Below are 144,179 nucleotides of genomic sequence, written 5' to 3' on the forward strand. Positions count from 1 at the left end.
ATTTTTTTTCCTGAAAAAAAATCATTAAAAAATTATTCACACTGAAGTGTTCATGGTTCAAAGGGCACAATGCCTGTAACTGACTTTCAAATGATTGAGGAAAAATAGTATACGTGTGTATGTATACAGAGAAAGCATAAGAGATAAAGCAAATATGAACAATTAAGGAATCTGGTAAAAGAGTTCTTTGTACTATCCTGGAAACATTTATGTAATTTGAAATTATATAAAAATAAAAAGTTTCCCCAAAATTTTATTCAGAATTAGGGAAAGTATTATGAGAATAAATATATAAATCTATTCAACTTTTCACACTGTTTAGAAATCCCCTATGCCTTTGAGTTATCATTGTATCTTTCTACACACCAAAATAAGCCAATCAATCAAACTAGCAATATAATTCTAAAACTGGTTTCATACCAATGTATTGTAGGGTTGCCAGATAAAACACAGGACTCCCAGTTAAATTTGAATTTTAAAGGAGGAATAATTTTTTGCTGTAAGTTTGTCCCAAACATTGCATGGAACATACTTGTATTAAAAAACTATTTGTTGTTTATCTGAAATTCAAATTTAACTAGGCATTCTGTATTTTTATTTACTACATCTGGTCACCCTAAATGTTGAAAAATTTTAGGCTGTTAATAATGGGTCATCATGAGCCTGCTTAGCATTTTCCTATAAATGCTTGTCACATTGGCCATAGTTTTATTTATATTACATCTTCCTACACAAAATTATTAAAACATCATTTACTTAGGGTTACCATATATGAACTTGATAATCCTGATTTTACTTAATATTAAACTTTAAAAGTTGTACCACATTATCAAAGTTTTACTTTTACTCACAATAATATTATACATAGACTTAACACAATTTTAAAAATTGTTTACTTAAAACAATATAATTCCCTTTTACAAAAGCAGCTTTATGTAAAATGTTTGGCTTAAGACTGTCATTGCTATTAATGCCTTTGAACGAAATTCCATTCTTTGGCCTCCGTTGTCCAAAAACAGGCACATTTCAACTTGTTTTCTTTAATGAATATTTTGTAACAAGTTCCTGAAGTTTTCTAATTCTTTCACACTCGTTGAAATTCTGTAACCAAAAACAATTTCACTTAGAAACTATTTTAGATAACTTTTCTCTATAAGTTATTCACTTTGCATTTTCAGAACACAGAAAAAAATTTAAGTAATTTATTTCAGCAAATGTAAAGGTGCATAAACCATTTAATCTATTTTGATGCACTTCAGTTCTTTTTTTTTTTAAACATCTTTATTGGAGTATAATTGCTTTACAATGGTGTGTTAGTTTCTGTTTTATAACAAAGTGAATCAGCTATATATATACATATATGCCCATATCTTCTCCCTCTTGCATCTCCTTCCCACTCTCCCTATCCCACCCCTCTAGGTGGTCACAAAGCACCGAGCTGATCTCCCTGTGCTATGTGGCTGCTTCCCACTAGCTATCTATTTTACATTTGGTGATGCACTTCAGTTCTTAATTTGACATGTCAAAACTAAGATAATATTGCCCAGAAATTAGTTATTTTTAATTATTCATAACTTAGTATTAAAGTTTCAAAATGCAAAATTATAAATTATGTAAGTATTAAAATATTAGGATATTTTAAGAATTCAGAAGTATATTCATATGCTTAGTATTTAAAGTACATAGGTATAAAGTATATAAGCACTAAAATATGTATTTTAAATATGCATAAGTATATGAACACTTAAACTAATCAATATACCATATTTAGTAAATATACAAAGAATCAAAGCCTTTGGACTATAAAGAGTGAGAACAGTAATTGTGTGATCAAATTGTTTTCACTAACTTTTATAAAAAAGTAAAGTTTGTTATTTTAAGTGTACGTTAGCTCTGTTCTCCACCATGAAAAAAGTTGCAAAGTACTCAAATATAACTGTCAAGCTTCTGTATACTAGAGAATAATTTTGAAGGTCAATTAAATCAAACCCAAAATATTAGTCATAATTTTTTTAAAGTGAAGTAATGTAGTCCTTAGAAAATGTTTTTTTAATAAATCTCTGCATTCTTTATAATAGGCTAGAAGAAATGTATCTATACTTAAATTTTATAATGTAAGTTCCTTATTTCAAGCTTATTTTCTAATCATTTTGATGCAAATTATTTTTAAAAGAACTATTAAACTTTTTACACAATGGTGAATTCAAATGGAAATTTTATGTGTACACCTACATTACACAACATGATTTTTCCAGGACCTTCAAAAAACATTTGGGCAGCACAAATATTTTTAAATAATTAGAAAAAATATACAATTTCAGCAAGATGAATATTGAAGTCCACTCAGTGAATTAATCATGATTATAAAAGTCAACAGATGAAAATAAAGAATATTATCTAATGATTGTGTGTATCTACAAAGTTATTTCATAAGATCACAGAATTCTGTAGTGAGATAATTTCACTAAAAAGGGTATTTCTTACCCAGTTTTATCTGAAAGTATACATGTTGCATTCGACTTACTTGGCTAGCAGAAACAATTTTGGTAGAAACTAACCTTCCAAATGCATTAAATAATGATACTATTTCTTGTCTGGTTAGATGGAATTCATAACTGGGCCCACTTTCTGGCATATTTGCAATAAGTTTCTCAGAAAACAAGATCTTCAGAGCAGTGCCCAAACCCTGAGTCTATAATAAAAACAAGAAAAAAAAGAAAAATCAGAAAATTCTTTGTGCAAAGAATGAAAACAGGATTGAGCTTGATATGCTTACCTGAAGCTTTCCCCACAGTCGACATTTCAAACAACCAACACAATCCATGATTCTTGAAATATTTCTAAAATGCAGTCGAAAGTCCTCCTAAAAATAATTTAAAATTTTATTAAAATGTAGTATATAGTCAAATACTAAGTATTTCTGAGTGCCTTCTATGTGCCTCACAGTATGCAAGGCACGGGAGGGCACCAAAGTGGGGAACAGAACTGAAGTCAACATCCACGGAGTACCTCCTACACACCAGAATCTTTACATATACAATTTCATTTCATCTTCACCACAAATCCAAAAGTAGATATCATTACAGTCTACACCTAATGAATTAAAAAAACAAGGTTCAGAGAGGTTACGTAACTTGCCTAAATTCTCATATCTAGTAAACAGCAAATCTAGACCCCAGCCTGCCTGCCTCCAAAACTAGACTATTTATAAATATATACAAAGGTAACTGAGTTGAGGTGTTCTGTTGTATGTGATTATTAACCATATGCCAATATCAGGGGAGGGGGGCGGGGGTCGTATGACATCATTTACCAAAAAAAGAAGGAGGAAAAAAACAAAGGAGGGAGGGAGGAATAAAAACCTTTGGTTTCATAATAGTTAAAACCCTTCTCTCTGGTATTAATTAGGTAAGTCAACCAGACCTTTGATTATTATTGACATTATCGCACAAAAATATATAGAATATAGTGAAATCCATGTACCCTCCACCAAGTTTCAGAAAGAAACCATTACAGTGAAGCCTCCTATGTATCCCTTCAAAGTCCCATATCCCACCTTCTATAACTATTCAGAATTTGGTGTTTATCATTCCTTTTTTATCTTTATACTTTTAATAGATATATATATTTATATCCATGAACACTAGGGCATTATATTGTTTATAAAAGGGCAACATGCATTAAACTCATCCAAAAGTAGTATATGTCTTTAAGGAATAAAGAAGAAAGAAGGGAAGCCAAGAACATATCCTTCTTTTACTACAGTGGAAATTATTAATTAATCCTCCAAGTGACTCCCTCTGTCCTGAATTTATAGTGGAATCCCAAGCTTATGGTACTTGAAACAGGAAATTTGACATACAGTTCAGATGGAACATTCATTATACCAAATGGCCTATAACTTTGGAAGCATATAATGTTTCGTTTGTTTTTCTTATGTGATAAACCACACACTGGGCTCAATCAAAACAGAACAAGACCAAAGATCTAAAAATGGGAATAAATCAGTAAAGATTGGAACCTACTATTCAAAGCAGACCTCAATTCATACTCTGGGGACAGTCTTTCCCCAGATGCTTCATTCAGCCTGAGACTTTGAAACAGCCATTACATGTATTAATAAAAGATTTACAGTAGGATCCCAGATCTTAAATCTTATTGATTTAATACAAAGCCCAAATAATTAATATTAAATGTCACCATATGTTAGCAATATTCTATGTCTTGTGTTTCTGTACCTTTTGGACTGAGTTCAGTAAGAGGTCATTCTAATTTTAAACTTACTTAGAAAAAATATTTACCCAGCAATATTTCCCTAAGTAGATTTTTGGTGATTTGAGGTTTCCTTTAAACTTGTGTTTCAACCTTGAATTAAAGGAAATTCACACTTTTAACATTAATAACAGAGCGCTAAAATTAAAGTAGATGTTCTCATCCAATGAGGGGCTGACCTCTGGAGGATTTAATAGTTGGTATAAGAGTCTACAAAGTCCCTGTGTAGACAAGCATTTGTTTATAGACAGAACAAATAGCTCACATGTATGCACTATAAATTTCCAAATGGATATAAATTTTATGATTAATAATAACTTTTACTTTAAAAGTGTTACTAAATGCATAGTGGATTTTTGGCAGTTATATTTCCACAATCACTAGATGCTAAAAACACTACTGTCATGGGGAGAGGCCTTGAAAGTTCTTGACTTAGACTCGTAAAGGTTGGAAGCCTCTATTCGAAATGATTGTGCTTCCTTTTGTACACATTGTCTAACCTTGGTATTTGAATCTATGTTCACTAATTCAAACACTTGAATATGGCAGCTCTTGAGTAAATCCCTATGTGGCACGTACAGAGAATAAACGTGGTTGCTTACAAGAGCCAAAATAACATTGCAAAATTAAAACCAAGCACAAATGCTTAAATGTACTTAATATGCTAGAAACAAATTAATAAGCTAGAAATTTACTAGATCAGAACAAGGAGAAAATCCTTGTGACTTCTACAAATGACAATCAATGTCCAATAACCTGAGTATATTCTAAAGTTAACCCAGATTAGAAAAATGTGTGATCCTTAAAATAACCAGAACCTAAATCATTTACAAATTCTCCTTGCTAATTTACACAGTTTTGGGGTCAATACTTAAAATTATAGTCAGTGGGTAGAATAATCATACATTCTGTGGTTAAACATTGTGATCTACATTCAATGAAACCAACTGACCAAAAAACAGTTCTCACCCAATTCTCAGATGTTTTATAAGCCTTCAGGCGAGATCCTATTCTATTGTGAATTGAACACTAAACAATTCTCTTTCATACAAGTCCTCTCTTTCTAACCATACACTGATAGAGTATAAAGGAGACAAGGTAGGATTTTCAAATGAACTTATGTGACTGTTCAAATCCATGATATTCACCATAAACTGCTCTTTAAAAAAAAAAAAAATATCTGATATCAACAAGTTTCCTTGGTGTTTTACTCCTTTCTTGTAAAAGGACTCAGAAAAATTATCTGTTAAATTTCACAGGATATGAAAGCTGAGTGTTTCAGAGTTTCGATAAAATTAAAACGATGTGAGAAATATTTCTAATCTGCACAGTATAAAATGAGTAGATGCCAAAACACTCTCCATAAACCAGCAAGTGTATTAAAAATAAGAAAGATATCGAAAATAGTAGGGAAAAAAGTCTTATTACAGCATCTTCCCCCTCACTTCTAAGTTCCTGGAAACTGTTTGGGAGGTTATATAAGCACTGAGATATATATTTCTAGCAAGAATGCTTTAAGTAGGAGGTAGATGGGAGGTCAAAAATAACTATTATCTAACAGCAAAAAAATGGAGTGCAAAAAGTATTTTGTTTGCAAGCTGCAAAAAAATCAGGTTCTTTCATTATCGAAAGAAACAAAGAACTAGAAACAAAGGAAGATTGTTTGTTATAAATATTCTGATAAAATCAGATCCAGCCCAGTCCTACTGAGGGCCACCTGCTTTACTTACCTATAGCTTTATAACTGAGAACAATAATATAATTTTACTTAAGTCCTCAAAAAGACTTAGAAATCCCCTGAGGGTAGAAGCATCTCTCCCTTTAGTGACAAAAATCATGCTCTACACCCAGTGAGCGTTTAATAAATTTTCCCAGTGAGATTTTTTATTTGTAGTATTTTGAGGCAAATATGCACAAAGATGGTCTTGCCTGGGGTCATACCTCTATTAAGAGGTAAGGCAAAGACCAGAGCCCATTTTGTGTGATCTCAGGTCTTCTGTTCCTCCGAGAACTGCATCCTGGTGTAACTAAATTTCTTTAATTCCCAGTGAATGAGATGAATTGACAAAACAATACTGTAACCTCTCCCCCTACAGAGCATCCTGTAATTTAGCCAAAACTATTTTCAGAATTCTCTCCAGCAAAAGACAGACTAATTCTGCCCCTTGTGCTCTAGATCCCTTTCCTTTCATTCATAAGTTCTATTTACTACATGAGAGCATCAATGTGAAATGAAAGCCTCTGTAAAGAGTACACATTTCTGTTGTTATTTTGAAAACAACACAAACTAGATCTTAAGGTGGACCTGCTTTTGGACTTCCTTTTTTCTTGAGGAAAAGAAAGATTATGACTCTGACTTTTCTTATAATTTCAGGATGTGTATCAAGATTTATTGTTAAGAATAAAAACACGGCCTTTATTCATACCTGCATGAGTTTGTATTTACAAATTAAGTTAGAGTATAAAATTATTACCTTTAGTTTGTTTGCTTCTTTTTTGTCCCCAGCAAAAAATGAATTCTCATCAAAATGCAAAGGAAATGACCTACATTAAATAAAACATAAATAAAATATATTCTCTGCATAGAACAGAAAATATTTTCATGTATTATAAAACATTAAAAGTCCTGCTGATACCATATTTTGCTGGTCAGTGATTAATAATATAAGTAAAATAGAGTAGAATAGATAGTAAAATCAAAATTCTGATGCCCCCAAACAAATTCTTATCCTCAAATATAAAAGCTAACTGTATAATATAGTAGAAGTTATGCCCCAAACCCAACCTCTTCAACTAAATATGAAAATAATGCAAGTATCAAATACCAAAATAATGGCTCTTAAAACTAAAAATATGTGCCTTTTAGTACATAAGTCAAAATGAAAACAAAACCAAAACTCAATTCTAAAAGATCTATGAGCAAAATTAGCTTTTAATTATTTTTTAGATAGTTTTCCTTTCTCTAAGTTGAATATTTAAGAATTTAATTTTGGATACCACTTGTCACTCTTCTATTAATGTATAAGTTGTATAAGTTGTAATACACAATTTACTTGATTTCATGAAGTATTTCCAGAAGTAACATTTTGTTTTCTGCATCCTGAACTTTATTTCCAGTGAAGAGTTGAAAATCCTGGCGCTCAAAGAATGGTACCACTTTAGATAAAGCCCTTAATTCTATTAAGTAGAGAAAATACAAGTTCTTAAGCCTTCGTGGACCTTCTCCTTCAGTTAAAATTCCATCAAATCGCTGCTGAAATTCTGTAATGTTATGTCCCCATTTTTTTTCCAACCAGGTATCTGAGAAGAAAGAAGAATATTAAAAACTGCATTTTAAAATTAAGTAAGTTTCATTTTACTTATATTAGGTTATTGATGCCTGCAGAAGCTAATTTGATTTTATATTTTAAAATATATAATCAATACAACCATGAAAACTGTTTTACATAATTTAGCCTTTAATAGTTCCATATTAATATTTTATCTCCTAGAAGCCATCCTTAAAAGGAAAATAAACTCAATATTTTACTGAGAAACCAGGACTAATAAAATCAAATTTCTGAATATAAACATATTCATAAAACCAAGATACAGAAGTCAAAAATGACTATCTGACATTACTAATGAGTTTGAAGCCCTAATTAAAGTTACTATGATTTTGTTTCTAAGAAGTAAAAGATACTTTAATTCTAGAAGAAATATGTTATTGATGAAACTCCAACATGGTCTAATTTTTCAACAGCCTTTGTAAAGCATGAAGAGCAGCAGAAAAAATGCTTTTACCTGTTAAACTCCAGGCCTGAAGCTGGCACACAATATAAGGATTCTGATACAGTAATATCTAATGAAAAACAAACTATGCTCTTGAGAGCTTTTTTAATTCCCACAACAAAAGAACATTTCCAAAGGGACATGTATGATTTTGAGCAGCTTCTTAAAAGAAGGTGAAGAGAGCTAAGAACAGGCTGAGCTTTTCCTTATAAGGTCCATGGTTCCCACATTCCTGATTACTACCATTTAAGAATAAATCTTTTACTGCCTAATATTCAATAGGGTCAATCCTTTCTCATCCAGGTAAATACCAAGAAAATTTTAAGAATACCTGAAAATAAGTGTGGTAAAGTGAATAAAAGTGAAATGTCACATACCTTGTAGAAGATACCGTGCACTCAAATGCACATTAATGCTTGCATGGAGGCCAGAAATAAGTCTGTAGAATGCTCTTTTTTCTACACAGAGGCCTACAAAAAGTAATGTGGAAATAGAAATTTCATATGTGAAATTTGTAAGAGAAAATTAATTTTATGTGCATTTAAAAATGAAAAAAATGTTATTTAAATTTGCTTAAAAATGTTCAATTACCTTCTAGCCAACTGTAAAAAGTGTTCTCTGAAATAAAAAGAAAAATAAGTCACAAGATTGTAAAAATGCCAAAATGTAAGTTTTTCAAAAGTTTTAAAATACTATAGCAAGGGCTTCCCTGGTGGCGCAGTGGTTGAGAATCTGCCTGCCAATGCAGGGGACACGGGTTCGAGCCCTGGTCTGGGAAGATCCCACATGCCACGGAGCAGCTGGGCCCGTGAGCCACAACTACTGAGCCTGCGTTTCTGGAGCCTGTGCTCCGCAACAAGAGAGGCCACGACAGTGAGAGGCCCGCGCACCGCGATGAAGAGTGGCCCCCGCTCGCCACAACTAGAGAAAGCCCTCGCACAGAAACAAAGACCCAACACAGCCAAAAAAAAAAAAAAAATACTATAGCAAATTTTTGACAGTGATTCAAAGGTCCAACTTTTGTTTGTAAAGGAAAGAGAGAGGTTCTTGGTATGGATTCACTTTAAGTTCCACTTGGCTGCTCAATCTTTTTTTTAATTTACTTTATTTATGGCTGTGTTGGGTCTTCGTTTCTGTGCGAGGGCTTTCTCCAGTTGTGGCAAGCGGGGGCCACTCTTCATCGCGGTGCGCGGGCCTCTCGCTGTCGTGGCCTCTCTTGTTGCGGAGCACAGGCTCCAGACGCGCAGGCTCAGCAATTGTGGCTCACGGGCCCAGCCGCTCCGCGGCATGTGGGATCTTCCCAGACCAGGGCCCGAACCCGTGTCCCTTGCATCGGCAGGCGGACTCTCAACCACTGCGCCACCAGGGAAGCTGCTCAATCTTTAGAAGGCTTTAGCATTGCCTTAGGCGGCCCCAGCCTCATAACTTTCTGGATAAAATGTTTTATATGAGGTCAAAACACAGAATTTAAATAGTAAATCAATACATGGAAAAATACTTAGCCTTAGTAACAATTCATGCTATAAAAATTAAGAACTCATTATACACTTTTTAAAATGAGAAAAGTTAAATAAAAATTATAAAATAGTATTGGAGATATATTATTTGTCTATAGCTGGTAGTATTATATGCCATTCAATATTTCAAAAGAGCAATTCAAGGAAATGTTACAAAAACCAAATATCATTTATATTTTATAACATAATAAGATCACTGTTCATATACTTAGACTTGACAGTTCTGCTTTTAGAATTATGGTCTTAAGAAATAACTCAAAATGGAGGTGGGGGGGTGGATAATCTGCAGAAAGATGATTATGTTATATATAATTTTTAAAACCTGAAATAATCAAAATATACAAGGCCTAAGCTGACATGATAGAATAATATATACTAGTTAACATGGTTGAATAATATAAAACTATTAAAATGAGAAGAATGTGGAACATGACAATGCATGAAAATGTTTATTTGAAATAATATATAAAAAGGCATAAGAAATAATTATTATAACTGTGTGAACATTCTATGTATACATTTACCAACGATGACAAACATTGTACTATATAGTTCTTTTTACAAAGTTTTTTATAGTAATATTAATAATGAACCAAACAAGCATAAAAGTAATGGAAGAAATGACAAAGGGAATAAACAATAAATTTATATATTTATAGACTACATAAAAACGTAAAACATCTGTGTGTCAGAAAACTTTATAAACAAAAGCAAAATGCAAACAACAAACTGGGTAAAACTGTTGTATTTACAACAAAGGATAATATCCTAAGTATATAAAAAGCTCACAAACTGAATAAAAATGCTAAAGTGCCCATTAAAAATGGGCAAAAAATATGAATAGAGAATTCATAAAGGGAAAATATAAATGGTAGTAACAGATAAAAATTGTTTAGCCTCACTAACAATAAAATGCAAATTAAGCATATATTGTACAACACAGGGAATGTAGCCAATATTTTAAAATAACTATAAATGGAATATAACCTTTAAAAATTGTGAATCACTATGTTGTACACCTGAAACCTATATAATATTGTACATCAACTATACCTCAATAAAAAAATAAATAAGGGGCTTCCCTGGTGGCTCAGTGGTTGAGAGTCTGCCTGCCAATGCAGGGGACACGGGTTTGAGCCCTGGTCTGGGAAGATCCCACATGCCGCGGAGCAACTGGGCCCGTGAGCCACAATTACTGAGCCTGCACGTCTGGAGCCTGTGCTCCGCAACAAGAGAGGCCGCGATAGTGAGAGGCCCACGTACCACGATGAAGAGTGGCCCCCGCTTGCCACAACTAGAGAAAGCCTTCGCACAGAAACGAAGACCCAACACAGTCATAAATTAATTAATTAATTAATTAATTAAAAAAAAATACTCTCCTCCCAGCCTCTAGGACACTACACTTTAAATAAATAAATAAATAAATAAAAATTCAAATTAAAACTAAAAAAATACAACTTTAAAGAGTAAAGGTTAAAATATAATGCTTAATGCAGATGAGGGTCAGGTAAAACTAGCAGGCACAATGACTGGAAGGGGTGTAAATTAGCACACCCTTCCAATGACAAAAAGCAATCTGGTCATATGTATCAAGAGCCTAAAACGTCCTTATCCTTTGATCCAGTAGATCCATTTCTAGAAATCTAGGTTGTTATGGGTGAATGTTTGTGTCCCCCCTAAAATCCATATGTTGAAGCCCTAAACCCTCCCCCTAACCCCCACTGCTCCCCATGTGATGGTATTTGGAGGTGGGGTCTTTGGGAGGTAATTAGACCAAAGTAAGGTCATGAGGGTGGGGCCACCATGATGGAATTAGTGTCTTTATAAGCAGAAGAAGAGACCAGAGCTCTTTCTTTCTCTATCATGTGAGGATACAGTAAGAAGGCCAGCTGTCTGTAAGCCAGGAAGAGGGCCCTCACCATGAAACAGATCTGCTGGCACCTTGATCATGGACTTCCCAGCTTCCAGAACTATGAGAAAATAAAAGTCTTTTGTTTTAGCCATCTAGTCTATGGTATTTTGTTAGAGCACCCTGAGCTGATGAGGACATAGGCTAAGGAAGCAAGTAGACATGGTAATGATAATATATAAAACTATAAATATATCTATTATAAAAATATAAACATGTAAATAATAATAATTATCAAAATGTTAGCAGAGAAGCAGTATGAGATGGTAACTAAAGCACAGACCCTGGAGCCAAACTGCCTGATTTGAATCCTGACTCTGCTACTTACAAATCATAAGATCTTAGCTGAGTTGCTAAACCTTTCTGGGACTCATTTTCTGCCTCTATAAAATAGAGATAAAAATAATACCTCCTAGGATTGTTGGAAGGATTAAATAAACTCATATTTGTAAATTGCTTTGAAAAGTACTAGCATGTCTTCTTAGCCATTATCATTATCAATTATTTTGGGGTTGTGGGATTACAAGTGATTTGTTTCCTTATTAGGAACCTCTAGGTTTTGGGTTTTTTTTTTTTTTTTCAAGTTTTGGACGATGAATTGGGGAGAGCAGGAGTGTGACATTGCTTGGGACCTAGCCTTCTAAAGAAGTTTTCAGTTCAGTTTTATAATCCTGAAGTAGATATTCTCTGAATGTGATCCAGTTAGATAATCACCTAATATATCAGCTTTCATATTTGACTAAAATGAATACTTATAAATATACTCATAAATAAGATATTTTCTCTAAGGACAGCCTCTACAGGTTAACAATCTTTTCTCTGATAATGAGAGACAGGTTGAGATCTTCAAATAGTAACAAAAATCATTTCAATCTCCCTCATAAAGCAAAAAATTCTCAAAAAGACAGAGTAAACCTAAAATATGTTGAAACTTTTAGCTTTACAAGTAACTTAAAGAGCTGGCAATGATACCTACACCCAAGAGTCACCACAAGCTTGGAAGACAGTAGCTCAACACTCTGATCATATCTAGAACCTTCCTATATGAGACCTAGCAGATACTAGAGTTCAACCAGTAAAGGAGAAGTTTTCCCTGACAGAGACTGGGGAAATGCCTAGCTTTCACATGCAATAGGTAAAATGTACCAGTGAATTATCAGAGGCTGAGGCAGGCTGTCTCTACTGCCTGATCCCAGGCACAAAGAGTCACATTTCCCTTAACCTATGCTGTCACCTCTAGAATATCAGGTAAAGAAATAAAAATTAACTTTTTCTTCGTCTCACGTGCGGGAAGAAAAAAACAAGTTTGCCCAACAAACATCTGAATGTATAAGCAAATTCATATATGTGATGTATGATAAAGACATTATACTTACCTTCACTTTTCCCTGAAAAAAGAAAACAAAATGCTTATTATTAAAAACTCCTTCCAGATGCTCCTTTTAAACTGCTACACTTCCACAAAATAAGACTTAGTAGAGGTTACTTTTAGTTCATCAGTTCACCCACATAAATAAAATCTGAGAGTGAGATGTGCCTGTGACTGCAACTCTTTCTGGTGATGAAAGGAATTATGCCCGATTTGACTAAATGGTTTCATCTCTAAGAGCCTGGATAAAGAGTATTTTCAGCTTGTCCAAGATTTAATATGGGCTGACAGGAAAGTAAAATCTAATCTATCATCTGAGAGTACTCTTAAATATCTTAAGGGCTCACAGTTATTTGGCCGTCAGAGTCTTTTTACTTATTTATTTGTTCTACAGCTATAACACAGTTTCTGCTAAAGATGTGTGTTATTGCTTCGAAACTCCCGGGACTGACATTATAAAATTTTACCTTATTCAGGAATATTTTTAAAGACTATTTGTAAGATTCAAATTATGCACAGTCCAGCAGTTTGTATGCAGCTGCTCATTAACTATTGAAAAACTGTCTTCATTTTGCCACTTTTATTTAATGCCATTGTTTATTAAAGTACCATACGCTCATTGCAAATATATGTTAAAAAAAAGAAGACAAAGATAAAATAAAAAATATCATCCATAACTCCCTCTGCCCAAAGATAAATACCATTTACATTTTGGTAAATGTCTTTTTTCTTTGTGTACAGGATATTTAGATATTATATCAATTATGTTTTTATAAAAAACATATTATACATACTGTTTGATACCTGCTTCTTCTCCTAAATGTGCTATTGATCACCACTGATATAAATGAATATAAATTTTCAGCAACATTTAGAATGGCTATATTCTACTATATGAATATACCATAATTCATTTAACCAGTTCCCTAACGATAAACATTGAAATTGTTCCCATTTATCTTTAAAATAAGTGAGGGTGGTTAATTAACTTATCAGATCATAATGTGAGTTCATAGTGAAGATCATCTCTTGCCTGGGAATCTGCATTTCATCTGATAGTAAATCAATAGTTTCCACTGAGTACCATATGTGACTCCATATAAATCCAAAAGCCTTGTTTAAAGATGCTCTTTCATTTCTAAGAATGGCTAGTCTGCCAACATTTAGGGAATGTTGCAATCTCACTGCCTTCCAGGAGGAAATTCATGTTTATTGACTCTATGAGATCAGCAGCTTTCCAAATAAATTAAAAAAATGAAAACCATTCCATATTTGCTAAAAGTACATCAAAGATTTCATCAGTAAGTGCATATTCAGAGAACAGGGATATATATTTCCTAAGGAAAAAGCCTGAAATCATACACTTGAAATGGTTTATTCGACAAACTGTTCTGTCTATTACAGACTGGGCAGGGTTTGTAAGTTTCAATTTTACATCCCCTCTGCACCTATACAGTGCCTAGCACATAGTAAATGGTGGATAATCATTTGCTGGAGGAACAAGTGATTTTCACTACTGTAGACAAGACCATTAAATGAGGAGGGTGAATTTCATTGATCATTTATCTAACAAACTATTCCATCTATTACGTTCCAGACTCTGTATTAAGGGATGAAATCAATAAATGCTGCCCATATGTCCAAAGTATCAGGGTAGATCAATAGATACATAAATAATAGTAAAATAATGCTAGCAAGTGGAAAGAGCTGTAAGAGGAACAAAACAATACATAAGATCACTTTATGAGGAGAGAGAGATTACTTCCAGTTAAGAGGATCAGGGAAATTTGGGCAGGGAAGGCAGCATTTAAGCCAAACCCTGAGTTTAAGTAGAAAATGAAAAATGTTAATGAGATATAAAGTCATGTGAATTTGAAATCAGACTCCCAATATATACAACAATTTCAAGTTTTAGGAAAGATGTGAGGCAGAAGTTTTTTGGATATTCATTCAACTAAAAGATGAGTACAAATAGTAGAAAGCCTGAACACACACATTCTGCAAAAATGCATAAAAGAATAAATGTATAACTTAAACTTAATCCTATGATAGTCTAACACAATGAACTTCATTACAAAAATACTCCTTACTGAAGTGTAAATATTTTCAACACCAATTTCTCTGCAAGAGTGAGACATAACTTCAGTGAAAACAAGAATATATGATCTCAACTGCTCTTGCCAACCCTTATCTTGCCTTCTCCTTCCTTCTAACCAAAGTTCACTGGCTGAAAAATAACAGTGCAAATAAATAACTCACCGTGACCAGAAGCCAAAGGATTTAAAGGTCTTTTAATTGTCTGTGGCCTACAAACAAAAGAATTAAAGTATAAAGTATAAAATATAAATATGTTACCCATCATGTTATAATTATATAAGTAAAAGTGAAATTATCTCAGAAAGTTTTTTAATGACTATATCCAAAATAAAATTGTTTTACTGACTTTATAAAATATTTATTTTCTCTAAATGCTTTAAGGGAGGGTGGTTATTTGTTTTAGTGATAATAGTTTCTGATCTTTTCCCATTGTAGCAGCCAGAAAGTCATTTCCTAATCACTTTTTCAAACAAAGGAAGAAAAAAATACCAGTCAAGCTCTTCTCCTAGAGTTACTAATATGTTTTTATATATATCATATATGTGTGTGTGTGTCACAAAGTACACTCCTACTTGAAAGACAAGCAAAAAATGTAAATACCCAACACAAGCACTAAAATAAAAAAGGGAAAAAACAGTGTGGGTAGATTATTTTCCACTTTGGTAATTTTAAGTACATCAGTTTGCCCTGAGGCCATCAAGTTTGTTATGATTTCAATAATAGGTAGTTTTTAACAAGAAAAAAAAGAGAGAGTTAGTATGTCACTAAAGTGTTTTTAAATCTCAAAATAAATATTCATTAGTATCTTTAGTAGAGTGCAGGGATTGTTTTAATGTCCTTTTATCTATTTTACAAATTTGCACAGCTTGAGACATTTTGGGAACAGAACATGTAAGCTGTATTTTAACATCCTCAATTTAGTGCCTCATACATTGTTTATATTTTAGAAATATTATGGGGACCATGATATAAACTAGTTAGGAAATAACTACAAAACTTATACAAAATCTAACAAATGCTTTAGTTGGACTTTTAGTTCACATCAAAAAAAAAATTAAGGAAAAAAACCTTTAAAGTAAGTCAATAAACTCAGTAAACCAAACATTCCTAATAATAGTCAAGAGAATTTAAATGAAACACATGGCAGAAATGAGTAAATAATGAAAACTCTCCACTTCCCAAACTGTAGAAATTCTGCAAGTCAAAAAAAGAAATTGCTGATCTCTTATGCTTATATTTGACATAAAAAGTGAAATGTATTTTTGCCACATTTGGGAACTCCAGAAATCTTCCCAGAACTATCCCCATCTCTGAGATAGCATAATGCTTGTGTGCACACAGGCACGCACAAACACATGCATCCCTTCCAAAAACCATTATGTACATTGTTTACAGCCTAGAGGCTTACAAGTGGGCAAACTTGAAGCATGTCTCAGTCTCTCAATGATCAAATTGACAGCTTCCATTGTAGTGGGTAACAGTACAAATGGGGTTCTTCCACTTACTAGATCTTTGACACTAGGCAAATCACTTAACCTTTCCAACTCTCAGTTTCTCCATCTATAAACAGTGATGACTACAACACAGGGTTATTACAAGGACTAAAGGAGAAAATGTATGTAACATACTTAGCACAATACCTGGCACACCGTGAGCGCCCAAATGTTACTAATTATAATTATTCTCCGAAAAGAATTTAACTTTAAAGCAGGTAAAATAACTATAGCCACAAAAAGAGGAGTATAGAGCACCAAAAAGAGAATTAGGAATTATACATCCTAATCTATTCCCTGCCACTAACTATATGATCTCTCTGGCTCTAGGTTACCTCATCTATAAAATGAGATTCTAGTACAGCAGAAACTAACAGAACATTGTAAAGCAACTATACTCCAATAAAAATTAATTTAAAAAATTAGATTCTATAATTCACTTAAGGAACATTTGTGAAATGCCTACAGTACTCCCATAAAAGTCTAACACTGTTCTAAGTCTTTTAAAGAACAAAGAATTATTTGTTGAAACGCATGTCCACATGTTTCCCCAGAGAGGAACTGGATTAATGAACAAGTACGTTTCCATGTCCAAATACATCCTTTAATAAGGTGAATTTGATTTGTTCTTTTAAATCATTGTGATTTTGTTTATTTGTTTATAAAGAGAAATGAACACATCTTTCAGGAATTTCGAAATGAAAATGACACGTACTTAAAACAGTTTTCTTCATAGATGACATTCCATATCTTCCAAGCATCTGGTCCCTTGTAACCCGTGTAGCGCTCAGGATTAAGGAGCAAATCGACATATTCAGCATCAGGAGACTGTATGTCTGTAAAACAAAATGTTTTAATAATCTTTCTTCTTTTCAGTAACCTTAAAAAGCTAATATGACAGACTGTATTCCATCGATTCTAAGGTACCACAAATGTAACAATGCATCTAGGATTTAAAAACACCTTTTTAGAAGAAATCCTAAAAAGAAGGGAAAAGAAGGAACAAACACAGCCACATTAAATTACACACTGTTTACAAAAGCATCTTGGTTTTAGAAATGGTAAAAAAAAAAATAGGAACATGTGAATTTTAGAATTGAAGGAACATAGTAATTCAATTCTTATAAGCTATCCAGGCAAAGAATATACCATACATTCCTCATCACATTAACCACAAGCAGTTCATCAGTAACTAAGGTAAATGAAGACATATTAGTACCATACAGTTTGTTACCAAATACTTCCTTCTTACATGACCACCATCAGGATCCACTACAAAGCTGTCCCAAAGGTATAATCCTAAATATTCAAAAAGTTATAAGCAGGATGATATTTGTATCAGCATTATTTATAAAAGGGAAAATCAGAAGCAACCTAAATGTCCAAGAGAGCAGAGCACGGTCTCTGGAGCGCGAGTGCCTGGGTTAGAATCCAGGCCCCACTACTTATTCACTTCGGAACCCTGGTCAAGTTATGTAAATTCTCTATGCCTTGGTGCCCTCATTTGTAAAATGGAGATAATACTCATAGCATTACTGTGAGACATAAAGAAGTTTATATGTGCAGAGTGCTTAGAACAACAGTAGGAGTATAATAAATATTAGCTATGGCACTGGTATTATGCTATATCTTAATAGACCATTTTACAGTCAACAGAACTGTTAAGTACAAAGGCTGTCTAATAAAATGAAAAGATAAGCATTATAGAAAAGTTTATTACAGAGATATATGGAAAACATACCAAAATTGGTGGGATATTGCTTTCTCATACGTTCTATAAATTTGTATAATGTGTTACAACTTCAAAATAAAACCAAAAAAATATGGCCCCTGGTCCTCAGTGGCTCTGGGGAATTAGTTAATAACACAGTAATACCGGACTCATCGATAAAGCTTAACAGTATGATATCATCATATCAACAATATCCCATCTACTCTCTAGAGTACTCTCTAGAGTACCTACTACCTAGAGTACCTACTTCTCATTTAAAAAACAAAGATAAAATTATGCTTGGTTATTTTTATCCCAATTCACAGTTCATTAGAGTCATAAATTAGGGGCAGATTTGCTTCTAGAAACAGCCCAGTGACAGCACCTAGAAATAACTGAGAGTCCAAAGCAGAAGTAGCAATTAAAATAACTAGAAGAAGTAAAAATAAAAATTTAAAAAACAAATCTGCATGGAATCACCTAGTTCAGGAACAGATATCTCTGTTCATCTCAATTAATACTATAGGTATTACCTCAGTATAGCAAATTATAATAAATTCATAAAAAATAACTCTAACTCTTAAAATATATATATAAATAACACTCAGCATCTAGAACTTTAAGACAGAAAACTAATCACCAAGGAATGATTAAATTTTTAATATCTTGCCTCGTTAGAGATAAACATTAGTTGACATAATTTTACTTACAACAAATACTTCCTCTCTCCCAACTTTACTAAAAAAAAGGTTACTATAACCTTATTTTGCCAGATAACAAAAGCTCAAATTTCTAATTAGGATTTACAAAATACCTTCTATCCTCTACATACCGTTTACATACATTATTTATTCCTTATAAAGCTGTCCTTTTTTTTTTTTTAATATTTACCCTCCTTTAACAGAAGAAACAAATACAAATGGACAAGTTATTCACCTAAGATAACTCCACCATATAAGGAGTGACATTGATCTGTGACACAAATGTAAGCATGTAGTCTTCAAAGGATACTTTGGTTAAAGTATTACTATTCTTTCTCTAACACTGCAGGCCTAAAAAAATTATGCTGCATGTTGTAAGTTGAATTTTATCTCACATAGCAATGTTTAAGCCGAAGAATCCTTGCAGAAAAGACGGCAAAGTTAGGGTTGGGAGAGCATTTTATCCCCCTTTCTTTACTGGCCTAAAGCTAGATATAAGTCTACAGTTCTTTACCCAACACCCTTGGGGCCAAATGTATTTTGGAAATCAGAACTTTTCAGATTTTAGAAAGGTAATACAGTACATGCAACATATGTTCAATATTATTCTAGCAGGGACTGGGACAGCAACCTTTAATCAAACACATAAAAACATGAATATAAACATGCAGTAAAAACATGAATATTCACACTGAATGAATCTGTACTAAATTTAAGGAGAAAAATGTTCATTTTTCAAAGTTTTCAGATTTGGGAATTAGGAATAAAGGATTATAGATATGTATCTGCCAAAATATGGTCATAGTTTTTATTAAGGAAAGCATATGTATCTTTTTTTTCCAAAATGAAGCCACAAATTAAAAATAAGTACTTTCCCTTTTTTCTTCCCTCTTTTTTTGGGGGGGAAGGGGTGTTGCAAGATTCATCTTTCGCTTATAATTAAAATGATCTATATCGTTCTTTTCACTGATTTTTTAGAAGATCATTAATCTGTTCCAAAAGAACCAAAGAAGGATGCAAAAACTCAATTTGGTTTAATTTTGTTTAGCCAATTAAAAGGCTAACAAACTTACAAAAAAGGAGATACTAAAAAAAAGGAAGACTAGGAGAATCTATAAATCTAAATAAACAAATCCATAAATCAAATGGTTCTAATGGGTTCTAGGGCTCCTAGATTTTAATCATATCAGAGCTCTGGCTTAGTTTTAGATGTCACAGACATAACTCATGGTTCGTTCTTCTCTTTTCCAAAAATAACACAGACCATCATTAAGGAAAATATTTAACAATCCAAGGCCAATATATCAAAAGCAGGTTTTTGCAATCTCTACCTTTTATCTATTTATGCAAAATACCTGTATATATCACAAAAATTATATATATTACTAAGTACACAGAACTGCAAAACTCAGGAGGTAAATTTTTCTTTTCCAGAAACTGGGTTTTCTTTTTAAATTGTTTTCTTGTGGTAAAATATATATAACATGAAAATTGCCATTTTAACCATGTTTAAGAGCACAATTCAATGGCATTAATTTTATACATTCACAATGTTATGCAACCATCATCGCTGTTTCCAAACTTTTCTATGACCTCAAACAGAAACTCTGTAACCATTAAGCAATAACTCCCCATTCTCCCCTCCCCCTAACTCCTGGTCACCTCAAATCTACTTACTGCCTCTATCAATTTGCCTACTCTATATATATCATATAAGTGGAATCATACAATATTTGTCCTTTTGTGTCTGGCCTATTTCATTTATCTTAATGTTTTCAATGTTTATCCATATTGCAGCATGTATCAGAACTTCATTTCTTTTTACGGCTGAATAGTATTCCATTGTACGTGTATACCACACTTTGTTTATACATTCATCTGCTGATGGATACTTGGGTTGTTTCCACCTTTTGGCTGTTGTGAATAATGCTGCTGTGAACATGGGTGTACAAGTATTTGCTTCCCTGTCTTCAATATTTTTGGGTATATGCTGAGGAGTTGAACTGTTAAGTCATATGGTAATTCTGTGTTTAGCTTTTTGAGGAACTGCCAAACTGTTAGAAATAATTTTTTTAATTATTTTAAAAGAATTTCTTTTCCTTAGGCACAATCTTAATATGCATAAAAAAAATGTTATACCATCAGCTTCACAGAAGTTGTCTGAGGAATCATCATGCTTGGTCCACTGAAGAACAGCCTTCTGTGTTTCTTCACTTTAAACAAAGAAAAGAAATAGAGTTATTCTTTTTCTTAAGTTAACATTTCACATGAAAAAGCGTAAAATACTACTGCAAAAAAACCCCAAACCTTAGAGATTCATCCACAGCTCCAAGTCGTTCGGCTTGCTCACATTCTTCAATGAGATTATTGGCTTCTTCAGAATACTAAAACAAAAGGGAAATAAATAGAATTCAACTGATTGCATTTTTAAAACTCTTAAAAAAGAATTTCAAAGGAATTTGGGGTTCTTTTATACATAGCACCATCCCCCTGGCTTCAAAACTTCAAAAAAAAAAAAAATTAGCCCCACATTCCTCCTGAAGCTAAAAAATAAAAGTCTTTGCCCTTTGTTTTGTTGACGAACACGATTTACTATTATGTTGACAAAATAAAGAATAGTTTATAGTCTGATAACTCATTATCAAAATGTCCATTAAGAAAATCTTTGAGGTTAAAGAAATCACTTGGCAAGGAGTCATGGAGCAATGTCCCACTTTCCTAATGACCTAACTGTGAGCATCAGTTTTCTCTTCCATAAAATAAGTGGTTGGGCTAGATCTTATGTGTCTATGATCCATTTCAGCTCTAAATGCCATGATTCTAAAAATGCCCTGGAGTCTACCAAATCTTATAAAAAGTATTCCAATATCTTTAGGTGCTTAAAATATATTCTTTAACAACCATATTTCTTCTCAATGTCTAAGTCACTATATATATTCTGCTAGCTGTGTACATGGCACAGGGGAAGTGAGTGTGGATCATGAGATTTCACAACACACCAGTCATCACCACCGTACAGCTAAAAGACAACACTGGAAGCAGGAGGCCACAAATTCAATCACTCAACAAATATTAACTGAGTGCCTATTATGTCCTTATTGTTAGGATGACCACACAAATGACTGTCCAGACTAGGACTCTTTTGAGGATAAAAGGGAACACTAAAATAACTGAAATGATACAATTTTTTGAAACAACTTATGTACTGAATTACAACGTTGTTTCATTACGTTGGTCGACCTAAAGACAGTTCAATTCAAAAACTACTTTCAAAAATGAAATTCTTTTATACATAATTAAGTATTAATGCGTAAAGGGATATGCTGTATTCAGCCTACTCTCAAATGGTTCAGAAAACAATAAGAATATGTATAGAGAAAAAGCATGCTAAAACAAATGAGGCAAAATATTAAAAATTAGTGAATGTTTATAAAAAGTGTACAAAATGCCTTTATATTAATATTGCTACTTTTCTATAAGTTAGACATTATTTCAAAATAAAAAGTTAAAAATACTTATCAAAAAGTAAACAAAATTGTTCAAAAGATAACATATACCTATGTATTTTAATATACCTATGTATATTTAAAATAAAATTTTTTAACTTTATTATTATAATTACCTGAATATTAAAACATAAGTTAAACAAAATAACTTTTCTTAGTTCCTACTTAATAATTTAATCAGCTTTATAAGTCACATCTGTCTCAAAACTATGTCATTGGCATTTTTTCTGAAGAAAAATAATTTTTCCAATACGCTTATTATTTTCAATGTTTCATAAAATTGCCCACAATCGTCTTCAAAGTTAATTTTAAGGTTAATTTGAAATCATCCATACCTTCAACTGACTCTTCCCTGCAGATATAATTTTTAATTGAGAAAATATTATCTCCACAGGTAAATATATGAAAATATTTTAGCCCACATATTTTCGCAGTTTTATTCTTTGCCTCTAAAGTAAATTTCTTCAGTAAATATTCTAAGATAAAACTCATCAAATAAGTTGTCTTTATTTTTTAAATTAGTTTAAATGTTTTGCCAAATAGAGATTCTATGAAATTGTAAGCCTTCTTAATTTCATTCCATTTCAGGTCAGAATATAAATTTATCCAGCTAAAAGCAGGAGTTCACCAAGAGGAGACTCTTCCCACAAGGGGAGAGTCTCCAAAATACAATTACAAAATTTCAGAATTTAATCTAGTACACCATTTGAGCTTTCCTCACTTAATGTGTACAATTCCTCCCTAGTTTTCATAGTAATAAATATTTAAGGTCTTTGTTTACAAGCTTTGTTATAATAAGTGCAACTTGCTAAACCTTCAAAAGCTGACATTTGTTTTGTTCTTTTCTTTAAGCATTCCACTAATTCATACTTTGAATAATGATTTTCTACTGATTTTGAAAATGCAACCAACATTTAGAGGGCTCATTTATTAAAAATCAATCAACACCAATGAAGGACTCTTGGGTTGTTTTACAAAATAGTTCTTCAAAGGCTCAAACATTTATAAAATTGGATTGATGATGGACAGCAAAGAAAGTCCTACTGCCATGCTAAAGTAATATTTTCTTCAGCATCATCTTCATTTCAAAACTTTATAGTCATTACTTAGTATATAACATAAAAACAAAAACCTACATATTTTGACAATTACCACTTCTATCTTAAGTGGTAAGATATCACAGCATGTTTGGATGCAGTTATGAATTATGCATGTACCTCAACCAATTATAAATTCATTTCTGCTCCACAGATTTCCTGATTTAGTAAGGACATTGTTTTTACCAGGACATTGTTTTTACCAAAATCTGTATGTGTATTATCACCACAAAACAAACCCTTTGTCTTCAATTTTGAACTTTAAATGAATTTATACTAACATTCAGTGACAAATGTTTTCCTTCAACAGAATGAACTTCCAAAAGTTTTACTTTGAGTCCATCAATTGAATGGAAAAATCAAACAATTTTTGGAATTATATGATTTTCTATTGGAAACAGCTGATAATGGCATCATCTAATAATGTGCAAAGCTCTGCACTGGAGCCAACACATTAATAGCTATGATTTCACTCTGTGTATGAATAAGAAAATGCAGAATCAAACATGAGCAAAATTAGTTTAGATCTAAGGTGGAAAAAGTGCAGAACAGTGGTTTCCTCTAGGGAAGGAGTATGGATTGACTGGGACAGAGTATGAAGCAACTTTCTCGGGTAACAGTAACGTTCTATATTGAAACAGAAGCCTAAGTTACACAGGTGTATGCATTTAACAAATGCACACTTAAGACTTGTGCACTTCATTGTATATTAATTTTATGAAACATACACGTAAGCAAATATTGGACTCTACTTAATGATATACTTCCAGTTATGTATATATCTAGTTAATGACATGTAGTGAGGGTAATGTGTACTGATGCTCACAATTTATTTGAAATGAATCAAAAAAATAAGATGGTTTAATGGATGGCTAGAAGGATTGACAGATGGACAGATATGTGGTAAAGTGAGTTTATGAAAATGTTAATGGAAGAATCTAGGTGATTAGTATAAGAGTATTCTCAGGAAAATTCCTTCAACTTTGCTGTATGCATGAAAATTTTCATAATAAAATATCAGAAAAATTTAATTTAGAACAGTTATTTAGTCTAAATGAAAAATCACATATCCCAGAATGATATGTAAATGCACTGTCTCCAGCTACACGTGTCAAATTGTTGTCTTAAACACAGTCTTCTTAAAACAAACACTAACTTACAAAGTAGATGCTACGGTTGTGCCAGCAGATCTGTGTGTTTGGATTTTCATTTGATCAGTGATACTTCCATGGCCCTTATGGATAGTAAACAATGACCTTTGTGCAAGTTATATGTCATCATCAACTGTTCTAAGAAATGGAAATTCAGTACTTCATTTTTCATTAAACATGTACTTCCTTTTTCCTCTTTTAGTTATTTCAGGCAAAAGGATTCATTGTAAAATTTTAAAAGTACTAAATAGTAATAAGTGGTTGATTTGCACTATGCAATAAAGGATAAAGCCACTATAAAGGACTACTCTCTGTATGCAGGATTGCTCATCCTCTGTTTCCCATACCTATTTCTCATAAGCCTAACCTATAATTTCCCAGGTTTTTCACTGACCAGTCAAACGGCAGCTTGGCAGCTTAAGATATATCACAGGTATGACACATACCACAGTACAAATGGCTGCTAACTCCAAAAGACCAGCAGCACAGCAGTGGCCAATGCTTCTCCCCCAACTTGCCAAGACTGTAAGGACACAGGGAGGGGGAAGGGTAAGCTGGGATGAAGTGAGAGAGTGGCATGGACAGATATACACTACCAAGTGTAAAACAGATAGCTAGTGGGAAGCAGGTGCATAGCACAGGGAGATCAGCTCAGTGGTTTGTGACCACCTAGAGGGGTGGGATAGGGAGGGTGGGAGGGAGACGCAAGAGGGAGGGCACATGGGGGTATATGTATACATATAGCTGACTCACTTTGTTATACAGCAGAAACACACCATTGTAAAGCAATTATACTCCAATAAAGATGTTAAAAAAAAAAAAAAAAGACTGTAAGGAGTTAGCTGTCCCCAGCCATTTGTGACTGACTGAAATTATTTTATCAGTAGTCACCTAGGATGTTGTCTTTGAAAGAAAGGTTTAGTTTCTTTACATCTAGAAAAGGTCAGGAGAAGAAGGACAAGTTATTATTGGTCATCTTTGTGTTGAAGTAAGAAGTCTTTAGTGTACATACAGCTGAAAGATTATATAAGAGAGAAGACAACAGAGGAAGCTAGAAATACAAAGCATTTGGTCAACCAAATCTATCCTAACTTATTTTAATGCAACTGTTAATATTTTATTTAAAAAATTTAAAACTCAAGACAAATAATAAATCAGACAGGATGCCAGAACAACAAGCATAAACTGGTTCTGTCCCAGGCAAACCTTGGCATATGGTCACTTTATTTGCTCTTGTTTCTAAATAAGGGGCTTTGGATTTTACTGCAAGGGAGATGGGACACTTTAAACAGAGGAGAGATACAATCTGATTTCTTTGTTTAAAAAAAAAAAAAAATCACTCTGGGGCTTCCCTGGTGGCACAGTGGTTAAGAATCCACCTGCCAATGCAGGGGACAAGGGTTCGAGCCCTGGTCTGGGAAGATCCCACATGCTGCAGAGCAGCTAAGCCCGTGTGCCATAACTACTGAGCCTGCGCTCTAGAGCCCACGAGCCACAACTACTGAAGCCCGCGCACCCTAGAGCCCGTGCTCCTCAACAAGAGAAGCCACCGCAATGAGAAGCCTGTGCACCGCAACGAAGAGTAGCCCCCACTCGCTGCAATTAGAGAAAGCCCGAGGGCGGCAACGAAGAACCAACACAGCCAAAAATAAATAAATAAATAAATTTATTGAAAAAAAAATCACTCTGGCTGCTGTCTTTAGAACAGACTAATATAGAGAGCATGGTTAGAAGTAGGCAGACCATTTAAGAGGCTACTGCCATAATCCAGACAAAAAGTGATAATGACTTGAAATACAGCAGTAGCAATAAAGATTGTAAGATTCTGGGTGTATTTTAAAACCTGTAATCAAAAATTGAATTTGTTCACCAAAAAGGCCTCGAAACAATGACAACCCAGTAAGAATTAGCACCGCAATGGCTCAGGTTATGATCACTAAACACCATTTCTCACTAAAAGAGCTAAGCATTCCTTAGAAAAGTGGTTAATTCCAAGACTGAAGCACGAAAGGTACAAACTAAGCCTAGGACATCTTTTCATAATGGAAAGCAAAAAATCTATGAAGACTACTAGGATCATCTCAAAAGGCAATAATTCCTAACTTGAAGGAGCTCCTCATGGCCAAAGATGGAACTCAAGCATTGAAACAAATAATGACTAAATGACTAGAGAAGATTCCAATACATTAAATATGTCAAAACTTAAGTTCATATTAATACTTAAAAATAAAAACCTTATTGGGCAACTTTGGAGGGTGCTGGGGCATCAACTCATAATTATTCTGAAAACCGGTAAACAAAGGAAAAGAATGAAGCATTTATTCTATGTGTTCTATATAAACTGTATTTCAAGGCATTCAAAGAGTTGACAAGAAAAGGTCTTTATACAATAATAACGGATAGTTAGTATAGAAAAAATGATAAAATTAGAATATCAATATTTTCAAACCCCTAATGAAATAACGCAATTAGGTAATAATCATCAAGGCTGCTAAAACCTTCAGGTAAAAAGCTAGTAGGGAACATTATAATGGACATATAATGACCCAAAAGATCAATCTTAACATCGTGAAAAAAAAGAGGAAACCAGACATTATGTGATGCAACTGTAAGTACACAGCAGCTCTAATGAATATATATCAAAAAATTAATCTGAATCTGATAAGCCTTAATATCTAACTACAGGGCACCACATGCAAAAGAATGAAACTAACCCCTTTTTTACCCCATGTGCAAAAATCAACTCAACATGGATTAAAGGCTTAAACTTAAGACCTGAACCCATAAGAAAACATAGAGGGTAAGCTCCTTGGTACCAGACTTAGCAAAGGTATTTTGGATTTGACACCAAAAGCAAAGGCAACAAAAGCAAAAATAAACAAATTGGGACTACATCAAACTAAAAACCTTCCGCACGGCAAAGGAAACCAATAACAAAATGAAAGGGCAGCCTACAGAATGGGAGAAAAATATGCAGATCAGTTATCTGGTAAGAGGTTAATATCCAAAATATATTAAAGAACTCACACAACTTAATGGCAAAAAATCAAACAATTCAATTAAAAACCGGGCAGAGGAACTGAAAAGACATTTTTACAAAGAAGACATACAAATGAGGTACCTGAAAAGGTGCTCAGCGTCACTAATCATTAGGGAAATGCAAATCAAAACTACAGTGAGATATCACCTCACACCTGTTAGAATGGCCATCACCAAAAAGACAAGGCATAACCAGCACTGGCAGGGATGAAGAGAAAAGGGAACTATTGTGCACTGTTGGTGGGAATGTAAATTGGTGCAACCACTATGAAAAACAGTATAGAGGTTTCTCAAAAAATTAAAAATGAAACTACCAAATGCCCGAGCAATCCCATTTCTGGGTATATATCCCAAGGAAATGAAAACAGGATATCAAAGAGATATCTGCACTCCCATGTTCATTGCAGCATTATTCACAATAGTCAAGATACGTAAACAATCTGTCTGTCAATGGTTGAATGTAAAAAGAAGATGTGAGATATATATATGATGAAATATTATTCGGCCATGAGAAGGAAGGAAATCCTGCCATTTGCTACAACATGGATGGGCCTTGAGGGCACTGTGCTAAATGAAATAAGCCAGACAGAGAAAGACAAATACTGCATGGTATCACTTATATGTAGAAACAAAAAAAAAGGTCAAACTCACAGAAACAGAGAGTAGAAAAGTGGTTGCCAGGGGCAAGGAGGTGGGGAAAGCAGGGAGAGGTTGGTAAAAGGGTACAGACTTTCAGCTATAAGATGAATAAGGTCTGAGGATCTAATGTGTAACATGGTGACCACAGTTGATGTATTGTTGTTGTATTGTATCATTTATATTTGCTGAGAGTAGAACTTAAATGATCTCACCAAAAAAAAAAAAAGATAAATATGTGAGATGACGGATGAGTTAATTAACTAAATGAGAGGAATCCTTTCAAAATGTATGCATGTATCAAATCATCACAATGTACACTATAAACATCTTACAATTTTATTAGTCAAGTGTACCTCAATAAAGCAGAAAATAAGTAATTTTAAAGGGGAATCTGACTCTGATAAGCTATAATTCTTAACTACCAGTTTACGGAAAATGAAGAGAGTGATATGTTAAATGACATGACAGGGATACAATCACTAAATACATAATGTGGGAAATTCTATAGGATATTGATTCATTTCCCTCAACACATAAGTGGCAAAGAAAGAAAAAAGGGCGGTGGGGTGGGGAATGAATCTAGATTAAAAGAGACTTAAGAGCAGGAAATGTTCAAGTAGAACCAGAAAATAAAGAAGTGCTAACAAAAGGGAAAAAAACCAGTGATGGGGGTATGTCAAAGGGACACAGGAGCCAAGTGAAACAGCTCCCAACTGCGAAAACTGAAACGATATGAACAAGAAAATAAAGGAGTACTAGGTTATCATCCACGATAGAAAATAAATACCCACAAGACAAAGAAATGATTGAACAAATAAGGAAATGGAGGGAAAAGATAACAAATCTCTCACATTGAAGAATTCCAAACAATTTATATCCTCAAGGAGATGAAGCACTCCTAAAATGTGGGCGGGACCTAGTAACTTCCTTCCAAAGAATACAGTATGGAAAGGGCAAAAAAAGAATAAACCTGGGCTTCCCTGGTGGCGCGGTGGTTGAGAATCTGCCTGCCAATGCAGGGGACACGGGTTCGAGCCCTGGTCTGGGAGGATCCCACATGCCGCGGAGCGACTGGGCCCGTGAGCCACAGTTGCTGAGCCTGCGCATCTGGAGCCTGTGCTCCACAACAAGAGAGGCCGCGATAATGAGAGGTCCGCGCACCGCGATGAGGAGTGGTCCCCACTTGCCACAACTAGAGAAAGCCCTCGCACAGAAATGAAGACCCAACACAGCCATAAATAAATAAATAAATAAATAAAAGAACGTGAATTTCTTTAAAAAAAAAAGAATAAACCTGCAGTGGAGAAACCTGACAAAAAATACCTCAGCCAGGTGATCAAGGTTAACATTAACAGTGATAAGTCACGTTGATAGTATGTATCCTTGATACAGGATGTGATGAAATGGCACTTTTTTTTTTTAACCTCTCGGGTCTTCTTTCCAAAAATACATAACCCCAGTCTAATCATGAGAAAAATATCCGACAAATCCCAATTGAGGGACACTCCACAAAATACCTGACCAGTACTCCTCTGAAACACCTTATCAAAAACAAGGAAAGTCTGAGAAACTGTCACAGCCAAGAGGAGCCTAAGGAGACATGACAACTAAATATAATGTGGTTTCCAGGATGGGATCCTGGAACAGAAAAAGGACATTAGGTAGAAAGCTAAGGAAATCTGAATGAACTATGGACTTTAGTTAGTGATAACATATCAAAATTGGTTCATTAATTGTAACAAATTTATCATACTAATGTAAGTTGTTAATTATAGAGGAAACTGGGTATGGAGTATACGGAAAATCTGTACTATCTCTACAATTTTTCTGTAAACCTAAAACTATTATAAATTTTTTAATTTATTTAAAAAGAGAGAGAGAGAGACATAGAGACATCAACTAAGTGCAATGTGTGGAATATGTTTGAATCCTGTTTCAAATCAACTATTAAGGCACATATGAAACAACTAGAGAAATTGGAACCCTGACTTTGGTGATGTGGGGCTTTTTTAGTGTTTTTTGTCTTAGAGATGTATATGAAGTATTTGTAAACAAAATGAGTTACCTCAGATTGGCTTTGAAATAACTGGGAGAATGGAATGGGAGGTACAGATGAAACAAGATTGACCACATATTGGTAATTGCTAAAGCTGCGTGATGGGTACACATGTTTTATTTTGTTTTTTCCCCTCTACTTTTACCTTTCAAGTTTTCTTTAATAAAGAGTTAAAGAAAAGAAACAAAAGAATTACAGCCACTGAGTACAAATAACTTTCAAGGGGTTTCACTGCAAAGGGGAGCAGAGAAGTGGGGTAGTAGCTGGCAGGGGAAGTTAATTTTTTTAGTTTTTGCTCAATACTAGACACATTAATAAGTATACGTACATACCTTGTAGCTTGCAGATTTAATTCCATCAGGAACTTCATCCTGAAAAAAATTTTTAAATGCTTTTAGATGACATTTATTCTATCTTCTGAAAAAATATTTTAAAGCTCTACGATTTATAAGAAAAATTCACAGAACAAATTACTGAAGTTAACAGGTTATTTTTTAACTGAGAATAGTTAGGCAGTCTTTATGTTATTCCTTAAAAGCAAACAAAAAATCCAACAAGTTATGCTATGGATTATACACATATTATATTACAGCACGGAAATGTAAAAATAGTCACTTAGCCATTATTCCTTTTAATGCTCAAATTGTCCCACCTTTGGCCACTAGAAGACCCACTAAGGGCTGACCTGTGTCTTTTTTATCTGACCTGTGTCTTTATCTGCACCTGTGTCTTATTTATATTACCCCAGTAATCTTTAACAGCACTTTTTGTTTTCTGTTATGACAAGATACTCCAGGTTCATCTTATATATTTCTTGTTCCAGTCTTGGAATCAACCATTTTTTAAGGCGCTTTCCGCTTTCAGAGGAAAATGGTACTAGTTTTTAGTTGTGTGTTGGCCACTTAATAACACAGGACCTATCTGCCTATCCTCAGAGTGATGCTGTGAGTAGAGATAATGATGTATGTGGGAGAGCTCTGTAAATTGCAGGGTCCTATTCTAATGCTAAGCATATTCAGTACATTCCTGAAATAGATTACACCTGCCCAAAGGGAAGGACCTACACAGAGACTATCACTTTATTGTGTACTCTTCTACACTCTGAACTAGGTCAATGTATAGTCTTTTCCTATGACCAGATATTTAGACGGTTTCTAATTTTTTCATATAATAAACTATGCCAAATTTATAGACTGATTTCAGCCGAACTGACATCTTTACAATATTCAGTATTGCTTTATGGCCATCTTTGGACATCTATCTAATTATTTTAGTAAGTGAAATTCTTAGCAGAATTGCTAGGTCAAAGGATATGTACCTTTTTTATTGTTTGGATACATTTGCTGAATTGATCTCCAAAGAGACTTAGCCACCAGAGTGCTCATTTCTTATTCCCAGACTAACACTGGATATTGTTTTTCTTTTTCACGTTGGCCAATTAACAATGGAAGTGAAAGAACATTGTTCTGATTCATTATAAAGGGAATAAATAACTGGTCTTTTGAGTGACAGAGAGTCCAGACTCTATGGGCAGACAATCTGAGAATTCCTAAGTAAAGCCAGTGGTTTTGTCCAGACCCTCCCCAAGGAAGAAAATTAATACATCCACAAAAAAAGGGAGGGATTGTATTTGTACCTCAATTAATTTCATTTTTTTTTAATACTACAAACATAACTTTGGGTAAGACATAAGAAGAAAAACAAATATCAAGCCAAAAGAACTATTAATCTCAGTAATAAATCAAAGGATTATATTAACCACAAAATTTAAATTCTATTATTATGAAGACAGAATAATTCAAAATAGGTTTTATATTTGTAAGTTTAGGTTTTTAATATGTTAATTTTAAACAACATTATATTTAACCTAAGGATTGAAATATTATTTCAGTTATATTGGCCCCTTTCAAAAGTCACAATTATTCAAAAAAAACATGTGACAGTTCTTAAGTGTATACACTGTTCTTACCGATTGACAAAGCTTGACAGCACAATCCCTTCTTCCACACTGGCTGATCTCATTCCAGAAAGGACACGGCCTTTTCAGGTTTACCTGTAAAATAATATTAGAAAAAAGTTATTAAAGTAAGAATTTTGAGATTATAACGGACAGATGTGGAATTATGATACTATAACCTGGTCATGTTATCGGCTACAATCATTCTATTTCTTCCACTAACCAGCTGTCAAGTTTCAGTGGTGGTATAAGTGTGTAGCTGGTATAAATAAATTGGTAGACTTGGTTAAAAAGACAAACTCTGCTACTAAACAGACTCTGAACAGATGGCAACTGGGAGCCAAAGTAGCTCATGTCATCACTGCTCAACTCACAGTCTTCTTTTTTTTTTTTTCAACTCACAGTCTTTTAATGAAAGTAACAGCTAACAGACAATTGTGAACTCAGATTGTAACTACATACTCCAATGATGAGGTTTTCTAAACACTTTCAGTAGATATCTCAAGACAAAATGTCACAAGTGACTTGTTAAAACAATACAAGTCAGAACAAAGTCATGCTTCTTCTCAAAAATGTTTCTCTTTTTAAATTAATTGGAGTAAATCTGATGTTTTAGAATGTTATGAACAACTCATGACTTTGATAACGATATAATAGTTTCTGTTCTGACTTCAATTTAACCAACTAGGTTCTAACTCTAGTGTTCAAAACTCAGTTACTGAAATTAAAAGTATCCAATGGGTTGTTTTAGAACCATATGGTTCATTCCTGTGAACTGCATTTTCCTAATATAGCCTTGCTCAATTTTAAATAATAAGCACAATTCTGAAGCTTAGTGATTCCTAAGAAAATGTAATTATCCATTTAGATGTTAAGCGTTCCTATACCAAAAAAAAATTGTTTTAAATACCTTGTAATATCTAAAGTAGTCGCTTTCCAGGAGTTTTTGAAGTCTTGGGAAAAGCCTGTAGTTATTAAATTTATCAATGGTTTCAACATCACAGGTACAATCATCCAAGTAACCACTAACCTGTTACAAAGAAAATGGAATATTATATCAAAATGTCATAGACGCAACAGGGTTTTTTCCTCACATGGTTATGATAAAAGAGCTCTTTACTCAACCAACCCCTAGCTTCCCTCCTCCCCATAATTTTCTGAGATGGGACATGACCATAATCTAGTGATGCTATGGTTCTTACTATATACCTATAGGAACGCAGTGGATACCTTTTGTAGGGTGGGTGTACTGAGCTCATAATGACACACATACCCCCAAAGAGTTGGTCCCCTGCAGCCACTCTATAACCCTGCTCCCCAAGACTGACTGGGGGTGGGCATCTAAGCCAAAACAAGTCATGGTCCCCTCTCCAGGCATCAGGAATTGAGGCTAAGAAGGAGCAATGTCTCCCTCTGTCACTAAACAAGTAAACTCAGACCATATTCCATCACATGAACTGAGGAGCACGTGAGCCAGTTGGCAGAGAGAGGAAAGATTTTTAAAGACACAGAGAAGCAGAGATAGGAGATGGAGAACATATGCTAGCTGGATTCCCTAGGGTTTGCCTGCTCCCACTTCCACCATCTTTCCTGAAGCCCAGTGGCATTCCCATCCTTGGTTTTTCTGAGACTCTATATTCTTATAATTCAGGTGTCTCTGTCCTTCCTTTATTTTAGTTTCCCACAGGATGTGTAGGTCACAGACAAGCTTGGTGAATGTATAAAAAGAAGTGATATTGAATTTATAAGAGAAACAATAATTCATTATAAGGATCTAACAACCCTCAAATATTGGCCATGATAATTTTTATAGATTTGAAATGGTACTTAGAAATTACTTATCCTTAGCAACACTGAGATAGCAAATTAACCACAAAGCCAATCCTGATCTTCAAATGCTTAAAGCCAATGTCTTAACTGTATTTACTAAATCAAACTATTAAATCATGTTATAATTAGAAGCAATGGGAAATCATATTATAATCAGACATTGTTAACAGTTGTGAAGCTAAAATTCTGAGATGTTTATTTGGGACTAGGCAAACACCTAACAGAATTAATTAAGCAGTGCTTTAAGTAAGTAAAAAATATATTATGATTTTTTTAAACTAAAATTTTTATTTTTGTAATATACAGCATGCTGCAGAAAAGAGATCCTTATACTTTGGTCTGAATATTTACATTATAAACCACTTTGGATTATATTTTTGGGAGAGTTATTGACAATAAAAAAAGTAATTTAAAAATCTGTTGGTAAGGAAGCAAATTAAGAATACTTCATTGAAATACTGAATTTAGGTGTTTTCCTTTTGGAATATGTAACATCCTACACTATCTTTTAATTTTAGAACATCACAAAACAGTAATGGAAATTTTTCACCTAAGAGAGAAGAATACTTAGGATGGTGACGGCAATATTCAAGAGCTAAGTTTTTTGTTTGTTTGTTTGTTTGTTTAGCCAATTTGCCTAGTCTTATTTGTTTTGGACTAAAGAATTCAGTTTCTAGAAATCTGATCTACATATTTTGTCACTGTAATAACTATTTTCATTTCATGTGCAAATGTGCCCTTGTTTCCTGTAAAAATTATCTGAGTACACAAGAATCTTAGAGTCCTAATTTTGGGTACCAACAAAACAAAAGTGCTTCTAACCCAGATGATTTGATTTTTCACACCTCTTTCTTTTGAGCCTTCAAAGCAAAACTTCTAAGAACATAAAATAAGCTACTGTTTCTCCCCTTGGATACAAATTATTATACAAAGAACAATAGGCACAAAGGCTGCAAAGGCCAAAGAGACACATGCCAGATAGAGATATTAAATCACAAAAGAAAAAAACACAAAAATTTTAAGAGGAAGGGTTTGAGGCAATCCATTTCTCCCCCCCGAGGAATTCATTTTTAAGGTAAAAATCTCTCCTCCCCTCTTTTGGAAAGCTGCCCCTCAGGTACCACTCACCCCCTGCTCAGTTAACTGTCTCTCCTATGTGTTCCCATGACACTCCACATACTCTTACACAAGAATTACCTCACTGTATTGAATGTATCTATTTCACTCCCACCCACTAGAGTTAAGACCCTTGAGAGCAAACTCATGTTTGTTCATTTTTGTATTCCCGGTACTGAGCACTGTACTTCTAGAAAGCACACAGTAGATGCTCCATAATTATTTGTGGAATGGGTTGGTGAATGAATTAATGAATGCTGTCCATCGTCACTCTCATTCACTGGAGCCCAGCACTGCACTGCCTAATTATAACTATGTACTTCCATGTCACCTATGGTGGCGCTCAGTGCCAGACCATGCCAACTCAAGGGGCAGGAACGCACTCACAGAGCAAGGAAAGCAAGCAGCAAAGGCAAACAACCTTTTGTGTCCAACATTCTACTGATCTATATCCTAATTACAAAGGGAATGATAAGAAGCCCCAAATCAGAAAGAAATGCAAGATGCCTCCAGAGCACAGGTGGCTTATAACCTAGAGGCCACAGAGGAAGAGAAGGCAGGACAATGGTAGGTTTAAAAATCTTCTGCCCCTTACCTTAGAAATTGAGTAGGAGGTATTACCAACTACAATGACAGGCCACAGGGCAGCTAAGGAGGTACAGCGGGGTCGGGGGAGGGGCGGTGAAAGGAGTTTCACTGGATGGAAAGAGTCCAGCAAAGAAGAGGCAGGAAGATACCTGGAAATCCAAGCCATCTGACTGTTCAGATAAGCTTGCCAACAGGCAGCAGAACCTGATCCCTGGAAGGAAGTCCGGCAGGTATGATACCAGGCCCAGTTATAGAAATTAGAGAACCAGGCATGTTACCAGAATAGAGTCTCAGGAAAAGTGTAAGGCAGAACTCCAGTTAATGGACCCAGGGCAGAACCTTGGAAACAAAGCAAAGTCCTATTACCTAAACTAAGACCAAAATACAGGTGCTGATCTATAAGAAAAATGGCTTGATGTTGTACTTCAAAATATGCTATGGCTGCATAAGTAACCACTACACTATCTCCCAAAGTGAAATAGAACTCTGGCCCTGGGGCTTCCCTGGTGGCGCAGTGGTTGGGAATCCGCCTTCCAGTGCAGGGGACACGGGTTCGAGCCCTGGTCAGGGAGGATCCCACGTGCCGCGGAGCAGATAGGCCCGTGCGCGACAGCTACTGAAGCCCGCGTGCCACAACTGCTGAAGCCCGTGCGCTTAGAGCCCACGCTCCACAACGGGAGAGGCCACCGCGATGAGAAGCCCACGCACTGGAACGAGGAGTGGTCCCCGCTCGCCGCAGCTAGAGAAGGCCCGCGTGCAGCAACGAAGACCCAACGCGGCATGCATGCATGCATGCATAAATAGATAAATAGATAAATAAATAAATAGATAAATAAATAAATAAGAACTCTGGCCCTACCATAGGAATCCAAATCTTTTAAAAATGCACCCGCTTCCCCGCCCCTGCAACATACACACAAAGTGCTTGATGAATGCTAAAATTTGAAGCTCGCTGCTCTAGGCTTCAGGTGATAATCAGCTTTGGTTTTGTGGAGGGCCAAACTAATAGGAAGCAACGGAAAGGCCCTTGTTGAGAGTGGTAGATATAAGGACCAAAGTAGGCCTAACACACAATATCACCCAGTTTAAAGTCCTGGTCTCTTAAGAGTTGGAAAGCCTTTGAAGGCCTTCTTTTGCTATCTTCCAAGCAACCCAGCAATCCCCTCCCTCACACACCCTCAAGGGGAGGTAGTGTATTAACAATGGATAGCAGGCAGGCTCTGGAGTCAGGCCTTCTAGGGTTGAATCCCATCTCTGCTGCTTATTAGTTGTTGACATTGCCCCTGCTTTTTAACTTCTCTAGGCCTCAATCTCCTATCTGAGTACAAAAATAGAAGTAACAGTAGTTCCCATCTCAAAGAGATTTATCAAGATAAAACGACCCAGAGTAAATGCCCAGTAAATGTTGATCATTACTATTACCCTACCACTGCTTAAATGCTTCCAGTGACAGGGATCTTGCTATTCCCCAAAGCAAAAGGCCAGGTTTGCAGTTAAAATTCTCCAAAAACTTTACATCTGAAGCTCCAGTGCAACACACAACTAGATAACCAAATGTTAGCCCCATTATTTCTCCATTGACTCTCATTGGTTTGGACCAAATACCAAAATACACAAGGCAAGGGAAAAGAAAATACACTGGCCTGCTTGTTCTCTAGTTTTTGGATAGAGGTATCCTTTACTTTGCAATGAAAGACAAAACAAAAAACACTTTCTAAATAGTCTTCCTGTGTCCCAACAACTTCCAGTCCTACCATAGATTTTTTTTTTTCCAAAGCACTGTAAGAATATATTCCTCATACTTGTATGAAATACCTTTCAAAAGTGCTCAAAATGCGCTTTATTTGGCAAAGAACTGCAGTTGTGCTAAATTTTATTGAGTTTTATGACCATTAAAAAAAAAAAAGAACATGAAAAACATTCATTCACTGACAGAGCAGACTGGGACAACTGTTAAAGAAAGAATAGAAACACCAAAAGATTCTATCCTGGCTAGTAGGCACCATTCTAAGAACATGGAATGCTATGAGCTATTTCTTCTTTAAAGTCTTGGTCTTGCTAGAACTTTAAATTGTTGCTAAATGACCCAAAGTATGGCAACCAACGTTAAATACATTTTGGTCCACGTGCTTTGTTCAGAAAAGCCTGGAATGTTGTAAGCATTCACAGTCAATGGACACCTCTCCAGTATAACCTGTTTCAAAGATCCCTCTGACTAAGTATTAATCCTGGACTTATTTCCACCCACCACTTAGCATATTATCAAGTGTCTCTTCCATGGCCCAGCCACTCTGACTAACAAAAACTCTTTTTTTTAAATTGACCTAAACAAGACACCCAGACAAGTAAGTCTGCTAAAATACATGAATGCAGAGTGTATCTACAATGCACTCCAAAGGAAAAATAATCCACCTTTGAAGTAGCTATTATGGATTACCTGAACTATACTCCCCTTTCATTAACCTGAGGGAGATTTACTGCATTCAAGCAAGTGGATCTGAGGGTTACCAGCATTAGCTATATTAAGAGAGATAAAACATTCTGAGTATGGAAGTTTACAAACTCATTTCTAATTAATTTTAAAAAGATGAAAAAGATGTCCATACTGCCTCCGTATCTGGGCTTCAATATCTCTTCTGAGTTGATTTATTTAAAATGCATCCTGGGATTCCATGAATTGGGACTAAAGTTCTGTTACATTCGTTCTATCTAATGGTGCATAACGAGGAAATAATTGTCACAAAGGAATAAACTCTGAAAAGTCTTCATTTACTTCAAGCCCATACCTACTACAATACTATTTTGATTTAAAGAAAGGGTGAGTCCTGATTTATGGGGTTTTTACACAAAACTGTACATGTGTTAGACTTCATAAACTTGTATACCAACAGGGGGAAAAAAGCCAATTTTCTGTGTAAAAAAAATTTTTTTAACATTGTTTAACAGAATGATACAGGGATTGGGGGGAGGGAATGTATATAAGGAAGATTTATAAGTTCCAGACAATTGATCACTTATTTTGAGCAACTAAGTTGAAGCACTGTTCTCAAAAGAACTTACAACATACAGTGAAAATGGTTTAAATAGGATGTGATGTCAATAACAGACATATGCAATAACTCAGGGGTCCCCAACCCCGGGGCCGAGGACCTCTACCGGTCCGTGGCCTGTTAGGAACCGGGCCGCACAGCAGGAGGTGAGAGGAGGGTCAGCCAGTGAAGCTTCATCTGCTGCCCCCCATCGCTCTGCATTACCGCCTGAGCCATCCTCCCACCCCCGCACCCCGCCCCGGTCCGTGGAAAAACTGTCTTCCACGAAACCAGTCCCTGGGTCCAAAAAGGTTGGGGACGGCTGCAGTAACTGACTAAGTTTAAATATTCATTGGAAGCTGTCAACCCATCTTTAATTAAGAATATACTTCAGCTCCTGTAGTGTTCACATCTTGTATTATAATTTCCCTAACACTTGCTGAGCACCAATTATTTACCAGTCTCCGTACTCTGGAGTGTCAAGAATTGGGACTAAACTAATTTTTTAATTTATTTTTTGATCTCTCAAAACTTGTTCATAGTAGGCCTCAATAAATGCTTATTGAATTTAGTCTGATTATTTGTAGAGCTTTGTACATTTTACTTCAGTGACTTTCTAAGGTCGAATAACTAACTACATGCTGCTCTGGCTCAAATCAGAACTCCTACAAACAAGCCAGGCACCCATGCAACAGTGTGGTGAGGGGTGATGGTGTGGTAACTCAAGGCAGAAGTGGTAAAAGGCACAGGCAACAGGAAGGAAGAAAGGGATATGACTATAAACAAAAAAAAGAGTCAACAGGACTTTGTGGCCAGTTGGAAACTGCAAATAGAACCAGACAAGATTTGAACTTGTATTTCCAAATCTCAGGTGAAAATTTAGTTTTAAATTTAGTTTCTAGCAATATTTACTAACTTTTTAAATTTTTTTAAAATACCTAAAATACCTCTTCCCAAGCCCCAAAGAACATGATTTGCTGAACTGTAAGCTCTTCAGGGCAGGGATTATGCCATAGTTATTTCTGTATTCCAAACTCTCAGATCAATGTACATAGTGTTTATAAATGTTTTTTGAATGAATAATTTGTTCCTCCCCTTATCTTTTCTGTCTCCATTTTTTTTCTTTTATCTGTCTCTCCCTCTGTTTTGGTGTGCATGCCGATGTTTGTCTCCATTTTTCTCTTCATGTCTATTGGTCACAGTCCCCTCCCTCCTCTCCTCCCCTTTCCCCCATCCCTTCCATTACTGAACATAATAGAACTAAGGTATACTTGTTTCCTTTATTGAATTGGAATTGATGGTCTCTGTTTTTAAGTTTATTTAACCCATTTTAAATGTCCCTTAAATTTGTATTTTACTCATTTTATTACTTTTTAATTTGGCTCTGGAAAGAAAAACAGTCACTCTTGTTCTAAAAGGAAAAGAAAGAGGTCTAACAGATTTTTGTGTATTTTAATCTTGAAAATATTGTGAAAGAGTAAAAAAAGCCTAACACTAATCAGAAGAAAAAGTAAATGAATATAAAAAACTAAAAGCTCCCCAATTTTAATCAGATATCTAAAATGGTTATGGGGGAGGGGAGTTTAAAATGTTCAACATGTACTTTTATTCCATTATCCAAATATCTAGAATGTAGTTGAAAATGCTACAATGGACATCTTTCTGCACTGAATACCTTATTTTTAAGTCCACTTATTTCTAATTTACTTATTTTTAAATGTTTAAACTTTGTGATATGTTGTATTTGTAAGCAGAAGAAAAATTACCCTTTTTCCTTTTAAGTACTTGATTGTGTACTGTTTGTAATCACTGAAGGTAAAGGAGCTTTTCAATCTCTTAGTTATAAAGCAGCAATTTTCTTTCAACTTCTCTTACACCTTCCCAGCTATCACTCACCCCAACTTCCAAATCACTCAGCAAAAAATAAAATCCAAGAATTTAAATCAGTGAAAGAGATGACACCTCTTCTCATAATATTTAAATTCTTCTTTCCTCTGTGAAATAGTATTACCCCCCCTACACACATAAAATGTTATTTCTGATAAGTTAATAGTAACATCTACTTAAAAGGAACAATTTGGATACCCATATCTCAATTTTGTATAAATGTAATTTTTATCAACAGAAGCCAACCAAAAGGTGACTTTAAGAATAATGATATTAAAATATCAGATATTGTGGGCACCAAAAACCTGTAACTTTCTTTGAATTTTTTTCTCAAGGAACCCACATCTCTTACTAACAGAAGGAAATAACCATAATAAGCTTGTAATTAAACTTGTGCACTGAGGACCGTTCTCCCAATTCAGACCAGCAATATGGATGTCACGGTAAAAGAGTCTCACTACATTCAAGAAAAACAAAGGACACATAGGGCGAGTAGTCACAGGGCAACCGCGGCCCCCAAGACACCAGGCAGTTAGGCTTAGACACAGAAAAGCCACACGAAGCCATTCTCCTGCCTGACAGGGAGATCTGAGGGCAGCCCCCCTGCAAAAGCCTGTCCTGGCCAGAAAGGCTGGAGAAGACATCCAGCACAGGCACAGTCCACACTGTTCCAAGTCAAATTAGAAGTTAGGAAGACCCAGGTTCTGCGAAAAAAAAAATACTGTGTGTGTGTGTGTGTGTGTGTGTGCACCCGCGCGCACCTTCCCCGGGCAGGAAAGACCAAAAACGATGCACAAACCAACTAGGTAGAAACAGCGGTGCACCCACACCTCTCGTCCCACGCCTGATCGGAAGCGCGGGAGGGCGAGCAGACGTCGGTTCAGGCTGTTTGGGGGGTGGGGGGGGACCGGTCCACACCAACCCAGGCGAGCTGCAGAGGATTCAGCCCCTGCCAGGGAGCAGAAGCACAGAGGGCTCCTTCCGGAAGGGTGGAGATGCAGAGACGCACCCCCAGCGCCGCCCCACCTGCCCGGGCGCACGGGACAGAGCGCACGGCGGAGGCAGGGGTCCCGGGACCCGCAGCGCCGCCACGCACACCCCTCACCTGGCAGAAGCACCTCTGCGCCGCCGTCTCCGGGGGCTGCTGCCCGCTGTGGCCCGAGCCCAGCAGCCCCACGGCGCCCAGGAAGCCGATCAGGAAGCCCCAGCGGTGATCCATAGCCGCTCCGGCCGCTCGTCGCGCCGCGCCTCGGAATCCCCAGCGATCGGGAGCAGGCCGTGAGTCCGCAGATAAAGCCCGCGCGGGCCTGCCCCCGGCCGCGCCCCACCTCCCGGCCGCCTCCCAGGCCCGCCCTCGGCTCTCCCGCCTCTCAGAAGCCGCCACCTCCTGGTGCAGCCTGCGGACGTGCCGGGGACCCCGCGCTGGCAGGCCGGGGTCTGAGGCCCGCTTCCTTCCCCACGCGTGAGGCTGACGCACCAAACCGCTTCCCGGCTCGGCCCCTCCCGGTGCGCCGCGCCCGCCCCCGGCTCCGGCCCCTTTAACGCCCGGGGCCCGGAGACTGGAGCGGGCTGTCTGCCCCCAGCCCCGCGTAGGAGTCGAGGTCCTTCCCGCTCCGAGAGCCGAGCCGGAGCGAAAGCTGGAGGGGTCTGTGTCTTCCGGCAGAGCCCCGCCCCAGCCTGCTCACTCCCAGCCAATCCTTCCGTATCTCAGTGTGAGGAAATCAAAACTGTGAATTACGTGTCCACAGTGGCCCTGGCTGAGTGCTAAGGCTGAAAAGGATATTCGTGATCATCTAGACCAGGGCTGCATATCTAATCTAGATTTTCTAGTAGTCACATCAAAAGAGCAAAAAGAAACAGGTGAAGTTAATTTTACTAGTAGATTTTATTGAAACCATTATGTGCAAAATATTTCAAAATATACTCAATAGATGATTCTCATCTATGATACTCAGTAGATGATTCATAAAATATTTTACATTTTTTATTTTTAGCTTTGAAATCTGATGTGTATTTTTTATGAACTAGCCACATTTCATAGTCAAATGTGGCCAGTGGCTACTGTGTGGACAGAGGGGGAGATTACTGTTTATTTTATAGGAGGAAACAGGCCCAGAGAGGTGAGGCGATGTGAGCTAGGAATGGGAGCTGGGCAGTGAGAGAGCCAGGTCCTCTGATCCCAGCTGTGGGACTGGTCCATCAGCTTTTTTTTTTTTTTTTTTAAAGGATAAATTTTCAAGGTGAAACTGGAAAACATTCCAACATCTTACACATTACATTAAAAGTTAAAATATTTCTATTTATTCTTTTGGTAAATCTCTTCCTGTTTGTTTCTGCTTTTGTTTTTTCTTAAAAAGCCATCACTTATTGACGTAACTCTAGGATATGGTAGGCCTCAAATAGATATTATACTCCTATTTTCTAGCTGAGAAGAATAGGCATAGAATTTATATACGTTATTTAAAATCACTTGGTATGGTAGGGGCGAGACTCAAACCCTATGCTCTGTCCATCACTGCCAAGTGAATTGACATGTAATTAAAAAGTCACCAATCATCTGACATCCTGGTGGGCCGGGGAAGCTCTGATCTTAATATCTACAAAATGCAATGTATGCATATTAATACAATCTCTCGCTTTACCCCGAAAATTACTTTTTCACTATACTGTGTATGGGTTCTACTTATCCTTCTAGGGCCAGACCCAGCTCACTCAATCCCTCATCATGAGTCTTCCTGGTTTCCTCTTCACCCAGTTCCACTGGGTGGAACTTACACTCTGCCAGATTGAGCTTGACATTAGAGATATAAAGACGTATAAAACCCAGTCCCTGCATGTGGATGGACACCCCATGGAATTTAGTATGTAATCTTTTATGACAGTTCTACTTTATGTTTCTACCACTGAATTGTAATCTCTTTTAACTCCTTAAGCAGGGATTATGTCTCAAACATGCCTGTGACTCCCAGAAATCTTTGCACACGTTTGTAAAATGAATGAATATATTCCATATGGCCACAGTATTGATACCTGAAGATTAAGCTATCAAAAATGAGAGACACAGTATGAAAAGGGGGAAACTAAATGAATAAAGCCTAAAATTGCAGAAAGACGCAATCTGAACATCATCAGCTCTGGATTTCACTCTGATGCAATAGCCCGTAATTTGGGAGAATTTAAAAACATCAGTATTCCCAGGATGAAGGCTCTAGTCCATAAGATTCAAATTCTTGCCCAGAACAAATTTCTAGCAAACTTAAAATCAGAAACAATCAACATATAAGACAATTTTTAAAAAATTTATTGTCTTTTTTTCCCCAGCCTTATTGAAGTATAACTGACAAATAAAATTGTCAGATATTTAAAGTGTATATCTAACTGATTTGACATACATATACATTGTGAAAGGATTCTCCCCATCAAGTTAACCCATCTATCATCTTACATATTTACCCTTTTCCCCTCCCTTGGTGAGAACATTTAAGTTCAACTCTCTCAGAAAATATCAATGATACAATACAGTGTTATCAACTATGGTCACCATGTTACACACTAGATTCTCAGAACTTATTCATCTTATAGCTGAAAGTCTGTACCCTTTTACCAACCTCTCCCTGCTTTCCCAACCCCCTTGCCCCTGGCAACCATTTATCTACTCTCTGTTTCTATGAGTTTGATTTTTTTTATTATTATTCCACATATAAGTGATGCCATGCAGTATTTGTCTTGTCTGACTTACGTTCACTTAGCATAGTGCCCTCAAGCCCCATCCATGTTGTAGCAAATGGCAGGATTTCCTTTCTCATGCTGAATAATAGTCTATTGTGTATGTATACGACATCTTCATTATCCATTTATCTGCTGACAGACACTTAGGTTGTTTCTATGCTTTGGCAATTGCGAATAATGCTGGATGGACGTGGAAATACAGATATCCGGGTATATACCCAGAAGTGAGATTGCTGGATCTTACTTTATTGTCTTGAAAATTATAATTTTTCCTATTAGATTTGTAAGTGATTTTAGAATGTGTAAAATACAGTTTTATACATATTGTATAAATATTACTGACATTTCCCTGAGAACCCTTTGAGTTGGTCCTTTGTGTGAGTTCATTTCTTCAACTCTGCCTCCTCTGGCACCATCTTGCCTATGTTAAGGCCATGAAATAACTGATTAGTTATCAAATAACTATTTAAGGAGCATCCACAGGGTACATAGTTCAACCTTGGATTTCTGAAACTACAGCCTCCCATATATTGTAACTTTGCTAAACAATAGTAAACTTTTTAGAGATGAACAAGGCCACTGTCTTGTTATTCTAATACTAGTGATCATAACAATAACATGACTTAGATTTAATGTACACAGCATTTCTTGATGGAATTCTGTTTACTCTGCAAATAACAGCTATTATTATTTTTTTAATGACCAAAGCAGGAAATGGCTTGAGTCCAATTTCTCAAAATGGGATTTCTGTGGGAAACTTCTCAGTACATGAACATTTTCTGACGTTGAATTGACTAGAAGGAAATGATTAAGGAAAAAATGTGATCAAGGAAAAGGATTATTATGACACACAAGAGGAAGAAAGGCTAAGTAAAAACCTAAAGGTCTGGTTCTGATATTTGATTAGATCTATGTAATATTTACTGAATGTAAGTGTGCACATGCTGTATTGCTAGACTTTTCTGTTGAGCTGCTTGAGATCATCTGAGTTGGGGAGACCTGCCACCTAAGTTCTGTCATCACCTTCTTTACCTCAGGTTCCTGAAAGAATGAACTATAAATAGTAACTGACTTCACTTCCTAACTTTGTGTTCATACCTTAGCCCAATGTGCAATCTGGTTGCCAACTCCACTCTCTTACTCTTCTTTACCTGACCTTCTTATTGCCAAATCTAATTGCCATTTTTCATTGAAATCATAACATCTCTGCTGCATTTTGACAAAGCAGATTCCTTCTTTCTTTGATTCAATTTCTTATGCACTGAACATTCCAGATCCTCCTCATAGTTCTCTGATATTATTTAACTGTCTCCTTCATGGGCTTTCCCTGAGCCCTCCTCTAAGATGTGAGTGTTCCCCAGTATTCTATCCTTTCTTCAGTGCTTTTCCTCATCCATCTATACTCTCCCCTTGAGAAACGTGCCCAATCTCATGATTTTAAATATTTCCTTTATGCTAATGACTCCCAAATCTATTTTTCCAGTTCAGATCTCTCCCTTGAGCTTCAAAATCCAACTGCCTATTGGACACAGCCATCTGGTTGTCTCAGAAATGTTTGATCACATTACCATACATATCTAGACAGCTAGAAATCAGAAAACCATCCTCAGTTTCCCCCTCTCTTTCACCTTCCATAACCTATTCTGTCCTGCCAGTTCTGTCATCAATTTATTTCCTCCTCTCCATCTTTATGACCAAGGACTAGTTTCAGCCCTGATTGTTGCTCACCTGATTTATTACCATATTTCCTTAACTGATTACCCAACTTCTAGGCTTGTACCCCTCAAAAAACAGTCTTCCCTGCTAGCCTGGTTTCTCAAAAATGTAAATCACACTTCTGTCTAAAATCTGTGATGCTCCTGATCTGATGCTTCTGAATAATTAAATTCAAGATTCTCAGCACGACATTCAAGGTCCCCATCTATTTCTCCAACTTCACTTCCAACACCTCTCTTCCTTATAGTTAGTGAACTGCTAACTATTCCTCCATAGAGACCTTGTTTCCAGCTTCCACTGTTAGAAGTACTGATGAAATCTTCTAGATAGTGAAATAAAAAAACAAAAAGGCAGAAACAGATGAGAAGAGATAGAAAAAAAATAGAGGATTAATTCAAGGAGAACAGTCTGACTAATAAGAGTACCACTTAGAGAGGACATGCAAACATAGGAAATAATCTTAGAAGTAATTCAAGAAAATAGCCAAAATGGAGGGATGGCTATCTAGATTCACTGGGCATACTAAATGCCCAGTCAGTGGATGGAAAATGCCCCTAACAGAGATAAAAATTTCAAAAAGAAGAAAGAAATCTTGGTTGCTGACAAAGAATTGAGAATCAGAAGGGCACTACAGAAGCACTGGAAGCTACAGGACAATGGAGCAAGGCCTTCAAAATTCTGAGAATTCTATAGCCAGCCAAACTATTAATCAAGTATGACAGTAGAATTAAGATATTGTTAGATACAAAGAATAATGCACATCTTTAAATCCTTTCTAGGAAAAGTCACTGAAAGGATATGATCCAACCAAACAAAGGAGTAAAACAAAAAAGAGGAGACCTGGGTATCAGGAAAGAGAAGATAGTACACAAGAGAGGAGCTAGGGAAGTTCTAGAAGGGAGTTACGCAGCATCCCTACAGAACCCAGATTAGAGGAAGAAGATGGAGGCCTCCAGTAGGGGTGTCTCTAGTTAAAATTGGGACTGGAGGAATACCTGATGTGACTTTCTGAAAAACACTATTCAGAGGAATTTTACAATTGTGTTGTAAATTTGGGAAGAAAAAGTGATTTTAAAAAATAGCTAAGCATATTTTTAAAATGAGGCAGCTTTTAATTATAGGAAGTTCAAAACAGCTTTACAATAAAGCAAATGTAACTATAGTATATTGCTTGACTTGCATAGCCGCACAATAAGACAAATGCTGGAAAGTGATTTAACCAAAACTTGTATATATTGTATATGGGGGGGTGGAGGTAGGGAAAGTGGGAATCTGGAATAATATAAAGGTGCTGAATCTTTATCTTTCTTATTAGGAAGTCAAAAGATAAAGCCTAAAATTGATCTAACAAGAAATAGCAGCATAAGCATATTAGTTAGAAATGTGGAGGTAAATACAAAAAAAAAACGAGTTAAAGAATTGGAGGGGCTTTCCTGGTGGCACAGTGGTATAAGAATCCACCTGCCAATGCAGGGGACACAGGTTCGAACCCTGGCCAGGGAAGATCCCACATGCTGCAGGGCAACTAAGCCCGTGCGCCACAACTACTGAGCCTGTGCTCTAGAGCCCGCGAGCCACAACTACTGAGCCCGTGTGCCACAATTACTGAAGCCCACGCACCTAGAACCCGTGCACCGCAACAAGAGAAGCCACCGCAATGAGAAGCCCGCACACCGCAACAAAGAGTAGCCCCCACTCACCACAACTAGAGAAAGCCCGTGCACAGCAACGAAGACCCAACGCAGCCAAACATTAAAATTTAAAAAAAAAATTAATAAAAAACAATAATTGGATAGTGGGTCTCAGGGATAGAATAGGGTGGGGCAGTAGACTCCTCTTTTTCAATCTAAGCCTTGTAGTACTAAAAAAAAAATCTTTATGTATTACTTTGATTAAAGAGTATTTCCCAGAAGCTAGGAATTCTAACTTCTATTCCTACATCAACATCTTGCTGCTCAGCCATAGACACATTCAATTAAGTGCATTCTGATAAGTATTTGGGGGTAGATATCTGGAATGACAAATTTCTAAAAACTCGAGTGTTATAGCTGATGTGTAAGCAAAAGTAGTTGCTACTTGCCTATCTGGTACTGTTTCCCAATTCTCTCTAGAAAAATATCAGTTCCTGTTGTATTAGTTATCCATCACCACGTAACAAATGACCACAAACTTAGTGGCTTAAAACAACAAACATTTTTTTTTTAAAATCTATCTCCTTTTCTTAAACTTGTTCAATATGCTTTTTTTTTTAAATTTATTTATTTTAGTTATTTTTGGCTGTGTTGGGTCTTCGTTTCTGTGTGAGGGCTTTCTCTAGTGGCGAGTGGGGGCCACTCTTCATCGCGGTGCGTGGGCCTCTCACTGTCGCGGCCTCTCTTGTTGCGGAGCACAGGCTCCAGACGCACAGGCTCAGTAGTTGTGGCTCACGGGCCTAGCTGCTCCGCCGCGTGTGGGATCTTCCCAGAGCAGGGCTCGAACCCGTGTCCCCTGCATTGGCAGGCAGATTCTCAACCACTGTGCCACCAGGGAAGCCCAACAAACATTTATTATCTCAAGTTTTTGTGGGCCAGCAGTTCAGGAACAGCTGAACTGGGTTGCGTGACTCAGTCTCTCATGATGTTGCAATTAAGACTAGAGCTTCAGTCATCTGAAGGCTTGCCTAGGGTTGGAGGCTCTGCTTCGAAAATGGCTCACTCACGTGGCTGTTGGCAGGAGGCCTCAGTTCCTTGCTGGCTGTTCCTTTCCGTGTGGGTCTCTCCACAGATCTGTCGATGTGTCCTCTTGGCATGACAACTGGCTTCCCCCAGAGGGAGTGATCCAAGGGAGAGTAAGGAGGAAACCCCAATGCCTTTCACGACCTAGGCTCAATGGTCGTCTACTGTCACTTCCACTTTATTCTATTTGTCTAGAACAAGTCGCTAGATCCAGGGGAGGGAAATTAGGCTCCACTTCTTGAAATGGGAAGTATCAAAGAATTTGTGTACATATTTTAAAACCACAACACCCATCAATGCTACATTATACGTTAGTAGGTTAGGAGACTATACTTAAAAATGATTTTTTGAAGATCTAAATACATCTCATCACTGTTTGTTATGACATCACTTTTAATGACCCCTCCTTCCAAAACTAAGATATACCCTACCTTGTCACCTCACTTCTTCTCTATTCTACAATATTTTAAGTTCCTTGAGAACTGATGACATTTCTTAGTCTTTTTGTATCTCTGCTTACCTATCATAGGGTCTAACGTATTCACAAATTCATCCAATAGTATATATATATATATATCCATGTTCTAGGGATACAATAATGAGAAAGAAATAGTCATAGTCCTTGTTTTCCTGGAGCTTATAGTCTACTGGGGGAAAAGACACATTTAATTGCATTTAAACATTTAAGAACACTTATGAATGTATAATTACAAATTAAGCTACATTTTCTGGGCTTCCCTGGTGGCGCAGTGGTTAAGAATCCGCCTGCCAATGCAGGGGACACGGGTTCAAGCCCTGGTCCCGGAAGATCCCACATGCCGCGGAGCAGCTGGGCCCGTGAGCCACAATTACTGAGCCTGCGCGTCTGGAGCCTGTGCTCCGCAACAAGAGAGGCCGCGATACTGAGAGGCCCGCGCACTGCGATGAAGAGTGGCCCCCGCTTGCCACAACTGGAGAAAGCCCTCGCACAGAAACGAAGACCCAAACACAGCCATAAATAAAAATAAAAATAAAAAAGCTACATTTTCTGATGGACAGGGATACAGTCTTAGAGGTGCATATAAAAAGGAACAGAACTGTTCTGTTGCAGGCATACCGAAGACAGACAGGAGGGTCAACTGAAGTTGGAATTTTGCCAGATGGGTGAGAGAAGACGAATAAGAGTCAAGGGAGTTTAAAATATTGGTGTGTTATGTTGAAATAACACACTAGTATGTGCTTACAAATATTTATTGAATTGAATCAAACTGAGCTATATATATATATATATTTTTTCTTTGCCCCATCCTCTCTTCTTTACTTCTTGATGTCAGAGGTGATATACTCTTGGTATAGTTTGACCAGAATAGTTGCAGCTGAGTGGGAGAAGGGACTAACCCTGCTCAATCCACCTTCCTTGTTTATTGTCTAACTGCAATTACCAGTTATATTTAGAAAAAACAGAATAGAATATTCACACAATATCCATAAGATTTTTTCCTAATAAATTTGAAGGCATCTTTTAATTTCCTAATAATTTTTTTTGTAATTTAATTCACTTAAATTTGCAATTTATATGTATATATAAGATATACCTATTTAAACTCAAACATCCAGGGCCACTGGATAAGATGAGATCAAATGGAGTCTGGGGAATGTGACTGATTCTTTGGAACAGCAATAAATTCTCCCTAGGAGTAGTGCTGGGAAGAGGTACAGCAATGTGGACCTGTCCCGCAAAAACTGAGGTCATTACTACCCTTAAAATAAATAATTTAAAATAACACTACTGAATGCTTACTATGTGCCAGATGTTGTGTTGATAGCTTACAGGCACACTATGTTAATACTCATGACATGTCGATGAGATAGGTACAAATATTATGCTCATTCTACAGAGATTTTGAGAGATTAATTTGTCCAAAAGCACAGAAAGAAGGCATCTTTATCTTGTGCCCCTTGTCTCTACAACCCGCCCCCTTCCGGGCTCATTGGCCTTCTTTCTGTTCCAAGAAATGAGCCAAGCCCCTTTTCACCTTAAGATCTTTGCATTTGCTGTTTCCTCTGTTTGGAAGGTTTTTCTCCAGTTTGTTGCATGTCTGGCTCCTTATCTCAGATATCTGTCCTAAATTAGTTCTCCTCACCTTACTCTATACCACCATGTTTTATTTTCATTATAGTATAGTATTTATTACACTTTGAAATTACTTTTTTATCTTCCCACCAGATCGAACCCTTAGTACCTCATTCACTGAGTGAATAAATGAATAAATAGCCTACTCCTTCTGTACCTGGAGATCCTGGATAGTATTGGGTTATACCAGTAGGCTATCTGTGTTATACCGATAAGCCATCAGGACTCTTTAGAGAGATATGTATATATTCCCTATTTCATTCTCATCTTGGTTTATTACAAAGTCTTTTGTGGTTCCAGAACAGCAGTGACTTAAAAATACCAAGGCCTCTCAGGGGACAGCGCCCTTGCTCTACCCAGGCTGACCTGCAGGGGATGGTGTATCCGGAGGTCTCCTTCGGTGCACGCCGGCGCCCTAGTGCAGAGAGACGCAGACTTTGGAGAAGTGGAGTGCAGAGGCGGGGCAAACCGGAAGGGGCGGTGTCCTCCGCGAACCCGCCCCTCCAGGGAGGCTCTCCTGTCTCGCCCCGCCCCTTCCCCCGCCCGGGCGGCCATGGCCATTCCCGGCATCCCCTATGAGCGGCGGCTTCTCATCATGGCGGACCCTAGAGATAAGGCGCTTCAGGACTACCGCAAGAAGCTGCTGGAGCACAAGGAGATCGACGGCCGTCTCAAGGAGTGTGAGTGCACCTTTCTTTCCACATAATCTCGTGCCTGGACCCGCTCCTGTCTCTGACAAAGCGGAGGCCTTTGGCCGAGCTCGGCAACCGAGCCCCGAGGAGAGAAGGCCTCAGTCCGGAGACAAGGCGCTTTGTCATCCCCGCCTATAGCTTCGGAAGCCGAGCCTCTTCGGGCGTGGAAATGGCCCAGTCTGGTCCAGGTGACAGAGAGAACATCCCCAGTTCTGAGATGGAATTGGAAGATGACCAGAGGGGAGTGGGGAAGAAGTGGGTCAGGGATGTTTCCAGGTTGAGGTGCAAGGAGTGCAGTGTTGGTGGAGTCCCGGGACCTGGAGGCGGAAAGAGACTTGAGTCAAAGAAGCTCAAGCAAGAGATGAGACTCGGGTAGTTGGCTTGTTAGTGGAATGGAAAGCCGAACGCGGAGTTTTAAGAGAGAAGGGGTCCATCGGTCAATCATAGTCTTCTTCTTTGCTCGTGTTTTGAATTACTCTGCAAGGCACACAATTTTCCCTTACTCCTGAACCAAAAGAGTACTTATAATTTTTCTTAGTGCACCGTCACTGACAAACCTGAATGGTTTAAATAATGAAGGAAGACCTTAACTGTATAATTCTGTGGCGCTTTATTTAGGTTAGAAAGCCAAAGAGTAACAGTTCATGTGGGTAGGTGAAGTGAGGAAGGGTCTAACTCTTTTATCATTCGGGTTTGTAATCTCAAATCCGGAAGTGTCAGAATGTCAGTATCTGTTACGAATGTAACCTAATATGTGCTCAAACAAGTAAGTATTGCCGATCAAGAAAATAAAAACATGGTGCTTTCTCTGTAACATTTCGTTTTTAAACATGTCATCTACAAACGGCATTATTTTTTTTTGTGGTTTGATATAGTGGATATAAAATACACGTAAAGTGACATAGACTTACATAAACTTAAATAAAGTGAGACTTAGTGACTTAAACTCGCTAAGATTATTTAGTTTAAAATGTTCAAATTATATTTTTCAGTAAGGGAACAATTAAAAGAACTTACCAAGCAGTATGAAAAGTCTGAAAATGATCTGAAGGCCCTACAAAGTGTTGGGCAGGTATGTAATGGAGTTTGGGGTGTAGAGGGTGATGGTGATTTGTTTTTTTAGCTCTTGGCAAAAAGTAATGCTTTTTTTTTTCTTTCTTTCTTAGATTGTGGGTGAAGTACTTAAGCAATTAACTGAAGAAAAATGTAAGTGTATTAGGTTGTTAGTAAAGAAAAAAAGAGCAGACTCCCCTCCCTCCCACCACCAACTTTTGAAATACTTATTATTTTAATGACTGTAATGAGGGTAGATGATATTCTTGCATAGACTAAGTTGTCTTTCAACTCTTGTCTTTTGGAGAACAGAAATAAAACTCAATCTGCCATCAGTGTGGGTATATTTATTTTTTACTTTCTATTTTTCAATTTGTTTTTTCATTTTCTTCCTCTAGTCATTGTTAAAGCTACAAATGGACCAAGATATGTTGTGGGTTGTCGTCGACAGGTAAAATTTTACATTTCTATAGTGCTTTATAATTGACGAAAGCGCTTTCCATATACGGTATTTAATTCTCAAGGTAAGCAGGTCAGGCATTATGCCCATAACTTCCAAAGGTGACTTGTTCAGGTATAGATAATTATTAGCAAAGCCTGAACTCAAACTATGGCTTTGACTCCCGGTAGTCTCTACTTTTCTGCTCTATTGCATTGCCTCAGTCAGCTCTACACACTGAGAAATCAAAGAATTTTAGAAGTGAAAAAATCTCAGATTATTTTATTTTAGTGTCTTTTTTGAAGAGGACTTAAAAGTATTAGACCTTATAAATTACATTTTATATTTAAACATTCAAAAATATTACTTATAGACTTTACTATAGGCTAAATTGATTTTGTATGAGTTCATTTAAATTAGAATCGGCAAATTGAAATAACTCCAGATTTTATCTTGCAGTCATCAAAAAACGCCGACAAATGGCTTTGCATCATTTAGTAGCCTCTGAAGCCAATTTATTTACTACCCTATTCTTTAGGAAGTGTCTTTAGCGAATTCTTATAAACTCATTGGAAGAGCTTTCTAAACTGAGTATTTGTTATGTCAGGTTCAGGTTTTAAAACATTGATATGACATGGCTATAGAATTGAATTTTTCCTAGGGACTAAATTCAGTCTTAAGATTTTGCCTAGCATATAAGTGGGATGACATTTTCTAAATCAAAATTTCAGATGCCTAATCCGACAGAGGATATTTATGTCCCTTTCAGGGCCCTCTGGATGCCAAAAGTTGGCATGTCTTAGATATTTTGTGGTTGTATGAGGGGCAAGAGAGTATTTGAAAACTGGAAAATATTAGAAAAACCAGAGTATATATTCCCTATAGATGTAAATGTTGAAATAACTTCATATTCATCTCTATTTAAGCTCTTTTTCAAGTATAGTGGTCCCTCGTTATCCGTGGGGGATATGTTCCAAGACCGCCAGTGGATGCCTGAAACCTGGGCATATACCAAACCTTATATATGCTATGTTTTTTCCTCTACATACATACCTATGATAAAGTTTAATTTAAAAATTATGCACAGAAAGAGATTAACAAAAATAATAATAAAATAGAACAATTATAAAAAAAATATGCTGTTACAAAAGTCATGTGAATGTGGTCTCTCTCAAAATATCTTGTACAAATTTAATGCCTTTTCCATCTTAACTCAGCACTTGTCTTGCACTGTTACTGTAACTTTTGCAGTTTGAGGCGTGACAGCAAAACTAGCACAGGTTTCTTTTTTCTTCTTCACAATTGCATGGATAGAAGATTTGTTCTTACTGTAGATTATAGCAACCTCAGCATATGATTTTTATTTCCTTATTAAGTCGAGAACTTTCCCCGCTTCATTAGGAAGCGGTCTGTGGCTTCTCTTTGCCATATCTGAATGGCCAACATCACTACAATTGTGCTTTGGGGCCATTATTAAGTAAAATAAGGATTATTTGACCACAAGTACTTAAATCAGCAGGACAGTGGATCTGATAACCGAGAGGGCTACTAAGTGATAAACGGGAGGGATACACTGGACAAAGGGATGATTCACGTACGGAGGACATAGCTTTCATCACGCTACTCAGAACAGCATGAAATTTAAAACTTAGGATTAGTTTATTTCTGGAATTTTTCATTTAATATTTTCAGGTAACTGAAAATGTGGATAAGGGGAGGACTACTGTACCTGGCAATTATTCTTAGTTTAATCCATTATATTAAACCTAGTATTTAGCATATCTTCACTTCATTTTAATTGGCTCTAAATCCTAAACTAAGCGCTCTTTGCAAAATCCTGTGAAAAGTGGTCAGTAATTTGTATGATTCTGAAATTGTATTGGCGAGCAGTTTATTATTTCTTTTTGCACTTTTCGAAAAAACTAAAAAATTACAGTTTTTTTCTAAAAATAACTTTATTTTTGACAAGTGACAGCCTGAGTGTGATTTGAATCTATTTGGATAGATTCTCTCCACTTCTATCCAAATAAGTTAAATATGCCAATAAATTGTTTAGTGTGATTCAACTTAATATGTACAGTAATATATTTACCATAGTGTCTGGCATGTAGCAAAGGCATGAATGAAGGTTGCTGGGGTTTTTTTGTTTGTTCTTTAGAATTTTAATAAAAAATCTCTAAGGGGAAATTGAGTGCATATCCCCCTTATCTCCTATGATCACATAACACATTCTTCCCAAAACTATAGTTTTTAAAATAAATCTAATGGACATACCTTTAAGATGCTTTCCTTTCCTTCCCCCCCAAATGTTCATTAAGGGATTTCTGTATAAATGCTTTGGTACCAATTGCCAAAGTCACTGTACTACAGTGCCTAAATCAAAATAATGACCAAAACTATATTAAACAGTGAGCCTTTGAAAGTAAAATATTGCAGTCAATTCCTTCTTCAAAAACAAGGTTGTTGCCACCTCAGACTTTGTATATTAGTGATTTCTCATTTCACACTGAGATTGCACAAAAGGACACTCTTTTAAGGAGCAGAAGGAAATAACTTTGAATTACTACTTTTTATAAACCCTTCCCTTGGGCATGGTGTTTATAATCTAATATAATCTAATATTAGTGTTCTCTCTGAAGGGTAAAAATGATTATTTGGCTTCTAACTATGCTCTTGTTAGAGTGTTATTCCCCTTTTCAAGTGTTTGTGTAACACCTTTTGTTTTACATAATTAGCTTGACAAAAGTAAGCTGAAGCCAGGAACAAGAGTTGCTTTGGATATGACTACACTAACTATCATGAGGTAGGTTTCTTGTACTATTTAGTTTACATCTTATTTTCATGGAGGGAAGATTTTATCCAAAATATATGCTTCTTGAGATCCCTGAATATTTTGCCACTTTTCCGCTTTTACTAATTTCAAATTAATTTAAACATGTTTTTTTAAAAAATTAATTAATTAATTTATTTATTTGGCTGCGTTGGGTCTTCATTGCAACGCATGGGCTTTCTCTAGTTGCAGCGAGCGGGGGCTACTCTTCATTGCGGTGCACGAGCTTCTCATTGCGGTGGTTTCTCTTGTGGTGGAGCACAGGCTTTAGGCACATGGGCTTCAGTAGCTGTGGCACGCAGGCTCAGTAGTTGTGGCTTGTGGTCTCCAGAACTCAGGCTCAGCAGTTGTGGCACATGGGCTTAGTTGCTCCGCGGCATGTGAGATCTTCCCGGACCAGGGCTCGAACCCATGTCCCATGCATTGGCAGGCAGATTCTTAACCACTGCGCCACTAGGGAAGTCCCAACATGATTTTCTAAGATCACCTACAGGTGCTTGCATAAGCAAGTCATTTATACTCTATTTGTAGGCTGAGAGAAAATACCTTTTAAAAGAAAAATGCACACCTTATCATTACAGGTATTTGCCAAGAGAGGTGGACCCACTGGTTTACAACATGTCTCATGAGGACCCCGGGAATGTTTCTTATTCTGAGATTGGAGGGCTGTCAGAACAGATTCGGGAGTTACGAGAGGTTGGTAGTGTGTGCTTTATTCTCTGAACTTACTAAGAAGTAGTACAGGTTTTAAAATGCCTGAAGGGAGAAAGAGGATGTAAAGTCACTTTGTCCAAATAGTGTTTACTGAATATTACATATATAATATTTTTGCCAAGAGAAGAATAGCACTGAATGTCTAGCTATGAAAATTATGGGTTTTTGTTAAATTTGGAGATAATTTGGTGTTTGAAAAATCCTGCTCTTTTTATGACAAAGAAGGAAAAAAAGCTAAGAATAATTGATGTAATCCAATGCCCATACCATCTGGTATTTTGATTATCTTAGTAGTTTAGTTGGGTCAGAGCACATTTGGATAGTGTGTGTAATGTAGTTTTTCCCATAACCTCATTGATTTCCTGTTGCCCTTAAATAGAGTCAGTTATCTGTGCCTTAAATATTTTATTTTGATAAAGCTGTTTGCTGTCATTTAAGAAAAATATTGGCTTTAGCGTGGCTTAAACTTTTAAGTTATTACATGAAGAATCAAATCAGGGTTGCCTTGCTTCACAGCACAGATAGCTTCTTAACAATTCTCTTTTAAGCAAATTACATTGTTGTATTGATTTCATCTTAATTTAGGATGGAAATACTCAGGAATGAATCTGATTAATTGGAATGGCTTACGTTATCTGATTTAAGCCCTAAACCAGTAGTTTTCAGACTTCAGCACTTTAAATTTTCTGGAACTCTTATTAAAGATACAGATTCCTAGGCCCTCTGCATGGTTTTGATGCAGTGGCTTGGGGGTGGGGCACAGGAATTAGCATTTAAACAAGCATTCCAGGTGATTATGAAACCAATGTTTTTTTTTTTAACCATACTTGAGGAAGCATTGGCCTAAGCATAAATAAAAGCCTATTCTTTTCACATTGTAGTTAATGAAAAGAGGAAGAACAAGTGCTTCATGAAACAGTGAAATCTTTTACAGTGATTTGCTGCATCAGCCATAGGAGCAGAATGAATCTCTCTCACACACACACAGACACACGCACACACACCAAGGACATGCAGTATCCATCTGCAGACAATTGCGAATATTAATTTCTCACAATTTTGGCGTGTCTTAATCATACCTTATGGACAGAGTTATTCAGTAGAGGTTTATCTCTCAAGTAAAGAGTTTAAACTGGGCAGTCAAATCCTCACTTTTGCTGTTCTCCACTTTTCTTTCTTTGAATCAGTTTTAGAACATTGAGAGCAGAATTTATGTTTTTTTTAAGACTACTATGACAAAACGCCAACATAAGAAAATTTTATGTACCATTTCTCTTAGTGGCAGTTATATCTTACCAAAGTTCCCCATTTTGTAATTATTTTTGTTGTATTCAGATGCACAGTAGTGTAATCTTTTTGTTTTTTTGCTTAACTGATTTTTTGTAGTGTTAATTTTTTCGTTGAGGCATAATTTACATTCAGTAAAATTCACATGTTTTTAAGTGTACAGTTCAGATGTGTTTGACAGATTATATGCCCGTGCAACCATCACTCTAGGCAAGTGTGTGGTTATTTTAACAAGTGTGTTAAATAATAAATAGTTCAAATTACCACATGCTTTTTAATTAATTAATTTTAAAAATATTTTAAGATTTTTAGATTTAAGAGATATCTTACATCTACCTGAAGAAAAACCTCTAATATAAGTGGTTTTACATAGCACTGAATTCTAGATCTATTATGAATTATGATGTATGTACGTAACTCTGCTGATAGTTTACTTAAAATATTTGAAAGTACATCAGAATCTTTACTAACTTTTTAAGAAACATGCAACTTCTTTTCTAGGTAATAGAATTACCTCTTACAAACCCAGAATTATTCCAACGTGTAGGAATAATACCTCCAAAAGGCTGTTTGTTATATGGACCACCAGGTTGGTATTAAATCATGTCTGCCCCACTGAGCGAATGAATGAATGAAGGAGTAAAAAAATGAGATGGAGATATTTAATGTGACAATTCCAGCCTTCATTCTGTTCAGAGTAAGGAAGGGATTGGGGATGTGTGTCTATTTTCTTAGTCTTGCTTAGTCCTCTTGTGCTTCATAGGATATATATATCTAAACATGCCATGTGATTCTAAGCAATGGTCTTGTGTGGTTCACAGACCTCTGGGTGTCCCAGAGACACTTTCAGGGATTCTGCAAGGTCAAAACTTACTCTTATAATACTAAGATGTCAACACAGTGAAAAAGAAAAAGGCAACTCACATCTGTGCTGATGGTGCAAAGCAATGAGGGTAAAGCTACTCATGCCATAGCGTGAATCAATTAAGTCAGTGGCACAAAATGGTATAGTAGTCATTGTCTTCGGGGCCACTCACATTTGCAGTATTTTTTAAAAAAAGATGTCAGTTTCACTTTAAAGTGTCCTTGGGCTTCCCTGGTGGCGCAGTGGTTGAGAGTCTGCCTGCCAGTGCAAGGGACACGGGTTCGAGCCCTGGTCTGGGAAGATCCCACATGCCGCGGAGCAACTAGGCCCGTGAGCCACAATTACTGAGCCTGCGCGTCTGGAGCCTGTGCTCCGCAACAAGAGAGGCCGCGATAATGAGAGGCCCGCGCATCGCGATGAAGAGCGGACCCAACTTGCCGCAACTAGAGAAAGCCCTCGCACAGAAACGAAGACCCAACACAGCCATAAATAAATTAAAAAAAAAATTAAACTTTAAAAAACAAAAAAATAAATAAATAAAATAAAATAAAGTGTCCTTGCTAAAGGATTAAAAATATTAACTTTTGATCCTTCAATAATGTCTTGTATTCTGTGATGAAATGGAAAATACATATAAAGTACTTCTGTTGCATACTGAATAAGATAGATATCTCCAGGAAAAGCATTTGTGCGATTATTTGAGTTGCCTGCTGAATTAGCTGCTTTTCACAGAATGCCATTTTTACTTGAAAGGATAATTTACAGTCAGTTATCAGACTGGTTATTGGTTACCTGGCACACTTTTTTTTTTTTTTTTTTTTATGTTTGGCTGTGTTGGGTCTTCATTGCTGTCCGCGGGCGTTCTCTAGTTGCGGCGAGCAGGGGCTACACTTCGTTGCACTGTGCGGGCTTCTCATTGCGGTGGCTTCTCTTGTTGCAGAGCACGAGCTCTAGAGCGCAGGCTCAGTAGTTGTGGCACACGGGTTTAGTTGCTCCATGGCATGTGGGATCTTCCCGGACTAGGGATCAAACCCATGTCCCCTGCATTGGCAGGCGGATTCTTAAGCACTGTGCCACCAGGAAAGTCCCTGTACACATTTTTTTAAAAAAATGAATGAAGTTAGCCAATCACGTTAAACAACTGACACCATCTGTAGCCAGTGATAAAATTTGAGCTTTCAAGCGAAAATTGAGTTTTTGAAAACTTTACGTCCGGTACTATGAGCTTGACAACTTTCCAGTGTGTTTGTGAATACAAGACAGGATGAGATCGGAGATGGTATTAACAAATGTGATTTTTTAATATTATATAATGGAAAATGCCAGTATTTGGAAGATTTTCATAACCCACTGAATCAGTAGTTTCCAAATAAATACTTGATATTACAATATCATACGTAGGCAAAGGTCCACTCTGTTCAGTATAGCCCAATGTATTTGAATGTACAAGTTTCCATCATGGTCTATTTGTAAGTTGGGTTTGATATATTTCTAAAGTTATGTATTCAGTTTGCTTAAAATAAAATTAGAAGGGATATTTTGAATAAAATTTTAAATTTTAATATTGAGAGTGGAAGTGCTTTGGGATTTTAAATGATTTTAAATGCTTTTATTTAAGACTTAGCTTCCATTTTGCAAAATTTACTATTCAAAGGATTACATTCTTAAAAGCTTTTGAAAATTTGTTTTACTTTCCATTAAATTAAGACTTCGTTTGTCATTCCTAGGTACAGGAAAAACACTCTTGGCACGAGCTGTTGCTAGCCAGTTGGATTGCAATTTCTTGAAGGTAAAGGGAAGATTCTTTTTGTAGCTGTTGAAAATAAATTTTATTTGAATTGTCCTATATTTACCATAATGTTTTTCCTTTAATCAGGTTGTATCTAGTTCTATTGTAGACAAGTACATTGGTGAAAGTGCTCGTTTGATCCGAGAAATGTTTAATTATGCCAGGGACCATCAGCCATGCATCATTTTTATGGATGAAATAGATGCTATAGGTAAGAATAACACTTCTTAAAATTTATTTTAAACTTTTCTTGAAACTGTTAGGAATATTTTTTAACTCTAAAAGAACTTTTTCCCTCTCTTTTCACCTCTAATTGCAACTTGTGTGAAGTAGCAAAATGAATTGAATGTTACTTTAAAAAAATTCTTAAGAAAGTTTAACCATTCTTAATAAATAACCTTTAACATTGAGAAAATGATAAACATTATACCAAAATCAATTCTAATTTTTGTCAGTGTAATTCTTGTTAATTAATTTTCATCTTAATGTTTTAAACCCCAGACACTATCATTTTCATATTTTCTTAAATGATGCTTAAAGAGGAAAGGAGTAATGCATATGAGTTTCCACATCATTATTTTAGGTGGTCGTCGGTTTTCTGAGGGTACTTCAGCTGATAGAGAGATTCAGAGAACTTTAATGGAGGTAATATTTGGTAAAGCCTGTTTATAAAGAAATCAATGTTTATAAAGTGAAGAAGTGAACATTGGATATTTGAAGGTCAAAATATGGACAATGGTTTAAATGAAGAATGCACTTAAGTATGAAATTTGAAAGTACAGTATTGACAGGAATGAACACTTTTCTTTACCACAATCTCTAGTAAGAAAATGAGTACTAGAAAATAATAGGGATATCTACAAAATTTCATTTGATTTACAGCTGTACCGTTCTACATTTTTTGAGCAGACTGACCATTTAAATAATTAAATTATATATTGTACTTACATTGTGAATGTGATTTTGTGTTAGTTTTATTCAGCTATTTATTTATTTATTTTATGAGTGACAAATATATTAAAACTAGTGGCAATAAATGAGTTGTAATTATGTATGAGGCTGCTCTAAAAATTACTAATACTTTCCTCTCTTTATTGCTGAGAATGAAAGGAAACTAAAATAGTTTTGATTATTGAAGATGGATGATGGGATATTGAAATGTATATTAAAGTCTTTTCCCACTCCAAATTCTGTGAAAGTGATGGCAAGATTCCAAACACATTTTCCAACTCCTATAAATAGATAGGTAGCATAGGTAATGCATTGTCAACTTCTGTCTCAGTAAGGGTATTTGAAAATTGTTTTTTATAAATTATATTGTCTGCTCAGAAAAGACAGTATTTTAAAATTTGTTGTAGAGTCTATTAGAAGCCTTAAATTGAGGTATTTTTTTAAAAACACAGATACTAGTTTTATTCATGTAGCTGATAATGTTGTTAGCTAACACTTAGGGTATGTTAGACATATTGGCATGAAGAAATAGACATATTGTCAGGCTAGCTTTGTTTTAAAGAGTTTGTTGAATGCAGTTAGATTTTTCAACATTTATTCAAGAAAACTTTAGGACTTGAAGGAAATATGTTAGGTATCTCAGTATTTCTGTGTATAGTAGAATTATTTGAAAAGATATTTAATGGATTTATTATCAGGTTTGTAGAAGATCATTGTTTCCAGTTATCCTGATGTAAATTTTATGTGTGGCATACCATAAGCTCTTGAAACATTATTTTAAAAGTAATTGTAACAAAAAAATTCGAACATTGGAAATCAGATCCACATAACTTAGTTTCATAATTCTTGACTGGATGGATGCCTTCAGATTTATTAAAACTATCTGATAGATTATTCAACTATGTACCTTTTTATAGCTATCTTGGAGACTTCCCTGGCAGTTGAGTGGTTAAGACTCCGTGCTTCCCCTGCAGGGGACACGGGTTCAATCCCTGGTCGTGGAACTAAGATCCTGCATGCTGCAAGGCGCGGCCAAAAAAAAAAGCATTAAATAATCTATCTTGGAACTTTTAGGATGGAAAATATATCCCTTTATGTAAGAGAGAGAAAAAAATATGATTCCATCAAATGATCATTCTGCACATCACATATGTATCTGTAAGCAATACACTTCATGGTCTTAGGCATATAAAAGGTGTGTGCTATGTGTTTTTTTAATGGTTGAGATGTTTTATAAAATGTGCCTTTGATTTATATTCACAAATATATTCTTAGCTACTGAATCAAATGGATGGATTTGATACTCTACATAGAGTTAAAATGATCATGGCTACAAACAGACCAGATACACTGGATCCTGCTTTGCTTCGTCCAGGCAGATTAGATAGAAAAATACGTGAGTTAAGCTTTTTTGCCTGCTGTCCATTTCCCTTTGTCTATGTCCATTTCTCTTCCCATACCTCCTCCTCACCCCCTACTTTATTTAAAAAACAAAAAACCTGACTGCAAAAGAATTTCTTATAATTTTCTTATTTTCAGATATTGATTTACCAAACGAACAAGCAAGGTTAGATATATTGAAAATCCATGCGGGTCCCATTACAAAGCATGGTGAAATAGGTAAGTAAATAACCTATTTTATATATATTTACATTTGGTAAATGAAGTAAAATGCTATTGGATATCACTGATAGTCTACCAAATCTAGTTTTAAATTCAGGAAACATGGTGGTCTTGAATTTAGCTTATAGTTATTGAGCATGTGCTGTATGCTAAGAATTGTTCTAAGTGCTGAGGATATAGCAATGAACAAAACAGATAAATTCCTGCCTTTATATAACTTACATTCTTGTCAGGAAAGACAGGTGAAGAAAGTAGAATATTCACTTGACCCTTGAGCAAAATGGGTTTGAACTGCGTGGGTCTACTTATATGTGGATTTTTTTTTTTAACTAGTAAATGCTACAGTACTACCTGATTGGGGTTGGTTGAATCCACAGATGCAGAACCGTGAACATGGAGGGCCGCTATGAGTTATGCACAGATTTTTGACTGTGCAGAGGGTTGGCGCCCCTAACCCCCATGTTGTTCAGGAGTCAACTTTATGGTATATTAGATGACGATAAGTCCTATTGAGAAAAATAAAGCAAGGAAAGAAGAATAGGTAATGCCAGGAGCAGGCATGAATGTATACATTTTTGAACAGAGGTGGGGAGGAGGAAGCGCAGGGAAGGTCTTACCAAGGTGATTTTTAAGCAGTGACCTAAAAGGTGAAGGAGCTAAGTATGGATATTTGGGGGAAAACCATGCAGAGGGAACAGCAAGTAAGAAGGCCTTGAAGTAGGTGTGTGCATGGAACATTCCAGGAGCAGCATAGAGGTCAGGGTCTCTGTGGCAGAGTTATTGGGACGGTAGCAAGTGAAATAAATCATAGAAGTAATGGGGGTCAGATTGTGTAGAGCCTTACTGAGGCCATTGTGTAGGAACTTTGGCTTTTGTTTTTAGTGAAATGGATACCATTGGAGAATTGTGAGCAGAGGAATGATATGACCTTACTTTTTATTATTTTTAACTTTGTATTACAGAAAATTAGAAATATGTAAAAGTAGAGATGAGTATAATCTTATCAGGAATTCATCCCCCAGCTTCAGTAATTAACTCTTGGCCAATCTTGCTTCATCTGTAATCTCTCCCACTTCTTACCTTCCCTCTGGATTTTTAAAAAGCAAATTCCAGTCATTATCATTTCATCTGTAAATATTTCAAAATTCACTTACGTTAAATAAGATCATTCTGGCTGCAGCTAGAGGGACAAGGATAGAGACAAGAGGATCTATTAGGAGGTTATTTCAGTAATGCAGGCAAAAGATGATGGTGGCTTGGCCCAAGGTGGTAGCAAAATCTTTTAAAATAATGAGATTCTGGACATATTTTGAAAATAGAGGTGACAGGGCTTGCTAATGAATCGGATGTAGGGTGTGAACTAAAGAGAAGAACCAGGGAAGACTTAGGTGTTTTACTCATGCAACTGAACAAATGGAATTGCCGTCAATTAAAGCAAGGGAAGACTGGAAAAATGAGGTTTTAAAGGGAGAATGAGGAATTTGATTCTGGCGATATTTAATTTAAGATGCCAATTAGATAGCCAAGTAAAGATGTTGATTAGTAATTCTGTGTTCATCAATAGTTCATTGGGGTGGTCTGTGCTAGAGTTATAAATATGGCTAATATCAGCATAAAAATGGTTCCAAGGAAGAGAATGTTGATAGAGAAGGGATTCAAAAACTGAGCTAATTCCAGCATTAAGAAGTTGAGTGGAAAAAAAAAAAAGTTGAGAGGAAGAACCATCAAAGGAGACTGAGAAAGGTTAGTCACAGAGATAGGAGTTAACCAGGGCCTGGTGGTGTCCTGGAGAATAAATGAAGAAATATTATAGGGAGGGACTAATTTCCTGTCAAATGCTGACAATGGGTCTGATAAGAAGAGTTCTGAGATTGGATTTACTATGTGAAGATCATTGGTGACCTTATCAAAAGAAATTTCTTTGGAGTGGTAGGAGTGAGAGCCTTGTTCAGATGGATATCAGAGAGGTGGGGACAAGAGGCATTGAGTTTAGACACCTCTTTCAAGGAGTTCTCTAGCGAAGGGGAGAAGAGAAGAAATGGAGCTGCAGCAGAAATGGAGATTAGGACTTCGAGTTTTCTTTAAGATGCATGAACTTACAACACTTTTTTTTATGCTCATGGGAATGATCTAGGAGAGAGATACAAGTTGATAATGTGCTTTTTTTTGAAGAGAGGTTGGCTTTGTCTATGAGCATAGACTTCTCAGGAGAATAGGAGGAGAGGCAGCATATATAGATGCTGATGATAACAGGTTCTTAAATATGGCAGGTACTTAGAGAATTTTTCTTCTGAATACCTTTATTCTCTCAGTGAAATAGAAAGCAAGTTAAGAGTGAAAATGGGAAAGTACTGTTAGAGATTTGAGGACAGAGGAGAAATTACAAAATAGTTATCTATAGAAGTGAGGGACCGGGCTAATGTAAAGGCCAGCAAGCCATGTATTCTATTGTGGGCTAAATTCTGTATGCCTTCTGTTTTTGTAAATAAAGTTTTGTTGTAGCACAACCACTCCCGTTCATTTACATATTGTCTTTGACTACTTTCCCACTACAGTGGCAGAAATGAGTAGTTTTGACAGAGACCATATGACCTACAAAGTCTAAAATATTTACTGTCTTGCCCATTACAGAAAGTTTGCTGACCCCTGGACTAGAGGCACCTAGTATAATTGCCAAGCAACTTTAAAAACTTTTTAAAAGTTAGTGGTTGGGCTTCCCTGGTGGTGCAGTGGTTGAGAATCTGCCAGCCAATGCAGGGGACACGGGCTCAAGCCCTGGTCTGGGAGGATCCCACATGCCGCGGAGCAACTAGGCCCGTGAGCCACAACTACCGAGCCTGCGCGTCTGGAGCCTGTGCCCAGCAACAAGAGAGGCCGCGGCAGTGAGAGGCCCGCGCACCGCGATGAAGAGTGGCCCCCGCTTGCCACAACTAGAGAAAGCCCTCGCATAGAAACGAAGACCCAACACAGCCAAAAAATAAAATAAATAAATAAATAAAAGTGCTTTGCCACGTGGAGACCAAGTACCCTACCTTAAAAGACAAGCCTTTAAAAAAAAAAAAAAAAAAGTTAGTGGTCCAAAATAATTACAAATAGTTGACCATTGCCTTTCTCATTACTCATGTGAAAGTTTTGAGTTGGAAAGACTGAGCTGAATTTACCAGCTTCTTCCAATACTGAGCTCTTGCTAGGTGCCAGATGCTGTGCTAACCTTAGGAATTTCTGCTCTCCAGAGGCTTACATGAACTTGAAGCTGAATGAAGACTAATTAATGAATTATCTGTGTGATTTCAAATAGAGATTGACATACTCCAGATTGCCTGACAAGGGTGTCTTATCACAGTTTTTCACATTGTAGTAGCCTATGTGTCTCTTCTCTCGCTGTTCTACATCAAATCCATAACTGCTACCTTAAACCAGCAGCAGCTCTTCGTTTCGTCTGTCACGTGGATAGAAAGGTCACTTAACTATTAACTGTTATCATAGATCTGATACCTCAACACTTGGAGCTTTCACAGAAACCAGAAAAGCTAGCCAATGTTTAGCATTTAAAAATTCTGTATGATAAAATGATGTCTGAAGACTATTTTTGGTATATTTTATATTTGCCTTATGTGATTAAATTCCATTGTGGTTACAGTTGGTTTTGAATATTCTAGATTTATTCAAATTAGATACTTGGTTACAGTTTTAATAAGAGTCATAGCTTGACAGATATCTAAAGTTCACATGCGCTTAACAGTTTCTCTGTGTAGAAACAGGTTAAGGTGCTTTCAGATCTTGATATTTCTTGGTTTTAGAGTTTTAGAAGTATGTTTATTTCTGCTTGGTGCTGGTTTACTTAACAGAAGTATTAATTTTAGTTGTCACTATTGTGGAATGTTAACAGAGATGATGCCTAGCTGACTAAATTCAAAGCAAGCCCTTAAGTTAAATTTTCTGTATGGGAATAAATCAAAAAAAGGTCTCCTATTATTATTTTTTTAACTGATTTCCAGTATTTTTCCTAAACAGATTATGAAGCAATTGTGAAGCTTTCAGACGGCTTTAATGGAGCAGACCTGAGAAATGTTTGTACTGAAGCAGGTAAGGGTTTAAAGTACAGTTTTTACTATTGATTTTGATTTGTTTAATTTGCTAAAAATGTGTTTGGGTTTGTCCAAAAGCAGAGCCTGAGCTTTGCAAGGATTTGAGTGCTTGTTATTTTCTGGGAAATTGATTCCAGGAAGTAGGAGAGAATAGGGCAAGTGAGATGGGAAGAGGGAAAGCTGTTATAAGGGTGCATCATTGAAGTAACTGTTGTAGGCAAGAGGGGTTTGGTTCTGATGAGACCTCAGAGAAACATACAGAATTCTTTCCAGGATTATCTGGCTGAAATATGGGAGACTAGAGCATTGATTTACCAGCTGTCATCCTCCATTCCTCCGTGGGATGAGATTTGCCCTTGGGGATGTTAACTCCTTTGCACTTATGGATGCCTTAGGGTAGAATGTGGAAAGACATGCATAGTGATAGCATGCTGTCTCCCTGGAGTAAGTCTGAGACTGTACAGAGCTATCTGCCACACCTGTGGCTGAAATCCGACTGGGCCAGCACTGGGGGTGTCTGCTACAAAATGGATGACATGCCTTCTGATACTAGCCTGTCAGTAGTTACCTTTGAAAGATTAATTTATGAATTTTGTGTTCATTCAACTTGTGGAAATGTAGTAGTTTTTCAGTATAATTTTCTCTGTGGATTGTGTGATTTTATTTTTATTTCCGGTACCAAGTGGCTTTAAAACCATACATACAGTCATTTAGTTTTTGTCCTCCACACAGAATCTTAAAATTAAAAAAAAATCTACAGTAGATTTTATAGTTACTGACTTTCATAGGTTGCATATGAACAGTTTTTAAGTATTACAATATGTGATTTCCTCTTGTTTTCATATCACCTTTAGCCTTATTTTAACATTTCTTGTAAATTCAACAGACAGTGTTTAAAGAGGCTGCTCAGACATGGCTTCTCCATAGGAGTATCTTCATGGGTATACTGTGACTCAGTAGCTGGATCAAAGATCTGCAGGTCCAGAAACTCTCAGTACAAATCACATAAATCATGCTCACAAAGACTTATTAGTAAACAAAAATATTAAGAGGTAAGCAGTCAGTAGCCTGAACTACTAGGGGTAACTTATGACATTCTCCTTTCAAAATCTACACTAGACCAAATAATTATTAGAAGATTGCTTTGGTGAAAATGGAATCCAAACAAAAGCAGTATCGAAATCTTAAAGGCTGATACCATTAAATTATATTCTTTTTCCACATATTTTTTAAAAGTTTATTTTTAGCTATTTCCAATAAAGAACTATAACTTCTGTATGGATTAAAATTTAAGTTTTTTAAACTTCTCATCTGGGGACATACTGAAATTCTTGAGTTTTCTTTTTATTAGTCTTCAAGCCTTTTTTGTTAACATATCTTTCTGTGAGTTAAAATATCCTTGATTCAATTATAGTTGTCTTTTTCCATTCAAATCCTGAGATTGTCATCCTTTTTGGATTAGAATGTATCTCAGATTCACTCATTCACTAAATAATGATTTGGAAACAGTAATATGCACAAGGTTTGGAAAAATAACTTGCCTAATTTAGTTATAGCCTTCTAAACAGGTTTTAAAACTTCACTATTACAAAAACCAGTCATTTCCATTCACCTGATTTCTGAGGACAGCATAGAATGACTATTGCCAAGATTCCTTATGTAGAAATCTTGACAGGGAAGACAGGAAGTAACCCTTGCAATTTTCTATTGCAACCCACTCATTTTATGTTAGTGAAAATTCAGTATAAGCAGATCCTCAATGAAAATAGTAGTAGGATTCATTTAATTAGTAGATAGTGATAACTTACCAGCTTTAAACTTATCATGAAATGAGGATTGTCTCAAAATCTGGGACCCATGTCTATGACACAACTAATGTTTTAAAAAAAACCAGAAACAAACCTTTTACCTCCTTGTCAAGTAGTATTTGACAAGTAACTTGTCAAAAACTTGAAAGCAAAAACTGAATGGTGATATTTGAATATGAAAGTCATATAAAATACCAATTTGTACATAAAAAAGGTAAATTTTCTCACATGAATAATGACACTGATTTTTGTTGACTTTCTTTAATTCTTATTCTCTATGCTCTTGATTATTAACAAGGAAAAGCTATCAAAATTACTGAGGTGTTTTGTGTTTTCCCGAACCATACATGTGCCCCCTGCTTCCAGGGGATTGCTGCCTGTAGACTTAGGAAACTTCTGCCTGAAATGTGTATGTGTTATTGATAGTTGGGTTTTGTTTTGTTCTGTTTTGTTTTTTCAAGATGACATTGGATACAGGGACTGTGTGAGGTGGAATTTAAGTATACAGATAATTGTCTCACTGTTTTCTAGCTTTTGGTTTGGAAAATAACGCTCACTATAGTTACGGAAATTAATTGAACAATAATAGTGGTTTTTAGGAAATTAGAACTGTTGGCTGAGAAGTAATACATCTAAGCTCCTTCACATTTATTCCATAGAATAATATTACATTATTTAGTTTTCTTTAAAGTTTTTTTGAGATATAATTGACATATTAGTTTCATGTATACAACATAATGATTCAGTATTTGTATATATTATGAAATGATCACCATAATGAGTCTAGTTAACATTCCATCATCACACGTAGAAATGTATTTTTTTCTTGTGGTCTACTCAGCATCTTTCAAATACACAATGCAGTATTAATAAGTATAGTCACCATGCTGTACATTACATCCCCAGGACTTATTTATTTTTTAAGTGGGAGTTTGTACCTTTTGACCACCTTCACCCATTTCAACTACCCTCTCCCTTAGTTTTCTTATAATAAATAATTCACATATTAAATATAGCAGTCATGTTGTTTTATTCTCCACAGGTATGTTTGCAATTCGTGCTGATCATGATTTTGTAGTACAGGAGGACTTCATGAAAGCAGTCAGAAAAGTGGCTGATTCTAAGAAGCTAGAGTCTAAATTGGACTACAAACCTGTGTAATTTACTGTAAGATTTTTGATGGCTGCATGACAGATACTGGCTTAATGGAAAAATAAAGTTAAGGAAAATAATGTATGTATTGGCAAAAATGATCTCATTAACAGAGTATGAATAAAAATGCGTATGAATAACATTGTAAAAATTAGTAATTCAGTAATTCTACTTTTAAGAAGTATGGAAGAAATTTGTATGTTTGGTAATGTTGCATTTATTGCAGCAGAAGTTATAAAAGAAGAGTATGTTGAAGCTTTTCGTATTTGCTGTGTATTTTGTAAAACCTTGAAAATGGTTTGAGACAGTAGTACCAGATAGCATTTCTTATGACTTATTTTATATCATTTGTTTTCCTCATCCTAAAAAGTTTAATAAAATCTGTTTGATTCAGTTCTCCTACATATAGTCTTGTCTTTTATGAGACTACATTTACTATGGTCTAAACTATTTAATAACCAAGATGAAGTTGGGTTTAGATCGTAGACTTTTGAATTTTATTTTAAAACAGTACCTATACTCAGTGTTCATGAGAGCATCTTGTTATATGTAACATAGATGTGTGTCTATATATATTCCTCCTTCCAGAAAGCCTTTATTTATTCTCCACCTACTATGATTAAGCTGTGTGATAGTTAATTGAAATAGTACATGCACATCCATAACCATTTTTTAGATTATGATTAAAAGTAACATTTGCTATTTAAATGTGACTTGGTTTTCTTGATTTATGTGAGATGATAGTTCCCTTTTGAGGAGGTTTGTACACTCTTCTCAGAAAGATTCACACATACATACACATAATTTTGCATATATTAAAACTTAGGAGATTTATTATTTCCCAAGCTCACCCATGGACACTAGGTATCTATGGATACCAGGCTAAGGGTCTGATGTAGGGGATGCTGATGTCAGAAATGTTCAAAACAAAAGTTCCGTTACCTATACACGATTCTTTCTCATATTATGTGGTAATTAAAGCTTTAACAAATTACAATAGGAAATCATCATTGGGCATCAATTAAGATTATGTTATTATTAAAGGTGCTGTTAAAAAAAAGAAACTGTCTTCAGTTTCATAAACACTGAAGAATGAATGATATATGACTCAGGTAATAATATAATCATTCTTCAAATTAAAAACTTGGTAGCAGAGTAATGTGTGCCTTTTTATAACTAAAAGGGAGAGAACAGTTTACATAGTGGTAGAGAAAATGGAGCCCTCAAACTAGCCATCTAATTAATACTCAAATTATTGAACAGTTCTATTTCTATATATGTTTAGTAGTGTATTTCATAAATATGACTATAAAAAGTAATAGTATGTCAGGTCTAGGTCAGATATCCATGTGGTCCTTTTTACTTTATCCAATGTAATCTGCAATTCAGTTAATGAATGACTATCTCGCTTTTTTACTTTGGTGGTGGTGGTGGTTTTTTTTTAAGGAATCAGTTTGGTGTACAAATCTTGAAAGTTTATGTGTGGGTTCTTCCACTTCTAAGCTTGATTTTCCTCATCTGTTTAAAAACAAAAAAGATAACATTATCTCCCTAAGCCCAGAGAAAGTAGTATATACCTGAACTTTATTAACAATATAGTATTAACTGACTCAAACTCCTTTTAAAAAGATATTGAAAGCCATATAGTTTAATAATACGTTTAAGTGTTAATAAGCTTAGAATTAAAGGAAGAGACCTTTCTTCGGTATTATGTACAAATTAGTGGGCTATCAATTGTTTCTATTTCTTAGGATTTTTTCTATTTGCCATTTTTTCTTGATATTTTCTAGTTGTCATATTCCCAAGTATTCTTAAAAGTACACCGTTTCGATTTGCTTAAAAGTGCTGGTGTTTCATTCTCTCTGTGGCATAACGTAATTTTCAGGTGAACTCTTCATTACTCTGGGTTATAACCTCACCAGATTGGGCAGGATTCTGAGAGGGGAGAAAACTATAGTTTCCTTTCGTATGCCAGTTTATGGTGGCTAGGATGTCTTCCCCGTTCTTACACCAAAGAAGGGATTTGCGTCCAATCCGGAAAGGGCAGAGCTGAGTCGGATTATCCCACTCCCTTTCCCAGGACCGTCCTTCGTGCTTTCCCTCCTACCGCAGTCTCACCTCCTCCACCCCCGGTAAGCTCCCGCCGCTGCGCCTCCGGGGCCCCGCGGGCCCCGCCCCCCCGAGGGCCCCGCCCCCCCGCGTCTGCGCTCTCGCGAAGGGGTGGGGCGGCGGCGCTCTGACACCTGGCGGCCGCGGGGGGCGGGCCGAAGGCGAGCGTGGGCTGGGATTGGCTGGGGCGGCGCGGGGAGGGCGGGGTGGAAAGGGGAGACGGTTGTAGGGCTCGTGTTGGTGCGGGAGCTTGGGCGGCCTTAGGGGCGCGGAGACTCGGCGGGGGAGGGAGACGGCAGCAGCATGGCGGCCGGGCACGAGCCGCACAGCCCTCCTCTTTCCGGCTGTAGTCGCCGCCACCGCCGCCGCCGGAGTCGCTGGGACCCTTTAGTCTGCGTGTGTTAGTTGTAAGCCCGCTGCCTCCCCGTCAGTCCGGTCTACCCTCCCTCCTTCCTTTCACCGCCACTGCCAGCCCGAGTGTTGGGCCGGCGGGTAACTCCCACTCCCACCCCACCCCACCCACAAGCCCGCGGGCCGGGACCATGGAGGACGTGAAGCTGGAGTTCCCCTCGCTCCCACAGTGCAAAGAAGACGCCGAGGTGAGTCTGTCGGTGACTGCCACTAACAGGCCTCCCCTTGTGGCTCCTCGGCCGAGGGGCGACCCCAGGCCCCAACCGTCGAAGCCTCCGGCTCCCCGGAGTCCTGTTGCCTCTTGAGGGCGTCCCGGGACCCAGGGGCGGAGCCTCGCCCTCCGGGGCCGTCAGCCCAGACCCCAGTCACGGAGTTCCTCTTCCCCCCCTGAGTCTCCGGCGCCGGAGCCGGGTCTGGTCAGCTGAATTCAATGAGATGAGCAAAAGCAGCCCTTTCCCCCCAGGTTCGGCGTCGAGGCCTTACTTGGAGTAAGGTTCCCCTTTTTTTGCCAAAGCAATGCGAGGGTAATGTTTTTAATCTCCTTTTGAGGGGTAATCTTTGGTGTCGTCGATTCACTTGTGGGACACACGGCCCCACGTGTGGAATAGACGTGGGCCCTGAACTCGCTAAGTGTGCCTTCAAAAAGTTTCCCGAAGTAGTTGGTTTGTTTTGGTTTGGTTTGGTTTTTGGTGTTTTTGAGGCAAGCCGTGACCAGCAGAGTAAATGTCACAAAGCTAGCTCGTTCGAATCTGAGAACTTCAATCCAAAACCTTGCCCTTTGGAGGGAAGTTAATATGGGGAATAAAATTCTTTATAACTTGTTCTCCTGATTTCTAATTTGGGGTTCTTTTTACCCCACCTTACTTCTTCCTTCCCTAACGTTTGTACTGAGTTTTTTCCCATCTATTCCTAGTTTAGAATACTTTATGGTATTGCAGAATACTAAATTAGAATTTTTCTGAAGACTCAATTATAACAGGACAATGATATTCAGATATGCTTTAGTAGGATCGAGAAAGAAAGAAATCTAAAATCTCTTTTTAAGAGATCATTCAATTTATACCAAATATTCATTCTATTGAGTGTCTTCATTTGTGGTTCACGTTTTTTATCGGGGGCGGATCTTTTGCTTGTGATAATAATCCTTGAGAATTTCATGTTTTAAGAGTAGACTCTTAAATAGGAAAAGAAGTAGAATTTAGGTTAGGTTAAAAATGAATTTACACTTTTTTCTTTGTTTTATATGGAATCATGTGAATGAAGAGTATGCTTTTATATCCTCAAAATGATTCAGAAATTTCATCACTGGCAGCAACCTAAGAAATAATGTAGAGCATTCCCACTTCTCAGGTGAAGAAATTGTAGCTTACTAAGAATAAATGATACGCCTAGCGCAAGACACAAGTGAGGACCTTGGTCTCCTCATTCTTAATTCATTGTCCTTTTTACTGCACCTCAATTCTTCCCTGTTCTAATCTTAATAGTTCTAGTTTAAAATGTTTACAGACTTTGTATTTAATCTTTTATTGTGTAAATAATGTATCTTATCTTTGCAAAGATTATAAAATCTTAGGAGGAATATAGCTTCTTTCCTGTGTCAGACAGAAGTAATGCTTAAACCTAGTACATAATGATATTATCTACTGAAAGCCAGTTCATTCCTTATTTCATAGCACTGGATGTTTGTTATCTCTCGGTTACAAGTGACAAAAACCAGAGGAGCTTAAGCAAAAAAGAAAAGAAGTAACTAAATCCAGAAAGTTTGGAGTGCAGCTGGTCTCAGGGACTTGACTAGGTGGTATTATAATGCATCAGAGCTGCCCCTGCCTTTCATTAGTGCTTGTCTCTACTTTCTGTCAAGGTCTGTTCTTTTTCTTGGGCTTCTGCACAGGTATGGAGTTTGGCCATCAGTTGCTCGAGGGTCATATGCTTACAGCATACACATTGAGGAACAAAAGTGCCTTTCTCTAAGCTTCAGTGTTTAAAATCTAGAAGATTGGCCCAATTTAGGTCATATGCCCATCCTTTGGATCAGTCAAGAGAGCCAGGAAGGGGTGAATACAGTGAGGGGTCCAGTCTAGGTCAGATGCTCACTTCCTAGCATCTGACCTACGGGAGTGAAGCTTTCATTAGTAGCCCTCCCACCAAAACCGTAGGAGCATTTCACGAAAGATGGAGGATGCGTTCTGGACAGACAAAACTGTAAATAACCATTAAATAGGGCATATAGTTACGATAAACTGACTAATAAAACAGAATGTAATTTTCTAATTTCCAGTGAGATACATAAAGTGGCAAACAGTTTTACATGGTTATGGTGACCAGCCAGCATAGTTCCTTCCACATAGGAAGCACTACCAATCACAATCCAAATCTTGCTTAAGTAAAAAAAAAATTCAAGTACAGAGATTTCAGTGAAGGCTCTTAATGATTGTTGTGATCAGGCTATGGTAGCTTGATGATCCTGTCACTTCTATAAAAATATTACTTCTAAGTTTCGTGAAATACTGGTTAGAGCACTCTTTACAGGATAGTTGTTAGCAGAAATTTAGCTGTGTTTAGATGGGTTTGCAAAAAGATCATCATTCCTTTAAAACTGCTGTGATTTCCCATTGTTTTTTTTTTAAAACATCTTTATTGGAGTATAATTGCTTTACAGTGGTGTGTTTCTGCTTTATAACAAAGTGAATCAGCTATACATATACATATATCCGCATATCTCCTTCCTCTTGCGTCTCCCTCCCACCCTCCCTATCCCACCCCTCTAGGTGGTCACAAAGCACCGAGCTGATATCCCTGTGCTATGCAGCTGCTTCCCACTAGCTATCTGTTTTACATTTGGTAGTGTATATATGTCCATGCCACTCTCTCACTTCGTCCCAGCTTACCCTTCCCCCTCCCCGTGTCCTCAAGTCCATTCTCTACGTCTGCATCTTTATTCCTGTCCTACCCCTAGGTTTTTCAGAACCATTGTTTTGAGGATGAAGTTCAAACCCTTAACGTCATCAGCATGGTCCCGTGTGAACTGGCATCACCTGCCTCTCTAATCTCATTATGAGCTACTCTTCCCCTTGCTCCATTCTCCGTGTGCCCTATCCATAGTCATCTTCTCTCAGTTTCTGGAATGCTTCAATGTTTTCCCCCTATCTCAGGACCTTTACGTTACTATTTTCCCCTACCATAACTGCCAGCATTCCCCTTGCCCTCTCCTCATTAACTGTTTGCTCTTGGGTTAGATCTCACTTGAGGCATCATTTCTTCAGAGAAACTTCCCCTGATTTTGCCAATTCCTCCTGTCCCCTCTCTCATTCTCCAGACTAGTTCAATCCCCCAGGTTTAAAAACCTCTGTAGCACTTGCTACTTTTACTTTTATACCTAACTTTGTAACAGTTATCATACTTATAATTTTGATCAATGTCTATTTTCCACTATAGCCTAAAAGTTTCATAAGGAGGCTTGGTCACCAATAAATTTCTGTCTTATTTGCCACTGTTTCTTTCATTTAACAGTGTCTGATATATATCATAAGCTTGACGAATGTTTTTTGACTTAATGAAAGAATCTTGATTAGTTTTAATAGTAGAGTCTTACTTGTGGCAAGATTACAGTAGTTTTTTTTACATGTGAAGAAAAAAAGCAGCGTACAGTAACAATTTTTAAACAAATTAGTTACATAGGTAGGGCTGTTGCTTTTATAATTCAAGAATTAATGTTTTATCTTCTTTTCAGATAGAAAGTGACATATTTTTTTCAGCTGCAGTTTGGCAACTTAAATGTTAGCCTTTCCATTTTCTTTTCTCTTTTGATTCTCTTAGTACAGAATCAAAAATAGGAGTTGCTTAATGTGTCTGACTGAGGATCCCTCTCCTAGCTCCTTTAAGTTTAGAATGGTGCTTTTTTAACCTGACTGTAGAGTAGAATCACCCAAGGAACTTTTAAAATAACCATGCCTGGGCCCCTATTCTGATTTAATTGGTTTAAGATGGAGCTAGATAATTCTAATGGCAGCCAGGTTTAGGAATAACTGATTTAGAAGCATCTTACTTAAATGCCCCTCTGTTTCTCCATATCCCCCCAACCCTCTCATTTTTGAGTAAAAATCTCTTTTGGTCCTTTGGTTTAAGTAAAGCTTGAGTTAGGCATGAGAACTAAAGGAAAGAGCTTATTCTGAAGAGGACTGTTTTTTTTGGAGGAGAGAAACTGTAGTACTACTTTTTCTTTTTTGTGAAGTGTACCAGCTCAGGTATAGTATTCTGATGTTTTGTTTTGTTTTTTTCCTGAACTCCCCCAACCTGTATAAAAAAAAAAAAATCCTCTTGGTATTTCTAAAAGTTACATGTTTCAACCACCCTAATCCATCTGATGATAAGAATTAAGTTTTTATAGGTTATAGCCTGTGTCCTTTGGTGAATTTATTTATTTGTTTATTGGTCTTTGAACATTTTTATAGCATTTTTTCCTGTCTCCTAAGTGTGATTTTATAGTGTGTAACTGCATTTTCTTGAGAAGGAAGAAGAGAGCCTGAAAGGTGTTTTAGTATGTGGTACCTTCTATCTCATATTGATGATTGAAGGATTTTCACTTGTGAATTTCTGTCAGAAGCATGGTGTATTTCACAATTAAGGATATTTTAGCTTAGCAGGCTTGCTTTGGTTTGAGAAATATAGTTGGACTGCTTTGCTAATCATTGAAGCTTGGGAAGTTGATTCTACTAGTTATCTACAATAGTAATTCAGAATAGATCATTGGCAGTTATAATGGGAGTCTGACCCATTAATACTCCCATCTCTAAATTGATGGATTTTAGGAACTGTGGGCAGGTTGAGATTGAGTGTGATACACCCAAGACTTGGTTATTAGAGACATGTTCAGACAGATATGTGTCTGGTAGAGCACGACTGTAAGCATGAATGACTTTCAAAATCTTGATGTAGTACATTAAAGGCAGAATTGGTAGACAAGGCAGGTTTAAGATTTGTTCTGTAGGTAGTAATCAGAGCTAGATAAACAAAGAAGGTAAAGTCCTGAGATCAGGAGTATTGCCTATTACAGCAAGTCATGCTCACTAAAGTAGGCTGCATGCTTGTCTGTCCTGTGAATAGGAGTAATTTTTCATTCTCTTCTATACAGCTTGCTTTTTACTCCTGTAATATTTCTTCTATAAATACAGCATACATGTTCTATTGAATACAACCTTATGAGAAGCTCAAAATTTATTTGAAGCCTGTTTCACTTAAAAATTCGTGTAAATTTTGCATTCTATTCCATATGTTCATGTTTGTTTTAATGTTTTAAATTAGTGGTCAGTGAAAATACTTTTTTTCTCCAGGAAAACAAAAAAACAAAAAACAAAACTTCTGATAAAATTAATACACCAGAAAGAAGCACATGTTTATCCTGTGGCTTTAAGTGCCATCTGGCATATTGCGTAGTATTCCCTGGAATATATGTACACCATTTCCCTATATATGTTCCTCTGTTTTTCGTCTTTCATCACACATAATGTAGAGATTTCATTTTAGGTAAACTCAAAAGTACACATTTCTTTAATCGCTTTCTTCTTTCTCACAGCTCTGACCAGTTTTTTCCGGAAGATAAGGCTGACTGTTAGACTACTAGAGAATCTTTAAAAAAAAAAAAAGAAAGAAAGAAAAAGAAAAGAAAAGAGAAAGAAATAAGATCCATAGAATCTAGTACCGTGGATCTCCTCAGTGCTTATTCTCTGGCAGGCACTGTGTTCAATGGTTAGCGGTTCTGTGACTAAAATGACAAGAATATTTGACCTAACTTCTTTAACAGTTTTTCAATATAAAAAAGTTGTAACATATTGGTAAGTTAACAAAGCAGGTAAACATTCAGTCTGTACAGTTTGATTACATTTCCCCCTCTACTGGCTTGTAAATTATATACTTTTTTCTATTCTATTAATCGCTATAAACTAATCATTATTATTATTTTATGTAGTCAGTATTTGTTTAAATATAACTATGTTTGCCTTATAGTTCATTCTTACATTGAGAGGCTGTATAGTGTAGCGATTAAGAGAATGGACTCTAGAGTCAGACTACGTGAACTTGAAGTCAGGTTATGTAGGCTCTCTGTACCTAAAATAGAAATGTAAAATAGAGACAGTAGTACCTTTTCTTCAAAAAAACATCTTTTAGAAGTTCCTTTAATAAGAGTCTGCTGGTAGTAAACTCTCTTTTGTTTGTTTGTTTGTATGGAATTGTCTTTTATTTCACTCTTGTTCTTGAAAGACGATTTTCTCAATATATATTCTAAACTAACAATTATTTATTTCACCACTTTGAATGTATTGTTCCTCTGTCTTCTGCCTTTCCATTCTTGTAGTTGAGAAGTCAGGGTCAGTCATATTGTCTTTCCTTTATATGTAATCTATCTTTTTTGTCTGGATGCTCTCTTTTTTTAATAGAGATAAAATTTACATAGAGTGTAATGCACAGATATTAAATGTACAATTCAGTGAGTTTTGTTAAATATATACACCAGTGTATCTACTGCTTGTATCAAGATGTAGACCATTTCTCCCAACATAGAAAGTTACCTCATATCCATTTCCAGGCAACCCCTACCCCACCCCACATTAGGCAACGAATATGATGATTTCTGTAACCATAGTTTAGTTTTGTCTGTTCTTGAACTTCATATAAATTGAATCATGCAAAATGGACTGTTTTGTTTATGGCTTCTTTCACTGAACATAATACCTGTGAAATTCATCTATATTGTGTTTATGGGTAGTTGATTCTTTTTCATTGCTGAGTACTGTTTCATTGTATAAGTATACCATGGATAGACATTTGGGTTATTTGGGGTTATGATGAATAAAGCTACTTTGAATATTTTTGTACAAGTCTTTTTGTGGACGTATGTTTTCATTTCTCTTTGGTAAATCTTAGTAGTGGAATTGCTAGATTAATCGGGTAAGTGTATTATTAACATTTCATTTTATACTCAGCAGTGTTTGAAAGTCCCAGTTGCTCCACGTCATTACTAACATTTGGTGTTGTCACTTTTTAACTTTAGTCAATCGTGGATATGTAATGGTATCCTGTGCTTTGAATTTGAATTTGTTGTTTTAATATAATTTGAATTTCCCTAATGTTGAGCATATTTTCATGTGATATTGGCCATTTAGATATCTTCCATAATGAGATGTCTGTCTACTTCTTTGCCCATTTTAAAAATTATGTTTTCACTTTATTGTTGGTGTGTATTTTTGTATTTTGGATACAAGTCTTTTGTTGGATATATGTATTACAAATGTTTTCTTTCAGTCTGTGGCTTGATCTTTCATTTTCTTAGCAGTGTATTTCCTTGAGCAGAAGTTTTTAATTTTCATGAAATCGAATTTACTAAATTGTTTTTTTCCCTTTGTGCTTAGTACCTTTTGTGCCCTCTTTAAGACATCTTTCCTTTTCCCAAGGTTGCAAAGATATTCTCCTATGTTTTCTTCTAGAAGTTATATCATTTTTGCACTTATGTTTATACACACACACACACACACACTTTTTTTCGTTCATTCAACAATTATTTATTGAGTGCCTACTATGTGCCAGGTACTGTCATCAAGTGCTGGAAATAGATACAGCAATGAAGACAGATGAGATGTTTGTGTGTGTGTGTGTGCTCGCATGCATGTGCATGCGCATACACACGTGTGGTCAGGATCAAGATTCGTTTTATTTTCCAGACATTTATCCAGTTGTTCCAGCACCACTTGTTGAAAGACTTTTCTTTCTGCATTGAATTGCCTTGGTGTCTTTCAGGAAAAGTAATTGACTGCATATATGTAGGTCTTCTGGCCTCTATTCTTTTCCAGTCTTCTATTTGCTTTTAGTCTGGAAAAAGAAATTCTCCTTTCTGTGTTTGCTGTGCTGCTGTTTCACTGTTTACCTGTGCATTTCTTTCCTTTATCCTGCTTGGGATTTACTGGGCCACCTATTTCTGAGGTATCTTTAACTACTTTCGGAAAATTCTCATTAATATCTGGTGTAATATCTCTCCTTTATTTTCTCACCCCTCCTTCTGGAACTTAGATTCTATGGATGTTAGACCATTTAATTCTATCTTATATGTCTATTAACTGCTCATATTTTCCATCTCTGAATTTAGGTCATTTCATTAGTTCTGTTTTCCAGTTCACAGATTCTCTCTCTATGTCCTTCTGTTTAGCCTATCTGTTGACTTTTCATTTCAGTTATACTTTTTCAGTTCTACATATTCCTTTTGGCTCCCTTAAAAATTAGTTTCTTAATTTTTGGTCATACTTATGGTACTCTTATTTCTTTAAATATATTAAATGTGTTGTATTTTTCATTGTTGTAATTAATATCTGCCGTCTTTGTGGCTGTGATTCAGTTGTATCGCTTTTCATGGTGATTCGTTTCATCTTTTTTTTTTTTTAATGAATTTTATATTGCGAGTTCATTGGAACCTATCTGTTTGAATTATTTCTGATCTAGGTTTAGGGTATGTTCCTCCAGAGAGAAAATGCATTTGCTTCTCCCAGGAACCCATGGACACTATTTACCCAGGACCACTTGACATTAAATTTTCACTTGGCCTCACAAAGATAATTGCATTCTAATGCCAAACCAGAGTGAAGACCAGATTGGTTAGGAAGACCCCACCCCACTACTACCACCACCACCACCTACTCAGAACCAAAGCTAGGAAAGGCAAGAGTACTCATTTTTATGGGGATGAAGTGAGGCCCTACTCCATCCACTTTATCTTTCACTGAGGGTGTTGCCCTTTGGGGGTCCCAGCTTTTTGGTCATGATCTGACTTTGAGCAGGTCCTAGGCTTTGTCTCATGTGCCGTGCCATTTAAAATTAAGGCCATCATGAGGATGTGGAACAACTAGAACTCCCATACATTCCTGGTGGGAGTGTAAATTGCTCTTCTAAAACTTTTGACAGTGTCTAGTAAAGCCAAATATAGGCCTACTCTGTGATTTAGTCATTCCATTGCCACTTATATATCCAAGAGCAATAAATGCATATGTCCACCAAAGAGCATATAAAAGAGTTTTCATTGCACCTTTATTCATAATTGCCAAAACCTGGAAGCTACTTAAATCCCCACCAACAGGAGAGTGAGTAAATTGTGGAATATTTATACACTAGTATACTGCACAGCAGTGAAAAGGAACAAACTACTGATATACGCAACAACATGGATGAATCTCACGGACATTAGGCTGAGTGAGATAAACCAGACATAAAATAGTACTGCTGTATGATTCCATTTACGTGAAGTTCCAGAACAGACAAAACTAAAATCTGTAGTGATGGAAGTTAGTGGTCACCTCTGAAAACAGGAGATATTGACTGAAAAGAAGAATGAGGGAACTTTCTGGGATGGTGGAAATCTTCGTCTGAGTGGTGATCATATGGGTATGTATGTTTGTAAAAATTGATTGAGCTCTACATTCAGATTTGGGCATTTTAACACCTCATTATAAGTTCTTTTATACCTACATTTTAAAAGAACAGAAAGAAATATAAGGCCATGAAAAGACTAGCAGATCTTCTCAGTATGCTCTGTTTCAGTGCTTACTACCCTTGCTGTGTTTGTGCTTTCTTGTGTTCATGAGTGTGTGTCTCTCTGGGGATTTCCCTCACTTCTTAGTTCAGCTGTGCATTTAAAGATACTTTTAAAAATATATTTTAACAGTCATTTCATAGATGGTTTCTCAGGGTTTATAGTCCGCTTCTACTACATTGCTGAGACCAATTTTCAAGATTAAAAACGAAAAATGTATTTTGTTTCTCTATTTTAAAAAAAATGCTGACTGTCTTTGTAGGAGTACTGTTCTCTCTTTCCATTACAGAGATATAACATTTCTACCTTATATGTTAAAAATACTTTTCTGGGGCTTCCCTGGTAGCGCAGTGGTTGAGAATCTGCCTGCCAATGCAGGGGACACGGGTTCGAGCCCTGGTCTGGGAAGATCCCACATGCCGCAGAGCAACTAGGCCCGTGAGCCACAATTACTGAGCCTGCGCATCTGGAGCCTGTGCTCCGCAACGAGAGAGGCCGCGATAGTGAGAGGCCCGCGCACCGCGATGAAGAGTGGCCCCCGCTCGCCGCAACTGGAGAAAGCCCTCGCACAGAAACGAAGACCCAACACAGCCAAAAATAAATAAATAAAATTAAAAAAAAAAAAAACTTTTCTGACTTGGGGAATCTGGATGGAGGGTAAAGGGAATTCCTTGTACTATTTTTTTCAACTTTTCTGTAAGTCTAAAATTATTTCAAAATAAAAAGGTGTTTTTTTTTTTTAACTTTTTGCAGTTTTAACTTTAGAAACCTAATTACTATTTATAATTCTGAGTTTTAAGCAACCAAACTAGAAACTTTTGGAATGTAGTCCATTTACAAATGAGGACTATCTGTCCTATATTTGATTCTTCATTTCAATTCACTGTAATAGCTTTTTTCTTTTTCTTTTAAAATATTTTCTGTCTTTTGCCATTTTGCATTGGCATTTTGCATTATTTTCCAACTTCTTTATCTTGGTCTGCATTCCAAGAATGAACTCTGTACTTCGGTGAAGTGTATCTGTAAAGGAACTTGAACTAGACAGAATCTTAAGCCCAAGTGAGATATGGGAAAGGCTGTTTGATGAGCATCTGGCAGTTTAGATCAGGAATGACAAATAAATACCTATCACATTCTGTTCTTTCATCATTGCAGATATTGCTCAATGACCACAGCACTCTTTCCTTCCTTGAGTCTTTCTCCACATAGGGTTTTAGCTATCTACTGCCAGTTGGTTAGAGTTGGCACAAATGACAAAAAGTCTATTTGACATCTCTGATTTAGAGGATCATTTTTGAGAGAAACTTCTGGAATACCTATCCTTATTATTATTGAACTATTCCATCCATTATAAAGTAACATAATCATAATTTTGGAAGCCCAGTTATTTAAAGAATTACCTTAATCGTTGTTTTCTTGTCACTTAAATTTTCAGGTGTTTGTGAAGCCAATTGAATCTTCTATTTTTATAGAATATTCTATAAGTATAATGTATTTTTAAAAAATCCATACACTTGTATATTACATCTTTAACTTTTAATTGGGTGACATTTTTCATAATGTTATTTACTTTTCTTATGTTTTCCTTCCATTTTTAAGGAGTGGACCTACCCTATGAGACGAGAGATGCAGGTATGACAACCTTCTCATTTATTCCAGCCAGCCTGTATTACTGTTACTATCATTGTTGAATAATTTAACCTAATTTCACAAAGGATTTGAGTCCTGTTGATTCATGATCCGTAGGTTCATCATTGAGTATTTTAAATATTAACATATTTAAAGTTAATCGTGGCTCTTAAAAAGATGGGAGATGAAATTTCTTTCTTAGATTATTAGAACCATGGGCATAGTAATATATGTTTGTGCTTAATGAGTCACTTTGTTTTTCTTCATCTGAAAAATTGGGTACGATATTTGTATTATTTCTGAAAGCAGTTTACTTTCTGTGTTTGTCTAGCTTAGATAAACTCAGGAGAGTTGACTGTAAAGCACATCACCCTTTTGACTAATTGCTCATCTTTGTGTCTGATTCCCAGTCAACTTTCATAGTGAAGTTCTCCAGAAGATTGAGTTGAATACTCACAGTATGGAATGAATGAATTAGTGATAGCTAACCCACATAGCAGTACTTTTTTTGTTTTGCATTTCAACTTTGCTACTCCCAAGATCAAGCAATGTCTCCCCTTCTCAGGAATCTCTTGACTTCTAAAAATCTGTTCCCTTTCTCTCTTTGTGAAAATTCACTTTTTAAAAATATGTGATCACCCGTGGGGCGTTTTACTTGGTGCTATGGGGAATGCAAATATGAGTAAAATTTAGTTTCTGCCCACAAGAAGCTATTAGAAGAAATCACACCTATACACAAATAATTCTGATGTCCCACAGAACCGAACTACAAAATTATATTAGTATATAGAGTATGATATATACTCTATATACTAAAAACTTTCTATATTGAATTCACATGGAATTCACATTGAAAGCTTTCTATATTGAATTCACATAGAATAAATTTTAATTCACCATTCAGAAGTTATTTATTTAAATTGCTGAGACTCTGTCAATAGTCAATAGTCTTTTTTTTTTTTAAGCTTTGCAATAATACTTTACATAGGTAAAAGTTGTAATCTTGTTTTATCTTGTATTACTTTTGATTTGACTGAATAAGGTTTTGTGTAATTCCAAAGGGATGATTTTCTTTATACCTATTTTATTTCTAAACTATAGCAGAGAACAGAAGTAAAATTAGGGGTGTTTTAGTAATCTAAAAGACAACAATACAATATAGTAATTCTACTCAAACTGCTTATAAAAAGCACTATGGAAGTTCAAATACCTGACTTTTCAGAACTACATTTAAACTTTAAATGTGTCATTTGATTATATAAAGCACATCTGCATTTCTCTTCCCAATCATTTGCTCAGTGTGGCTAGAAAGTACTCCCTAAATAACAGGCTTTTTAGCAAATTATTATAACAGCTATGAAAACACTCAGCTAATCCACTTATATGGTACATATTTTGTATAGATTTAAATTGCTGATGGTAAATAGCTCAATTTTTTTTCCTAGGAAATTTTGCCTGGATTATTTTTAGGCCCATATTCTTCTGCCATGAAAAGCAAGGTAAGAACTTTAGATTCATCAAGAGACCTTATTAACCAACTATTTGGAGTAAATTTTTTTAGTAGAAAGAGTTTTATTTGAGGAAGGGTGCACCGATATTGCATATTAACAGTAGTTGTCACTCTGGAGCACCTACTTCTTTCCAAATTTTACTGGACCAGTGATTCTCATGTTTAACCACAAATCACAAATGAGTTTTTGTATTTTTTTCCTCATGAAATCCATGTATTTAAAAGACTTACCAAAAACTGACCTTTAATAATTTATTTACCCTCTAAGATGTTAGACATCTATAATTGCTAATCATAGTTTCTGAAAAATATGAGATACAATTAAATCCCAAAATAAGGTTATTTAACATTTTAGTTAAAGGGTAAGAGAGTATGAATGCACTCATACACACCCACATATTTTAATTGAAGTGACTCAAATCTTCTGTTCTTCCAGACTTTAGAGGTATGGATGTTCCAGGTTGTAAAGTATTGTACTATATATCTAGATGTCCTATATAGTTAACCTGAAATGTATTTCTTCAGTTACACAGTTAAAAGGGTAGATCTCATTCAAATATATGTAACAGTGTTATTGTCACTTCTAGAGGATTCAGCCCTATGAATTATGACAGTGCTAATTCTCTCTGAATTCTCTCTGAATTATAATATGAAACATTATATCACAAATGTTTTCCCTAGTAACCTGCCTATTTAGAAGTCAGTGTTCTTGTGTATGATACTTACCTGCAGTAGGTTTTATAAAAACTGTAGAATTTAAAGCTTTTATGAAATAATTTGATGTATTTACGAATTTTAGGTGATTGGGAGTTTTTTAAAGTTAATGTCATTCCTTTTGGTATTGGAAGGCTTTTTGACTGTTGAGGACTATCTAAGAGTAACCCTAGTCATTTTGATGGCCTACAGCTAAGTTGGAAAGGTGGGGCATGGATAAAAAAATATCTATGTAAATAAATACTAAGGAAAGAATATGGTAGATAACTATAGAATTAACTGTGACTTACTTTGTGAAAACAAAGTTATGCCCAAATAATGTAATATTCACAAATACTGGCCTTCAGGATGATTTTAGACTATTTGCTTTTTGTATTCTCGCTGCACTTTATAAATATACCTATTATACTCTTTCTCACATTAATTTATAAATGTTTGTTTACAGATCTATCGTCTCAAAATCTCTTCCCCCTAATTTCACCATAGTCTCATTAGACTGAAGAAAAGCTTCTATGGCACAATTTGATTATTTCCCACCATGAGTCATTATAGTACAGCCCATATTTCTTTTCATTTCATCATCCAAAAAAATAACAAAAGAATAACGGAGATAAAGAAACCTTAGGGAATAAACTCCTGTTCTAATAAACTCACTTAGTTTAGCCTATCTTTTATTACATTCAAATACAGTTTTAATAAAAGGGACATATTTAGGTTCTTTGTAAGTAGTGAACCATTTCTTTTTCTAAAATTTTTCTGTTGTTTGTAGGTATGAGATAAGGTCATAATTTGCTTTGTATAAATGAAAGTCTGTTGAAAAATAAAAACTGTTTTGTGTGCTATTACTTTTGGGTTCTATCTTAAGGTTTGTTTTTCACTTAGTAATCTAATGTGCCTTCCAGGCTTGTTAAAACATGTTTTTATCCCTAATTTTATATATGTCTTCTTGTAGTTTCTCACATTAATAGAGTAGATATGAAAACTTCACATATCATAGATCAATCATAAACAAAGGAATGAATATTGAATTTACTTTGGAGTTTCCGTAAATGTGAATATGGAACACTGATTTATTATTTTTTTTTAAGATTTTTTTTTGATGTGGACCATTTTTTTTTTTAAGTTTTTATTGAATTTGTTACAGTATTCCTTCTTTTTTTATGTTTTTTTGGCTTTTTGGCCACGAGGCATGTGGGATCTTAGCTCCCCAACCAGGGATCAAACATGTACCCCCTGCATTGGAAGGTGAAGTCTTAACCATTGGACCACCAGGGAAGTCCCCATTGATTCACTGTTAATCCTACCAAATGCTTACCTCCTTTCCCCTGTCTCAGGATGTACTCAGGAAATACAAAGATAATTGAACTCTAATCTATGCCAGACATAGGAAACCTAGCTGCAAAAATTAACATTTAAAAACCACATTTTCTTAGCTTAGGCTGCTGTAATAAATACCATAGACTGGATGGCTTCAACAACCGACATTTATTTCTCACAGTTCTGGAGGCTGGGAGGTTTGAGATGAGAGTGCCAGCATGGTTAGGTTTTGGTGAGGGCCCTCTTCTTGGTTTGCTGCCTTCTTGATGTATCCTCACATGGCAGAGAGATGAAGCTCTGATGTCTCTTCCTTTTCTTATAAGGGCACTAATTCCATCATGGGTGCTCCACCCTCATGGCCTCATCTATATCTAATTACCTCCCAAAGGCCCCACCAACTAATACTGTTACCTTGAAGGTTAGGGCTTCAACATAGGAATTTTAGGGAGACACAAACATTCAGTCTATAACAAATAGAAATTATTCTTTGACTTCTTTCATGAATTATTAGTATTGCTGTTCTGGACTGTTTATTACAGAAAGGGAATTAAATATATAGGATTATAAACTGAAAATAGAAAACTCAAGGTTATTAATTCTGATTCTTCATGATTTGTTCATTCATTTCTTGAACATATAATTATTGAACAAGTTCTATGTTCCAGGCACTGTTTTATACATACTTAGCATGAATCGGTGAACAAAGTCCTTATTCTCATGGAATTTATGTTCTAACTATTAAAATAATGTCACCTGTAAATTTCACTGAAACCTATAGTCACTTGCAAATAAAAATTTATTTGATAGTTCTTAGAGTTGTCATGTTAAATTGTTTTAAATGTAGAGCTCAAAAGCACCACAGAATATAATATCTTTTGGAGTTGCCAGTTTTAACTTTAGGAGAATTTTTAAACCCTAAAAGGTTAATTAGGTTTTGTGAATTGTATAACTTAATTCTGGCTTATAGTAGAAAAAGTGTACTGGGAGAGGCAGGGAGTAGTCTAGAAATCAGTGATGTTGAACAACTGTTTATGTCATAGTAGTCCTCTCTAAAAAATAAAAATTGTAGTCAATATATGTAACTGCCATTAACTGAAAACCCTTGCTGTGTGTTCCAGGCAGTATGCCACACATATTTTCTTATATAATTCTCACAACCACTCAGTGAATAGGTAGGGTTTTCCTTATTTTCATGTGAGAAAATTGAGCCACAGTGCTCAGGTCATTAGCAGAGCTGGGATCTAGAGCTTGGGGTCTCGCATGGCTCCAAAGCCCATGCCTTTAACCACTATATAGTGTTATAAATAAATAATAAAGAGTATAAATGTAAATTATAAATAAGTAATAAAGTATAATAATGTAATAAAGTACATGATACAAAGGTCAAAGTGTACAATAAGGTATATAATGAAGGTGTAGTATTGTTTCCCAAATAAATTATCTTTAAGGTCATATCAAGCTCTAAAATTATAGATATAAAATAATCCTGTTAGCCTTTTGAGGACATGTAGTATATTAACCTTGAATCATTGAAATATTTTGCTGATCACTTCAGGTATGTTATTATGAAATTAGCTTTGATCCCCTGTACTTAAAGCTCAGACGTGGCTACATTAGTTCTAAAGTTGAGTCCTGTGTATTTTCAAGTATCTGTTTTACAATAAGGTGATGTTTTGTATTTTAAACTATTTCTCTCCCTTTTTTTTTTTATAGCTACCTATACTACAGAAACATGGAATAACTCATATAATATGTATAAGACAAAATATTGAAGCAAACTTTATTAAACCCAACTTTCAACAATTATTTAGGTAAGAATTGTTGCTATAATTTATAAAAATGTTAAGGGTAGCAAACATGTAATGTTTTTATTTCAAGTTGATTTTATTATATCGGATTTTTCTCCTGTATATATATGTTTTATAAAGATGGGTCATACAGTACATCATTTAAAGAATAAACTTCCTTTAAAATATTTTTAAAAAGTAATTCATGCACAGAATGTGGAATTCTAAATGTTCAAAAACATGTATACTGAAAAGTAGGTTTCCCTGTTCCTGTCCCCTAGATACTCAATTCTCCTCCCTGCAGGTATCCGTTGTTTTTGAGTATGTTTCCAGAGGTATGTTACATATATAAACATATTCTTACAGATCAAGTTAGCCTTTTTTAAAAATTACGTATTTTGGAGATTGCTTCATATTATTTCTTAGCTGCATTCTTCTTTTTTTTTTCCCCCCACACTGCACAGCTTGCAGGATCTCAGTTCCCTGACCAGTGAAAGCCCAGAATCCTAACCACAAGGCTACCAGGGAACTCCCGCATTATTCTTTTTAAGTTGCATAGTAATCCATTGTATTACTGTACTAAAATTTATTCAACCCATCTCCTCTTGTTGGACATTTAGATTGTTTCCAGACTTTTGCTAATGTAGTGAGTATCCCTGTATATATCATTTAATTCATATGTGAATATATCAGTAGGATAAATTTGTAGAGGTGGAATTGCTGGATTAAAGAACGTAAGCATTTAAATTTTAATAGATGTTACAAATTGCCCTCCAGTGAGTTGTATCAGTTTACATTCCCACTGTGAAGTAAATGAGAGGGACTCTTTCCTTGGTATCTCTCTAAGACAAAATTATAAAACAATTTTTCCCAGTCTCCTGGAGTAAAAAAGGTGTCTTGTGTAGTTTTAATTTGCCTTTCTCATTTATCTTAAAATGATGAGGTTGAGCATCTGATGGTTTTTAATGTTCTTTGTTTTAGCTTCATTTAAAAAAATAAAGCATATATTACACATGATACAAAGGCCAAAGGGTCAAAAAGGTATATAAGGAAAATGTCTCTTTCCTCCCCTAAACCCAGCTATCTAGTCTATCTCTAGCTAGGAGGCAGCTACTATTAACTCTTTTTTTGATATCATTCTAGAAATATTTGTATAAAAGCATATATGTTAAAACTGTTTTAATGTTCTGCTTTATTGTTTGTAAAAATGAAAGCAACCTGAATGTCCATCAGTATAAGAGACTATAAAATATATTGTGTGAATACACAATAGAATACTGTAACCATGAAAAAGAATGAAATATTTCTATGTGTGCTCATATGGACTAATCTTCAAGATTTATTAAATGAAAACAGCAAGGTGCAGAGCCATGTGTTTAAAAATATATGCAGTACATTAGGTATATATTCTTGTATATGCATAGAAAATTTCTGGACTGACAGACTAGAAACTTGACAGTAGTTACTTCTGAGAAGGGAAATTTAGGGTCTGGGATGGTAGAGAGACCTAGGTTTCATTGCAGATGTCTTTATACTGTTAGAATTTTTTACTGTGTGTACACATTTTTCAGTTAATAAAAACTAGTTTTAAAAAGGGAATATCTGTAATCTAAAATAAAATAGATCAAATTTTTTCTAATTGCAAAAGAAATACTTGTTCTTTATAGATATGTTGGAAAATACAGAATGACACCAAGAAAAATATTTAAAAAGTCATCCATAAATCCACAACCCAGAGGAACATAACTTTAACATTTTGGTATATTTCCTTCTAAACTTTCTCTACTGTATATGTGTATTATGTATACACACATATAGACTTGTGTATATTAAAGAAAATGAAAATGTTATATTTTAAAATGCCGTACTATATAGCTTTCTAATTTGTATAGAATTTTTGTTTTTAGTGCCAAAATGTCCTGGATACAGCTTCTGTGTGATAAGCCCTGAATTTATTGAAGTTGCTGCCACCAAAATGATCATTAAAGCAATATTGACTTTAAATTTTATAACTTAATTACTTAACTAAGTTGTGTTAATAAACAGGTGGTGTTGGATAGGTTAGAAATGGAAGTTTTTATTTTTTATTTTTGGCCGTACCACGTGGCTTGCGGGATCTTAGTTTCCTGACCAGGGTTCGAACCCAGGGCCCCAGCAGTGAAAGCACCGAGTCCTAACCACTGAACCGCCAGGGAATTTCCAGAAATAGAAGTTTTTCACAAAATAAGGCCAGTGTTTTAAAATGACTTATTTTAAATGTTTTTGAAGGTGTAAAATTCCAGGACAGGTGGTCTTTTGTTGCTTGTTGCTCTACTGAAGGTTAGTTCAAACAATGAATGTTTGACTCACGGCTCTGTCAGACTGCTGCCTTCTATTTTGGTTAGTTTCTTCTCTCTCAGACTTTGGGCTTCCTCTGAATTGTCCTCTCTAGGTTTGTGAGGAAAGGTGGCAGGGCCATCCAGAGAAAAATCTTTTAGTCCTAGGGAAGTTGGTAGAAATAGAAGAATAACAATAAGGAAAACAGGCAATTTTTGTCTTTATTTTCCAGGTCCACTCTGATCTAGAGGAAGGTTTCTTCCTACTTGTGATTTTTCTATTTTAAGCAGATAGATTTTTTTTTATACTAAGATATCAGAGAAATGTTAACTTGTTATTTAAGGCTTTAAATGCTATCTGTGCTTTCAAGCAGTATAAAATCTATGGCTCGGTTCTTGGGAATATGATACTTTGAAAGTTGTTTTGCATTATTTTCATGGTTGCCAAAAATTTTTCATATTTTTTATATATGAAGAGAGTTTTATCTGAAAATGTGCTTATCACAAAATATTCTATTTTCAGATATTTAGTCTTGGATATTGCAGATAATCCAGTTGAAAATATAATACGTTTTTTCCCCATGGTAGGTATCAATATTTTAATATCATTTAAAATTTATTTATGATTTGACCTCTTAATTGTGGTTCTAAAACTTAATGAAACATGATTTTCTCCTGTACTACTTTTACTTTGTTATGTCTGAAAATTGTGGGATTATATTTTTTAAAAAATTTATTATTTTTAAAACCTTTTTATGATCTCCAAATATTTGAGAAATCACACTTCAAATTTCTTAAATTCAAACTAATATTTAAACTTGTAATAGTTGTATTTGTAGCATTTTGGAGATTTTTGACATAAGGTAATTTTTATTCATATAAATAATCAGGAAATTATTTTCAATATGTTTCACTGTATGTATGTATGTATTTTATGCTTATGTTACTCCACATGTTTTATTATAACACATTGTCTTTTGCCTTCAGACTAAAGAATTTATTGATGGGAGCTTACAAAGTGGAGGTAAATAATATTCCTTTACTTAGCTTATGTTTATTTTTAGGAGATTATTTATGATAGTTAATTTTTTAGTTACTATTCTTCTTAATTACAACTTTCATATTCTGCATTTATGTCTTCCCAAATTTGTATTTTCCCAACTTTTTGTTTCATTTGGATAGACTTTCTTAAATATCTCTATAGAACTATTTTTCATGTTCTGGGTCAGCTTTAAATCTCTTTAACCTAAAAGTCTACTGTAATCTCCACACAGTTAATATAAATAAATTCAAGGATTTGAAAATTAGTAAGTATCCAAATTGTACATATAAAATACACAAAATGTTTAAGAAAAGATTTATTTTATTGTAGTATGATACATAGTTTTAATATATTTTAGCTGCTGAATCAGGTATCTTTCTATCAGAATAACTATTTCTTGTTTTTCAGGAAAAGTTCTTGTCCATGGGAATGCAGGGATCTCCAGGAGGTATGAAGTTAGAGATAATCTTTCTTTCTCTTGCATTTAATTAATGAGTTGTGTTTTCTGTTTTTTTCTAAAAATTTTTTCCCCCTCTTCAGTGCTGCCTTTGTTATTGCATACATTATGGAAACATTTGGAATGAAGTACAGGTAAGAAAGTACTCTGAAACCTAGCCACAATTTAGATTCTCATTAAAATAAAGCTTAATGGAGACGGTTTAGGAGCTTTAAGTTAATAATCTCCTGATTTTGTCATCTAGTCATGTTTGATTAGGCAGGCCCTTTTATCCCATGGTTAAGTCTCTTAATCCTTGTAGCGTGTCTACCTTGTATAGATCCACTTAGGCTAATGTTTGTTATTTTATGGAGCTAGTGCTAACTCTTGTTATTTTAAAAACCAAAGATAATTATAGTTGGAATAACCCATGGAAAACTGCTTGCTTACTACTAGGGAATTGGTTAATCTGAGTTTAAAAACTCTTAGACAAAGATGTAATTGCTTGCTTTGTTTAAAAGATTAATTTATTATGTTTTCCTTTAACAGTAGTTGGGTGAAAAATTACCTAAGAATTGTTTTAGTGTCTGTTCACAATTCATTGTTTGTCTTATCCAAAATCATCTTTTCCAAGCATATTGCATAGACAAAAGAGAGAGAGAGAGACAGGCTGATGAGCTTTTCACCCTACAACAAACCAAAAAAGCTGGCCAATGTACAGTATTTTCTTTCTTAGTGTGTCTTGTACAAGTTAGAAATCTGTTGTAATCATTGATACCGCCTTCTCTTTCACTCCTCATGTCCCAAACTGATCCTTTACCAAATCCTGTCTGTTTTTTGTCCTGAAGTATTCCTTGAATCTGGCTCTTTCTCTTTATCACTATTTAATCTCCCTAATCCAAGCTCTAGTCATGTTTCCTTTGGACTCTTCCAGTAGTCACCTTCTTAGTGGTCTCATGTTTTCTTTCCTTCTCTAGTCTGTTCTGTTCTCCACACCACAGTGAGAATGATTTTCTCAAAAGATAAATCTGATCATATGTTACCTTACCCTAAAAAGCTTTCAAATGTTTCTGATCCTTAATAATTCTTAACATGGCCAATGAAACTTCACATGACATGCCCCTATCAATCTCTCCATTCTAATGCTGTGTTCCCAATTAACCCTCTCCATTTGAGCTATGTTCAGCATTGGATCCACATGCCTCACATATAGTAGACATTCAAATGCTTTAGTTTTTTTTTTTTTCCAAGTTATCTTTAATTAATTAATTTATTTATTTATTTATTTTTGGCTGCGTTGGGTCTTCTTTGCTGCACGTGGGCTTTCTCTAGTTGCGGCGAACGGGGGCTACTCTTCGTTGCAGTGCGTGGGCTTCTCATTGCAGTGGCTTCTCTTGTTGTGGAGCACGGACTCTAGGCGCACGGGCTTCAGTAGTTGTGGCGCATGGACTTAGTTGCTTCACAGCATGTGGGATCTTCCCGGACCAGGGATGGAACCCGTGTCCCCTGCATTGGCAGGCAGATTCTTAACCACTGTGCCACCAGGGAAGTCCCAAATGCTTTAGTTTATTTGGTATTTTTTATCTTAAAATTATAATGGAAAAGTTTGCTTAAAAGTGTTAATTCTTAAATATTATTTGAATACAAATGCTTTTATTTAACTGAAAATGAGTAATATGTGCTAGATTTTGTTTTATATATTCTCTTTATTATTTGGTGATGTGTCAGTAATAATATTAATAGTGAAAATAACTTCCATTTATTGGGTTTTTGCCATGTGCCAGATACTATTCTAGGCACTTTTATCTCAACAACACACGGAAGTCCCTATACTTCTCATTTATTAACCAGTAATAATATCTGAGCATGTACTGTGTGACAGATGCTGTACACGATGTGTTATACTTATTATTTTCCATCTTTACAGTAGTGCTCCAAGATAGGAATTATTATAATGCCTAATTTACAGATGAGAAAAATAAAGCTTAGAGAAGCTGAGAAGTGTCCCCTAGGACACACAGCTGGGAAGCAAACGAATTGTGATACTTAGTCTGACCATGCTTTCAGTTTTTCCACTACAATTCACTATCTCTCTGTAGTACAAGCTGTATGATTATGATTTTCTATTTTAGGTAAATTGTTAGGTAAGTTCCTATTTTAGATAAATTCTGGAAAAATTGAGATTAATTCATGAAATAATATTATCGCCTTAGTTTTCTTTTTTGTTTTCAGAGATGCATTTGCTTACGTTCAAGAAAGAAGATTTTGTATTAATCCTAATGCTGGATTTGTCCATCAGCTTCAGGTAACTTCTCTCTTCTTCCTCTTTAAGGCAGTCAGAAAGTAGGATAATTAAAATCTTATGTTCATGTAATTTAGTTGTAGTATTTACTTTGTAAATACTTAAAAATTGCCATAATCTGATTAATTTGATTCTTTGTTCAAGTTTACATCTGTATTTAAAATTATCAATATTTTCTTAAAAGCTACCATTAACAAGAAAAAAAGAGTTAAAGGCACATTTTTCAACCTAAAGTAAAATAATTGATGTTAGAAATGTCTTCAGTTACTTCTTTAATTTAATCACACATACAGAGCATAAGAGAGTTTTGATTCTAAACGTAGTACATATAGCAGCCTTTTCTGTTTTATATGCTTTATCTTTTCCATATTCTTTCACATTTGATGATGCCTAGAAGATGCACTAAAAAGACAGTAAAGTAAACCTGTGAATTTATCTGATTAATTTATTTAATTTTTTTCCAAGAAGGAAAATCATAGGTGAAGAATGTGCTCTGGCTGATTCCATCCAGTTATGCAGGAATAAATTTCACATTGAGACATCAAGAGCACTACAAAATGGGTTGTCTCAGTTACCAAACTTTAAATCTTCATTTTTATTTTTAATTCACTTTTAGTTTTTACTTCATTTAAAAGAGAAAAAAATACTCACGGTTAAAAAAATAAAAATTCAATAATGCCTAAGAAGAATACTTGAAAAGTAAGTCTCCTTAATAGTATATCTTGAAGATCATATATAGCTCTACCTGCATAATATTTTTATGTGTATATATACATAGATGTATGTATGTATCGCAGTTATATAAGACCAGTTGCTTATACATGGACCTTTAGATTGTTTCCAGCCTTTCACGATTTTAAACAACATGGGAAAGAATATCCTGGTAGGTACATCTTTGTTTACATGTGTGAATGCACCTGTATGATAATTGATCAGAGTAGAATTGCTGGGTCAGAGGGCATTTGAAATTTGATGTTGCCAAATTGCCTCTAAAAAGGCTTCAGGAAACAAGGGGTACCTGTTTACCCATACCTAATCAATACCAATAGTGAAAGTGTTTTATGAAACTTCTTGATCATTGTTATCATGGTGGTAAAAGTGACAACTCCTTATGATTTGCCTATTTTTCTATCAGGTTGTTGGTCTTTTTCTCATTGGCTTGTAAGGACTCTGTATATTAAGAAAATCTATCTTTATCCAACTGATTGGAAATGCCATTTTTATTATATACCAAATTCTGATCTATACTTGAGTCTGTTTCTGACCTTGTATTTTGTTCCATTGATCTGCTTATTGCTGCACTTGTATCAAACAGTTTTAAATACTATAATATTATGTAAGTAATTTATATTACTTATATCAAGTAATTTAATCAAGATCCCCTCATTAATGTGTTTTCTGGAATTTTCCTGGCATGTTCTTAACACTTATTTTTTGGTGTGACCTTTACTGGAAAGAGTCCTGTGGTTGTTTTTAATAACATTATCTCTACATTCACAGTTCAGAAGGAATTGACACCTTTAAATTTTTCTTAGTATGTTCCTCTCTAAGAGTATGTTCCATTTATTCAAGTCAATTTCTATGTCTTTTAGTGTTTTAAAGTTTTCTTTATATAGAATATATGCATTTCTTATGAAATTTATTCCTATTTTCTTTTATTCCCATTATACATAAAATGTTTTTTTCCTCCAGTATGTTTTCTCATTGCTTACTTGTATATAGGAAAGCTATTGATTTTTGTTGTTTTCAGTTGGCAACCTTATTAAACTCTAAACAATTCTGAAAAATTTTCTAGTTAATTGTCTTAGATTTTCATCTCCAAATCATAATAATTTTGCAACTTTTCTAATTTTTTTTTTCTTTCTCATTGGATGGTCATTGTATCAGAATCATGATAAGTAATAGTGGTATAGTACTTGTACTTTATTCTTGATTTCAATGTCAGTGCTCCTAGTATTGCACTGTGTGTGTGTGTGTGTGTGTGTGTGTATGTATGTATGTATGTATTCATCTGTGCCTATGTAAAGAGATTTTACCAGGAATAGATGTTGATATTTAGCTTAAAAAAATTTTTTTTATGGAATGACTGTAGTTTTACTCCTTTAAGCCATTAATATGGTGAGTTGAATTATTGGATCACATTATGCTAGATTTCTTAATTTTGAATCATCATTTTGGTTCAGAAATGGATCTCACTTGGTTATGGTAGACTATGTTCCGTGAATGTGTTGCTAGATTCTATTTGTCAGTATTTTTTTAAAGATTTTGGAATTAGTTGAATAAGTGATATTGGTTTGTAATTTTTTTCTATACTACCCTCTTCTGGTTTGGGTGTTTATCACGTGATTCTCATTTTTAAAATGGAAACTTGCTTTCTCTTTATGTGCTCTAGAACAATGTAAATTAGATTGGAGTTACGGGCTTCTTGGTGTTCTGATATATGGTACCTGTGAAATCATTGGACCTTGATTTTTTTTTTTTTTTTTAAAGAGAGGTCTAGCTTTTTTTTTTTTTTTTTTAATTTTTTTTTTTATAGCTACTTTTATTTTTATTTATTTATTTATTTTTGGCTGTGCTGGGTCTTTGGTTCGTGCGAGGGCTTTCTCTAGTTGCGGCAAGTGGGGGCCACTCTTCGTCGCGGTGCGGGGACCGCTCTTCATCGCGGTGCGCGGGCCTTTCACTATCGCGGCCCCTCCCGTTGCGGGGCACAGGCTCCAGACGCGCAGGCTCAGTAGTTGTGGCTCACGGGCCCAGCCGCTCCGTGGCATGTGGGATCTTCCCAGACCGGGGCTCGAACCCGTGTCCCCTGCATTAGCAGGCAGATTCTCAACCACTGCGCCACCAGGGAAGCCCCTGGACCTTGATTTTTTAATTTAATTCAGTTATTCATTATTTCATTCATTTGTATATTTTGAGGGTGGACCAATTCTTGGACAGCTTTTCTTCGTTTGGTAGGTTAAGTCTGATTTTCATATACTCCTCAGGTCACTTTGGATGGTTTCATAATCTCTTATATAGTCATTCATTTCATGGGATTTGAGATAAAATTGAGGAAAATATTTTTCCATTCTTTTTTCTAATTTTGTGTATCTGTGCTTTCTTTTTTCCTTGATCTGGTTAGTTTATATAAATTTTCTGTATTTGAATTTCTGCTTGCTTTCTGCTTTCCTTAGGTTTTTGTTGTTTGTGCTGCTGCTGCTGTTATTCTGTAGTGAATTTCCTGAGTTGAAAGCTTAGTTTTTCATTCTTTCAGGAATTCAAGACCATGAATTATCCTCTTAGCATTGCTTTAGCCATATTCTACATATCGTACATAGATTCTGCTATGCAATATTTTTATTATTGTTATAGCTTGATATTCTGTGATTTCACTTTTGATTTTATTTTTTACTTAACATTTGTTTGAGAGTTTTTTTTTTTTTTAAACTAACTATATAGGTGACAAGGTGTATTTTCTATTTTTGTTCATTTCTAATACTATTTACTTCTTGAATTTTTTAATGTTTTCTTCGTGGCCTAATATACAGTTGTATTCTCTGTTTTCAGGGCATAAAGCTCAATATACAGTCGTCCCTCAGTATCCGTGGGGGATTGGTTTCAGGACACCCCCCTCCCCCTGCCGCCCCGTGAATTCCAAATCTTATATAAAATGGCATAGTACAGTCAGTCCTCTGTATCTGTGGGTTCTGCATCCGTGCATAGAGGGCTGATAGTATTTGTTCACTTCGTCTGTCTTGGGCTGAGAGGTGAATTGAAACTCCTTTACTTTATTATGTTTCTGTTTATTTTTTCTTTAGTTCTTATAGTTTCTTTGCCAATTTTGGTACTGTGTTATTTGGTAGGTAAAATTCAAGTTAGGTCTTCATTGTAGTTATATATTTATTATTCCTTCATTCAATTATTTTACTTTGAAATTAACCTTGTGTAATATTGTTTGCATTTGCCTTGTGAGTTTCTTCATTCCTTTTCTTCCACCTTTCTAAATCACTTTGTTTTAGATGCATTTCCTATATATGGTCTATGGCTGGATTTTGCTATTTGATTTATCACTATTTTTCTTTAATAGGTGAATTTATCCCACTTTCTTGCACTAAAAATGATATATACTTTTGTCTGTCCTTTTATTTCATGTCACGCTTTCTCTTTTAAGTGCATCTTTTTTAAACTTTTCACTATAAAGTTTATGAATTCTTTGTATGTTTGTATTCTTTTGATAATTTTTAAATTTATTGTTTTTAGTTCTAATGGGCACAATTGTAACTTTATAGTATATACATATGTTTCTTGAGTTATCACTTTTAAATAACTATCAGTTGATTTCCACTATAAAAGATAAAAATTTATATACCTCTACTTCTTTCCTCCTTCCCCTCCACTACCTGCTTTGTTATTAGTCTTAGTTCTTCTAGGAGTTACCTCTTATACCTTTAAAAATATTTAAATATTATACCTCTTGTTACTTAGCAATATAAGATCATCTACTTAAACTACCTCCTGTTATATGTCCTGCCATCTCCTTTTTTTAAAAAAAAGATTATACTTTTTCTACATTGTTACAGATTATAATATTTATATTCTATCCTATAACCGCATTTTCTAGTTGTTCATCCTTAGTTCTACATTTAAATAGGATTCTAGCTTCTTTATTCAACTACTGGAGTTTGTCTTTGAGCATTATTTTCAAGAAGAGTTCTTGGAAACTATATTCCGTAAGTCCTGGCATTTTGGAAAATATTTTTCTGTTGCTCTTATGTTTCAATGACAATTGGCTAGATAAAAATTTTTTGTTTAATACTTTTTCCCTTATGGGTTTGCACACAGACCTGACATTGAATATTGCTCCAGAGAAGTCTGAGGGGAGCCTAATTTAAAAAATTTTTCCCCCTTTGAAAGACTTGATTGGGAGGAGGAGGTGTTGTCTGGATGAACATAGGATGCTTTATCAAGGTATATCTTGTTGATTGTTCTATATTAACTTCTCAGTCTTAGTATGCCCTTAGCACTTACAGATTCACACCTTCCCTTATTTCAGAAAGTTTTCTTCTACTATGTATTTGGCTTCTGTTTTTGTTGTTCTGTTTCATTTGCCTGGCTTTTTCTCCCAGAGACATATTTTATATTGGTTCCCTTTTTCTTCCATATCTGCCATTTTCTCTGTAATTATTTTCAACTTTGTTCTTTTCTCTTTTGGCTTGATTTTTCTCAAGCTTTTCTTCCTTTTCCCATACTTCATTGTTTCATCAAATGTTCATTTGGCATTGTTCTAGGCAATGGCAGTAAAGCAGAGAACAAAATAGACAGAAATCTCTGACCTCATGAAACTTATTCTAATGAGAGAATTAAACAGTAAACAAAGTGAAATGTAGTGGGTCAGATGGTAATGGGTCACAGAGAAAAATAAGGGAGAGAGAAATAAGGCCACATAAGAAGATGCGACATGAATTGCATTTTTAAATGGTGATCAGAAAAGGCCTTATTGCAAAAATGATATTTGAGCAGAGACCTGGAGAAATTAGGAGAACAAGCTGTGCTGATATTGGGGGGAAGGCATTCTAGGTAGCAGGAATATACGTGCAAGTGCCTTGAAATGGGAGTATGCATAGTGTTTTCGAGAAGTGCAAGAAGGTCGGTGTGGCTGCAACAGAGTAAGCAAATAACGGTAGGAGATTAAAGCTGGGAGGTAAGGGGCCACATGACAGACGTTTATAGGCCATTATAAGTAAGGCCTTTGGGTTTTATTTTAAGTGAAGGAACAACTTCAGATTGCCTGCTGCTGTGTTGAATATAGTATACTGTGTATATATTGTAGGGGTTGTTGGGGTTTGGGCAGAAGCAAGTGCTCGAGTTAAGAGGCTGTTGCAGTGATGGAGTCAGGAGAGTGTTGGTTTGAATCAAAGTGGTTGCAGGGGGAGAGGTGAGAAGAGATCAGATGCTGGATTTATTTGACAGTAGAGCTGATGGAATTTGCTGATGGATTGGATGTGAAGAGAGATAGGGATGAATTTAAGCCTTGTAGCCTGAACACTGGAAGAGGAACTGCTACTTGCTTGTATGGGAGAAACTGCATGAAATTGGAAGGGAGTAAAATCAAGAGTCGGTTTTGGGCATGTTAAGGTTGAGAGAGCTATTAGATAGTGGGCAGGTATACATATAAGCCTGGATTTCATGAGAAAGAACTGTATTTCTAGGGGTTATCAATATATAGATGCTATTGAAAGCTTTGAAACTGGATGAGATCACTAGAGAAGTGAATGTGGATAGAGAAGGATTTCAAAAACAGAACCTTAATGTATTCCCAGCATGTAGAGATTGTGGAGATGGGGAATCAGCAGAGGAGGCTGAAAAGAGTGGCCAGTGAGTTGGGAAGAAAATCAGGATGGTCTGGTGTTTGGGAAGTCAAGTGAAGAAGGTGTTAGAAGAGTGGGGAATGACCCTCCGTTTCAAAGATTGATAATAGGTTAAATAAGATAAGGGCTGAGAATTGACATTAGGTTAGGAACATGATGTCATTGGTGCCCTTGACAATTTTTGTGGAGGGGGGAAGATAAGCATAATTGCTCAGAGTTGAAAGGAAAATGGGAAGAGAGGAATGTGAACAGCAAGAATAGATAATTCCAGGAATTATGCTTAGAAGGGGAAAACAGAAATGAAACAGTAGTTGGAGGGGAAACTAGGATTAAGAGGGGCGTTCTGTTTGTTTTCTGAAATGGTAGGAAATGGCATAGTCATCTCTTTTATTGTCCTATTTCTTCCATGAATCCTTTTATCTCTTCTTTGAACTCGTTTCAGAAATGCCGTATTCTCATCGATTTCATGGGGAATTATAATTTTCACCTGCTCCATGGTGTAATTTTCATGCAGTGTTCTTTATGTATAGACTTTTGGTTATAATGTTGCTTTTCTTTCCCTTGCAAACATCTTTACATAAGACGTACATTGGTTCCTTTTTGAATATTGGTCATCTTTGAACTGGAGACATTCTTCTTAGATAAGCCATTTGCCCAACAATAAAGTTGTGGGAAAGGGACCAGGGGAGTGGTGGGGAAAGGTAGGCAGCTTAAATTTTCCCAGTTGTCTTGGAAGACGTTCTCACCAACACTTTTCTCCAGTGTTATGACTCTACTTAGCGAGTGGGAAAAAAAAAAGAGCCCCTTTTGTCACAGGTTCTTCTTGTTTAGATTGATAAACACTGCATGCACATTAGAATCACCTGGGGAACGTTATCCATACCAGTTAAATGAGAATCTCTGGTGGGGGGAGGAGAGGAGCTGACTATATACCTACGGGTTTTAAGGCACCTCAGGTAATTCTCAGGTATAGCCAGGCTTGAGAATCAATGGTTTAGCCTTTACTTGCAGCTGACCAAGATCAGCCGATGCTTGGCAACATGCAACCCAGTTTCTCCTCCACATCGCTTGCGTCTTGCAGAAATGCCAGGTGTGGATGTTCACGTTTTCCTTAATATGCCCTTCCTCCTCCCACAGCCCACGCACACTTCCTGGCTGTATCATACTAGGCAAGGACTTGTTAGGTTTGTCAGCTGTACCCACTCTGTCTGATATCCGCAGTTAGGCGTCTTTTGTGCATAGCTTAGTCTGGTTCCATTTTTTTTAAATGTTATTGTGAAATATAATACACATATATAAAAATGCATAAAGTGCGAATAAACATCCGTGTAACTGCCATCCAGGTGAAGAATTGAATGTTTGCCAGAATCCCAAAAGCCCTCTTGAGGCCTCTTTTTTTTTTTTTTTTTTTTAATTTTTATGTATTTATTTATTTATTTATTTATTCATTCATTTATGGCTGTGTTGGGTCTTCGTTTCTGTGCGAGGGCTTTCTCTAGTTGCGGCAAGCGGGGGCCACTCTTCATCGCGGTGCGTGGGCCTCTCACTATCGCGGCCTTTAGGCCTCTTTCTAATCATAATTCTCTTTTTCCCATCATAAAGGTAGCCAGTATCCTGACTTATTTGATAATTAATTCCTTACTTTTCTCTTCATTCTTCTCATATTCAGGGTTATGGATGTTTCCTAGTTTCTTCGAATAAGGAGTTCTCTATTTTTTGTTTTCAGAAAGGGGAGAGGGATAGGAATGCCTTTATTACTCCATCTTTAACTGGAAGTAGAGGACTATTGATTTTAAGGAATTAGAACCAAATGTATACTTGAATCAATTAAATGCCTTATATTAATCTGATTTTTTAAAAATGTTTTATTTCTTTTTATTCTTATAATCATTCTATGAGATTGCCAGTTTGGGTTTTGGGGGTATGTATGTGTTTTAACAGATGAAGTCAGAGATCATATAGCTCATGCCGGGTGGCAGAGAATACATACTGACTGGCAGTTCAGTGTGCAGTGCCATAGTGCAAGCTATTTGCTTGACTTGATTTATAGTCTCATCAATAAATGTGAAATTATAAGGAATTTTAAGCCTTTCTTTTACAGCAATATGGCACCAGAGTTTTCAATATAAACTAAGAATACCAGTAATGTATGCATTAACCACGTTTAAAATTTTGTTTTGTTTTGGGTATCCAAGAATTTAAATGTATAATCAGGTTAATTAAAATCTTTTCTAGGAATATGAAGCCATCTACCTAGCGAAATTAACAATACAGATGATGTCGCCACTTCAGATAGAAAGGTCGTTATCTGTTCATTCTGGCACCACAGGTAAGGATTTTTTCATTTTGGAGAAATTTGGGAAGAAAGATGATGGTAGTGAAGAATAGAAGAGAAGAAGCATCTTTTGCTCATTAACAAGTTACACTGAACAATTTAAATTGTTTAGAAAATTTTTGGATGGACTATTGAATTAAAATAATTTCAAATTTTAACTTTGTAATTAAATATGTATTATATTGAGCTTCTGTGTGTACACCACTAGTTAATTAGAACGTGTTGGTTGGAAGATCAGATTTCTACTTTGTTGAGTTTTAAATCTTTAAGTAGTATAACTGTGTTGCAAAGATTAAAATAATAAGAGGGGTCTGGAGACGAGGCCCTAAATACACTTAGGTGGTCTTATTAAAAATGAAAGGTGGTTAGTAAGTAAAAGCAGGGTGACTAAATGTAAGCTACCTCAGTTTTTCTCTTGCCGTAAGTATTTGAATCCTTTCTCCTTTCCCTATTGCAGTGTCCCCTCCCCCATTTTAAAAGTTAATGATCCAGGCATGCTCTCAAAATCCTAACTTTTGCCATCCTCTCCAAGACCTTGCTACCCTTTTTTGTCTCCTTTCTTTTTATTAGAGCATTCATGGAATTTTTTTAGTTTATGGTTTTTCTCTCCCAGAGTTCCTTTCAGTCTTATTTGAACCTACAACCTTGTAAGTTAGGACAAACAGGTTACGTACCTGGTTAGTGTTGGACCTGGAAATTTAACACTGGTGATCTGCTCCACAAGTCCAGCACTATATTGTACTTCCTTAGTGAAAATACTATATACCCATCCTTCAGGCTCAACTTCCCAGTTGTCATTGACTCTTTGCAACTTCTATCTAATCATTTTCCAAAATGGGATGGTCTGTTTCCTCAGTACCTAGAATTCCCTCCCTCTTTTATAGTACCCTTCATTTCGGTCAAGTTCAGGTCCATATTGGCCTCCTATTCCAACTCTTGTTATTTAGTCTGTTCTGTACATTGTGGCCAGACTTATTTTCATGAAAGATAGTGGTAATAGTGATATTCTTCCTGTATAAAAGTCTTCATTGGCATAATTTTTTTTAAATATTTATTTATTTATTTGGTTGCACCAGGTTGTAGTTGCAGCAGGTGGGCTCCTTAGTTGCGGCTCACGGGCTCCTTAGTTGTGGCATGCGAACTCTTAGTTACGGCATGCATGTGGGATCTAGTTCCCTGACCAGGGATCGAACCCAGGCCCCCTGCATTGGGAGTGTGGAGTCTTAACCACTGGACCACCAGGGAAGTCCCCATTGGCATCATTTCTACTGAAGAAAACACATCATAGGTAGTAATTAAAGGCCCTTTTGATCTTTATTTGTATCTCTCACTGTACCTCTATATATGCACTCCAGAAAATGGGACTACTAATGGTTTCCTGTGCGTGTCTTCTATTCTCCACCTAGAAAGCATCACCTTCAGTCTCTCTGTCCATAAAAACTTGGTTCAGATGTCATTGCCTCAAGAAAACATGATGATTAACTTACTCTTCCTCTAATCTTAGTTATTCAAAACTGCCATAGAGCTTTATCTGTACCTCCTCACTTTCTGCCTTGTATTAGTTACCTATGTCTCTTACCTCCCTTCGTAGAATGCAGGTGCAACACTGCATCTGAAACTGTTATAACCACTGTATTTAGACTTATGGCTAGCATATTTTCTTCTCTATTCCATCAATACTATATTTCTATCCTTAATTTTAATCTTACAGTGAAACATTAGTTTTCTGTTGGAATCCACCCTCTGTATTAACATTATTACCATGATTTAGCACAACCTTTAGGGCATAAGTTTAAGGTCATGCGACTGTTAGGCAGATAACACAGCAAGCCCTCTACCAGTTCAGTTGTTCCCTAAAGTTCTCCTCCATTGAGACTCAAAATTTCTTGTTTATAACTGTTCAGCATATGGGGATAGCTCTGATTCTGTGTGGGAAATTTCTGTACTAACAGACTCTGATGTGAAGAGTAGATAAAAGAAAATCTCTTATCTGCTACATGCTTCCTTTCTCCCAACTCTAGACTTGCTGGTAATAAAATCACAGTTTCAGTGGAAAAAATATTTTTGGCAGCATCTGTGGAAGCAAAAGGATAATTACATCTACAAAATAAAATTGTACAAATGTACAGTGTCCTAAGTCACATGTTTATGGAGCCTAAAAAACAAACTCAGTAACCAATTATGAACCGTTATCCCTTTAAAAATTCTATTTTCAAACTATTTTAAAAATTAATGTTCATTATATAAAATACTTTAATACTTAATTCTTAAGAGGGAAAATGTCATGAAGATATAAAGTTCTTTGGGTAGTTTATAACAAAAGAATTTACAACAGTTTACTAAAAATTCAGTCATAGAATTTTCATAGTCATATATATGGTAACACTTCATGAAAAATGAAGCTTTTGCTAGTTGTAACATTCTAATGAATGAATTTATTTAAGTTCCCATTATATGTTATGTTCATGCAATAACTTAGGCAGTTTGAAGAGAACACATGAAGAAGAAGATGATTTTGGAAACATGCAAGTGGCGACTGCGCAGAATGGCTGATTCAAGAGCAACAGTATAGAGGATGTGAATTTCTATTTGGGAAGGAGAAAATACTACAGACAGTAATAATGTAAAATGGTAAAAACACAAGTAGTTTCTTTTCAATTATATGTTGCTTCCAGACGTGTTTCTCTGCGACTTGTTGAGCAACATTTTAAGATGTCGGACTTCTGCGATAGATGGCACTGATGGTTTTATTCTTTTTTTTTTAAATTCTTTACAGTTTTATTATAAACCAAGAATTTTGGACTTGCAAAGAGGTATTATTGCAATAATGCACTTTTCATACTTGAAATTTATTTGTATGATATAAAGTTGTTACTTTAAACAAAATGCAAGTTAGGGGGACTTGTTTATAAAATCTGGGTAATTTATAACAAAAGAATTTCCTAAAGTTTGCAAAAGTTCATTTTGTGTTCTACGTATTACATTTTAAAAATAATTTTACAGTTCAATTTTATGATGGAGCCTCTTACAGAAACATTAACAAATGCAGGAATCTGCCACATTTCTTTTTTAATATAATTCAGTAGCTTAATTATCTTTTAATTTTTTTAAACTTCTTGATCCCATCTTAATAATCTTTAAATCATGACATTAGCCAACTGTCCTTACTTTAACATGATCCAAGTATTGCTTCTTTTCCTACTACCTCCCTAATTTTATCCTATAGAAAAAAAAAAGTTTAATGAACAAAAGAAAATGTTTCGCTTTATAATACCAGATGCTCAAAAACAAGGAGAGTTTTAACTCAAGTGACTTTCCTTTAGCATTCTTAAAAGCCAAATGTTGTGTTTGTTCTTTTGAGTTGTGTAGCCTGTTTTTTCTTTGTCCAAAATGGTTCTAAATAGAATATAATAAACCAGTGTAGCACTATTTTTTTTCCTAAACAAAGCCCAAAAAAGAAAAGTGCCTTGCCTCGTTAGAAAATATAAAAAATAAATCCTCATGTCCTCTAAATTAGTATGTAGAACAGTGAAAAGTTTTGAACATTTTTCTGTAATTTTTTTTTAAACCATAAATTAGTTCAAACTGAAAGTCTTAAGGATTGAAGAAACCTTAGTAAATTATTTGGAATATGGAGCATTTACTCCATTTTTATGTTGTCTTAATGATTCTGTGAGATTGTTCTGGCTCAGACAAATGCTTTTCTTTGAGGATGCATTTATTGGGGAAAAGTGATTGTGGGAGACTTCAGTGTATTATAAATTAGTGTTGTAATCAGTTCTTGGCACTGCGTTAATCCAAATTTCCCCCATAATTTGCATTAGCAAAGTCACTTTATGGATCCTAGGTTCTCCATGTTTTTATTTATACATATAAAAATTATTCTAAGAAAAACATTTTTGCTATTTTAAGTATGATGTTGGGGAGGAGAGGAGTGTTTTTAACTTTTTATAGTTGGTGATTTAGGGTAGCACAAACAAAACTCCTTTGTATCTCCCTTTTCTCAGTCCTCTCTTGAGGTGCTTTACTGATGGGACTTGTAAGGTAGGTAGCAAGTTACCTACTTCGCTTTCCTCCCTAACGTGTAATAATACAGTAAAAGCTTTTTTATCCAGCATAGCAGGAGAGTGGCAGTGAATCAAAACTGCTTTGTTAATTCTGCTGCCCCAGGTGGTATTCCTCTTCTGATTTCCCTTCCCTTCCCTATTTTACCACCCTAAAATAACAGCATATTGTCAATCCCATTGTAGTCTTGTATTCTGTTGTGTGATTAGGTCATTGGGTGTGGTGGTCTAGTATAGTCAAGATTTGCATTGAGTGTTCAGAAATTCCAGCTGGTGAAGTGCCAGAAAATACAACTTTCCTGTATATAGATCACTATTGGTTAGGTCAGCAAAGATCTCTTTTGCAAACTAATAATCTGTGATGCTTCATTCCACAAAAACGGCTTAAAAGAATCTTCATAATAGTCCATTTAGGTTTTAAAAATGAGGCAGTTAAGATTTTCTAAATTAATTTCTTAAATACACATATCCTCTCTAGTAGTCTGGCCAAGAGTACAGGTTTGGTTATTAATTTACAGTTGGTAATTTTCCACTTTTTCTAACCACTGTAATTTTTATGTTGGCACTAAAGTGCCTGCCCAGCACTGTATATTAAAGACTCTCACAAACACTAGAAAAAAGGACTGTCATCTTCTTGAGTACAAATTAATATGGACAAAAAGTTTATTCTTTCTATAAGAATACTGCAAGTTTGTTTTATCTTGGGTTCATTCTTCCACCCAGTGTTCAACTCGTTCTTCTGGTAGCTCTTCCTATTCTTCTGTTTGGTTCCATTTCTATAATTCCTCTGTTTCCACTGATGTTTTGTGATAGCTAACTACAGTACATTTAACCAATCCTGATTTATTTTCTAGAATATTTGAATAATGTATGAGTGACCCAGCACCCAATTTTAAACATTAAATATTAACCTGGGCACAGAATTTAAAATGATATTGCATCAAAACATAGGAGAACTGCTTTATTGTCCATTTTGAAAGTATGAAACTTGAATATTGAAAATATTCAAACTGGAATGGCAGTATTCTTACCTTGTAATTTCAGTCCATTGGTTCCTGTTAATTTCTTATCAGATGTTTAAACAGCAGTTACCTTTGTTTATTTGTATCTACTCTGTGGTGGAAGTATTAAACCATGATACCCTTTGCTACCAACTCTCAACCACCTAACTTTCAGAGCAGACTATTTGTTTTGGGAGGATTTTGTGCTTCATCTGAGTTTAGAAGTAATGTCAGAAAATGTTAAGCATGTCCTTTTAAAGAAAATATAAGGTTTATAATTGTCTTATTACCATGGTAATTTAAATGAATTAGAAGTATTTAACTGCAATCTTGAATTATAAAGTTGGGGTGCATATATAGAGATATATATCAAAATCTCAACTTGATGTAAAGTAAATGAGCAGTTACCTGGCAGACTTTTTTTTTTCAGATAACTGTTTAATCCATAATTCCATAACGAACTTAGCTTCACTTCAATATTTATTTTGTCCATTCATCAGTGCTCCAGTAAGTAAATGATAGGAAACAGCTGAAAATTACTAAAAGATTTTATTTTTTTTTATTGATTAGAAAAATAAGTTTCTAGGGTCTTTGAATGCTGGATTTTTTTTTTGTCTTATCCATCCATGGCAGCTAAAAAAATAATAATAATCACTCAAAATATTCAGGTTTACATGCTAGCTCTCTCTCATAGGGAGTTGCCATACCTCACAGTTCAAAGTGTATTCTGTAGATCAGTAACATTATACTGACATGTAATTGCAATTTACTATGCAGCAAAAATGATTCAAAAAGAAAAATAACCTACAGTGTCTATTTACCTTTGTACAGACAATTGCTTAAGTTACTCTGCTTTTAACATCTGTACTTGGATCAAATGCTTATGTATGTATAGGAATGTCACAGTGCAAGATGCTGCTAGCTCAGGCACAAAGTATTAAAATTATTTTGTGAAGATTGGTGGTTGTATTAAAACTGGTGTGCCATTATACCTCAAAAAGATTGAAAAGCTCATTTATACTGCTTATGCCTCAGAACCTCTTTACTTAGATTGTTGTCTTCTAGGTAAAAGTAACCCAGTTTTAGTCCCACACAGATTAAGAAGGATGAATGAACATTGGATATTGAGAAGCAGTTAAGAGTATTTTCTAAAACATTGTGGTCACACATAAAAATTATGGTCAGTACAGGGAAGGCCCAAGTTTCAGCTCAAGTATATTTTAAACAATTAATTGAACAAGTTTGGAGTTGAAAGTGAGGGAATTTGTGACTGAAGGAAAGGGGTAAGGCCATCCATAGAACAGCTTCCAGCTCATTAAAAAAATACTTTTTGCTTTTAGTTTTCCCCTTGTTAGCCTACCTACATAATATTCTTCATCAAATCTAAGACATCATCATTAGCATCACTACACCATCTTTTTGATCCTACTAAAAGGCAAAAAATATTGCTGAATAAACTAAGACAAGCTACTGATCATAAAATGCATCCAGATTTCCAAATGTTACATGTAAAAAAGAAAAAAAAGTGCTTGAGAGTCAGTGAAATACAAATATATAAAATACATGGAGCAAAATAAAAATCACAATTGCCACTTCGTTATACCTTTTCAAAAGTAAACAATGCTCAAAAATGTATATATTGAAATGTTCTGTGCAGTTTTTTTCATACTCAATTTTACCCTCAAAATGGCTTAGAAAAATCAAATTTCTCTGGCTAACTAAAGCTAAATACAGATCATCAGTTTCCTCAATGATACAATTTTTATGTGTTATACCTTACCTACAACTTTATTTCCTATAGGGGGGGATTTAAGATAAGACCTTAAGAACACTATTTAAAGGGATTTATTGAAATAGCCACCTTATAGTTTTACTTCAAATTGTTCAGTGGTAAGAAATGAAATAAAGCATTTAACTTTGCCCTTTATTAGGGTTTTTTTTTTTGGTGTTTTTTTCCTGGCCACGCAGCACAGCATGCGGGATCTTAGTTCCCCAACCAGGGATCGAACCCATGCCCCCTGCAGTGGGAGCGCAGAGTCTTAACCACTGGACCACCAGGGAAGTCCCTATTAGGTTTATTTGTTAACATAGGTTTTAAATTACCAGACTGTACCTAGTAAAGCTGCTGTTACCAAGGTTACAGGACTCCTAAAAAAGCAAAACTTAGCTTTGTTGCTTTCACTAGGGACAGATCAATTCATCTGCCTATGTCATCAGCAGGTGAGTAGTACACCCTCTGTTGGTGAAGAATTTCTATTGTTTTAGAAAGCCAACTTTAGCTTTACTGCATGGAGGGAAATCTGAAATCTAGTTGAGGTAGGTGTGAATCAAAGGGATGAGAAACAGGTGGTCTTTACTTTCTAAGCTCCTTTTTACAAAGGGTACACAAAACTAAGATTTTATGAACCATGACTTGACCTAATAATTCAATAGACAACTCAAGAAAAGCACAGAAAACATTCGGATTCTAACAAAAGACTATTCATATGAACAGGTTTAATGTAACATGAAACGTAAAAGATTCGAACCAGTAGTGAAGTATCTAATTCTTATTTCAACTTAAAAAAAATTAAAATAAATAAAATCAAAATAGGATAGTGACCAGAATAATAGTACCATTATAATCACATTAAATAGAAAAGCCTCCATCAACATTTTAAGAATGTAATAAATGCAGTATGATACATTTTAAAATACTCCACTCAATTTTGTAATCCATTTTCATAAAAATGTTACTCAGAAGAGAGGCACCCCTGGAAAAATGAGAAATCAGCTTAGAAATACGTAATATGCCAGGATTTACTAATTCACTGTTAAAAAGTACCTTATATTTCTCTTAGATATTTTAAACAAATGAATAATTATTATATTTCACATGTAAGACAGGTGGTACTTCAGCTACATTAGAATTATATCAACTTTTAGATGTACATTTAAATTGTCACATTTTATAAGAAGTTAATTTTCATTTCTCCTTATTTTAAAGGCTCACCAGGTTGTTTGCCAGTATAGTATTAGGATCAGCAAATGTTGGACTGAACTACATTTAGTTATAATATATCTAACATCCAATTTCACGTAATATATGTGAAATGATACACCCCTAAGTGGTATTTAGATACATTTCTTTGAAAAAAAATATTAATTTTATGAATGTGATAAGAAACAGCCTTATTCACGGTATGCTTTTTTTTTTTTAATGAGCAGTACAGATAGCAGACATATAACTTCGTACTACCTATACTGACTACTAAGAAATAAAGCCAAACTTTAGAAAAATACAATGCAAGAAAAGATTCAAGTTAAAAATATACTCCTTTGGTTAAAAATCATCCCCTTAATAATTTCATCTGTAATCTAAACTCAGCATGTCTCACCAGCCCAAAGTAATCTTCTAAATGTCATTATACTTGTATTACAGTGTTTTTTTCTATCCAGTATTTATGGAGGTCACTGGGTTGCAGCAACAAAATATTTTAACTCTAGGAAGAGAGTAGCCTTGTTGCATCAGCTCCTTTGACAGATGTCTTTCTTAAAAGGTTTTACTTTAGAAACCTCTGACACATGTAGTTTTCTTCAGATACTGTATATCCAAACTTTTTATAGAAACCAGCGTTTTGTGGTAGACATTCAAGGGTAATCTTATAACAGTTCAGCTTCTTGCTTAGCAAAGTAAGGGTTGATAATAACCTGAAATTAAAGAAAAAAAAGGTAGGCAAGGCATAGAGCATTTGTTAATAAAAATGGATTTTAGTAACAATGTGAGTGAATATCACATAAAACTTCAAGTTTGTATTACAAATAGGTTTATTAGATCATGGCCTTTCCCACTATACTCATTTAAATATTCAAATTATAAGTGGTTAAACATTTAAATCACCCAAAGCATTTGATTTTGTTTCAAATATACTTTAGTAATCTCCAGCCCATTAATAAATAGAACAAATATTACCCTAAACCCTGAACTCACCCTAAACCCTCTTTAAAAATAGGTTTAAAATTAATATTAACACCAAAGACTAGAAACCTTTTAAAAAATATGGCCAAAATTAATCTTTTTCTCTAGATCTATTCAAACTATTTAGGAATAGCCAACATAAAATGGGTAAATAATTGCTTTGTTCTTTATCATTTTTAAAGTTACTTAAATATTTGTGAAAGAATGTATTAGGTTAACTCTGGATTGGTCTAATTAATATGAAGTGTAAACAAAGCAAAAATGTATACGTCTTTATAAAAACTGGGAAAGATCTACAAAAATTTACCTGAAGGGTTTTCTCATGTTGTATAGATTGAAAAATCTTATTCTGAAGACAAAACCTCTTGATTGAAGTTACACAATTATAAAAGGCATGACTAAGTTACATGGACTAGAAGTACTAGAAATGGGTCTCTATCGTTCGCTGATGTACACCAAATACCTTGAATAGCATCTGGCATATAGCAGGTGCTTAATATTTACTGAGTGAATTCCTTAAAACTCAGAAGGGATAATATTAAAAAGCAAGTTCTATTTTATAAATAGGCAATAAACCTATGAAACTTACTTTAAAAGATTTAGATAAATGTATAGAGGATTACACTGTGAAGGCTGTTTCAGTACATGGTTCTAAAACTTCCGTAACTGAGAACATTTCCTTTGTTTTTAAATATGACAGAGAAATGGACAAATTACCTGGCTCACCAAAAGTTTCTGTTTCCTACTACAATAAGAGTACTACTATTAAAAGTTAATAACTAAGGTGTTGCTGTTTTAACAGTACACTTCCAATTTCCAAACTTTATGGTAAAAATTATATAAAAATACCTTATTTCTTCATTAAATTCAGTGTAAGCTATGGAGTGAGAATGAGTTCATAATTAATGATGCTTAAAAAACTTCAAACAGGAAAACATTTTTTAAAAAGTATCTTGCAAGAAACTGTAAACTGAAACACAAAGAGTATCTAATTTATCCGGGGTTACCTTGTTTCTGCCTACTTACAATTTGCCAAGCTGCTTTCCTCTGCATTCATCACTAACAACAACGTCTTCTACTCTTCCTCTCTGAAAATATTTACAGTGTTTAAAGGACTAAGCATGTAGTTTTGTTTTAGTTAAATCAACAAGTGACGGTAAGAATTAATTGATAAATAAATGTTTTGTAAACGTTAACTTTGCAAAATGCAAAATTTTTTAACTTACTGTTATAGAGGCGATAATACAGTGAATCAATTTGTGGCCTAATTTTGCTTTGTCTGTATCTTAAACCTTCCCACCCCATTATTTTAAAGCAAGTCTCAGAATCCACATCACCAAAATGTAATCTTGTCATGAACGTACTACATCCATCATCCTACTCCTTGCTTAATTGCAATTTATTTCAGACATCCAAATACAGTTTATTAATTTCTAGTACAGAAACCACACCAAAATTCATACTTCACAGAATAATTCCAAGTGTTTTCTATCATATTCTCATTGGATTACCTAGATTTTGTTTTCTTTACTATTTCATGTGAGTCATGAGGAGTGAAGGAACTCTACAGGCATTAGAAGTGTCACAATTAGAACAGAATATATTATTCTGAACCCTTTACCACTGGGAAACTGATGGGAATTTGTGTTAATGTAGTATATTCAAAGTATTGTTTTTGAAAAAAAATTAGCATTAGAGATTCCAAACATTACTGCCAAATTCCACGATGCTGACTTGATTTCTCTATGTCTATACCAATTCTAACACCTTACAGAACAATTTTTAGCAAACAATTCATATTAACACATTTTCTTCCTCATAACTCTTAGAAGACAATGGGAAATTGACTGTTACTAAGTGATTTCTAAGAAGCAAAACTTCTATTCTAGCCAATATTTAGCTCTCTCATTTTACAATAAAAAGCAGTGGGAAAACAGACTTGTCTAATGGAAAGTCAAAGTCGATTTTGCTAGAAAACACATATCCATTTTACTCATAAGCATTAATATGAACACATACCTTAGCACAGGAATGGATGAATTTATGTTCTATTATCAGAGTCGCTGTAGCAACTATCTGTCCTAAAGTTACATCTTCCACAACTGTAACATAATAATCCCCAGATTTCTTCATGTGCTCAAAAGATTCTGTGGAAATTGGAAAATAGTGTTATGTGGTAGACATTAAACTTTATTAGGTGCCAGAAAAATACTAGAATTAGCTTACTTCAATAAATATTATTGAATATTTATAGCTATTTTACCACAGTAATTTTAAAGAAAATATCAATTATTAAAAATGACCAAGTAGTTGAAATATCAGCAGTCAGTATCAACTGGAACATAGTCCATACATTTAAAAAATCTTCTAGCAAAATAAAGTAAGACTAATATAGCTATTTTAGATGAACAGCACTTAAAATACAAATAAATTGTACAAGTTGCCATTTCTGTGACTAGTGAATGAAAACTTTCATATCTTCATTACTAGTTAACTTTAAATTGATTCCTTTAACCTTTTCACTTAACAGATATTCACACAGAACAAAACTCTTTGCAAATTTTAACAAGAGAATGTTTGTGTCTCCATTCTTTAATTTTTAGTCTTTTGATTTTAAAATAATTTGACAAAGTAGTTTTCAATTTTCCCTTTGTGCTCTCAAGTGTTCCATGATTACATGACCTGTTTTAGAAATAGAATCATCATTTTTGTTTGCTTTGAAAGCACCTTGTGAAGTAGATAAAAAAATAAGTCTTCATTTCCCAGATTTTCCCAAAGCCACATAGCAAACAGGAGCAAAAGTGGAATAAATATCTTCCCCTCAAATTGACTTTTAGTACTTATATTGATGAAATAACATGATTTCTCATCTAATCTGATATGCCTGCAAAGAAGAATTCAGGAATAAAAACTGAGCCTAACAGTCTCAACATACTGTTTATTTCCACAGTCTTGTTCTAGTAATGGGTCTGGAGTGGGAAGAAATAAATTCAATGAAGGAAAAGAAACAATGAGAATCAGGAAATAATAATCTTCATCTCAGGAAGGTCATATAGAGTACAAAATAAAATTACCTATTGAAGGAAATGAAGAAAATAGGAAGACACTGTGAAGAGCATTGGATGGAGTCAGGAAGGTTGTAGTTCTTTTCTTACCTGTGATCTTGGGTAAGTCATTTGACCTCTCTTTTAATTTCCATCCTCTCATATGTATTAAAAAGGGGGAGGGATGAACTAAAAGATACCTGCCAACCTTAAAATTCAATATAAATGAACCAAAAAATAAATTTAGAACGTATTTTCTTACATTTTTGATTGGGTGATGAAATTTCTGTGAAATGACCTAACCACATGAAAGGTAAACACTACAATAAAAAACAATCTCTAAGGCTGCCACCCAGGTTCTATGCTCCAGTAATTATCTAAAAGTAGCCAGGTATTTTTAAAACTTGGTAGTTGCTACATTTGCATTCTAAAACAGTTCAGCCACATTAAACATTTAAATAAGAAAATAGCTAATTTGTTATTTGAATAATTTCTAGCTATTTGAACAAAACCACAAGTAGACACTGAACAGAGCTCTAAACAAAAATAAAATCTTGTTTCCCTTTATTTCTTTTCCTTCAGGAAAAAGAGACTGTAGGACTTACTCATAAATTGTTCCGGGTTGACAACTCCAGTCTCTGTCAGCTGACCTAGTAGCTTAAAAAAACCTAGTGTTGAAAAACAGATTTCAAGTCATGAGAACAGCAAATGAAATATATATCAAAAGAAGTAATATGTCTAGCTGGTGGGCAATTATTTTTTCAAAACTTTATGTAATAAACTATTTTAAAAGATTAAACTGAAACCCATTATTCTTTCTATTATCACTACATAAAACAAATAGTAATAGGTTTTACCAATGTTTTTGCCTGCATAAGATTTTTGGAATAGTGCTGACCTTAATACTCAATATTTACAGAACCAGCATGTACAGTTTTCAATGTAATTTGCATTACATTCAACGCAAGGGATGCCAAATTTTCCCAAATATGTGCTTTGGTTTTACTTAAAAATGCAAGATTCTCATTATGACCAAATATGATACTATTTGTAAAATAAAATATAAATAACATTGTTGAGACTACAGTTTTTAAAGATTCCTGATTAATTTCATTAATGTTACGTTAAATTAATGTGAATAGCATAGAATGTTGAGAATCTTAACTTCTATACACCCAATAATTAATTTGACCAAAATATAATAGTTTCTTAAGATTTCCTACCAAGAAGAAAACTGTAAAAAGTTGATTTTTGATTACTGAAATTTAAGGAAATCATTTTGGAGAATTTACATGTTAAAAAAAGGAACACGTGTAGACAAAACCTTTTGCACCTTATCCAAGGCAAATTATCTTTATCCTCATTCCCCATCCAGCTTCTTAGAGAAGATTCTTCCTTATGTGTCATTATACAAGATAATTTCCCCTTTTTGGCTGCTTAATTAGGAAGGAACACTGTTGTACTTAAGTCATTTGAAATACTGTAATACAGTACTGTAATACAGTAACATCTGGTCTATACACATTGGAATTGAGTTCTCAGTCACTTTAAAATTTAAGCACAAAAAATAAAAGTCCAATAGTAGTTTTAAAAATTATAGGCATCGTCGTCATGTTTGTGGAGAACACAGAATGCTAACTATAAGTCTAACCAGAATTTGTAAACTGAGTCCATACCTCTATTTAAATCAGCAGTACAAAGAGGCCTCAAAACCAAACCTTCTCCAGGATGTGTTGGGGAAATGGCTGGAGAAAATGTAGCTGTATTCTGACTCCAATCCACTTCTTTGAGTAGACTTGGGTCAAACATAGGTGTTTCATCAGGTTTCATCTTTGCAGTAAGGTCTAAAATAAAATTTTAAACGTTAAGGCATTTTGTTTAATAGAAAATTGTTGATTGTCAAGAATGTCAACTTCTTAATAAAAATTAATGCAATTAGAAAAATTCTTTAACAGGTATGCAAGATATTTTATTTTAGCCTATCCTGACTCTAACATCAAATGCCACAGCTACAGCTCTATAGAAAACTCACAGATTCTATCAGACAGTAAACAAGTGACTAAATTTAGAAGTTTTACACTTGAAAACTCCATTTTCTAAAAGGACTTTTAAAGCATTTTTTTCCTCTGGGTCAGTGCTACTAGTGTAGCACTGTGAATAGCTGACTTTTCAGGAGCTCGCACTTTTTTTTTTTACATTATTGGATTTTATTATTGGGCTAAGGAGTAACTCATCAGTTTTAGCTGACACTAAAGAAGACTTACTGGGCATGTAACTTTTTTAAAAATTATGAACCATGAACAGAAAATTCTCTGCGTTCACTGGAATATTTGGTCTCAGCTATGATAGATTCACACCAAGACTATCTACTGGATTTTGTTTTCACAGCAGTCTTCCTAAAAATCTGTAAGTTTCTCAGCTGCATCTAAGCAGCTTAAGAATAGCCAGTGTCACAAAAACAGAAATATAGATCAATGGAACAGGATAGAAAGCCCAGAGATAAACCCACGCACATATGGTCACCTTATCTTTGATAAAGGAGGCAAGAATATACAATGGAGAAAAGACAGCCTCTTCAATAAGTGGTGCTGGGAAAACTGGACAGCTACATGTAAAAGAATGAAATTAGAACACTCCCTAACACCATACACAAAAATAAACTCAAAATGGATTAAAGACCTAAATGTAAGGCCAGATGCTATCAAACTCTTAGAGGAAAACATAGGCAGAACACTCTATGACATAAATCATACCAAGATCCTTTTTGACCCACCTCCTAGAGAAACGGAAATAAAAACAAAAATAAACAAATGGGACCTAATGAAACTTAAAACCTTTTGCACAGCAAAGGAAACCAGAAACAAGACGAAAAGACAACCCTCAGAATGGGAGAAAATATTTGCAAATGAAGCAACAAAGGATTAATCTCCAAAATTTACAAGCAGCTCATGCAACTCAATATCAAAAAAACAACCCAATCCAAAAATGGGCAGAAGCCCTAGACACTTCTCCAAAGAAGATATACAGATTGCCAACAGACACATGAAAGAATGCTCAACATCATTAATCATTAGAGAAATGCAAATCAAAACTACAATGAGATACCATCTCACACCGGTCAGAATGGCCATCATCAAAGAATCTAGAAACAATAAATGCTGGAGAGGGTGTGGAGAAAAGGGAACCCTCTTGCACTGTTGGTGGGAATGTAAATTGATACAGCCACTATGGAGAACAGTATGGAGGTTCCTTAAAAGACTAAAAAGAGAACTACCATACGACCCAGCAATCCCACTACTGGGCATATACCCTGAGAAAACCATAATTCAGAAAGAGTCATGTACCACAATGTTCACTGCAGCTCTATTTACAATAGCCAGGACATGGAAGCAAACGAAGTGTCCATCAACAGATGAATGGATGAAGAAGATGTGGCACATATATACAATGGAATATTACTCAGCCATAAAAAGAAACAAAATTGAGTTATTTGTAGTGAGGTGGATGGACCTACAGTCTGTCATACAGAGTGAAGTAAGTCAGAAAGAGAAAAACAAATACTGTATGCTAACACATATATATGGAATCTAAAAAACAAAAAAAAAGGTCATGAAGAACCTAGGGGCAAGACAGGAATAAAGACGCAGACCTACTAGAGAATGGACTTGAGGATATGGGGAGGGGGAAGGGTAAGCTGCGACAAAGTGCGAGAGTGGCATGGACATATATACACTACCAAATGTAAAATAGCTAGTGGGAAGCAGGTGCATAGCACAGGGAGATCAGCTCGGTGCTTTGTGACCACCTAGAGGGGTGGGAGGGAGGGAGATGCAAGAGGGAAGAGATATGGGAACATATGTATATGTATAACTGATTCACTTTGTTATAAAGCAGAAACTAACACACCATTGTAAAGCAATTATACTCCAATAAAGATGTTAAAAGAAAAAATAGCCAGTGTTTTTCATGCTATTGAAAAATGATCAATTATGGTATTTTCCTCTCTTTTGAACATTCAGAAATGGTCAGGTTCTTATTAGGTGTGGTCTAATAAAACTGAGACTAAATAAGATAATGATAGAATGAAAAACATATTAAGCATAAAAATGGCTGGGGTGGGAGGTGGGGGGGTGGGGGGCGGCGGTGCTTCCCTGGTGGCGCAGTGGTTAAGAATCTGCCTGCCAATGCAGGGGACACAGGTTCAAGCCCTGGTCCGGGAAGATTCCACATGCCGCGGAGCAACTAAGCCCATGCGCCACAATTACTGAGCCTGCGCTCTAAAGCACGCAAGCCAAACCTACTGAAGCCCGCGCGCCTGGAGCCCGTGCTCCGCAACAAGGGAAGCCACTGCAATGAGAAGCCTGCACACCACAACGAAGAGTAGCCCCCGCTCGCCGCAACTAGAGATAGCCTGCGCGCAGCAATGGAAGACCCAACGCAGCCAAAAAAAAAAAAAAAGGCTGGTGGGGCACACGTCTGTGGAACAGAGCTGCTGGAGGAAAGTCTTCCTAACAATTATTAGGAGATTGTAAGGCAACCCTGAACTTTGATTTGTAAGCCCATGCCCAGCTAAAGAAACCACAGTTGACCCTTGAACAACGTGGGTTTAGGGTGCCAATCCTCCACACAAAAATGTGCAGTCGAAAAATCATGTATAACTTATAGTAGGCCCTCTGTATCTGCAGTTCTATATCCGTGGATTTAACCAACCTTGGAATGTGTAGTATAATATTTACTATTGAAAAAAATCCGTATATAAGTGGATCCTTGCAGTTCAAACCCATGTTGTTAAGGGTCAACTGTATTCTATTTGATACCTGCCTCTACTTCTTTAAAACAAAGAATTTAAAGATATACATCCATAACATACTACCATAAAACAAGAAAGCAATACCAGAAAAATTAAAGTCCACTTAATAACAGAACACTTTCCTCCAAAACCCAACTCCCAGATGTTCCCTATTTCATAAGTCACAATATGCTTAAGGGCAACTATTCTTAACTTTTCCTTAAAGGTCGACTAAACTGTATAACCCTATGTAACTATTATATATAGGTAATATATATATAATATATATATACTCTGCTGCAGTATAGCAGAGGCTTTGGGAAGGTACTGTGATGTAATAATAGAAGTTAACATTTGTTCAGCACTTACGTGCCAGCATTGTTTAAAGAACTTTACACATTACTAATTCACTTACTATAACAATCCTACAGGGTAGGGATGATTATTATCTGCATTTCAACAGATGAGGAAATGCAGGTGTAGACAAGTTAAGTAACTTGCCCAAGGTCACAGAATTAGCAAAGCTGAAATTGAAATCTAGACATGGAAAGAGCATGAGCTCTGGAGTCAGACCTGGTGTTCAAACGTCAACTGTGTGATGATGGCTAAGGAAGTTAAACTGAGAATGTTTCCTCATTTGTAAAATGGAGATGAAATTGTTGGAAGAAATGAATTACTGTATACAAGTACCTAACAGTGCCTGGCACAGGGCAAGTGTTCAACAAGATACATTGATACTTCAGTTAGCAACTAATTTAAAATTTATTTTTATACGTTCTCGTTAACTTTGTTCACCTTTAAATTAATTCATGAGTCAGGCACTGTGCTGGGTACAGGAGCTACAAAAATGTTATTATGTTTATGTTAAACTGAAAGTTAGCATTCTTGGAAAGGAAAGAAAGAACTTTAAAAATAATAGTTACTATGTAGAATACTGAGAGGTTTGTTTTCTTTCCCTCAAAAAGGACTCAGATCATGTTATGCTGTAAAAACTATGCCTGGATCTAAGAATAGTAAGGAAAGGAAATTGTGATGATTAAAACAATCATTCATAAAATTTAACAAGCTTATGGTCCACTAGAAACAGATTTTTTTGTAGATTAACTTTAGTGCATGCACTTTAGTATTTGTCCCTGATAACTGGACCCCTGAGGCTTTTGGGTGTACTTTTTGGGTGTAATCTGAAAGATGGATAACAACATTGTTTTTCAGGTATACAGATAAACAGGCTAAATATTTATCAATAAAGTAAAATGTGTACATTAAGTGCAGAAGTCAGAAAGTATTACATATTTAAGTCCTTCAAGACAACATACCATTTAAACATTTTGATGTTCATGCTATTTAACATACAGTTGTAAGCATGAAGTTTAAAGAAAGCTCAAAAGGAAATGTGGGTGGACATTAAGATAATTTAAAGTTAACCAGAGTTCTTCTTCCTATAAAGTTGCCTGAGTTTACAATGAAATGTGCCTAGAAAACTTGCAAAATAGGGTTAACAATTTCTGAGAGAGAGGGGAGAGGTACACAGGAGAAGAATTAGGATTACGAAGCCTTTAAAGAATTTTAAACAGTAAATACTAATATTGTCCTGTGCTTTTCTTTAATCGATGGTCTTATTCCATGAATGATAAAAATAAATGATACTGGCTAATATTTATTGAGTACTTTATATACAAATGAAAATACAATGAAAGATGTATCAGACCAGAAAGCAGGCACAGTAACTAGCTCAAGATAACAGAGCAAATAAGGAACAGTGAGGATTCACAACCAGGTAGCAGGGCCAGCTTCAAGGACACAGGGCCCCGCACTTAATTCTCTGCTGCCACTGTCGAAATTCTTAATAATTTTTAAACAAAGAGCCCTGCATTTTCATTTTTCACGAGTTGCCACAAATTATGCAACCATTCCTGCATGACTCCAGACTCTATACTCTGTAGTACTGAAGAGGCACTAGTGAAGGTGAATTCTCTACTTTATTGTGCAAGAGTTTAAAATTTAGTCAAAGCAGCACTTATATTTGGAAAGTAAGAATTTCAGGCTAGTTAAAGTACTTAATGCATTCTGGATAGAAATAAGAATCCATATTCTTATAGCAATCAAAAATTAATATCAAGGGACTTCCCTGGCAGTCCAGCGGTTAAGACTTTGCCTCCCATCGCAGGGGGTGCAGGTTTTATCCCTGGTCAGGGAGCTAAGATCCCACATGCCTCGTGGCCAAAAAACCAGAACACAGAACAGAAGCAATACTGTAACAAATTCAATACTTTAAAAATGGTCCACATCAAAAAAATCTTTAAAAAAATTAATATCAAAATGTTTATATGAGCTATTTTACAAAACAGAGCCATACTTAAGGTTACCTTCTTTTATCTTATTCTGTCCCCATATAGTAAATTCTGCTGGTGCCCAATTAATATGCTGGGCAAGTTAAAGTAAGATGTGATTTGATACTAAATTTCAAAAGCATTTATAAAAGAGCAAAACAGGTAAATTTATTTGGTTTACAAAAGAAATAATTTTCAGCATCTTAAAGTGCCCCCAGGTACCACAATATAGGAAATTTCAGTAAACAGAACTGCACAGTTGTTTGAAGCTGAATTTCACCATTATCATTGGGGTCTTATTTTGTTTTGTTTCTTTTGGTTTTGTTTTTTTGGGGTTTTTTGGCCATGCTGCTTGTGGGATCTTAGTTCCCCAACCAGGGATCGAACCTGGGCCTACAGCAGTGAAAGTGCCGAGTCTTAACCACTGGACCGCCAGGGAATTCCCTCATTGGGGTCTTATTTTGAAGATTTTAGATTAATTTTAAAAAGTAAACCCTAACCCTTCTTAAGTATTTCTCAAGTACCTTTTCTGTTTAACTACTAAGTTAACAAGCATTTAAAGGCCCATATATGCCTAAACTTAGCCCAATAAATATGCCTAGTGAATGAATAACGAATGGTATAAGACTTATCTGGAGATCACATTTCAGAAAATCTAGAAGAAAAAAAGATTACCAAACTGCTACAAGTGATATCACAAAAACCATACACCAAATTCATTTTTACTAAGATCACATTAGGCTTTCAGTCGGTTGACCATTCTTTGGACACAGTTTCAACAGGTTTCTCAGCATCTATAGTGCACTAGAATACACTAGAATACACATGTATTCAGCTAGAATACACATTCTAGCTGCTGCTAGAATCAAGCAACTGAGAGCAACAAGTAATAAGATACTGGGAATGAAGATTTCAAAAGTGGATATAAAAATTTTAAACATAATCTAAGGTCAAATCTAAATGGCCTTTATATATCTCAAGAGCTTTCGGGGCAGTACTGTATGACTTCAGTACATGGTTAAAGCAGGAGGGGGGCCCGTGTGCTGTTTGAGACTTTGGGGTTCGTCTACATACATTTTATAACTATTTCAATAGTAATCTGACTGAATTGTGAATCTAAAGAACACTTCATTCGGTGATGATTTTAATAGGCCTAGCTATATTTATTAAATTATGCAATTACACTTCAGTTGAGAATTTTAAAATTTCCTGATAGTTTATTTGATCCCTGTGATTTAGGCATTATTCCCAGTCTACCCATGAGCAAGCTGGAGCACGTGGAGCTTTCAGTTCTTGACCCCAAGGTAACACAGCCAATGAGTGAATTGGGACTAAATCCTCCGATGTTGTTCTCCCGTCTTGAGCTCTACAGTACCATACTCAATAGAAGCCAATATTTACATCATCGTGCCAGACAGGGAGGTGTCTCCCCTATTCTAAAAAATGTCAGTGAATCCTGCCTAATGAAACTGACCTAAATGATTTCTTGAGATCCATTCTAGGATTTATTCACGAGTGTATATCCTAACAAAACTATAGTCGCCCTTCAATTTTTTATGAAATTTAAAGAGTTTGATTTACATAAACAGCTCCTATAAGAGAAATCACAGTACTCAGTGTTTCTAGGGGTAGAAGCCCCCGGAAGAGACCAAGGATGTCCGTCTTTCCTGCGGTGAAAACCCCGATTTAGTCAGTACAGGTGATCTTCGGAGCAGAATCATGTCCTCAAGTGGCTCCTGACCGCCGTGGGGTGCTACTCGGAAAGGAAAGGTGGAAAACAGGGCCAGAGGCGTTCGTGCCCATTTCAAAACCAATGGCGGCAGAGACTGTGAACAACTGTCTCAATCCCCCACGCTAAAGCCTGACGAACGAAGAATTAGTTTCGACCCCAGTCTCTGTTCCTGCCTGCTAGGGCCACCTCCTGCACGGCTGGACCACTGGCCATCACCCCTAACCTCTGCTCCACGCGTGTGTCCGCTCAACTTGCTCCAAACTGCCCTCTACGCCCTCATACGCACCCAGCTGGCGAAGATAAATGCCCGGCTCCCCGAACGGAACCTCCCCCCGCCCCGGACCGGGCCTAGCTCGCCTCGCTCGGGGGTAGCAGTCACACCTGTTTGATACCTGAAGGGCAGGCCCAAGCCGGCACCCAGGGCATCCGGCCGGGCCCCGCTCTCTCTCCCCGACCCCCGGCCCCCCTCACCCGTAGAAACCTGCAGTCGGCGGTCCTCTCCAAGCCCGTCGGATTCTCACCCACCCGGGTACACAGCACTAGATCCACATCCGGCTTCAGCGGCAGCCCCACCTCCTCCACCTCCGGCGCTACAGTCTCCCGCAAGGCCGCCGCTCCGCGAGCCGCCGCCAAGACGTGGCAGCACCGACACCGCCAGCCCGCCCCTGCCCGCTTACGCAGGACCGCTCGCAGGCGGAGGAGGCGACGGCGGGAGGAGGCGGGGTCGAGAGCCTGGGGGTCGGGCGGGGGCGGGGCCTGCGGCCGGCGTCAGCACGTGAGGCGGCGGCGGAGACGTCGCGGGGACTCCACCAGGTAGGCGTGCCGGCAACGAATGCCGGCAAGGAATCTCGGCCCCGCGCGGCACCTGCTCCTCGCTCCCTAAGGCTTCCCCCACGGCCTCAGCGTCTCAGTTTAACTGGACATAATTTTGCCTCGGAGTCAGCGAAGCACTGTAAGTGGTGACCAGTGTGTGCATCTTTGGTTCTCAGAGACCAGAGTCTCGGCTTCTTGCCCTCTTCGTTTGCCCCTCGTTGCACCTTCCCTTCGTAGTCAGTTCATTCATTGATTAGGACTTCGGCTACTCGCTGGAGGCTCGAAGCTCCTCATCCCCAGTTTTCTGAGTCGCACATCCCGCCTCTGTGAGGTGGGACCCCTGCATTCTACTCCGAGACTACGTTTTATTTCTCGCTCAGATCCTTTTTGGATGAACACGGAGGTTAGGACAATGATTCTCAGCTGCGGCGATTTTGCCTCTCAGGAGGCAGTTGGCAGTGTGTGGTCATTTTCAACCTCAAGTCTGGGAGAGAGGTGTTACTGGCATCTCTCCAGATGATAGAGGGTAGATATGGGTAGAGATCAGGCACGCTGCGACATGTTTTACAATACAAAGGACAGCTCCCCACAATAAAGAATTACCTGGCCTGAAATGTCAGTATTGCTGAAGTTGAGAAACCCTGGGTTAGGAGAAGAAAACTGACTTTTCTCTGAACTCCCACTTACAAAGCGTCTTACCTAACTAGCACGTGCCCTCATTTTACAGATTGGGAAAGAGTTTCAGAGATGTTAAGTAATTTGCCGAAGTTACGTGGCTAGTAGCTCCCATTCCTTGCCTTGTACCATAAATTTCAACTTATTGAAATTGTTCTTAATACGGTGCAAAGAATTAACGCCATATATAGTCTGCCAGAAATAATATTTTCTGCTTATTTGTGAGACTTAAATTTCAGATAACTTTTGCTGATTGATGTATTCTCATAACTTCAAATATCTCTGTATCTATCCTTGTTTTTACCCTTTAAACATACAAAAGAATTAAGACATAAACAAAAATAAACACCACTAATCTTAAGAAACATATAGCCTTGTTTTCTTTCAGACTTCTGGCCCTATGTTTACAATGAGCTCCTCCTGAGCAAAAGAACCCTGTAAAATTTATCATTTATCAGAGTGAAACAATTAATTATAAAATGTATCAGAGACCACAGGAGTTCTAAGAGGTACCCCAAAAGATCTGCCTTTGAGACATACTACTCCTTACCCTCATTGTGCCATAGGAACCCAATTCCTCTTCAACAAAGTCAGTCACTCTGACCAGTGACCCTCTTTCTTTGACTGTTGCAATGAGCAGCCCAAGGTAGCCAGGTGACAATGTCAACTTCTAGTTTAATAGAACCGTTGGTGTGTCCTCTGGTGATTTTTATTTATTTTATGGATTCTTTTTTTTAATAGAAATATAATTGGCATATAACATTATATTAGGTTTAGGTGTACAACATAATGATTTGATATATGTAAATATTGGGAAATGATCACCACAGTCAGTTTTGTTAACATCTATCACCACGCATAGTTACAGATTTTTTTCTTGTGATGAGAACTTTTAGGATTTATTCTCTTAGCAACTTTCAGATATATAGTACAGTATTGTTAACTATAGTCACCATATATCACATTATATCTCTGGACCTTATTTATCTTATAACTGGAAGTTTGTATCTTTTGACCACCTTCCTCTCATTTCACCCCCCATCCCCCTACTCTGGCAACCACCAATTTGTTCTCTGTATGTATGAATTAGTCTTTTGTTTAGATTCTACATATAAATGAAATTATATAGTATTTGTCTTTCTCTGTCTGACTTTTTTCACTTAGCATAATGCTTTCAGGGTCCATCCATGTTTTCACAAATGGCAAGATTTTCTTCTTTTTTATTGCTGAGTAATATTCCACCATGTGTGGGTGTGCCTAAACTTCTTTATCTACTCACCTGTCAGTGGATGCACAGGTTGTTTGCATGTCTTGGCTATTGTCAGTAATGCTGCTATGAACATGGGGGTGCATATATCTTTTGATGTATAAGATAGAGATTTTGTTTCCTTCGGATAAATACCCACAGTGGGATTGCTGGATCATATGATAGTTCTATTTTTAATTTTTTGAGGAACCTCCATACTATTTTCCATAGTGGCTGCACCAATTTACAGTCTCACCAGTAGGACACAAGGGTTCCCCTTTCTCCAGACCCTTACCAATGCTTGTTAACTGTCTTTTTGATGATGCCGTTCTAACAGGTGTGAGGTGATATCTCGTTATGGTTTTGACTTGCATTTCCCTAATGATTAGTGACAATTGAGCACCTTTTCATACACCTGTTGGCCTTACATATGTCTACACTGGAAGCTGTCTATTCAGCTCCTCTGCCCATTTTTTAATCAAATTGGGGTTTTGTCTTTTGGAGGGTTTTTGTTTGTTTTGTTTTGGGGGGGTTGCTATTGAGTTGTATGAGTTCTTTATATATTTTGGATATTAACCTCTTGTCAGATATATAGTTTGCAAATGTTTTCTCCCATTTGGTAGGTTGCCTTTTCATTTTGTTTATGGTTTCCTTTTCTGTACAGAAGCTTCTTAGTTTGATGTAGTCCCACTTGTTTATTTTTGCTTTTGGTATCAAATCTAAAACATCACTGCCAAGACTGATGTCAGGGAGCTTACCCCCATGTTTTCGTCTAGGAGTTTTATGGTTTTAGGTCTTATGTTTGAGTATTTAATCCAGTTTGAGTTGATATTTGTGTAGGATGTAAGATAGGGGTCCAGTTTCTTTCTTTTGCATGTAGTTGTCGCTTTTTCTAGCACTGTTTATTGAAGAGACTATCCTTTACCCATTGCCTATTCTTGTTTGTTTGTTGTAAATTAACTTATCATACATGTATGTGTTTCTTTCTGGGTTCTTTGTTTTGTTCCATTGATCTATGTGTCTGTTTTCAATGCCAATACCGTATTGTGTTTTTAATAAATTTATTTATTTATTTATTTTTGGTTGCGCTGGGTCTTTGTTGCTGCGTGCCGGCTTTCTCTAGTTGCAGTGAGCGCGGGCTACTCTTCGTTGTGGTGCATGGGCTTCTCATTGAGGTGGCTTCTCTTGTTGCGGAGCACAGGCTCTAGGCATGTGGGCTTCAGTAGTTGCAGCATGCGGGCTCAGTAGTTGTGGCACATGGGCCCTAGAGCATGCGGGCTTCAGTAGTTGTGGCACGCAGACTCAGTAGTTGTGACTCATGGGCTCTAGAGCACAGGCTCAGTAGTTGTGGCACATGGGCTTAGTTGCTCCACAGCATGTGGATCTTCCCAGACCAGGGATCAAACCCCTGTCTCCTGAGTTGGCAGGTAGATTCCTAACCACTGCGCCACCAGGGAAGTCACTACCATATTGTTTTGATACTACTGCTTTGTAACATAGTTTGAAATCAGGAAGTGTGATGCCTGAAACTTTGTTCTTTCTCAGGATTGCTTTGGCTATTCGTGGTCCAATTTTAGAATTATTTGTTCTATGTCTGTGAAAAATGCCATTGGAATTTTGATAGGGATTGCATTTAATCTGTTGATTGCTTTGGTTAGTATGAACATTTTAACAATATTAATTCTTCTGATCCATGAACACAGAGTATCTTTCCATTTATTTGTGACTTACTCAGTTTCTTTCATCAGTGTCTTGTAGTATTCAGTGTACAGGTCTTTCACATCCTTGGATATAGATATAGATATAGATATAGATATAGATATATATTTGTAGGCATTTTGTTCTTTTGATGCAATTGTAAATAAGACTGTTTTTTAAATTTCTCTTTCTGGTAGTTTGTTATTAGTGTAGAAAAACACAACTGATTCTTGTACATTGACTTTGTATCCTGAACTTTACTGAATTTGTTGGTTCTAACAGTTTTTTTGTGAAGTCTTTAAACTTTAGGGTTTCCTATGTATAATACCATGTCATTTGAAAATAAAGACAGTTTTACTCTTCCTTTCTGATTTGGGTGCCCTTTATTTTTCTTGCCTAATTGCTCTGGCTAGGACTCCCAGGACTTGAAGGAGTGGTCTCATTTAGGAGATGCACCTTATCATTCAGCCCTGCCCTAGCTCATGCTTTTCTCTTAAACCTTTGTGGTTATCCCGGCAGCCTTTCGTGTTTTTATAGGTTCCCAGTAGCTGAGGGTGTGCCAAGCCCTGTCAGCGTCCCAAAGGGGAGGATCTCAGTTAGCACCTGGACGCAGACTGAATGGAAGCCAGACCCTGAGGCAGCACCTTTTAAAGGTGTAAATATACCTCCTCGGGGAAAGACTAGGAGATGTATCTGTCTGCGCCCTCTGCGCTGAGCCCTGGGGGGGATATCCCTTCTAAAACTGTTTCTTTATTTGCTATCATCCCATTGAACCCATGAACACAAGGCCCGCTGGTCACCAGTGCCAGGTTAGCAGGAGGTGTGTCCTCTCTGCGGCAGTCCCAGAACCCCGGGTGGCAGAAGTGTGCATAAGCTCCTTTCTCAGAGGCACCAGCAGTCTGGAGCAGGGCAGAGAGAGAGCATGAAGGTGGCCCCCATGGGCCTCCCTGGTCTCTGGAGAGGAGTGCAGCTAGCCCCTCAGGCCGCAACTATTAACAAGCTGATAGTCCTCTCTCCTGGAGAGACTGGGCGTTTCAGCCTGCTGCCTCTGCTCTGGGCCCTGGAGGATTAGCCACTGAGAATCCACGCACTCTAAGAACTGTCTATTCGATTAGTTCCCTATAGCCTTGTGGGTCTCAGGAATGCAAGCCCTGTTGGCTTTCAGAGCTAGATGTTTGGGGGTCCATTTGAGGTGGAAGTCTTAAAAGGTGTAGCACCAGCTGTGGGGTCCAAACCCTTCGCTCCTCAGGGAGAAGCCGAGAGTTGTGAGTTCTCTCCCGGTTTTATGTCACCGCATGGGGGTGAGGTTTATGGTGAGATGGCGTCTCACCTACCCATTTTGATGTGGGTTTTTTGGTTCCTCTAATGTGTAAGAGCTGTTCAGCTAGTTTCTGGATATCTTTCGAAGGAATTTGTTCTGTGTGTAGGTGTAGATTCAGTGTGTCTGTGAGAGGTGAGTTCAGGATTCTCCTGTGTTGCCATTTTGAACCAGAAAAACATTTTACAGATTCTTACAAGAAATGCTGCATCACCAACATTCTTGATGGAATAGGTATTGATATTATGTGGGAAAACATGAATATCAATGATTGAATTGAGAAATGATTGAGGAATGTTGGACTCAATGAGAAGTTTTAAGACTACCTTAACCAATTTATTTCATTCATATTTTTCTCTCAGTATGTGCACAAGAACTAGATATAACAACCTGTGTCTAGTTAAGTATAAAGGGCTCTTTTACTAAATGGTAGTGTTCAAGTGATAAGAAAGTATGTGTTGCAGTTTTTAATTGGCCATATTTTTCTTTCTTAGTGGTATATAATAGACTAATAGTGCATCTTACAATAGGTGTATCTTAAGATTTAATGAAATGTGGTTCATATCTTAAAATAATAAATCTCTAAAAATGATCATCAATTGTTTCATTTGATCCTCATATGAATACTGTGAGGTAAGGCAAATGAAACTCAGGTAATTTTCATTTTCTTATAGGTGAGGTGGTGTTTTATTTTATACTTTTGAACCTAACCTAAAAAAACAGTTCAGTGATTTGTTTTCTGTAACATTCAACCACAAATTTAAAGCATTTTTACTGTTGAGTAGATCATGATCCATAATGACACCTTTTTGAAACTGGGATGTTATAAATGAAAGATGAAAGATGGGAGTTAAGCATAGGCATTTTATGTGTGGAGTCAGAGAATACTCAGATACGACAGAAATTCCTGGAGAGGAAGCAAAAGATCAAGCCTGGGAGAAATGTGGTGGTACGAAAGTATCTCAAATCTGGTCAAAGTGCTTTTATGGCATTTATTATCATATTATAGATTTCTGTCTTGTTCTTGAATCCTTCAAGGGTGGCTCATTTTCTCCTAATACTGTGCCTTCAGATTATATAGCTGTCAGTAGCTACTGCCTGGTTGGTAGTCAGGTTCTTGCTTCCATGCAAAAGAAACCAATTCTGGAAGAGTTGTTAGTTTACAGAATCGGTGCGAAGGCTGGCGAGAACCAGCCTCAGACAATGATAGAGGCCAAGAGAGTCCAGGTACCCAAGAACCCGGTTAGCTGCCCAGAGTCTGGGAGGACCAGTATTTTGGCCTTTCAGTTTCCTCCTGTCAAAAGTCATATGTTGTTCAATTCCCCAAATGGGGATTCAGAGCCTGGGCAGCCAGCAAAACTACATGTATACTGGATTATTGTATATTATGCCATGTATATTTTGTTTAAATATGGCTGAATAGAACATTTAAAATACACACTTAATAAAGCCATGTTTAACTATAAGGAATTATTTTATTATTATTGCTTTTCTTTTAAAGAGCGCTCTTAAGTACAGTTAGCCCTCCATATCTACAGGTTCTGCATCCATGGATTCAACTAACTGTGGATCAAAAACTTAAAAACAAAAATTCCAGAAAGTTCCAAAAAAGCCAAACTTGAATTTGCCATGTATCGGCAACGGTTTACATAGCATTTGCGTTGTATTACGTATTATAAGTGATCTAGAGATTGTTTAAAGTATATGGGGAGGATGTGCATAGGTTATATGCAAATAATATACCATTTTATTTTTTATTTTTTTAAATTTATTTATTTATTTATGGCTGTGTTTGGGTCTTCGTTTCTGTGCGAGGGCTTTTTCTAGTTGCGGCAAGCGGGGGCCACTCTTCATCGCGGTGCGCGGGCCTCTCACTATCGCGGCCTCTCCCGTTGCGGAGCACAGGCTCCAGACGCGCAGGCTCAGTAATTGTGGCTCACGGGCCTAGTTGCTCCGCAGCATGTGGGATCTTCCCAGACCAGGGCTCGAACCCGTGTCCCCTGCATTGGCAGGCAGATTCTCAACCACTGCGCCACCAGGGAAGCCCTATACCATTTTACATAAGGGACTTGGGCATCTGCGGATTTTGGTGTCCACAAGGGATGCTTGAACCAATCCCCTGCAGGTACTGAGGGACAGACAGCAGTACGAGAAAAACCACACAACATCCCCAAAACTACAACATTCATCCTGCTATGGGCGTGGCCATTTTATTAATTCCTTCCTTGCCAAAAGTTAAAACATATAGGGGTATTTTTCTCCTATGAAACAAATCCAATTTTATTGTGAAATATAATATGATTCACTTTATTTGCTGAAATTCACCTATAAAACCAGGTATGCCTATAGATGGTAGAGGGCCATTTTTAGACATTTCTTAATTATGCCAAGCTCCAGTGGTCGCTTGACTTCCATCTCTGAATTCATAGTTTTGAAGTATCTAAACATAATTTATCTGTTTGTTGATTGCCTGCTGCAAAGGTAATGAATGATTAAAAATTTGCAACATTGCAGAAATGAAGAACAAAGAGTGATAAGTCCCCATAACCCTGCCCTCAGAGATAACTACCGGTTTTTTTTTGTTTGTTTGTTTGTTTTTTATTGACGTGTAGTTGATTTACAGTGTTGTGCTAATCCCTGCTGTACAGCAGAGTGACTCAGTTATACACATACACACATTCTTTTTTTCATATTCTTATCCATTATGGTTTATCCCAGGATCTTGATTATACTTCCCTGTGCTGTAGAGTAGGACCTTGTTGTTTATGTATCCTGTATATAATAGTTTGCATCTGCTAATCCCAAACTCCTAGTCCATCCCACCCCCTCCCCGCTCCCTCTTGGCAACCACAAGTCTGTTCTGTATGTCTGTGAGTCTGTTTCTGTTTTGTAAGGGATAGCTACTGTTAACAGCTTGGTAGCTCTTACTCCAAACTGCCTGGGTTCCATTTCCAGCTTTTTCATTTAGCTGGCAGCCTTGGACCAGTTATTTGTCCTCATGCTGCCTCAGTTCCCTCATTGTAATAGTACTGGCTTACAGGGGTTTGTGAGGGTTTAATAAGATAATATGTAAGATAATGGTTCCTGCTTAACTATTCATTAAGTGCTTAATGAATACAATTTTTTGTACATGTGTTCATCCCGATAGGCTAGATTATGTTGCAATAACAAACAACCCCCAAAGTCTTGGTGACTTAACACAACAAAAGTTTATTTCCTGCCAATGCTGCGTGTTTTACACAGATTGGCAGGGTGGTTTCTCCATGCAGTCACTCAGGGACCCAGGGTAGGGAGATTCCACCACGTTGTGGTCACACGCTGGAATACAAGGCCCCTTTGGTCACCATAGCAGTGAAAATAGACTGTAAAATCTCACATGGACTTTTTACTGCCTCAGCCCATAATTCTCCGCATCCAATTACAATTTATTGGTCATAGCTGCAAGTAAGCTGGGAAATGTGGAGTGTGGAGTGAAGAATATCTGGTGAGTGCTACTACCTCTGTCACAATCTACTTCTTTCCCTTCAGCATGGTATAATATTACTCAAACTGTGTTGCAATTGTTCAGTTTCTTTAAACTTATCATGGACATCTCTCCATATCGATACATATTCATTCATTCATTCATTCATTCATTATTAAGCCCTTCCATGTGTCAGACATTGTTCTAGGTACGGGATATACCAATGAAGAAAACATTTGATAATCCCTACCTTCATATAGTTTACTGCATTGCAAATAGATAGGAAATATAATATTTTTAAAGTATAATATGTTAGAAAGTAATAAATATTATGGTGGGAAATAAGGGAAATGTAGAGGATGTTCTGAGGATACAGTTTTAAATAGAATGATCATGGAAGACCTCTTTGAGGTGATTTGAGTTAAACTCTGAAAGGTATGAAGAAGTCAGCCTTGTGATTATTTCTAGAGGTTTGGTGATGTGTACATGAAAACGCATTTTTCTATTTTCATATGTGTTTAAAATTTTCCATGAAAAAAAGTTAAAAATGAAAAAGTAGCCCTGGTTGTAAAACCCACATCCAAATTTTATACCTGCATTTTGGAAAAACAAAATCATGATAGAAAATTTAATAGACCTTCTCAATTAAAAAAAAAAGATTTTATCAATTTACTTCCTCAGAAACAATGTTTTAACTTGTTTATTTCTCTGCATCCTCACTAACTCTGGGTACTAAACAATCTAGCATTTGATTACATATTGCTGTTTATCCCTGCATACTTGTGTATGTTAGTCTTATTTTTCTTATTATTTGTTAAACTCTTAATCATTACCTTTTTATCTCCCTTTCTATCATTCCTTTAATGTGATTAGACACATGATACATTCTCTATGAAAATTATAGATTGAGAAATAAAACTTAGTGATGACCTTGTTAAATACAACATCAGTCCCTAATCATTCTTACAGCATGTTGCTGTGCTGAGAATGTAAAAGAAAGAAAAAAGTAAGCTGCATGAAATAGTACATCCACAAGCAATTTAAAAGTTTTGAGGATTAGAGAGCTGGTTCAAAAATACTTTAGGTACTTTTTTCAAGTAATTGGCCGACGTGAGGTATAGTTTGAATAGAGACTTTTCTTAGTCATATTCTTATCATGATTCTTCCACGAAAAATTTTGTTCTTTCAGTGATTTACTTTCCGTTGCCATGGAACTAGGCTACATTGCACAAACATTTTGAGTAAATTCTGTCAGTTTTTCCTTAAAATGACCAAGTGTCTCAACAATTAGATGATAACGATTGAAGCAAAAAAGTGAAATCAGCCTGGTTCAGCCCAAAGAGTTTACTGGACTCTCTCAAACTGACTTGGCTAGATTGTGAGGCCACACCCAGACCCCAAGGAGGAGTGTCTGAGAGATCACTGAATACCCCTGCATTTAAGGGAAGTGGTGACAGGCTTGGTCAAGCAGTGAGGAAGACTCTCGTCAAGGGCAAATTTGGTCAGTGTTAGTCACACAACCAGAGCATCATGTTGAAAGGAAAATGCATGACGCTGCTAGGAAGCTATTTTGGAAGAGCTGGGGCCAAGGAAAAGAGAATTACAAATTTAGAGAGAATTGCACTTCGGTGACACAGATAACTTGGAAGTCTGGTGCCTAAAAAGTTTTGTTTTCATAATTCAGTTCACCGTAGTCATGATGTATTTTATGAGGCACGATCTCCGTTTTGAGAACAATGTTGTTACCTCAGGAAGGAAGAATTACTGCATTACACTGACATTCAGTTGGAGACACTTTTAGGATTTGGAATGATTCATTTCTCAGTATCAGACTGTCTACTCACAGGCCTTATTTAATCATAAAAACAGTTTTAGAATAGTGGCCATACCTCAATGTCAAACACAGGAAACATATAGCATCATCTTAGTTCAAAGGTCACAAAATTTCTTTGGGACCGTGAACAGTAATTTTGATCTCTGAACTTAATTGCCTCATCTGAAAAACAGGGATACAGATTACCTTCCTTCTGCATTTTACTGGTATGGTTTGAGTATACCAAAATCCTGAGCCTTGTTCTTCCAGGCAGAAACCCGAACAAAGGGAAAAATAAAGAATCATAAAAGAACCATTCATGTGGCCCTTCAAAAGATGGTTCCCTATGTTAATTACTAATCCTCCTCTGAAGGGAGAATTTCCTTAGATTTCTACCTGAGGACTAGAGCTTTGCTTTATACTCCTTTACCATATCACAAATTCTCTATTCAATGATCATTCGTTCTTTCTTTCTTTTCGTGTGTTGATCATTTGCTAAATATTAAGATCCTACCATGTGCCAAGTAATATGCTAAGGACTGGTGATCCAAAAAGGAATGAGATAGACAAGGTCCAGCCCTCATGGAACTGTTAAGAGAGCAAGGGACACCAACATTATACAAGCATCTATAAGTGCACTGAGATTGTGCAGTAGCAGAAAGCTCCCTGTGGGAGCTTTCAACAGGGGATTATGTAACCTATTTGGGAGGTCAGAATGGATTTTAGAGATATCAAAGCTAAAACAAGAAAAATGAGGAGGAGTGGGCTGGGCGAAGAATAGAGGGGAAAGTGGTTTAGGCAGAGGGAACAGCACTGAACTGATTTTGAAGTACTGAAAGGAAAGCCAGCAGGGCTGCAATGAGAGACAGGAGCCAGATCTCTGAGGCCTTATTGTAGGTTTGGTCTCTATTCTGAGAGTAATAGGAGGGAAGCCATTGAAGTTTTCTGTTTGTTAATTTTTTTGTTTTATATGTTTAAGCAGGGAAGTGACATAGTCACTTGCATTTTTAAAAGATCATTCTAGGCGCTATGTACAGAATGGAGGAGAGGATGCTGTACAAATATATGTGGAGAAACCAGTTAGGAGGCAGTTAGAGGAAATGAGTCAGGAAGTTGGAAGAGAAGAGGAAGAAAAAGTGGACTGATTCAAGAGATACTTAAGAGACAGAATCAATAGGCTTTGATTGCGAGGAAAAGATGAATCAAGGCTACTTCCAGACTTCTGGCTTAACCAAACGGGGGGATGTCATTTATTTAAATAAGGAATACTGGAAGAAGAGAAGGTTTGGGAAGGAGAGTCGTGAATCATAGTTGACCAGCACATAGCATATACAATAAGCCATTTAGAATACAAAAATCTCAGGTGCAGATTACATATAGATATGCAAATACAGGTTCTCATCAAAATTATGCTTATTACTTGATCCCCAAGTCTTGCTTTATAAGTTTTGGATATTTATATCCTTTTAGTGGTCTTTCACAGTCCTGTTCACGGGCATTTCAGATCCTTTTAGTCCAGGCATTGGGTGTTGTACTGGTGTTAGCTTGAAATTACGCTATTTAAAGCCTACCCTTTCTTACAGATTCTAAAACCATAATTTCTTGTTTTCTCTTATCCTTAAATCTCTCATGTAATGTCTGATTTCATCTGAAGATCACTCCCACAGTTTGAATTTTCTTCATTTATTATACTTTTTTTTCTCCGTGGCATTCTAATATACTCAATCACTTTCTACCCTCCAGCTGCTAATCTTCCCTATGTTTTACCAATTTCCAAAACTGAACAAAAAATGAGAAAACTATTATGAAGGAAGAAGCATATCTTTATGACAAACTATTATTGCCAAATGTTGCTGGGGGACACCTGTTTCACAGTAATGAAGCAGGATTGAACTGAATGTCTACAAATCTTCACAAAAGCTATAGCTAAAAGTAAGAATATAGAAAGGTTGGAAACAAAAGCATGGAAAAGATATATCAGGCAAGTAGAAAAGCTAGGATAAATATATTAATATCAGAAAAAAGTAAGAATTTAAAGCAAAGAGCATTACTAAAAATAAAGAGGTCACTAGATATGATAAAAGAATCACCAGGAACAATAAGGAATTGGAGACAAATCCCACAATCATAATGAAGGATTTTAACACCCATTTCTTAATGAAAGATCAAGCAGACAAAAAAAAAAATCAACAAGAATATAGAAAATTTGAACAAAACAATGAATATACTTGATTCAATGGACACATATAGAACATTCCACCCCAAAATTGCAGAATACACATTTTCAAGCGGAATATTTATGACCAGATATTGGAAGTCTGCACAAACTTCCAAAGAATGGTATCATATATATTGCTTTCTTTGATCACATTGGGATTAAATAAGAAGTATGCACTGAAAAAATATAAAAAGTTCATGTTTGGAGACTAAGAAACATACTTATGAACCACTAAGAAAATAATGGGAATTTGAAAATGTTTAAACTGAATGATAAAAGTATTGCATATTAAAAAATGATGGGGATTGCTGCTTCTAGACATGCTAGAGTAACTAATATTGGGCTTAGCTTTGTGCCACAAACAACTATGAAAGTAGCAAAATATACAAAGCAAGTGTTCTCAGGCAGTGGACAACAGCACAGGGCAATGATCCTTAACATAAGGGAAACATGTGAGGTGACCTGCATGTTTGCCTTGCCTTTCTGAACAGGAGCGCTTTTTGATGTGTGGTACAGGGAGGTGGGCCCAAGTGCAGAGCAGCAGCCTTGCTGAGTAGAAGAGGCAGAGGTCAGATTTGGGCTGCTGAGGTGGCTGCAATTTGTGGGTCAGTATACCCAAAATGACAGAGCTGTGAAGAGGGTAATCTCATAGGAGGTCACCTTCAGGACTATGGCTACGTGCTGGACTGCCCATATGCAAGTCAAGACCATGTGAGGCCTGCCAGTAGTGACTGTTAGGGGACTAAGAACGTAACAGAAGTACCAGTGCTGAAAGAGTGTGGAATCCAATCCATTCAGACTGGAGGGATCTTACTGAGTACCTTGAACATTCAATTGAAACTCCAGTAAGGTCCATGCCCTACATTAAGGACAAAACCGGCGTAGGATCAAGGTGAATCAGTGTAAGCAACAACCTGCCAGAAAAAAAACTCAACACACTTTAAAGAAAGACAGTATCATACAGTTCCTCACAGTGTAGCAGCCAAAATTGTTCCACATACAGGAAGAAACTCTTAGAAAAGTAACTCAAGAAGCAGGGGAATGTGACACTTAATCAAGAGACAAGATAGTCAATAGAAACATAAGTGACCCTGGATGATGGAATAAGTAGACATGGACTTTAAAGCAGCTGTTATAAATATGTTCAAGGGTTTAAAGCAAAAGATGAAGTTTTCCTTGAAAAGTGTGAGTGAACAGATGGGGAATCTCAGTAGAGAAATGGAAACTAGAAAAACAGAACTAAGTGGAAATTCTATAAGTGAAAATTGACAGCTAAACAGAGCTTCAGGGGAAATTTATTGTCTTAACTCCTTCTGTTAGAATTGAAGAAAGGCTGGAAATTAATGCTCAAAGCATAAAACTTAGGAAATTAGAAAATAAACAGCAGAATAAACAAAATGTATGGAAGGAGATAGTAATATAATAAGAGAGGAAAATAATAACATGTAAACAAATTTATACAAGGCCAGTGTAAGAGTCATAACAACAGCAAACTTCTAGCAAGATTCATCAAGAAAAAAAGAGAATGCACAAGTAAACAATAATAGGAATGAAAAAGGAGGCTTAGAAGTGCTTCCAACATTAAAAAGATAAGATATTAACAAGTTTATGCTAAAAACTTTGAAAATTAGATGAAAATTGATAGTCTTAGAAAATATAACTTCCTCCAACTATCTCAAGAAGAAAGTGAATCTCTGAAAAGTAGTTCTGTAGCCATGAAATACATTGTCAGTCAATTAAAATCTTCCTGCAAAGCAAACTTCAGACCCAGAGTTCTACCAGTCAAGTAACAAACAGTTCCAATATTATATAAACTATATTGGAGAATAGAAAAAGAGATGAACTCCCCAACTCTGTTTATAAAATTGATATAACTTTGATATCAATATGTCAATGTAACTTAAGACAGTAAAGGACCTGTCCTGACCAGAGTGAAAATCTTAATAGTGAAAGTCTTAAATAAGTTCAGTTAGGAAATGGAATCTGACGTATGTAAAAGTGATAACACATCATTACCAGGATGGGTATATTTCACAAATCCAGGATTAGTTTAATATTAGAAACAAAGCATGTATGATAAAATTCAACACACGATTTTTTTAAAATGCTTCTTAACAAACAAGGAATAAAAAGGACCTTTCTAGCCAGATAAAAGTTACCTACCAAATACAGCAGCTAACATTATTCTTAATTTGTTATGTTGAAAGCATTCTCTTTAAGCTCAGGAACAAGGCAGGTAGCATAAAGGAGAGAAGATCTAAATGGATCTCAGGATGAGAGACACCCCTGGAACTTTACCACACTGTGGCCCAATGTAAGGAAATAAAGAGATGTATCATGTTTATTGAGTATAAGACTCAATATTATTTTTAAAATAATTTCTTCCTAAATTGATCTATAGATTCAGTGCAATTTCAGTCAAAATCCAAATGAAGTTTTTGTGTGTGTATATGTATGTGTGTAACTTGTCAAGCTGTATCCATAATTGATATGTAAGAGCCAAAAATACACTTGTGAAGAAGAACAAGATGGGCAGAATTGCCCTACAGATTACCTTATTAAAATATGTAGTAATTAAGGAAGGGTGATGCTGGTTCAGGGGTAGAAAAAATGACCAACGGAACAGGATAGAACACCCAACCAGAACCCTGCCTAAATGGAAAATTGATTTGTAACAGGCTTGCTTTGCAGATCAGTTGAAGAAAGAATGGACTTTAAAAAAAAGTGTTAATACAATTTAAATGCGTGATGCTAGACCCCTACCTCTCACCATGTGCTAAAATAAATTCCAAATAGATCAAAGGTCTAACTGAAAAGGGCAAATAATAAAACTTTTAGAAAAACACACAGAAAAATATTTTATGGTTTTGGAGTCCAAAAGGATTTCTTAAAGAAGAGCCAAAAAGTATAAATCAAAAGGCAAATATGACAGCCAAGACAATCTTGAAAAAGAAGAGCCAAAAATTGTAAATCAAAAGGCAAATATGACAGCCAAGACAATCTTGAAAAAGAAGAGCCAAAAATTGTAAATCAAAAGGCAAATATGACAGCCAAGACAATCTTGAAAAAGAAGACCAAAATCGGAGAACTTACACTTCCCAACTTCAAACTTCACTACAAAACTACAGTAATCAAGACAGTGTGGTATTGGCATAGGATAGACATATAGATTAATGGAAGAAAATGGAGAATCCAGAAATAAACCCTTACATTTGTGGTCAACTGATTTTCCTCAAGGATGCCAAGACAATTCAATGGGGAAAAAATAGTCTTTTCAACAAATGGGGCTGGGACAATTGGATATCCACATATGAAAGAATAAAATTGGACCCCCTACCTCAACTATACACAAAATTAACCAAAAATGATCTAGATCTAAGTGTAAAGAAACTATAAAACTACTAGAAGAAACACTGAGTAAATTTTAGTGACCTTGAGTTAGGCAATGATTTCTTAGATACCAAAAACACCAAAAGGACAAGTGATAAGATAATAAATTTGAGGGACTTCCCTGGCTGTCCAGTGGTTAAGACTCCGTGCTTCCAATGGAAGGAGCGCAGGTTTGATCGCTGGGCAGGGAACTAAGATCCCGCATGCCGTGCCGTGCAGCCAAAAAAAAAAAAAAAAAAATTGATAAATTGGACTTCATCAAAATTAAAACCTTTATAGGGCAAACTATACCATCAAGAAATGTAAAGGCACCCCACAGAATGGCAGAAAATATTTGTTGAGGGTGGCAAAGAAAGCTCTCTAGCAGTGCAAGAGATGCAAATACTGGCAGTCAGGAAAGCAAGCCCTATTAATGTTGAGGCCTGAAGGCATATGGGCAGGGCACCAATAGTACCTGCTGCACAGTCCCAGACTCTCTTCAATAGTATTAGGCAGGCCCCAGTCTTAGCTTGGGTTTCCCCAGCAAGTATTCATAGCCTGAGGCAAAAGGCTTATGTGGTATCACTTTATTAGGGCAAGCCGGTCCAAGAAACAGGAATAAGAAAAAGAGTGAAGCAAGGAAGGAGGGAGAACCAGTATGAAATTGCGTTATGGAGTTGGCCATTATTAAATGCCATTGCTTGCTTGATCTCTTGGAATAGTCCTTAAGAAGCCTTAAAAAGCCCTTGGACTTTATATCCAAAGACCCAAAAAGCACCTGAATACAATTTTTAAAAGAATGATCAGTTTTCTCCCAAAGGTAGTTAATTGATATCTGTAAACTAAGACTCTCTTAGACCTCCTTCATACCTCAGGTTCCCTTTAATCAACATCCAACACATAATTGGTAGAAATGAATAGCAGGGATAATTGAAATCCACAGAATAATAGCTACCATTTAGTAAGCACAAGGCAGTTTTATATAATGTCTAATCCTCACAAAGTAGCTTTTGTTATACTGATTTTATTAATGCACAAACTGAGATTCAGCTAACTTAAGGAACTTGGCCAAGGTCACAAAAGTAGTAAGTAGCAGACCAGGTTTGGGAACCAGATCTGTTTTTTTTTTTTTTAAACTCCCAAAACAACGCTCTTTCTATTATACCATGAAACCTCTTAGAAGAAAGGATTGAGATTCCTAAATCTCCTCTTTGCCAATTTTCTTAAAAAAGGTTATTTGTTTTTTAAAAATAAGTCATACAAACACATGGTTCAAAATTCAAGAAATAACGAAAGGGTATCCAGTGAAAACTCTCCTTTTAACCCTGTCTACCCATCACTCAATTCCTCTTTTCAGGAGCAACTGATGTTACCAGTTTCTTGTGTATCTTTACCAAAGCATTTATACATAAATATAAATATTCTTTTTCACCCTTTTAACAGAAATGACATAAATACACACTATTCTCACCTTGGGTTTTGTTTTTTTTTTGCTTAACAATATATCTTGGAATTCACATCCATATCCGTACACAAAGCTTAGCTAACACTTTGAAATGTTCTCGTCACTATACCTTTTATTATTAAAGAGTACAAGATATAGTATACTAAAGTTTATTTGCTATTTCCCCTGTCCTACGTATCCACCACTGAAAGAATAAACAAGAAGCAAAATGGTTAAGGGTCAGGCAACAAGAAAGGAAAGGAGAAACATGAAATACACATAAGCTCAACAGTGGCTCTTAAAAGACTTTTCTTGTCTTCTCTCAGGTTGCTTTGGCCCTAATGCATCTGTAATTTTCAGGTGTGTTTCATAAAGTACTCTTCCCTTCTGCTGTTTTTGTTTATATGTATGAGTGGAATGTGACTATATGTTTGTCCTTTTGGCAGCTCAGACCATCTGGCCCCAATGTTCCAAGGTGAGAAGATAACATTGTGAAAGTGAACGGGAAGCCTAGCTCTTGTTCTCCAAATTTCATAGTCTTGAAGTCTCCATCACACAGTATAGCACTTGATTGCATTTAGTCTAATGCTTTTCACTGGTTGTTTCTTTTATGTAGACTATTACAGCCTTCAGGGCTGAGACCATACCTCGCAGCATGGTGCTAAAGCTGTAGTAGGGTGCATATTAGTAAGCACAGGAAGACAGAAGACAGATTTGGTGGTCCTGATACTTCCTCCTGCATTGAGAAGAGGCTAAGAGAGCTGGTGGGGGATGTGGAGAGAGTCAAGGATGGAAGTAGATTGGAACCACAAGGAAGATTCCTCAGATATATGTGCTAGTTCACCCACACTCCTATATCAGCATCTCAGTTGGGGAAGGGAGAGGGGAGGGGGATACATATTTTGAGAAAGCTTCTTAGATGATTCTCATATTCCTCCATCCTCATACCCCTAATTCATAATTGTGGCTAAAAGAAAGGAGAGGCACAAAGCAAATATCAAATACCTGCTTAAGCTGAAATTTATTAAACAATTTATTTTAAAGGGAAGAAGACAGGGCTTTCTTTTTCTTTCCTAATTTT

General features: G+C 36.1%; 4 protein-coding genes across 11 annotated transcripts; 2 read left to right on the forward strand and 2 right to left on the reverse strand.

Moving 5' to 3' along the window:
* Positions 1-691: 691 nt before the first annotated feature.
* Positions 692-42,402, reverse strand: ERO1A (endoplasmic reticulum oxidoreductase 1 alpha). Of its 4 annotated transcripts, XM_036843485.1 has the most exons (17): positions 41,841-42,402; positions 33,196-33,315; positions 32,298-32,381; positions 30,661-30,699; positions 21,148-21,224; positions 20,980-21,053; positions 17,144-17,264; positions 15,098-15,144; positions 12,846-12,857; positions 11,480-11,530; positions 8,635-8,661; positions 8,421-8,513; positions 7,326-7,572; positions 6,747-6,816; positions 2,777-2,863; positions 2,559-2,692; positions 877-1,101 (listed from the first exon to the last, which is right to left on the reverse strand). In XM_036843485.1, exons 1-17 carry the CDS (start codon positions 41,952-41,954, stop codon positions 1,041-1,043), a joined length of 1,458 nt encoding a protein of 485 aa, XP_036699380.1. In that variant the 5' UTR covers positions 41,955-42,402; the 3' UTR covers positions 877-1,040. The 4 variants fall into 4 exon arrangements, with proteins under 4 accessions (XP_036699382.1, XP_036699380.1, XP_036699381.1 ...); XM_036843487.1 differs by lacking the exon at positions 11,480-11,530 and having other exon boundaries at positions 692-1,101; positions 41,841-42,400; XM_036843486.1 differs by lacking the exon at positions 12,846-12,857.
* Positions 42,403-51,527: 9,125 nt separating this feature from the next.
* Positions 51,528-70,702, forward strand: PSMC6 (proteasome 26S subunit, ATPase 6). Its single transcript, XM_036843490.1, has 14 exons — positions 51,528-51,687; positions 52,692-52,771; positions 52,866-52,905; positions 53,151-53,203; positions 55,927-55,994; positions 56,603-56,717; positions 58,524-58,611; positions 60,615-60,676; positions 60,764-60,887; positions 61,260-61,321; positions 62,903-63,023; positions 63,167-63,247; positions 67,265-67,336; positions 70,189-70,702. Exons 1-14 carry the CDS (start codon positions 51,561-51,563, stop codon positions 70,305-70,307), a joined length of 1,212 nt encoding a protein of 403 aa, XP_036699385.1. The 5' UTR covers positions 51,528-51,560; the 3' UTR covers positions 70,308-70,702.
* Positions 70,703-72,644: 1,942 nt separating this feature from the next.
* Positions 72,645-110,145, forward strand: STYX (serine/threonine/tyrosine interacting protein). 3 transcript variants are annotated; one of them, XM_036843091.1, is made up of 11 exons: positions 72,645-73,006; positions 83,989-84,021; positions 85,464-85,517; positions 89,273-89,370; positions 92,185-92,245; positions 92,649-92,685; positions 93,112-93,151; positions 93,244-93,294; positions 95,372-95,444; positions 104,024-104,117; positions 106,603-110,145. In XM_036843091.1, exons 1-11 carry the CDS (start codon positions 72,950-72,952, stop codon positions 106,674-106,676), a joined length of 672 nt encoding a protein of 223 aa, XP_036698986.1. In that variant the 5' UTR covers positions 72,645-72,949; the 3' UTR covers positions 106,677-110,145. The 3 variants fall into 3 exon arrangements, with proteins under 3 accessions (XP_036698986.1, XP_036698988.1, XP_036698989.1); XM_036843093.1 differs by lacking the exon at positions 93,244-93,294; XM_036843094.1 differs by lacking the exons at positions 83,989-84,021; positions 85,464-85,517.
* A 1,508-nt stretch (positions 110,146-111,653) lies between these two features.
* On the reverse strand, positions 111,654-125,753 carry GNPNAT1 (glucosamine-phosphate N-acetyltransferase 1). Of its 3 annotated transcripts, none has more exons than XM_036844498.1 (6): positions 125,567-125,753; positions 117,867-118,034; positions 116,796-116,858; positions 115,166-115,293; positions 114,173-114,234; positions 111,654-112,878 (listed from the first exon to the last, which is right to left on the reverse strand). In XM_036844498.1, exons 2-6 carry the CDS (start codon positions 118,018-118,020, stop codon positions 112,731-112,733), a joined length of 555 nt encoding a protein of 184 aa, XP_036700393.1. In that variant the 5' UTR covers positions 118,021-118,034; positions 125,567-125,753; the 3' UTR covers positions 111,654-112,730. The 3 variants fall into 3 exon arrangements, with proteins under 3 accessions (XP_036700393.1, XP_036700392.1, XP_036700391.1); XM_036844497.1 differs by having other exon boundaries at positions 125,523-125,751; XM_036844496.1 differs by having other exon boundaries at positions 125,513-125,750.
* Positions 125,754-144,179: the final 18,426 nt, after the last annotated feature.

The sequence above is a fragment of the Balaenoptera musculus genome, chromosome 2 (assembly GCF_009873245.2).
Source record: "Balaenoptera musculus isolate JJ_BM4_2016_0621 chromosome 2, mBalMus1.pri.v3, whole genome shotgun sequence".
NCBI lineage: Eukaryota > Metazoa > Chordata > Mammalia > Artiodactyla > Balaenopteridae > Balaenoptera > Balaenoptera musculus.

Coding starts and splice junctions, on each gene's coding strand:
- STYX (XM_036843091.1), top strand. CDS start 72,950: ATGGAGGACGTGAAGCTGGAGTTCCCCTCGCTCCCACAGTGCAAAGAA. Junction 73,007..83,988: donor AGTGCAAAGAAGACGCCGAG/GTGAGTCTGTCG, acceptor TCCATTTTTAAG/GAGTGGACCTACCCTATGAG. Junction 84,022..85,463: donor CTATGAGACGAGAGATGCAG/GTATGACAACCT, acceptor TTTTTTTCCTAG/GAAATTTTGCCTGGATTATT.
- GNPNAT1 (XM_036844498.1), bottom strand. CDS start 118,020: ATGAAACCTGATGAAACACCTATGTTTGACCCAAGTCTACTCAAAGAA. Junction 116,859..117,866: donor TACTGCTGATTTAAATAGAG/GTATGGACTCAG, acceptor TTTCAACACTAG/GTTTTTTTAAGCTACTAGGT. Junction 115,294..116,795: donor CAACCCGGAACAATTTATGA/GTAAGTCCTACA, acceptor CAATTTCCACAG/AATCTTTTGAGCACATGAAG.
- PSMC6 (XM_036843490.1), top strand. CDS start 51,561: ATGGCCATTCCCGGCATCCCCTATGAGCGGCGGCTTCTCATCATGGCG. Junction 52,906..53,150: donor GCAATTAACTGAAGAAAAAT/GTAAGTGTATTA, acceptor TTCTTCCTCTAG/TCATTGTTAAAGCTACAAAT. Junction 67,337..70,188: donor AAATGTTTGTACTGAAGCAG/GTAAGGGTTTAA, acceptor TATTCTCCACAG/GTATGTTTGCAATTCGTGCT.
- ERO1A (XM_036843485.1), bottom strand. CDS start 41,954: ATGGATCACCGCTGGGGCTTCCTGATCGGCTTCCTGGGCGCCGTGGGG. Junction 8,662..11,479: donor GCCAGCAGATCTGTTTCATG/GTGAGGGCCCTC, acceptor TTTTTATTTCAG/AGAACACTTTTTACAGTTGG. Junction 7,573..8,420: donor TGCACGGTATCTTCTACAAG/GTATGTGACATT, acceptor CTTTCTTCTCAG/ATACCTGGTTGGAAAAAAAA.